Source organism: Calonectris borealis, chromosome 32 (genome assembly GCF_964195595.1).
Source record: "Calonectris borealis chromosome 32, bCalBor7.hap1.2, whole genome shotgun sequence".
In the NCBI taxonomy this organism is placed as follows: Eukaryota; Metazoa; Chordata; class Aves; order Procellariiformes; family Procellariidae; genus Calonectris; species Calonectris borealis.
In genome coordinates, this window is record NC_134343.1 from 442,457 (window position 1) to 575,343 (window position 132,887).

Consider the following 132,887-nt stretch of genomic DNA (forward strand, 5'->3'; position numbering starts at 1 on the left):
TGGGGTGCAGAGGGGTGCACAGGGGTGCACAGGGATCTATGGCCGTATGGGGCTGCAGAGGGGTGCATGGGGGTCTATGGGGGTGCACAGGGGTGCATGGGGCTGCAGAGGGGTGCATGGGGGTCTATGGGGGTGCACAGGGCTGCATGGGGGTGCATAGGGGTCTATGGGGGTGCATAGGGCTGCATGGGCCTGCAGAGGGGTGCACGGCAGTCTATAGGGGTGCAGAGGGGTCTCTGGGGCTGCAGAGGGGTGCACAGGGGTCTCTGGGGGTTGCACGGGGGTCTCTGGGGCTGTATAGGGCTGCATGGGGGTGCGCAGGGGTCTCTGGGGGTGGCACGGGGGTCTCTGGGGGTGCAGGGACCCCCGCAGCGGCCAGCGGCCACCCCGCGGGCAGCTGTCACCCGCCATCGCCCGACCAATTTGTCACCCGGTGCCTAATCCCTCTAATTCGCCCCCAGCCGGAGCCGCCCCATTTCCCAAATTAGAGCAGTAAAAATAACCTGGGGGGGGGGGGGGCCGGGACCCCCCCCCACAGGGCCGGGACCCCCCCCCACGGGGCTGGGACCCCCCCCACGGGGCCGGGACCCCCCACAGGGCCGGACGCCTGGGTCCCCCCTGCCACCGGGGTCCCCCCGTGTCCCCTCCCCGGCCCAGCTCCCTACCTGCTCCCCGCAGCCCTTCGTTAGCAGCCCCTCATTAGCTGCTGCCGTTAATGAGAGAGGCAGAGGGCTCGCCCCCCTCCTTCTTTTCCACTTTTTTATTATTATTTCATTTTTTGAAGCTTTTTTTTCCTTCCTCCGTGCGCTCGCCAGCCCCGCACCGAGCTGCACGGGGCGGGGGGGGGGCAGACGCAGCTACGGGGGGGGGGGACGGGGACGGTGGGGGTCTGGCCTGGGGGAGGAGGTCGGGGTGCAGCGGGGGACGGGGACGCTCCCAACGCCGGCTGGAACGGGGTCCCACCCCGCTGCGTGGCCCGCGGGGATGCGCTGTGCCGCAGGGATGCTCCGAGCCGCGGGGATGCTCCGAGCCGCGGGGATGCATCGCGTTGCAAGGATGCGCCGTGCCGCAGGGATGCGCCGTGCCGCGGGGATGCTCCGAGCCGCGGGGATGCATCGCGTTGCAAGGATGCGCCGTGCCGCGGGGATGTGCCGAGCCACGGGGATGCGCCGAGCCGCGGGGATGCATCGCGTTGCAAGGATGCGCCGTGCCGCGGGGATGTGCCGAGCCACGGGGATGCTCCGAGCTGCGGGGATGCATCGCGTTGCAAGGATGCGGCGTGCCGCGGGGATGCGCCGTGCCGTGGGGATGCATCGCGTTGCAAGGATGCACCGTGCCGCGGGGATGCGCCGTGCCGCGGGGATGCTCCGTGCCGCGGGGATGCGCCGTGCTGCCGGGATAGTCTGTGCCACGGGGATGCTCCGTGTCGTGGGAATAGTCCATGCTGCAGGGATCCTCCACGGTGCAGGGATGCTCCGTGCCGGGATGCTCTGTGCCCCAGGAATAGTCCACGGTGCAGGGATGCTCCGTCCGGGGATGTCCCGTGCCGTGGGGATGCTCCGTGTCACCGGAATGCTCCGTCCCATGGGGATGCCCTCTGCCGTGGGGCTGCTCCATGTTGCAAGGATGCTCCGTGCCGGGATGCTCCGTGCCAGGAGGATGCTCCGAGCTGTGGGGGTGTCCTGTGCTGCAGGGATGCTCCGTGCCGGGATGCTCCGTGCAGGGATGCTCCGTGCCAGGAGGATGCTCCGTGCCGCGGGGATGTCCTATGCCGCAGGGATGCTCCGTGCAGGGATGCTCCGTGCAGGGATGCTCCGTGCCAGGAGGATGCTCCGTGCCGCAGGGATGTCCTGTGCCGCAGGGATGCTCCGTGCAGGGAAGATGCTTTGTGCCAGGAGGATGCTCCGTGCCGCGGGGATGTCCTGTGCCGCAGGGATGCTCCGTGCAGGGATGCTCCATGCCAGGAGGATGCTCCGTGCTGTGGGGATGCTCCATGCAGGGATGCTCCGTGCCGCAGGGATGCTCCGTGCCGGGATGCTCTGTCCCACACAGATGCCCCGCGGCGCAGGGGTGCGCGGCGCGGGCTGCCGCCGAGCCTGCACCAGCCGGGGGGGTCTCGGGTGCCGTCGGCGGGGGCCGGGGCCGCTCCCCCCTCACAAGACCTGGAATTTCCAGGAGCTCTGGTCCTTGTAGTCCAGGCAGTCGGCGGCGTTGAAGTTGAGCTTCCAGGAGGTCGCCTGGTCCTTGTAGTCCAGGCAGTCGACGGGGCCGAAACCCAACCCGGCCGTGCCGTAACCCTGCCCCGCCAAACCGGCGGGCGAGGGGGCCAGGTGGGCACCCATGGCGGGGGCGGCCAGGGGGCTGAGCGCCGCCCCGGGGGCCCCCAGCTGCGGGTGCATGGGTGAGAGGTAGGAGCTGCAGTCCAGGCCGCCGAAATATGCGGCCGAGCCGGCGTAACCTTGACCGTAGCCGGTTGCTTGGCTGTAGGTGCCGGCGAAAGGCGCCGAACGCGGTAATCCCGGGGTGGCCGAGGAAGCCAACGGATCCGGGACGGGCGAAATGGAAGCCGGGCTCCAAATGGAGACGGTGGCACCGGCGGCGGAACTGGGGGTGCCGGCGGGAGCGGTGGGGGGGGGGCTGTAGGGCCCGGCCGCCCCCGCCTCGGCGCCGGCCTCGCGGGCCGGGGAGCTTTTCTTTTTGGCGGGGCGAGCCTTGGCCTGGCCGCTGCTCTGCTGCTGCTGCTGCCGGCACTTGGCCCGGCGGTTCTTGAACCAAACCTGCGGAAACGGGCGCTGAGCGGGGAAACCGAGGCACGCGCCGTGCACGGGGCGCGCGTGCCATGAGCTGCGGCCGCCGGACGTGGATACACGCATCGGGTCGCGCGCGCGCAGCGAGCTGCGTCCCCTCGACGCGCAGGCGCGCGTGCGTGCGTTGAATGAGACGCCGGGGTCTGCAGGCACGCGTGTGAGCGGGGGAGCTGCGTGTTTTGGGCGTGCAGGCGTGTGCAAGGCACCTTGCACACTCCCGAGTGCCCGGACCCACGTGCACGCCCTCACACGCGTGTGCTGGCGCATCCGGCCCTGCCGTGCCCGCCCCTGTGCACGCGGGGCCGTGCACGACCCCTGCTCGTGCACGTGGGGCCTTGCACGACCCTCCCTGTGCACGTGGGGCCTTGCACGACCCCTGCTCTTGCACATGGGGCCGTGCACGTCCCCTGCTCTTGCACGTGGGGCCTTGCACGACCCTCTCTGTGCACGTGGGGCCTTGCACGAACCCTGCTCGTGCACGTGGGGCCTTGCACGACCCCTGCTCTTGCACGTGGGGCGTTGCACGACCCTCCCTGTGCACGTGGGGCCTTGCACGACCCCTGCTCTTGCACGTGGGGCCTTGCACGTCCCCTGCTCGTGCACGTGGGGCCTTGCACGACCCTCCCTGTGCACGTGGGGCCTTGCACGACCCTCCCCGTGCACGTGGAGCCGTGCACGAGCCCTCCCCATGCATGCGGGGCCGTGCAGGACCCCTGCTCGTGCACGCGGGGCCACGCAGGACCCTCCCCATGCACGCGGGGCCACGCATGTCCCGTGCACGCGTGGGGCCGCGCACAACCCTCCCCGCGCACGCAGGACCACGCACGTCCCCTCCCCGCGCACGCGGGTCCTCGCACGCCCCCTCCCCGCGCACGCGGGGCCTCGCACGTCCCCTCCCCGCGCACGCGGGGCCTCGCACGCCCCCCGCGCGCGCCCGGGGCTCACCTGGACGCGGGACTCGGGCAGGTTGATCTTCAGGGCCACCTCCTCGCGCATGAAGATGTCGGGGTAGCGGGTCTTGGCGAAGAGAGCCTCCAGGATGTCCAGCTGCGCCCGCGTGAAGGTGGTGCGCTCCCGGCGCTGCTTCCGCGGCGTGGCTGCGGCGGGGTTGGGGGGGGGGGGTCAGGGCGGCCCCCGTGCACCTCTGCTCCAGGGGAGCCCCCCCAGATGGGGATGGAACCCGTGGGGTGGGGGGGAGCGGGGGTGCAAGGGGGATCCTGCACCGGGGGAGCCGGGGCAGGAGGGGAACGTGTGCAACCCCCCCCTGCATCCCACCTCCCTGCAACCTCCCCGTGCATCCCACCTCCCTGCAAAACCTCTGCATCCCATGCAACCCTCTATGCATCCCACCCCCGCGCATCCCATGCAACCCCCCTGTGCATCTCACGCAACCCCCCCATGCATCTCACGCAACCCCCCCGTGCATCTCACGCAACTCCCCCTGTGCACCCCACCCCCGCGCATCCCATGCAACCCCCCCCATGCATCCCATGCACCCCCTGTGCATCCCAGGCAACCCCTCCCGTGCATCCCACCCCCGCGCATCCCATGCAATCCCCCTATGCATCCCACCCCCATGCAACTCCCCCCGTACATCCCATGCACCCCCCCATGCATCCCACCCCCATTCAACTCCCCCGTGCATCTCACGCAACCCCCCCCGCTCACCCCATCCCCGCGCATCCCATGCAGCCCCCTGTGCATCCCATGCAACCCCTCCCGCGCATCCCACCCCCGCGCATCCCATGCAACCCCCTGTGCATCCCATGCAACCCCCCCCGCGCATCCCACCCCCGCGCATCCCACGCCATCCCGCCATGCATCCCACCCCCACGCACCCCCCCCACGCATCCCAGCCCCACGCAACCCCTCCCCGTGCATCCCACCCCCCCCCGCGCATCCCATGCAGCGCCCCCGCTCCCGGTGCTGACCGGGGTAGCCCACGGCGGAGTGCAGCAGGTCCATGCCGGGCCCGGCCAGGCTCAGCCCGTTGACGGCGTAGTGGGGCTGCTTGATGTAGGACATCATGCTCCAGGCGGGACCCCCGCGCCAGGCCCCGGCGCTGCCGCGGTGGGCTGGGCGCCGGCTGCGGGGGCAGACGGGGGGGTCACGGCGCGGCACGGCACGGTGCAGGGTGGCTCAGTGCAGCGTGGCACACCGTGACATGGCACGGCACGGCATGGCGCAGCACTGTATGGTGCAGCGTGGCTCGGTGCAGCACAGCGTGGCACGGCACGGCGCAGCACTGCTTGGTGCGGCATGGCTCGGTGCAGCATGGCACACCATGACATGGCACCGCACGGCGTGGCGCAGCACCGCATGGCGCAGCACGGCTCGGGGCAGCGCGGCACGGCGCAGTACCACACGGTGCAGTGTGGCACAGCATTGGCACAGCGCAGCACCGCATGGTGCAGCATGGCACACCATGACATGGCACTGCACGGCGTGGTGCAGCACTGCATGGCGCAGCATGGCACGGCACAGCACAGCACACCACGACATGGCACCACACAGCACGGCACGGCACAGCACGGTGCAGGACAGCGTGCCGCGGTGCAGGATGGCACGGCACGGTGCAGGACAGCGTGCCACGGTGCAGGATGGCACAGCACAGCACAGCACGGTGCAGGACAGCGTGCCACGGTGCAGGATGGCACAGCACAGCACAGCACGGTGCAGGACAGCGTGCCGCGGTGCGGGATGGCACGGCACAGCACAGCACGGTGCAGGACAGCGTGCCGCGGTGCGGGATGGCACGGCACGGCTAGCATGGCACGGCACGGTGCAGGACAGCGTGCCGCGGTGCGGGATGGCACGGCACAGTGCAGGACAGCGTGCCGCGGTGCGGGATGGCACAGCACGGTGCAGGACAGCGTGCCGTGGTGCAGGATGGCACAGCACAGCACAGCACGGTGCAGGACAGCGTGCCGCGGTGCGGGATGGCACGGCACAGCACAGCACGGTGCAGGACAGCGTGCCGTGGTGCGGGATGGCACGGCACGGTGCAGGACAGCGTGCCACGGTGCAGGATGGCACGGCACAGCACAGCACGGTGCAGGACAGCGTGCTGCGGTGCAGCTCGCTGCAAGGACACCGTGGCACGGCCCGGTACGGCACAGCCTGGCGCGGCACGGCGCGGCACGGCGCGGCGGGTGCCCGGCGGGATCCCTCCCGCCCCACCCCGGTCCTACCTGTGCGCCCGCGGTCCCCCGGGCTCCGGGCGGGATGTGCAGGGGCTGCGCTGCGGGGACGGAGGGACATGGTTGGCACCGGGGGGGGGGGGGGGGACAGAGCGGGGGCCCCCTCGGGGACCCCCCTGGGGACAGGGACCCTCGCCCGGTCCCCAGTCGAGAGCACCAGCCAGGACGCCACCCCGCAGGTCCCCAAAGCAGGGGAGGCCACCCCCAAGCCGGCTGGCCTGTCCCCAAGGCGGTGGCTTGTCCCCAGGCCGGGGTAGGACACCCTGGAGGAGGTCACCCTGTCCCCAAGCCTGTCCCCACCATGGGGACCCGATCCCAAGAGCCAGCGGCTTGTCCCCAAGGCGGGGGTGGCCACCCCGGGGCCAGTCACCCCATCCCCCAGCTGGGGACAGAGCTGGTGGCTCGTCCCCGTGCCAAGGAAGGTCACCCCCGCGCCCAGATCCCATCTCCGAGGCAGGGGACAGAGCCAGCGGCTTGTCCCCGAGCCAGGGGACGTCACCCCGGGGCTGGTGACCACGTCCCCAAGCTGGGGACAGACCTGGTGGCTTCTCCCCGAGCCAGGGGACGTCACCCCGGGGCTGGTGACCACGTCCCCAAGCTGGGGACAGACCTGGTGGCTTCTCCCCGAGCCAGGGGACGTCACCCCGGGGCTGGTGACCACGTCCCCAAGCTGGGGACAGAGCTGGTGGCTTCTCCCCAAGCCAGGGGACGTCACCCTGGGGCTGGTGACCATGTCCCCAAGCTGGGGACAGAGCTGGTGGCTTCTCCCCGAGCCAGGGGACGTCACCCTGGGGCTGGTGACCACGTCCCCAAGCTGGGGACAGAGCTGGTGGCTTCTCCCCGAGCCAGGGGACGTCACCCCGGGGCTGGTGACCACGTCCCCAAGCTGGGGACAGAGCTGGTGGCTTCTCCCCGAGCCAGGGGACGTCACCCCGGGGCTGGTGACCACGTCCCCAAGCTGGGGACAGAGCTGGTGGCTTCTCCCCGAGCCAGGGGACGTCACCCCGGGGCTGGTGACCATGTCCCCAAGCTGGGGACAGAGCTGGTGGCTTCTCCCCGAGCCATGGGACGTCACCCCGGGGCTGGTGACCATGTCCCCAAGCTGGGGACAGACCTGGTGGCTTCTCCGCGAGCCAGGGGACGTCACCCCGGGGCTGGTGACCATGTCCCCAAGCTGGGGACAGAGCTGGTGGCTTCTCCCCAAGCCAGGGGACGTCACCCCGGGGCTGGTGACCACATCCCCAAGCTGGGGACAGAGCTGGTGGCTTCTCCCCAAGCCAGGGGATGTCACCCCGGGGCTGGTGACCATGTCCCCAAGCTGGGGACAGACCTGGTGGCTTCTCCCCAAGCCAGGGGACGTCACCCTGGGGCTGGTGACCATGTCCCCAAGCTGGGGACAGAGCTGGTGGCTTCTGCCCGAGCCAGGGGACGTCACCGCGGGGCTGGTGACCACCTCCCTCAGTTGGGGACGGCGGCGGTGGCCTGTCCCCAAGCCAGGGGACGTCTCCCCAGGGTCGGCCACCCCATCCCCACGCCAAGGGACAGAGCTGGTGGCCTGTCCCCGAGCCAGGGGACATCACCCCAGGCTGCCCAAGCTGGGGACGGAGCCGGTGGCCTGTCCCCCCACCCCCAAAACGTCCCCGGGGACACCCCAAGACGTCCCCCCACCCCAGGGGCCGGCGCCTACCTGCAGCGGTGATGGCGGCGGCGGCGGCGGCGGGGAAGGCGTCCCCGCGGCGGGGGGAGCTTTAAGTAGGGCCCGGCGTGATGTCACCCGCCACCGCGCTGCCACTAATCCCCGGGGGGTGACATTGGCCCCGGCCCGGGGCTAATCCACCGCCGCCGGCAATTAACGCTCATCCCCCGCGGACGGGGGGGGTCCCCGCTGCCACCACCCCCCCCCCCCAACACCGGGGGGGTTTTGGGGTGCGCTGAGCCGGGGGGACCCCCGCCCCGTTAACGGGGGGACAACGAGCCGCTTTTAATTAACGCCCCAATGGGGATGGGAGAGGTGGGATGGGGTGTCCCCCCCCCCCGCCACGGGGCCCCCGTTAATAACGAACGCCGTCACCCCTAATTACGGCCTGGGCAGTGATTGAGGCTGGGTAATTTGGTGGTGCCGGCTCGTTAGGGCAAACGAAGGCACCCACTGGAAAGCCCGGAGTCGGGGCCCCTCCCTGGGGTCACGCTGGGGGCCTGGGTCCCTCGGGGGGCGGCGGGCCAGGCCTGGGTGCCCTCCTGGGGTGGGGGGGTGACGAAATGTCCGTCCCCCCCCCAGCTCCGTGGGGCCCGGAGCTAATCCCAGGGACAGCTGCCACGTCTGAGCCCCGGGGACGGGGACACGTGGGGACGGCCAGCGGGGTGCCGGGGACGCGGGGACCCCCCACCGGGGTGCAGCGGTTGGGGGGGCTGGCGTGGGAGTGGGGGGCCGGGAAGAGGAGGAGGGGGGGGCCAGGAACAACCCCCCCGACTCCGGCATGGCCCCCCAAGCCAGCACAGCCCCGAGCTCCGTGGGATCCCCCCCAAATCCCGCAGGATCCCCCCCAAATCCTGCAGGGCCCCCCTCAAATCCCGCAGGACCCCCCCCAAATCCCAGCAGGACCCCCCCCCAAAGCCACCGAGCAGCTGGGAGGAGAGTGTTGAAATCGGGATGATTAGTTTGTTTTTCAGACGCGGGGATTTGGGGCTGATTAACCCTAATCCCCGCGCCGGGGGGGGGGATCTGGGGGGGGTCAGCGCAGATGCGGCCGGCGGCTCGTGTGGGGGAGCACCGGGGGCCGCCCCAGCCCCCCAAAAACATCCCGCGGCAAAGGGGGGCACGGCCTCGCCCCGGGAGGGGGTCCCAGCCCCGGGGCTATTCCCGAATCGTTAAGACTTTAATCTCCGGGTGAACCCCGAACCCCTAATTAAACCCTAATGAATTTGGGGGGGGGGGGGGGGGGGGGGGAGCAGGGAAAGTGGCCCCAAAATGCAGCTGCTCGTTACCGGTAATTGGCTTTTTCGGGGTCCCCGCCGCCCCTCCCAGCCCAGCGGGGCCGCAGGGGTGCGGGTCGGTGCTGGGGGGGGGGGCACGGCGCTCTGATTTCCGCGTTTCTGGAGAAAAATGCAATGGGTGAACACTTTATACGCTCATTTTTATATCTATATTCATATAAAATATATAGCTGCGTGTATATAAAAATCGTATCTATATTCATTTAAATTATATCTATGTTTATTAAAATTTACTTCCGTATTTATATAAAATTCATGTATTTATATGAAATTGTTTCTATATATAAAATGTAGCTGTATTTAAGTTACATCTGTCTTTATTAAAATTATACCTGTATTTATTAAAATTATACCTTTATTTATTAAAATTATATCTATATTTATGAAAATATCTATATTTATATAAATTATATTAAAATTTTATATGTTTATATAAAATTATACCTATTTATTAAAATTTTATGTATTTTATATCTCTCTATAAAAGCACCCTACGTTTCTATTAAATATATATATTTATCAATATATCAATAAATAATAGATATATTTATTACCAATATAACTATATTTATATCAAAAAAATCTACGTATTTTCTCTCTCTCTACAAAAGCGCCCTGCCCAGCGCCGGTTTTTGAGGAGCAACGCCCCAATATCTCCATTTTTAAGGAGAAGCTCCCCCTCGCCGGGGTTTTCGGGGAGGGCTGGGCCCCCCCCGCCCCGTTTTGGGGGGAGGGCACCCCGTCCTCAGGTGCCCGCCCCGCCCCGTGGCCCCCTAATCCCGATTAGGGTGGCTCAGGGTGGGGGGGGAGCGGCCGCTGCCCCGGCTCTAAATTTAACGCCGGGGTGTCAGGAGCAATCACGTCAGCACCCCGGGGTAATCCGGCCCCGCGCCCCCCCTGAATCCCCCCAAAAAGGGAAAAGGAGAGGGGAACCCCCCCCTCCGGACCCCAAATTAAAGACCTCCCCCCCCAAGCCCCAGAGCCGCCCTCCGAATCGCAAGTTTTGGGGATTTATTTATAATAAAGGAGAAGGTGGAGATGGGCGGGGCCGGGATTAATTAGGAAGCAAACGAGGGAGGATACGGCGAACATTGATGGGTTTTTCTTTATTCCGTTGCCACCGCGGGGTGGAGAAACGCGGACGGTACAAAGCTGGAACGCACGAAGGGGAAACGAGGGCGGGGAGACCGCAGCCCCCCACCCCGGGACGCAAGGGAAAGGTGCAGGAATCGGAGCCATCCCCGCCCGGGGGGCTTCGAGAAGCCGAAGCCCCAAATCTCCTCTTTCCACACCCAAAAATACACGAGGTTTGTGTAGAAAACCAGGGATTTCAAAAACTGTCCCCACCACGCCCCCCCGACACTTCTATAGATTTTTTTGCAACTCGGAGAGGGGGGGAAAGAAAAGAAAAGTGTACAAAAAAGGGAGGGGAGGAAAAAAAAAAAAAAATCCAAAAAAGTCTCATAAACCCCTCGGAAGTCGTGTGTTGTTTTTGCCTGTACGTCGTGAACAGAGTCAGCTCTCGCGACGTGTCCCAGCCGCTACGCACGGAAGCAGGAGAAACCCCCTCCCCAAACGCGCCCCCCTCAACCCCGACCCCCCCCCCGACCCCCTCCCCTGCCCTCCGAGTCTCTCCTACCGCCCGGCGCCGGCCGGCCGCCCTAAGCCCGCTCGCCGCGGATGCGCCGCGCCAGCTGGATGTCCTTGGGCATGATGGTGACCCTCTTGGCGTGGATGGCGCAGAGGTTGGTGTCCTCGAAGAGGCCCACGAGGTACGCTTCGCTGGCTTCCTGCCGGGAGAGAGCCGCAGCCTCAGCGCGGGGGGGGATGGAACATTTTGGGGAGACTTACGTGGCCCTGATATCCCCCCCCTAGGTACTGCGGCGCTGTGCGGGATGGGGTCTCACCTGCAGCGCCCCGATAGCGGCGCTCTGGAAACGCAGGTCGGTCTTGAAGTCCTGCGCGATCTCCCTCACCAGGCGTTGGAAGGGCAGCTTGCGGATCAGCAGTTCTGTGGATTTCTGGTATCGTCGGATCTCCCGTAGGGCCACCGTGCCGGGCCTGCAAGGGATTTCAGCAGTTAAAAATCACTCTTGGGTGTAAAACCGCGCTCTTTCTGCGTCGAGTCACCTGCGCTGCCGGGCAGGGTGGCCAGGGGACCCCAAGCCCCCCGTGGGTGACATCGGCCCGGGTACCTGTAGCGATGGGGCTTCTTCACGCCCCCCGTGGAAGGCGCGCTCTTCCTGGCGGCCTTGGTGGCCAGTTGCTTCCGCGGCGCCTTCCCGCCGGTGGATTTCCGAGCCGTCTGCTTGGTGCGGGCCATGCCGGACGGTCAGAGCCTGCCGAAGGGGAGAAGGCCGAGGTCGGCTCCGGGGCCGGGGATGCGAAGGGCGAGACCGGCCGTTAACGGCTGAGGGGTGGGGAGGGGCGGCCGGCTGCCCGCACCGGGCCCCCAGCCCCAGCTCGCTTCTGCGGGGGACGAAGGGGCTGCCCCCCCGGCCTCAGGGGGGCACCGGGCTGAGGGAGAGCCGCCAGGCCAGCGGATCCGCCGCCGGGCTGGGCCCGGGCGAGCGCCCATGGCCTACACCGCGCCGCGCTGGGGGAGAAGCCCCCGCCATCCCCTCAGCGCCCTCGGACTACAGCTCCCAGAAGCCTTCGCGCCGCGTCACGTGCCACACCACATCGCCCGGCTGATTGGCTGGCGGCGTCCAGCCAATGGGCTCGCACGCTGCCAGCAGCGAGGAGGTGCCGCCGAGTCTCCCCCCTAGATGGACGCGCCTCTCGGCCTATCCCTTCCCGGCCTCTCAACCAATCAGCGCCGCCACCCGCCACAGCCAACCAGCGGCCGGCGCCAGACGGAAGGCGGGACTGGGGAGAAGCGTCTCCTCAGACGACCTCGGCGCCGAGCCGCCCCCCCCAACACCGCTCCCTCCCCCGGGCCGCTGTTACCGGGCACCGGCCCCGACCCCGGCCCCGCCGTTACCTGCGTGCCCGGCTGGCGGCGGCGCTGGAGCCGTTGGGGGTCCCGCGGTGACGCTGTCGCTGCTCTCGCTTCCTTCCCGCCTTTCCCGACAGAAAATGGCGGGCTCCCGGCGGAGGCTGTTTACCCGTCATGCACCGCGGCGGGGGGGCGGGGGAGGGAGGTCGGCTGAGGTGAGGCGGGCCGGCGCCATCTTGTGACCCGGCCCGGCGGGCGGGTTGGGGCGGCCTCAGGGCCCCGGGGCCCTCCCGGGCTCGGTTTCCACCTCGGTGCGAGCCCTCGGTTGAACCCAGACCGATTTTCTGTACCCCACAGCCTTCCCCCTCCTCCGCGCGGAGCGGCCTGGGGAGGACGAGCGAGGGAGAGACCGTCACCCCCTCAGCCGAAGGGAGCATCCAGGCTTTGGTTCCCCTAAATACACCTTCAGGTAGCGCTTTCCCGTTTCACACAAGTCACTTCAGCACCAGCAACACTCACCGGCGCAAATGGCGGGAAGGAAAAGCTTTAATCTTATTTTTAATCCACCTGCCAGCGCTGCTCATTACTCCCTTCTCCAGAGAGAAGCCTGGCGTGAGGGCTGTGTCTCATGCTCGTCCACAGACACCTGGTACAGCGGAGTCTGTGAACTTCAAGCACCAGCGTGGGGGGGAAAAAAACAGGTTGGGGGGGGAAAAAAACAGGTCGAGGGGAAAAAAAGCAGGTGAGGGGATAAATCTCTGCCACCCGACTCCTCGCTGTAGTCACCAGAGGGCACGCGTCCGCCGCCGAGAGCAGCCTGAATACGACAGTCACAGGGAGAGATCCGCTGCTTGATTGGGTTTTTTTTAGGTCGGAACAAGGGGACAGAGTTCGTTAGGCCCCGGGGAGCCCAAAGCAGGTCGAGGTGGGAGCCATCAGCCTCATCTGAGGGTGCTGCCCTGCTCCCTGCTTGGAAAAACACCCACGCCAAACCGAAAAAAAAAAAAACCAAACCCAGCCCGGCTCAAATTTTCCACGACTTTATTCCAGAAAAGCAACCAAGCCGCGAGTTACAGAAGGCAACCGGAACAGGGCGGGAGTTTGGGCTCCAGCCGCCGCCAGGCAGAGAGGGGAAAAGAATTAAATCGTTGTATAATTTTTCTGGTTTTGAACCTTTTTTTTTCCCCTATTTTTCAACCCGGCAGGCTCGGCGAAAGCTTTCTGTGCGAATTAGCGAAGAGAAAAAAAAAAACCAAACCCAAAAAAGCTCAACCCGGCTGAAAATAAGAGCGTCGGTGAAGGCGGTTAGTGCGGAGGGAGAGGAGTCGGGGCGGGGGACGAAGCTCGACGGCCGCCCGCCGCCCTCGCGCCGGCATCCCGCGCGGCGTCTGGAAACGGCCCGGTGCCGGCGGACGTTTCGGCCGTTCCCGTCATGGAGCGCTCGGCCGGCGCGAGGGAGGCGGACGCCGGTGGAGCTGCGGGAGGAGAGCGTGGGGTCAGAGGCGTCCCGACGCCGGCATCGCGCCGTCGGCATCGCCGACGATGCCGTACCTTCGTTAGGGGTGCCGGGGCGCACCCCGGTGCCTACGGCAGGCGGGCTTTGATGGCGGCCACGATCTTCTGGAGCTTGGCATCGCTGTCCACAAACCCGTCACCGTTCTGGCGGAGGGAGAACGACCGCGTCCGAGGGTGCTCGCGCGCCCCGGCGCCACGCCGGGGAGGGGGGGGACACGCCGGGGAGGGGGGGGACACGCCGGGGAGTGGGGGGGACACGCCGTGGAGGGGGTCACCCACCTTCTTGGAGTGGACCAAGCGTCCGCCCACCGTCACTTCAAACCATCCCGTCACCTCCTGCGTCCCCTGGCCGCTCTGTGGGGACACGGGGTGTGTGGGGGGGTCACCTCGGTCACCGGCTGCCCCCCGCCCTGTGCCCCCTCCCCACCACTCACCACCTCCAGCGCGCCCGGGAAGCGCCTCTCCAGCTCCCGCTTGAGCTGTTGGTACTGAAAGCAAGGAGGGGGGGTCACCCCTGTGCCCGTTTGGGGGGCGCAGCCCCTCGCAGGGGGGTGGGGGGAAAGGGGGGGCACGGCTCACCTTGGGGCTGTAGCCTCAGGCTCCGCTGCAGGGGGGCCGGCGGTCAGTGGGATGGGGACCCTGCAACGGACCCCCACCCGGCACAGGGACCCCCACCCGGCACAGGGACACCCCCCCCAGGGCACAGGGACCCCCACCCGGCACAGGGACCCCTCCCGGGCACAAGGGTCCCCCCCGCGAGCACAGGGACACCCCCCCCGGGCACAGGGACCCCTCCCGGGCACAGGGACCCTCTCCCGGGCACAGGGCCCCCCCCTCGGACACAGGGACCCCCACCCAGCGCAGTGACTCCCCCCCCGGGGTACAGGGCCCCCGCCATGAGCACAGGGACCCTCTCCCGGGTACAGGGACCCCCCCCACCACACCAAGCGCACACCGTGCACAAGGGACCCCCCCAAATCGAGCACAAGGACCCCCTCCGTGCACAAGGACCCCCACCATACACAAGGAACCCCCGTGCACAGGGGACCCCCCCAAATGGAGCACAAGGACCCCCCCCCGCACAAGGACCCCCACCATACACAAGGACACCCCCCCGTGCGCAAGGGACCCCCCCAAATCGAGCACAAGGACCGCCCCGCGTGCACAAGGACCCCCCCCCCGCGCACAAGGGCCCCCCCAAACCGAGCGAGCCCCCCGCCCGCACCAGTAGAGCACGGAGACGCGGAGCGGCTCGGCCATGGCGACGGCGGGGAAGGCGGCGGCTGCGCGGCGGCGTCGGTCCCGCCCCGGGCCGGGCCTGGGGGGGTCCCGGGGGGGCCCCGCGCCCCCGAACACCCCCCCCCCCGGTCTCGGCGGGGCTGCCCCGGGAGGCGGAGTGCGGCGGGAGCGGGGCCGGGGCCGGCCCTTGCCCCCCCCGAGCAGCGGGAGCGGCCCCTCCCCTCCCCACCCCGGCTGCTCCCGCCCCGCTGACCCCCCCGGCACCTCTGGGGGCCCCGTGGGATTCCGGTCGCACCAGTACAGCCAGTGCGGCCCCAGTACAGCCTGTGCGGCCCCAGTACAGCCAGGGCATCACACCAGTACAGCCAGTGCGGCCCCAGTACAGCCTGTGCGGCCCCAGTACAGCCAGGGCATCACACCAGTACAGCCTGTGCGGCCCCAGTACAGCCTGTGCGGCCCCAGTACAGCCAGGGCATCACACCAGTACAGCCAGTGCGGCCCCAGTACAGCCAGTGCGGCCCCCAGTACAGCCAGGGCATCACACCAGTACAGCCTGTGCGGCCCCAGTACAGCCAGTGCGGCCCCCAGTACAGCCAAGGCATCACACCAGTACAGCCTGTGCGGCCCCAGTACAGCCTGTGCAGCCCCAGTACAGCCAGGGCATCACACCAGTACAGCCTGTGCGGCCCCAGTACAGCCAGGGCATCACACCTGTATAACCAGTCCATCCTCCCCAGTATAACCCGTGCATCCCCCAGTATAACCAGTGTATCCCCCCAGTATAACCAGTGCATCCCTCCAGTATAACCTGTGTAGCCCTCCAGTGTAATCAGTCCATCCCCCCAGTATAACCAGTGCATCCCCTCAGTATAACCAGTACATCCCCCAGTACAACCAGTGTATCCCCCCAGTATAACCCGTGCATCCCCCAGTATAACCCATGAATCCTCTCAGTATAACCTGTTCATCCCCCAGTATAACCAGTGCATCGCCCCAGTATAACCTGTTCATTCCCCAGTATAACCCATGCATCCGCTAGTATAACCAGTCCATTCCCCCAGTATAACCCGTGCATCCCCCAGTACAACCAGTCCATCCCCCCAGTATAACCCGTGCAGCCCCCCAGTGTAACCAGTCCATCCCCCCAGTATAACCAGTGCATCCCCTCAGTATAACCAGTACATCCCCCAGTACAACCCGTCCGTCCCCCCAGTATAACCCGTGCACCGCCCCCCCGCCGCTCCCGGGGCCGCCCCACGCGCTCCCGCCGCTCCCCGGGGCCGCGCACAGCCGGGGCCGCGCACAGCCGGGGCCGCGCTCGGTGCTCCCGGGCGGCGGCTGCGGGCTGCGGCGGGGATGGGGCCGCGGCGCTGAGCGGGGGGGGCCCGGCGGGGCGGGGGGGGGCCCGGGCCGGCGCCCCCCGCTCCCGGCGCGATGGGCGAATGGACCATCCTGGAGCGGCTGCTGGAGGCGGCGGTGCAGCAGCACTCCACCATGATCGGCAGGTGAGCCCACCGGGGACCCCCCCACGGACCCCCACGCCGCCCCGCGGCCCCAGCCCCACGCTGCCCACGGGTCAGCATCCGTGCCCACCGCCCCCCCCGGCCCCACTCCGCACCCCCACGGACCCCCCCCCCCCCCCCAGGGTCAGGAACTGCCCGTGGGGGAGGGCAGGGGGGCCGTCACCCACGGGGTGACAGCGGGTCCCCGTGGGGTGACAGCGGGGTCCCCACAGGGCATCCCCCACCCGCCAAGAGGCAGGGAGGTGGCCCGGGTGGGGGGCGGCGGAGGGACCCGCTGTCACCTCCCCGCTGTCACCTCCCCGCTGGCAGGAGGTGACAGCTGTGGTAACGGGGACACTCGGGACAAGGGACACCGTGGGGGTGGGCACAGCCCGGGGGTTCCTTCCCGCGTGGGGGTCGGTCCCAGGGGGGGTCCTCGCCGGGGGAAGACGGGGCCATCGGCTGCGTTTTGGGGACCAGCGGTCCCCGCTGAGATGCAGGTGGGGGGGAGAGGAGGGGAGATGGTCCCTGCATGTCCCCCGCCAGCAGCAGGTCCCCAAAACTGTACCCTGAGTACCCCCAAACCTGCACCCCGCATCCCCCAGACCCGCACCCTCTGTCCCCCCAAACCTGCACCCTCTGTCCCCCCAAACCCGCACCCTCTGTCCCCCCAAACCTGCACCCTCTGTCCCCCCAAACCCGCACCCCGCATCCCCCAAACCCGCACCCCGCATCCCCCAAACTTGCACCGTGTCCCCCCAAACCTGCAGCCCACATCTCCCCAAACCTGCACCCTGCATCCCCCCCAAACCTGCACCCTGTATCCCCTCAAACCTGCACCCCGTGTCCCCCAAACCTACAGCCCACGTTCCCCCAAACCTGCACCATGTCCCCCAAACCTGCACCCCGTGTCCCCCAAACCTGCAGCCCACATCCCCCCAAACCTGCACCCCGCATCTCCCCAAACCTGCACCCTGCGTCCCTCCAAACCTGCACCGTATCCCCCCCAAACCTGCAGCCTGTGTCCCCCCAAACCTGCACCCTGCATCCCCCCAAACTCGCAGCCTGCGTCCCCCCAAACCTGCACCCCACATCTCCCCAAATCTGCAGTGTCCCCCAAACCTGCACTCCGTGTCCCCCAAACTTGCACCCCGCATTCCCCCAAACCTGCACCCCACATCTCCCCAAATCTGCACACTGTGTCCCCCAAACCTGCATTCCATGTCCCCCCAAACCTGCACCCCGCATCCCCCCAGACTTGCAGCCTGCATCCCCCCAAACCTGCACCCATCTCCCCAAACCTGCACCCCACATCTCCCCAAACCTGCACGCTGCCCCCCCCAAACCTGCACCCCAGCTCCTGCAGGGCGCCTGGGGGCAGGCCCCGACCTGCCGTGGGGCGCTGGGGGTCCCGCTGCCCCCGGGGGCGACCCCCCCCGGCAGAGCCGCAGCCGCGAGGGACGCGTATCGACGGGCGCCCGCGGCCCCGGGACGGGTCAAGGTCGGGGCGGTGGCAGGGGGGAGGTTGGGCCTGGGAAGCACCCGGGGGTCCAGGTGGGACCCGGGGGTCCCGGTGGGACCTGGGGGTCCGGGTCCAGGTCAGACCCACGTGTCTGGGTGCTGGTAGGACCCAGGTGTCCTGGTTTGACCCACGTGTCCCAGTTCAACCCATGTATCCCAGTGTCCACGTGGGACCCACGTGTCCAGGTCCAGGTAGGACCCAGGTCTCCAGGTCCAACCCATGTATCCAGGGAGGACCCACATGTCTGGGTCCAGATAGGACCCAGGTCTCCAGGTCCAAGCCATGTGTCCAGGTCCAACCCACACATCCAGGTCCAGGTAGGATCCAGGTCTCCAGGTCCAACCCACGTGTTGGGGTCCAGGTAGGACCCACGTGTCCAGGTCTAACCCATGTGTCTAGGCCCAGGTAGAACCTACGTGTCCAGATCCAGGTAGGACCCAGGTCTCCAGGTCCAACCTGCGTGTCCAGGTCCAGGTAGGACCCAGGTCTCCAGGTCCAACCTGCGTGTCCAGGTCCAGGTAGGACCCACGTGTCCAGGTCTAACCCACGTGTCTGGGTCCAGGTAGGACCCACGTGTCCAGGTCCAACCCACATGTCTAGGTCCAGGTAGGACCCACGTGTCCAGGTCTAACCCACATGTCTAGGTCCAGGTAGGACCCACGTGTCCAGGTCCAACCCACATGTCTAGGTCCAGGTAGGACCCACGTGTCCAGGTCCAGCCCAGGTGTCCAGGTCCAGGTAGGACCCACATGTCCAGGTCCAGCCCAGGTGTCCAGGTCCAGGTAGGACCCACATGTCCAGGTCTAACCCACGTGTCCAGGTCCAGGTAGGACCCACGTGTCCAGGTCCAGCCCAGGTGTCCAGGTCCAGGTAGGACCCACGTGTCCAGGTCTAACCCACGTGTCCAGGTCCAGGTAGGACCCACGTGTCCAGGTCTAACCCACGTGTCTGGGTCCAGGTAGGACCCACATGTCCAGGTCCAGCCCAGGTGTCCAGGTCCAGGAAGGACCCACATGTCCAGGTCTAACCCACGTGTCTAGGTCCAGATAGGACCCACGTGTCTGGATCCAGGTAGGATCCAGGTCTCCAGGTCCAACCCACGTGTTGGGGTCCAGGTAGGACCCACGTGTCCAGGTCCGACCCGGGTGTCCGGGTCCAGGTGATCGCACCTCCTCCCTCCTTCTTCCCGGGCAGGATCCTGCTGACGGTGGTGGTGATCTTCCGCATCCTGATCGTGGCCATCGTGGGCGAGACGGTGTACGAGGACGAGCAGACCATGTTCATGTGCAACACGCTGCAGCCGGGCTGCAACCAGGCGTGCTACGACAAGGCCTTCCCCATCTCCCACATCCGCTACTGGGTCTTCCAGATCATCCTGGTCTGCACCCCCAGCCTCTGCTTCATCACCTACTCCGTCCATCAGTCGGCCAAGCAACGGGAACGGCGCTACTCCTTCCTCTACCCGCTCTTGGAACGCGACGGCCGCGAAACTAAGAAGACCAAGACGGTCAACGGGGTGCTGGCACCCAGCCCCGAGGGGGGCTGCAAGGAGGAACCCGACTGCCTGGAGGCGAAGGAGCTGCCCGGCCCGCCGCCGCGGACCCCCCGCAGCTCCAAAGCCAAGCGGCAAGAAGGCATCTCCCGTTTCTACGTCATCCAGGTGGTTTTCCGCAACGCTCTGGAGATCGGCTTCCTGGCCGGGCAGTATTTCCTTTACGGATTCAACGTGCCGGCCATCTTCGAGTGCGATCGTTATCCTTGCGTCAAGGAGGTGGAGTGTTACGTCTCGCGGCCCACCGAGAAGACCGTCTTTTTGGTCTTCATGTTCGCCGTCAGCGGCGTCTGCGTCCTCCTCAACCTGGCCGAGCTCAACCACTTGGGTTGGCGCAAGGTCAAGGCCGCCGTCCGCGGGGTGCAAGCGCGTCGCAAGTCGCTGGTGGAGGTGCGCAAGAAGGACCTTTCCCCCCCGGCCCCCGCGCTCGGCCGGACGCAGTCCAGCGAGTCCGCCTACGTCTGAGCCACCCCCCCTGCCTGGGGGCTGGGGGGGGGGGGAAGGCGGTGCTGCCCCCCACCCTCCCCAAATCGCCGGGGTCCCCCCCCTCTCCGGTTTGCCGCAAGGGCTGACGCCGGGTCTCGGCGTCGATCGACCTCCTCACGTCATGGTGCAAGCGGGGAGTGGGGGGGGGGCCCCCCACGACCCACACCCCGACGGCCTCTGGGCCGGGGGGAAATCGGGGGGGTGGGTGGGGTTATTTATTTGTCAGAGGGGGGTGGGGGGGCAGAGCCCCCCTCCGTGTCCCCCCCCCTCCCCGAAATGTAAATAAACGGGCTGGAGCGTTGAGCGCCAAGCTCTACCTGGCGGGTTGGGGGGTGTCGCTGGACGATCCCCCCCTCCCCGAGCGCGGCAGGGAGCCCGGCGACCCCCCCTTTCCCCCCCCCACCCCGGATTTGCAGCCTCTAATCCGCTCTCTAATAGCTCTAAAGAAGGGAAAGGGGCTGAGCCAGGCACCATCTGCCGGGGCCCCCCCCGGGGGGGGGCCCAGCCCAGCGTTGAGGGGCGGGGGGGCCCAGCCGCCCCCCAGCCCCACCGCGGCGAAGCCCAAGGAGGCGGCGCTGGCGCAAAGGGTTTTTATTGGGACGCGTCGCCCGGCGGGATCCGCGGCTACAACCTGCAACAGAGAGCGGCCGGTCGGGGAGGGGCTGGGGGGGCCCGGCCCCACGGCGGCCCCACGGCGGCCCCACTCACGTCACTTCCCGGAAGGCTCTCTTCTCCACGTATTTCAGGCGATATCTCCTCTTGAACCTAGCGAAAAACGGGGGAAAAGGGGTCAAAAATCTACCCCTCAACCTACCCCGAATCTGTGGGGCAGTCAGAGCCCCCCCGGCCCCCCCCAGCAGCCCCCCCCCACTCACTTGGCCCTCTCCCGCGGCTCGATCAGGTTCCTCTTCTGCAGGCTCTTGAAGCGGTCGCGCAGGACGCTGCCCTCGGGCTGAAACGAGCGCGGGTCAGGGACGGGACGTTGCGGGGGGCGCAGGGTGACGGGGGACCCGCTCCCCCACCTCCCAGCCAGGTTTGGGGGGGCTCCGGCAAACGCCCTCCCCAGCGGGAGGGGAGCGGAGGAGTCATTTCATGCCCCACCGGCACTGTGCCGTGGGGCACGAGCGGCTGGGGAGGTGCCACAGGGAACGAGCGGCTGGGGAGGCGCCACGGGGAATGAGCGGCTGGGGAGGCGCCGGCACCCTCAGCACCCAGGCCCTCGTCTACGCGACGAGGTCCCGGGACCCCGAAAACCTTCACATTCCCAGCCCGAAATGGTGGTGGGGGGCTGCGAATCCTCATAGCGCAAGGATGGGGCTCATCACGGGGCGCCGGCACCCCCCCTCCCCAGGACGGGGACCCCCGCGGCGGCCCCCCCCGAGGGGGTGACGCACCTTCAGCGTGCGCAGGGACTCGGCCAGCTCCTCGCTCAGCTGCACCTCCATGCTGGGGTCCTCGTACCTGCGGAGACGGGGGGGTCAGAGAGGGGGCCGGGGTGGGGGGGGGGTCCCGCAGCCCCCCCACGCCCCCCTCCCCGCTCACTTGAGGCGCCCCAGCCGCCGGGGCAGCGCGTCCTTCGCCCGGCGTTTCGCCAAACGCGCCTGCCGTCGCCGCAGCAGTTCCGCTTCCCACCGCTTCACCTGCAGCCGCAACGAGCGCAACCGGAAAAGCTCCTGCCGTCGACACCGCGCCGCTTTCTCCCGCCGTCGCCGGGTCGCCTGCGGGCACAACCGCGTCAGCACTCCGGCGAGCGGGTGGGACCCCCCACCCAACGCGCCGGCCCCGCACCAGGGCGCGGGCTTCCTTCTCCCGCCGGCGCTGCTGCTCCGTCTTCTTCTCCCGCCGCGGGGCCGTTTTCGGGGTGTCCTCAGGCGGCGCTGGCTGCTCCCCGTCCTCCTCGTCCCCCGATTCCTCCAGCAGCCCCTCGCACTGCTCCTGGAAAACTGTCTCCTGGGGGCGAGGAGGTGTGGGGGGGGGGGGTGTCAGCACCCCGGTTTGGGATGGGAGCCTCTCCCGCGCCCCCCCAAAACCCGCGCCTCACCGCAGTGGGGAGCTCGGCGCCCGCGGGGATCTTCAGCTGCTTCTCCACCTTGTCCTCCGCCCTCTTCTTCCTCACCTCCACCTCGTGAGCCTGCAGCAGCAGCGCCTGCGGGAGAGGGGGGGGACCACCGTCACCCCCAAAGCAGGGGGGGGGTGTGGGTCACCCCGCGCCCACGGCCGCCCCCCCCCAGACCTGGTGGTCCTCGAAGGTGGGGTTGTAGGAGCCGCCGGCGGCGATGACCTCCACGGCGGGGACCTGCGAGGGCTTCGTCCGCAGCCTGGCGGGGCGCTGGGGGGGAGCAGCCGGGGTGAGGGGCACTGCTGGGTGCCCCCCCCCAGCCCAGGGTGCCCCCCGACGCCAGCCCCCGACTCACCTTCACCCTCTGCTTCTTGGTCTGCTGCAGGAACCAGCCGTCCTGCCCCGCCAGCGCCCGCTCCAGGGGGTCTGCGGGGACACCAGCACCCGCCCTCACCCCGCGGCTCCCAGGACGGTCTCTGGGGGGGTGGGCGATGCTGACCCCCCCCCCCAAAAGCCCCCCACGACCACCCGAGACGAGGGTCGGGCCACGTTTTGCGAATAAACTGGGGGTCGGTTTTTGTGCCTCCCCGCCGGGTTAATCGGCGCCGGGGGCGGGAAGACGCCGCCCTCCCCCTCCTCTTGATTTTCACATAAAAAACCCAAATTTTGGCTGCCCCCACCCCGCCCCAGGAGCAAACTTGTTGCTAAAGCGGCGGAAACGTCCCCAAAACCAGGCTGGCGCCGATTCCTGCCGGTGTCCCCCCACCCCCCTCCTTACTATCGGCCGCCCAGATGTCGTAGAAGCCCCTCTCGGGGTCCGAGCGCCCCTTTTCCGGCGCTTTCTCCGGCGGGACCCCCCCTCGCCGCAGCCGGGCCCGCAGGCGTCGCTCGGCGCGGGGCAGCACCCCTTTTTCCGCCTGTTTCTCCCAAAACTGCCGTCGCCGTTTCTCTTTCCGCCCGTTGGGGATCTGGTGGGCCAAAATGCTGCGGGGAGGGTTTGGGGGTCGGTGTTAGCTGAGGGGGGGGACCCCAATGCTGCCCCTCCCCCCCCTTCGCCCCCCCGCCCTCACTTTTTGGGTGCCGGCACCTTGGAGTCGGGCTGCAGGACGAGGTCGACGTGCAGCGGCTTCTCCTTGCCCTTGTTCAGCTGCCGATCTGGGGTGCAGGGGGGGACACACACACGCGTCACCCCCCAAACGGCAAGGAAAGGAAGCGGGGGACCCCCCCCCCCCCCCAAAAAAAAAAGCCCCACTCACCCTTTTCTGCGTTGCCCGTGTCCACGAAGAAGAGCCCCTCGTCCGGCTGCTCCGCGATCAGCCCCCTGAGGAGGAGCCCCCCGGTCACCTCCCGGGGGGGGGCCGCCCCCCACAGCTCCCCCTTCCCCCAACAGCCCCCCCAAGGCTTCTAAAACGCTCCAGTGCCCCCACCCCCCAAAACCTCAGGGTCCCCCCCCTTCGCCCCTCCCAGCCTTCTTGCACCCCCAGGGCCCCCCAGTGTCACCTCAAGACCCCCCTGACGTCCCCTCACACGCAACCAAGTCCCCCTCGCACCCCCCGGGGCATCTCCCCAGCTCCAGCCCCCCCCCCAGACCCCCCAAGTTCCCCTCGCACCCCCCGGGGCATCTCCCCAGCTCCAGCCCCCCCCCCAGAACGCCCCCAAGGCCCCCTCGCACCCCCCGGGACATCTCCCCAGCTCCAGAGCCCGCCCAGGAGCCCCCCCAGACGCCCCAAGTCCCCTCTCAGCCCCCAGCCCTCGCTCACGGACCCGCTGCCAGCCCCGGGACCCCCCTAAACTTCTCCTCCCAGGCGCCTCGACCCCCCCCCCCGGCCCCGGGCACCCCACCAGGCCCCTCCCGAGACACCCCAAGTCCCTTCTGAGCCCCCCGAAGCCCCTCACACACCTCCCAAGAGCCCGCGTGGCCTCTGGGGGCCTCTCGCTCCCCCAGGACCCCCCCGGGTGCCCTCAAGCCCCTCGCGACCCCCCCAAGAGACCCCCCCCCGGGTTCCCCCGAGGCCTTCAGGCCCTGCCGGGCCCCCCCCTCACCCCGTGGCCCGTTGCTGCAGCACCACATCCTCGAGGAAGTCGCCGATTTCGCGGCCCAGCCGCGCCTCGGGGCCGGCCCAGCGCTTCCAGCCCTTCTTACGGTTGCGGGGGCCACGGGAGCGGCGGCGGACGGTGGCGGGATCCCGCGACCCGGGGCCCAGCCCCAGGAACGACGAGGACTCCGCGGGCGCCGCCATCTTGAAAAGAAAGGCCAGGCCGCCCGGCCTGCCGGAAGCACCGCGCCGCCACTTCCGGTCGCCATCTTGGGGAGGGCGGGGAAGGGCGGGGCCGCCATCTTGGGGAGGGCGGGGAAGGGCGGGGCCGCCATCTTGGGGAGGGCGGGGAAGGGCGGGGCCGCCATCTTGGGGAGGGCGGCGTCCCGCTGCCGGCGGGGGGCTCCAGATGTGCCCCCCCCCGCCGCCCAGATGTGCCCCAAACACTCCGGGCGTGGGCCCCGGGGGGCCTCGGACCCCGAACCGGCTCCAGGTGTGAGCCCAGGTGCACACGTGTGTGCCAGTCCCCACTCCCACGCCTCCCCACGCACCCTCCATGACACCCATGGGCACCCCCACCCCTGCACACCCCCTTGCACCCCCTTTGCCCCCCCTTGCACCCTTCCTGCACCCCCACCCCTTTCGCAACCCCTTGCCCCCCCCTTGCACCCCCACCCCTGCACCCCCACCCCTTTCGCAACCCCTTGCCCCCCCCTTGCACCCCCACCCCTGCACCCCCACCCCTTTTGCCCCCCCCTTGCCCCCCCACCCCTTGCACCCCCCACCCCTTTTGAATCCCCCCTTGCCCCCCCTTGCCCCTCCACTCCTTGCACCCCCCACCTCTTTTGCACCCCCCCTTGCCCCCCCTTGCCCCCCCATCGCTGCACCCCACCCCTTTTGCACCCCCCATTGCACCCCCCCTTGCATCTCCACCCCTTTTGCACCCCGCCTTGCCCCCCACCCCGTTTGCACCCCCCCTTGCCCCCCCTTGCCCCCCCATCCCTGCACCCCCACCCCTTTTGCACCCCCCCTTGCACCCCCCCTTGCATCCCCACCCCTTTTGCATCTCCCCTTGCCCCCCCCTTGCCCCCCCACCCCTTTTGCCCCCCCTTCCCCCCCGACCCACCACCAACTCCATCAGCCGCATCCTCCCTTTATTGCTCGGGGGGGGGGAAGAAACAACTTGGGGGGTGACTTTTTTTTGTGGGGGGGTGACTTTTGGGGGGGTTGACTTTTTTTGGGGGGGGTGTGACTTTTTTTTGGGGGTGACTTTTTTTTTGGAGGGGTGACTTTTTCGGGGGAGGGGACTCTTTTTTGGGGTGGTGGTGACTTTTTTGGGGGGTGACTTTTTTTTTGGAGGGGTGTGACTTTTTTTTTGGGGGGTGACTTTTTTTTTGGGGTGGTGACTTATTTTGGGGGGGGTGACTTTTTTTTGGGGGTGACTTTTTTGGGGGGGTGTGACTTTTTTTTTGGAGGGGTGACTTTTTCGGGGGAGGGGACTCTTTTTTGGGGTGGTGGTGACTTTTTTTGGGGGGGTGACTGTTTTTGGGGGGGTGTGTGACTTTTTTTTTGGGGGGTGACTTTTTTTGGGGGGGTGACTTATTTTGGGGGGGTTGACTTTTTTTTGGGGGGGGGTGACTTTTTTTTGGGGGGGTGACTTATTTTGGGGGGGTTGACTTTTTTTTGGGGGGGGGTGTGACTTTTTTTGGGGGGGGGTGACTTTTTTTGGGGGGGTGTGACTTTTTTTTTGGAGGGGGTGACTTTTTTTTGGGGGGGTTGACTTTTTTTTTGGGGGGGTGACTTTTTTTGGGGGGGGTGTGACTTTTTTTGGGGGGGTGACTTTTTTTTTGGAGAGGTGACTTTTTCGGGGGGGGACTTTTTTTTGGGGTGGTGGTGACTTTTTTGGGGGGTGACTTTTTTTTTGGAGAGGTGACTTTTTCGGGGGGGACGACTCTTTTTTGGGGTGGTGGTGACTTTTTTGGGGGGGTGACTTTTTTTTGGGGGGGTGTGACTTTTTTTGGGGGGGGTGACTTTTTTTTTGGGGGGGTGACTTATTTTGGGGGGTTGACTTTTTTTTGGGGGGGGTGACTTTTTTTTGGGGGGGTGACTTATTTTGGGGGGGTTGACTTTTTTTTGGGGGGGGTTGTGACTTTTTTTTTTGGGGGGGGTGACTTTTTTTGGGGGGTGTGACTTTTTTTTTGGAGGGGGTGACTTTTTTTTGGGGGGTTGACTTTTTTTTTTTGGGGGGGTGACTTTTTTTGGGGGGGGTGTGACTTTTTTTTTTTGGAGGGGGGGTCGGCATGCATTACTCCGCAGATCCCTTGGGCCGACGCTTCGAGGGGGGCACCAGGCGGGGGGGCAGATCAGCCGGCAGCCCCCTCCCCTCCAGCTTGGCCCCGATGAGGTGCCCGGCCAGGGCGAACTCCTCGGCGTCCAACATCCCGTCCCGGTCCACGTCGCTCAGTTGCCAAATGCGGCCCAGGACGGAACTGGGCAAGTTGCTGCTCACCATCCACCCCCGCGCCCGCCGCCCGCTCAGCTTCCCCCCCAGCGGCGCCAGGCCGTAGAAAATCTCGTCGTATTTGGCCTTGTCCTTCGTCACCACCCATTCCTCCTCTTCCTCCCCTTCTTCTTCCTCCTCCTCCGTCCCGCTGAAGGGACCCTGGCGGGTGCCGTCGAAGGCTCCCCCCTGCACCCGGCGTTCTCGGGGGCTTCCAGCTCCTCCTGCCGCAGCAGCGGCATCAGGGCGGCGATGTCGGCCGTCAGCAGCTCGTCCAGCGCCTCCAGCATCCGCGGCTTCAGCCCCGGGAAGCGGGCGAAGTCGTGGACCAGCAGCAGCTCCTGGGGGGGGGGGGGGTCAGCATCCCCACGGAGCCCAGGGGGCTGGGGATCCCGCCGGATCCCCCGGCACGGGGCTGGGGATCCCGCCGGATCCCCCGGCACGGGGCTCGGCATCCCGCCGGATCCCCCGGCACGGGGCTCGGGATCCCGCCGGATCCCCCGGCACGGGGCTCGGCATCCCGCCGGATCCCCCGGCACGGGGCTCGGCATCCCGCCGGATCCCCTGGCATGTGGCTCGGGATCCCGCCGGATCTCCCCCGGCACGGGGCTCGGCATCCCACCGGATCCCCCGGCACAGGGCTCAGCATCCCGCCGGATCCCCCGGCACGGGGCTTGGGATCCCGCCGGATCCCCCGGCACAGGGGTCAGCATCCCGCCCGGATCTCCCCCGGCACGGGGCTCGGGATCCCGCCGGATCCCCTGGCACGGGGCTCAGCACCCCGCCGGATCCCCCCCACAGGGCTCAGCATCCCGCTGGATCTCCCCCGGCACGGGGCTCGGGATCCCGCCGGATCCCCCGGCACGGGGCTCGGGATCCCGCCGGATCCCCCGGCACAGGGCTCAGCATCCCGCCGGATCCCCCCCACAGGGCTCAGCACCCCGCCAGATCCCCCCCCACAGGGCTCAGCATCCCGACGGATGCCCCGGCACGGGGCTCGGGATCCCACCGGATCCCCCGGCACGGGGCTCGGGATCCCGCCGAATGCCCCGGCACGGGGCTCGGGATCCCGCCAGATCCCCCGGCATGGGCATCCCGCCGGATCCCCCGGCACAGGGCTCAGCACCCCGCCGGATCCCCCCCACAGGGCTCAGCATCCCGCCGGATCCCCCCCCACAGGGCTCAGCACCCCGCCGGATCCCCCTCACAGGGCTCCAGCATCCCGCCGGATCCCCCGGCGCCGTGCGGTCCCCCGGACCCACCTGCATGCGGGCGCAGTCGGGGAAGTCTCCGGGCGGGATGTGGTGCTCCAGCTGGATGCGGGCGAAGAGCAGCGGCAGCTTGGCGATCAGCTGCTTCTTCTTGTTGTCCTTCCCGAAGACCGAGGGCATCTCCTTCTTCAGGCGGCTGATGATGTGCGCGTGCACCTGGGGGGCAGGGGCGTCAGGGCCCCCGGGGCCCCTCCTGGGGGGGGGGGGGGGCGCGGTGCCCGTGGCGGATGGGACGGGATGGGATGGGATGGGACGGGATGGGATGGGACGGGATGGGATGGGATGGGATGGGATGGGATGGGGTGGGATGGGACGGGTGGGATGGGGTGGGACGGGGTGGGATGGGGTGGGATGGGGTGGGATGGGACGGGGTGGGATGGGGTGGGACGGGGTGGGACGGGGTGGGATGGGGTGGGATGGGGCGGGTGGGAGAGGTGGGAACCCGACGCCTGGGTCCCCTCCACGGCTGAGAGCCGCTGGCAGGGGAGCCAGAACCGGGGGGGCCCACGGGGGGTCTGGGTGCCACCACATGGCCCCATCCCATCCCATCCCATCCCATCCCATCCCATCCCAATCCCATCCCATCCCCATCCCAATCCCCATCCCATCCCCATCCCAATCGCCATCCCCATCCCATCCCCATCCCATCCCATCCCATCCTCCCCATCCCCATCCCCATCACCATCCCCATCGCCATCCCATCCCAATCCCAATCCCCAATCCTATCCAATCCCCATTCCCATCCAATCCCCATCCCAATCCCATCCCATCCCCATCCCCATCCCAATCCCATCCCCATCCCATCCCCAATCCCATCCAATCCCCATCCCATCCCCATCCCATCCCCATCCCAATCCCAGTCCCAATCCCAATCCCATCCCATCCCATCCCATCCCATCCCATCCCATCCCGTGCCGGTGCCGGCCCCGGCCCCGGCCCCGGCCCGGCCGTCGCGAGCGGCGGATGCGCGGCACAAAGGGCCGCGGCCGCAGGTGGCCGGATGCGATAAGGCCGGCAGGGGGGGGGAGGGGGGAAGAGGGAGACGGGGAATAACGCCACCCCCCCCCCCCGCCCCCCTCCCCACCCCCGTGGCCAGACGCCAGGGTGATGGGCTCGCCCATGGGGCCGCTTCAGCTCCCCCCCCCCAAGGCCTAAACCAGCCCCCCCCACAATCCTGGGGGGGTCTCAGCGCGGTGGCGGGGGAGGGGGACCCGACCTGGGAGCTGGGGGGGGAGGGGGGCGTTAATTATTCCTGTAATTACAGGGGCGGAAGGCGTTACCTCACGGGAAACCCTTAACGAGGAAGCCAGGCACAGGATGGGGCGGGGGGGGCACGATGACGTCCCCCCCCTTGGCAACGGGGCCATTGTTGGAGGTGGCCGGGAGCCACCGGGGCTACGGCACCCCCTGAGCCACCCCCTGGGGCCAGGGAGGGGACCCCAAACCATCAACCCCCCTTCTCCTCCCGGGGACAGGGGAGATCCCAAGGAGCCTGGTGTCCCCTGGGACCCATGGGAGCCTGGAGAACCCAAGGAGCCCTGGTGTCCCCTGGAACCCATGGGAGCCGTGGAGAACCCCAAGGAGCCCTGGTGTCCCCTGGAACCCATGGGAGCCGTGGAGAACCCCAAGGAGCCCTGGTGTCCCCTGGGACCCATGGGAGCCGTGGAGAACCCCAAGGAGCCCTGGTGTCCCCTGGGACCCATGGGAGCCTGGAGAACCCCAAGGAGCCCTGGTGTCCCCTGGGACCCATGGGAGCCTGGAGAACCCCAAGGAGCCCTGGTGTCCCCTGGGACCCATGGGAGCCTGGAGAACCCCAAGGAGCCCTGGTGTCCCCTGGAACCCATGGGAACCGTGGAGAACCCCAAGGAGCCCTGGTGTCCCTGGAACCCATGGGAGCCTGGAGAACCCCAAGGAGCCCTGGTGTCCCCTGGGACCCATGGGAGCCTGGAGAACCCCCAAGGAGCCCTGGTGTCCCCTGGGACCCATGGGAGCCTGGAGAACCCCAAGGAGCCCTGGTGTCCCCTGGAACCCATGGGAGCCTGGAGAACCCCAAGGAGCCCTGGTGTCCCCTGGGCCCCATGGGAGCCGTGGAGAGGACCCATGCTCCCCGTCGGCCGCACTCACCCTGACGAGCCGCGCCCGCTTGACGAGGTCATTGAGCTTCCTCAGGGCGGCGTTTCGGGGCAGGTTCTGGATGTCCTGGAACAAATCCTGCTCCTCCAGCTCAAAGAGCTGCCGGTTGTCGGCGATGAGGAGAGGTTCGGCCCAGAAGGACCCGATGAAGACGCGCAGCACCTCGGGGGTGTTGAAGACCTTCCCCAAGGACCACATCAGCGCCCCGTAGACGCGCATCAACTGCTGCGTCTCCACCATGTCGGCTTTGTTCAGGACCACCCGGATCTTGTCCTCGTTGCCCTTGAGGGCTCGGATGGCCTCGGAAAACTCATCCGAGATCTCCAGCTTGTGGGCGTCGAAGAGGAGGATGATGAGGTCTACGCGCTCGGCGAACCACTGCAGCACGGCTGGGAAGTCATAGCCTGGGAGGGGAGGGGGGAAAAGGGGGGTTTGGGGGATCCCCCGAGGCTGGGCTGGGGTGCCCGTGGGGGCGGGGGACCCCGGGGAGGGGGTGCTGCCGCGCTCAGGGTGGGAATGATCCCCTGGAGGGGGCTGCGTGGAGGGGAACCCAGCCCTAACCGCAAAACCCAGCCCTAATCCCAACCCCAACCTCAAAACCTAACCCTAATCCCAACCCTAACCCCAAACCTAATCCCAAAACCCAACCCCAACCTCAAGCCTAACCCTAATCTCAACCCTAACCCCAAACCTAATCCCAAAACCCAACCCCAACCTCAAGCCTAACCCTAATCTCAACCCTAACCCCAAACCTAATCCCAAAACCCAACCCCAACCTCAAGCCTAACCCTAATCCCAACCCTAACCCCAAACCTAATCCCAAAACCCAACCCTAACCCTAATCTCAACCCTAACTGCAACCCGAACTCTAACCCCAAGTCCAACCTGAACCCTAAAACCAATCCCGAACCCAACTTCAAACCTAACCCTAATCCCAACCCTAATCCCAACCCCAACCTCAACCCTAACTCTAATCCCAACCCCAATTTCCACCCTAATCTCAACCCTAACTCCAACCCAACCTCTAACCCCAATCCCAACCTCAACCCTAAGACCGACCCCAAACCCAACGTCAGACCTAACGCTAATCCCAACCCTAACCCCAAACCTAATCCCAACCCTAATCCCAACCCTAACCCCAAACCTAATCCTAAATCCGACCCATCTCAGACCCAACCCTAATCCCAACCCTAATCCCAACCCTAATCCCAACCCGTGCCACCCCTGCCTTGGCTGGGGTCCTGCTAAAGGGGTCTCGCTCGGCCACCCCCTTCCCTGCACCCCCCCCGGGACCCCCCCACCCCTCCCCCGCCACAGGACCCCGACCGCGCCCACGCCACGGCCCCGCCCCCCCCGGCCCCAAGAGCCCCCCCAAAAAAGCACCAAAAAAGGAAACGCGGCGAGTCCTGGGAAAGGTCCCCCCGGCCCAGCCTTGGCCCCGGCCCCAGCCCAGCCCCCGCCCCCGACCTTGACCCCGACCTTGACCCCGACCTTGACCCCCCCCTCTCCCTCCTTGACGCCCTCCCCACCCCCTCCCGTCCCGTGGCAGGGAGCGTCCGGATGGGAATTTGGCCTCGACCCAGCCCCAGCCCAACCCTGACCCCCCCTTTTCCCAGCCCCCCCTTTTCCCTGTCCCCCCATTTCCAGCCCCCCCTTTTCCCAGTCCCCCCTTTTCCCCAGCCCCCCCAATTCCAGCCCCCCCCCCGCCACCATGGGGCCATTTTGGGAGCCGGTGCCAAGGCTCTTGGCAAGGGCCGAGGGTTTCGGGGTGGGGAAGGAAAAGGGGGGGCCCTGGGGGGGCCACAGCCTCCGCAGCGGGCCAGCCCGCTCGGAAAGTTGGCGGCGGCCCCGGTGATGCGGGGGGAGCCCCCCCCAAGGCTCCAAAAAGGGGGGTCCCGGCTGCCCCCCACCCCACGGGACCCCCCCCATTGCTTGTCCTGGCCCAGCGGAGTGGGTGGGGGGAGCGCTGGCACCCCCCACCCCCTCGGCAGCACCCGTTGCGTCGCCTTTGGCACCCGTCGCTGGTGCCGCACCCCACCCCTTGGCACCCCCCCCTTGGCACCCCCCCGAGGCCTCGCCCCACCCGCTGGCACCCCCCTCCGCTCCGCACCACCCCTTGGCACCCGTTACCTCGCACCACCCAGCAGCGCCCCGCCGCGTTTCGCAACCCCCCCTTGGCACCCCCCTGCGCCTCGCACCCCCACCTGCACCCCATTAAACCTCGCACCCCCACCTGCACCCCATTAAACCTCGCACCCCCCATCTGCCCCCCATTAAACCTCGCACCCCCCATCTGCCCCCCATTAAACCTCGCACCCCCCATCTGCACCCCATTAAACCTCGCACCCCCCCCAGCAGCGCCCCATTAAACCTCGCACCCCCCTTTTGCACCCCATTAAGCCTCGCACCCCCCACCTGCACCCCATTAAACCTCGCACCCCCATCTGCACCCCATTAAACCTCGCACCCCCCATCTGCACCCCATTAAACCTCGCACCCCCTTTGCACCCCATTAAGCCTCGCACCCCCCCAGCAGCCCCCCATTTCCCTTTGCCCCCCCATTTGCCCCCCCGCTGCGCCCTGCACCCCCCTTTGCACCCCATTACCCTCTGCCCCCCCCCCCCCAGCACCCCACTGTGCCACCCCCACCGCATCTTGCACCCCCCACTCGGGGGCAGGAAGGGGGGGGGCGCCCCCTGGCCCCCCCGTACCGCGGCAGACGCGCTGCTTGGCCCCGGAGAGGATGCCGGGGGTGTCGATCAGGCTGATGCTCTCCAGCACCTGGTTGGGGAGGTGGGCGCACATGAACCTGCGTGGGAGGAGCCCGTTAGTGCCCCCCCGGACCCCCCCGGGACCCCTCGACCCCCCCCCAACCCTTCCCGGATCCCCCCGGGCCTCCCCGGACCACCCCGACCCCCCCCGGGACACCCCCTGAACCCCCCGAACCTCCTCTGACCGCCCCAGACCCCTCCCGGACCCCCCCAGACGCCCCCTGACGCCCCCAGACCCCTCCCGGACCCCCCCGGACGCCCCCAGACCCCTCCGGGCCGCCTCTGATCCCCCCGAACTCCCCTAAATCCCCCGGACCCCCCCCGGACACCTCCAGAGCCCCCCTGACCCCCCCAGACCCCTCCCGGACCCCTCCTGACCCCCCCCGAGCCCCTCTGGATCCCCCCCTGACTCCCCCAGACCCCTCCCGGACCCCCCCGGACACCCCCGGGTCCCCTTTGACCCCCCCGGACCCCCCTGACCCCCCCAGACCCCTCCCGGACCCCCATGAACCTCCCCCCTTGGGGCTGGGGCTGCAGGAGCGAGGAGGGGGGAGCGGGGCAGCATCCACTCATGTCCGTGGGGGGGGGGTATCTGTGGGGGGGCTTTATCCGAGGGGGGGAGTTAATCCGTGGGGGGCTTTATTCGGGGGGGGGGGTTTATCCGTGTGGGGGGTGTTTATTCGTGGGGGGACTTTATCCGTGGGGGGGTGTTTATCCGTGGGGGGGGGTTATCCGTGGAGGGGGTTTATCCGTGGGGGGGTGTTTATCCGTGGGGGGGGTTATCCGTGGGGGGGGTTTATCCGTGGGGGGGTGTTTATCCGTGGGGGGTGTTTATCCGTGGGGGGGGTGTTTATCCGTGGGGGGTGTTTATCCGTGGGGGGGGTTATCCGTGGGGGGGTGTTTATCCGTGGGGGGGGTTATCCGTGGGGGGGGTTATCCGTGGGGGGGGTCCCTCCCGGTGCCAACCCCTGACGGCGTCTTTCCGAGGCGGCCCCCGGGGCGGGGGGGGTCCGGGGGGGGGGCGGGACAGCGGGACCTTGGCAGGCTCCGGGGCCGCATTCCTGAGGCCTGGCTCATCCCCCCCCCGTGCCCCCCCCCGCCGTGGGGTGGGGAAAGGACACACACCCCCCCCCCCCCTTTCCCAAGGGGTGACCCCAAATGGGACCCCTCCCCAAGCTCCCAAACCCCCGGGGGTTCAGCATGGGGGGGGGGGTCGTTGCCCCCAGGGTTGAGCATGGGGGGGGGCGCAGCCCCCAGGGTTGAGCGTGGGGGGGGGGTCTCAGCCCCCCCAGGGTCGAGCGTGGGGGGGGTCGCAGCCCCCCCACGTTTTGAGGGATTCACGTAAAAATATCAAAAAATGGGGAAACCCCAAAGAATCGGAGAGCGAAATCCGGGATCCCCCGGCGCTGGGATGGGGGGGGGGGGGGTGGCGGTTTTGGGGGGTTTGGCTCGATTGTGGGGGGGTGCCGGCGTTGAGGGGGGGGCACTCACCGGTTAAGGAAGGTATTCCCGAAAGGATTGAGTTTGCGGAATGGTTTTTTGGGATCGACGATGAGGGCGTTGCCCGGCGTGATCCCCTCGGTCTCCCCGTGCATGATGGCCACGAAGGAATCGGTGGTGGGTTCGGGCCCGATCCGGCTGCCCGGGATCTCCTGTTCCAACAAATACCGGATAAAAGTCGTTTTCCCGGTGGAATATTGCCCCACCACCAGCACCATGGGTTTGTTGTCAAAGTCGGCGTCTTCCAAAGCCGGCGAGTGAAAATCGTGGAAACGGTAAAATTCTTCCACCGGGAGCAGTTTGTTCTTGTAGAGGGTCTTCAGCCCCTGGGTGACGGTGCGGACCACCTCGGGGGTCTTCTTCTCGTGCTTCCGCATCCAGCTGAACATCCCGGCGGTGGGGGGGGGTCCCCGGGGGGGGGGTGGGGGGGAAAAGTGGGGGGGGGGGGAGGAGAAGTGAGGGGGGAAGTGGTGGGTGGGGGGGAAAAGTGGGGGGGGGAGGAGAAGTGAGGGGGGAAGTGGTGGGTGGGGGGGAAAAGTGGGGGGGGGGAGGAGAAGGGGTGGTGGTGGGGGGAAAAGTGGGGGGGGAGAAGTGGTGGTGGGGGGAGAAGGGGTGGTGGGGGGGGAGAAGCAGTGGGGGGGGGGGGAAAAGAGGTGCGGGGGGGGGTGGGAGCAAGCAGCACCCCGAAATGGGTGTCCTGGGGGTGGGCGCTGGGGGGGGGGCTCAGCTGGAGGGCTGAGCCATGGGGTGCTGGGGTGGGGTGAGGGGGGGGGGGCTCGGTGAGACCCCCCGGGGAGAAACGCCGGAAAATCGAGGGGAAAAAAGAAGGTTTTGGGGTTTTTTCTTTTCTCTTCCGGGGGGTTTCTTCTCTTCCCGGGGGGGAAAAGGCTTTTTTTCTCCCCCCCAAAAAAAAGCGGCGAAAGGCTGCGGAGGGGGGGCCCTGGGGGGGCCGGCGCCGCTTTCCAGAGCAAAACTCTTCTTTTCTTCTTCTTCTTTTTTTTTTTTTCCTTTTTCTCTCCTTTTTTTGTTTTGTTTTTTTTTTTTTTTAATGGGAGGAAAAATCCGGTCCCGGCGATGCCGAAGATCCCGCAGGTCTGAGCGGGGGCCGGAGGCGGCCGGGAGAAAAGGGTTGAGGCTGTGGGGCCGGGGGGGGGGGGGGGGAGGAATATATTAACATAAATTATCGGGGGGGGGAGTGGAAGTTTGAGATCGAGCCATAAAAAATAATAATAAAAAAAAAATTAATAAATTAACATCGGGGCTGGGAAGGGGCCGGGCACGGGAGGGCTCGCGAGAACCGGACGCCGCGGTTCCCGGGCCGGCCCGGCCCGTGGCGGAGGCGCCGGGATGCGGTGAAGCCCCCCCCGGGACCCCCGGCCCCACCGAAGGCTCCGGGGGGTTTCGTTCCGTCCGGGATTCGGGATCCTCCCGGCCCCGCTGCTGCCGGGGGCTCCCCGCCGCCTTCCGCCCCCCCCGGTATCCTGGCACGGTGCTGGTGGTCCCCCCCAGACCCCACTCGTGGGTGGGGTCCGGGTCCCTGGTTGTCTCCCCCAGACCCACTCACGGGTGGGATCCGGGTCCTGGGTCTCTTCCCCGAGCCCCCAGCCCCACTCACGGGTGGGATCTGGGTCCCGGGTCTCCCCCCGAGCCCCCAGCCCCACTCACGGGTGGGACCCGGGTCCTGGGTCCCCCCCGAGCCCCCAGCCCCGCTCACGGGTGGGATCTGGGTCCCGGGTCTCCCCCCGAGCCCCCAGCCCCACTCATGGGTGGGACCCGGGTCCCGGGTCTCCCCTCGAGCCCCCAGCCCCACTCACGGGTGGGACCCGGGTCCTCAGTCCCCCCCGAGCCCCCAGCCCCACTCACGGGTGGGATCTGGGTCCCGGGTCTCCCCCCGAGCCCCCAGCCCCACTCACGGGTGGGATCTGGGTCCCGGGTCTCCCCCCGAGCCCCCAGCCCCACTCGTGGGAAGCACCCCCAGGGACCTGCGACTCCCAAACCCCTCAGAATTCACCCCGAAAGGCCGGGGGGCGCTGCGGGTTCCCCCAAATCCTCCGCCCTGGGGCTCAGCAGCCGTTTTTTCGGTTTTCCCCGGTTTTCGATCATTTTCCCGGGGCGGGAGGGTCGCGGGGGGGATTTTGGGCGCCGGGGCTGCCGAAAGCAAGAGGGAGGAGCGAGGCGGGGGCAGTTTTTAAAAAGAAGAGCGATTTAATTTACACAGAAGTACTAAATGTACATAATTCTTTAAAAAAATCGTTATACACAATAAATACAGTACAAAATTATTTTATAGTACTATATTTTGTTTCGAACTGTGATAGCGTTCACTGGTACCGGCGGGGCGGGAGGGGACGGGGGGGGGGGGGGGGCGTCGGACTCGTTTGGGGGTCGTTACTCCCCGTCACCGCCCCGGGGGCGAGGACGGAGCAGGATTTGGGGGGGCCCATCTGTTTTTTGCCTTCCCCCCCCCCAAAAAATGGGGATTAAACCCCCCAGAAACGTGGACGAAATCGGGTGGGAAAGGGTCGATCCCCCCCCGGGGGCAAGATCCCAATGGCCAAACCTGGATTTTTCTCCCCAAACCTGGGGGACGCTGGAGAGCCGCGTCCCCCCCTCCCCGGCGGCGCCGAACGGCCCTTTTTGGGTGAAAAAGGGAAATCTCGGGTTTTCCAAGGGATCCGTCTCGCAGAGAAAGGAAAAATAAGGAGGTAACGATCCCAAATCCACGCTTCCTTCTCGATTTCAAAAAAAAAAAAAAAAAAAAAAAAAAATTAAGACACTAAACAAAAAACCCCAAACAATTTAATATACATTTTTATATATATATACGTATATATAAAAAAGAAAACGCCAAATATTTTCGCCTGGGAACCGTCGTCCCTTATTGCTGCCCCCAGCCAGTCGCCGTGCCGGGGGCTCGGGGGTCCGGCGTCGCCCGCGCGCGCCCAACGGTGCGGGGAGAACGGGAAATCGCCTCAAAATAGGAATAATTAAGAAAAAAAAAAAAACCCAAATTACCTCGGGTTTGCTCTCCCCAGCCCCGGGATGAGCCAAGGGGGCTCCCACCCCCCCCGTTCCCAGGGAACGCCGGGTCCCACCCGCCCAAGCCCCTTCCCCCCGGGATGAACCCCGCTCCCCGCCGGCGGACCCTCTAAGGCTTTTTTTTTTTTGGGTGAAAAAAGAGGAAAAGAAGGAGCGGGGGAGCGCCCGGCTGGGTCTCCCGGTATTCCCAAAACCCGGTCGCTCCGTCGGGGTGGGATGCGGTGGGGGGGTTTTGGGCTTTTTCCGGGAGAAATAAAAACCAGCGGGAATTTCTGGATTAAGGAGGGGGATTCAGGCCGGCGGCGGCGCGGGGGGGGCTTCGACGGCCGAGGCCGCGGGCGTGGGCGAGCCAGCGCGCCGTGAGCAAGCGCGGAGGAATGCCGAGCGCGCTCGCCGCCCGTTCCCAGGCTCGGGAAAAGGAGATTTATGGTTCCTTGGGGGGGAGGAAAATATAGAAGCAAAAGGGGGAAAAAAAAAAAAAAAACCCAAAAAAATTAAAATAAAAAAAGAAAGGGCCCCCGGAGGTGGGCAGGGAGCGGCCGCGGGCTCCTCTCCAGCCTCATCCCGCCGGAGCAGCCGGCCCGGCGCTGGACGATGCCACGCCACGGCGTTCCGGCACGCCGCGGTGGCGAGAGGGGGCTGGAGAAGGAGGGAACGCGACGCCCGCTTCGCTCTTTTCCTGGGTTTTGGGTTTGGTTTCCCCCCCCCCCCCCTAAAAAAAAAAAATAAATTAAAAATCCCGCGGGGCAGCGGCTTTGCCCCAAATTTTTAAATTTTGCGGGTGGTTTTTTTTGTTGTTGTTCGTTGGGTTTCGGAGGAGGGGGAGCTGCCGCCGGCCGAGGAAGGGTGTTTTCTGTTTCCAAGGGCGATCCCTCCCTGTTTACACCGCCCAGCACAGAGGCTCCCTCTCACCGGAATCGCTTCGAGAGAGAGGAAAAAAAGAATAATAATAATAAAAATAATAATAATAATAATAATAATAATTAATAATAAAAAACCAACCCGGAAAAAGCCGACGTTCAGATGCCGTTTGTGGTTTTTTTTCCCCCCCACCCCCGTCACGGGTGGGCGTCTGCCCCAGATCTGCAGGGTTTTGCCCCAAAACCCCCCCCCCGTTTTCTCCTTCCTGCCCCTACACCCGCCCCCGCCCCGCTGCTGTATGGATCACACGTATACATCCCACGTATACATCCCACGTACATACACAGGCACCCCCGGCGCCGGCCGACCGTGTCCGTACACGCGGCCGCAGGTACGTGGATGCGCAGGGGCGGCGGCGCGCGGGGCGACGGCGCGTGGAGTCCGCGTTAACTTATTGCCTCCGAAAGGAAAAAAAAGGGGAAGGGAAAAAAAAAAAACCCAAAAAAACCCCACGGGGATGGGGGGAGCCGGGTGGTTTTAGAGGGAAAAGGGGAAAAGAGCCGGCGCCCCGGGGGGGGACGCCCTAAGGCAGAGCGGGACGGGACGGATCCTCCCGGGAGCTTCTGGCGTCGGACAAAATACTGATTTTTTTTTTTTTTTTGGGGGGGGGAGGGTGCGCTGGCAGCATAAAATCGCTCTTTTTTTTTTTTTTTTTTTTTTTTTTCCTTTCGAAAACTCATCCTTCCTGGCATTTTCTGCGGAAGAGGTGAGGCAGAGCTGGGGGGGGGGGCAACGGGGGAAAGCGGAAGCGGGATCCCCCCCCCCTCCCCGGCTGGAATTCCTCCCCTCCGCCAGCCCCAGATTTCGCTTCTCCGCCGGGCACAAAACCCACTGTAAACTTGGCTTTTCCGTTAGTGTTTGCGTTGCCTTGCTTGCCTTCCCCCCCCTTGCTGACCAGCCGGAGGGTCCCCAAGCCCGCGCCGTATCTGAAATAACTTAAAAGGAAGGATAAACTTTTTTTTGGGGGGGGGGGGCAACGACTGCAGAGTCCTCTTGGGCCTCCCCAAGATTCGTGACCTGCTCCGGGCTGACGGGACGGGAGCAGGATGGGGGAGGGGGGGGGGAAAGAGAGAATAGACCGATGGGATATTCGTTATTAGCGATTTGTTACAGAATCTAAATTACACGGCCGACAACAGCTACGGGCCCCACCAGTCCGCCCCCGGGCGCTCGCTCGCCTGGCGCGGGATGGTAAACGCAGCCTCCGCTCGCGCTTTACAACATCCAAAAAAACCAAACCCCCCCCCCCGTTTGGGGTGGGGGGAATCATCCCCCTCCCCGGGACGCCCCTCCGTTCCCCGGCTTCTCCCGGCCCGTTTGGGAGGTGGCACCAGCATGGGGGGGGGGGGTGCTCAACCGCATCCAACCAGCAAGAGCTTCTTCTTCGTCTTCTTCCTCTTCCTCTCTCCGGTCCTCGCTCAGCGTCCCGCTGCCGCTCCGCTGTTATCTGTTCAACGTCCTTGCTCCAAGGCCACCGTTGTGATTAGGGGCAAGGTAGGCGTCCGTACGGTGGACGGGGGAGGAGAAGGGGGAGGAAGAGGAGTTGTAGGAGGAGGAAGGCGTCCGGACGTTCTGAGCCCCCGCCTGAGGTTGCTGCAGGTTGAGGATGCTGTCGATGGCGCTCTGTAGGTGCTCGTTGAGGGAATCGTCCTGGGGGCTGTCGCTGGAGAAGCTGGCGTTGTCCACCTCGAAGGACTCCGACTTCCGACGCTTGGCCGGGGGCAGCGGCACCTCCCAGGTGAGTTCTGAACCCGAACCTTGGTCGGGGGGCTCGGGTTTTATCATCCCGCGGTAAAATTCGTCCTCGACTTCCGCAAGCTCCTTCATAAGGCCACTGGTGGAGTCGTCGGTCTTCTGTGGGGCCGGGCTGTCCTGCAGGACGAGGGAACGGGCGTCGCTCCTGTTGAAGAAGAGGAGCTTGGAGCTCTCCTCCGGCCGGCTCTTCTCCGCGGCGGCCGCCGCCGAGGGGCTGTCCTGGCTCTTGCGGGAGGTGATGACGCTCCGGGAACCCTCCTCCTGCTTGACGAGGAGGGCGCCGGGGAGTTTGTCGGCTTTCGGGGCGCTCCCCTTGGGGCAGGCGTCGGCGGGCTTCTCGGCCACGAAAGCGTCGACGTTTTCGCGGTAGGTCTTGCGAAGAGGGAGCCGGCAGTAAGTCACGACGGGTTTCTTCTCGGCGGGAGCCGAGGCGACGTGGTCGACGGTCCCGTTCATCTGCCCGGCGGCGGCGGCGGAGGCGGCGGCGGCGGCGGCGTGCGGCTCGGGTCCTTTGACGAGGCGGGAGGCGGGGGGCGGCTGGTGGACGGGGTCCAAGGCGGTGTTGTGGACCACTTTGCTGAGCCCGGCCTCCTGCTTGATCTTCAACTTGAGGCCGATGCGACTGCGCGCCTCGTAGGTTTTGATGGGGGGTTTGCTCCGGGAGGGCAGGGCGTCCTCGTCCCCGTCCAGGGAGGGGGAAGCCTTGGCCCAGGTGACCGACGGGGAGCCCCCGCTGTGCTTGATCACCAGTTTGGTGGGGTGGAGGGGGGGGGCGGCCGGCGCGGGGGGCACCTTCAGGCTCTCGGGGGCCGGCGCCGCGCTGGAGACGGAGGGCAGGGCCGCCGAGGAGGAGAGGCTCTGCGAGCGGGAGGAGGAGGAGGAGACGTACTCGTCTGGAAGGGAAACAGCGCGGCAGGCGTTAGCGCGAGGCGCTCTCCCTTTATTAATTTTTTTCCTTTTAAATAAAAATATTACTATTATAACAACGTCACTGCTAAATAGTTTCGCCCGCTTGCGCTGGGATGTATTTTTTTTCCCCCTCTCGCCTCTCAGCCCCTCTTCCCTCCGAGAACTTCCGCTTCTCACGGAGCTCATCCCTTCGGATCTCGCCCGGGGAAAGACGCGGTAACTTAGCACAAACCTTTAACAAAAACCTCCAGGGCAGCCGGGAACAAAGAGCAATTTGCCGGGAGCCCGAACGCTGCACGCGCTCCGCGTTAAATAAGACTTTGGCCACCGAGATCTTTAACACAGAGGGGCGGGCGGGGAAGAGCACGGGCGGCAGCAGGTAACGCGCAATCTGATTTTCAAGAGCTTTTCCCCCAAATCCCCGCTGACCCCGGCGGAACAGGCTGACGCCGTCCTGCCCCGGGCATGGCAGGGTACGCAGCCTCTGAAGAGGAGGAAAACGTCAAAAAACAGGCATATGGTTATAAAAGGCGGACAAAGAAAAGCAATAATTCGTCTCCCACCTGGTTTCTCCTTTGCCAGCTGCTTGTCGAGCGCTAACATGGTCTTTTCTTCCTGTATAAACATGCGGTCGATCATCACCATCTCCGCCGAAGGACTGACTCTCTGCAGACGAGGAACAGCAAGGAGGAGGAGGAGGAGAGGGACGGGGAGGAAGAGCGGCTGGGGTTACACATCACCACCTCTTATTCTTCCAGGTTTTTCCCATCCCCCTTCACAAAGAGCAACGAAGGCTCAGCGCGGAGCTGCCGAATTCACGGCAAGATAAATACGCGGCAAGATAAATAGGCGGCAAGATAAATACGCGGCAAGATAAATAGGTGGCAAGATAAATACGTGGCAAAGATGGGACCGAGCCGATGGCAGGGAGGGGAAAGCTTTCCTCTCCCCGCCGAAATCCAGGGGCTGAGCCCCCGCCGCCTCCACCGCGGCGGGACAGAGCCCGCGCAGACGACACGGCGCTAAACTCGAACCGGGAAAGCCGGGGATCGATCCGAGCAGCCCGCGTTGGAGAAATAATGGTGTTCGTTAGCCCCAGGGGTCGGATCGGAGAAGGCGGGACGCCGGACTCACCCGAGACTCCTCTAAGAGCAGCAGGCGGTACTTGTTCAACATCGCTTGCGTCCGCTTCAGCAGCTGGGTAGACACCACTTCAAACTCCTCGTCCACTGCGAGGAAGAGGAGGATGGGGAGAAAAAGAAAGCTCGTGTCACAAGGCAAGCGCAGAGAGGGGGTCGGCGGCTCTTTATTATTAGTTTTTTCAGTGGACTTAGCTAGGGGAGACCCTGAAAAAAGGGGTTCAGTGTGATTTTTAGTTGCTGTGACTGTTAAGAATCTGTTTTAAGGATTTCTCAAAACATACAGAGACTGTGACAAAACTTGAACGTAGCTGTGAACTACTCCAGGTCAGAACCCCTGGAAAACTTCAAACATATTGTCTTGGGAATTTATGTTTTTCTAGAGGGAAGGCATAGGTAGTTTCTCCATTTTTTTTTTTAGCACTAAAAGTACTTTTGGTGCTAAAAGTACTTTTTTTTAAAGCTCAACCCGCACGTTTTAGCAGCCCCGGGGAGGACTCACCCTTCCGGTAGTCCTGGGCGGAGGGCAGCATCCCCTGGTAGACGTGGTAGGGCAGGAGCCGCTGCAAGGCATCGTCGAAGGAGCGGAACGACGTCTTGTAGTCGGGATGCAGCACCGCGCCCTGGTGTTTGTGCAGCTGCTCCAGGAAACTGCAAGGAAGGAGAGGGAAAACTGCCGGGGGGGGGTGGTTTTGACACGGAAAATTCCCCGTTTCCAGTGTTAACAGCATCACGTGGAAGAATCATAGGATCATTAAGGTTGGAAAAGACCTCTGAGATCATCGAGTCCAACCGTCAACCCAACCCCCATGCCCACTACACCATGTCCCCAAGCGCCTCATCCACACGGCTTTTAAATCCCCCCAGGGATGGGGACTCCACCATGTCCCTGGGCAGCCTGGTCCAAGGCCTGACCACTCTTTTTTTGGAAATTTCTCCTCGTGTCCAATCTAAACCTCCCCTGGCGCAACTTGAGGCCATTTCCTCTCGTCCCATCGCTGTTCCTTGGGAAGAGACCAACCCCCACCTGGCTACAACCTCCTTTCAGGGAGTTGTAGAGCGATGAGGTCTCCCCTCAGCCTCCTCTTCTCCAGGCTGAACACCCCCAGTTCCCTCAGCCGCTCCCCATCAGACTTGTGCTCCAGGCCCTTCACCAGCTTCGTTGCCCTCCTCTGGACACGCTCCAGCCCCTCCATGTCCTTCTTGTGGTGAGGGGCCCAAAACTGAACACAGGATTCGAGGTGCGGCCTCACCAGTGCCCAGTACAGGGGCACGATCACCTCCCTGCTCCTGCTGGCCACACCAGTGCTGATACAGGCCAGGATGTTGTTGGCCTTCTTGGCCACCTGGGCACGCGGCCGGCTCACGTCCAGCTGCCGACCAGCGCCCCAGGTCCTTTTCCTCTGCTCCCTCCCAGCCGCTCTGCCCCAAGCCTGCAGCGTTGTGGGGTTGTGGTGGCCCCAGTTGGCCTCGTTGGACCTCACACGTTGGCCTGGGCCCATGGCCCCAGCCTGCCCAGGTCCCTCTGTGGACCCTTCCCACCCCCAGCAGATCAACGCTCCCGCCCAGCTGGGGGTCGTCTCCCAACTGAGGGAGCACCCGATCCCCTCCTCCAGATCCCTGATAAAGAGACGGAAGAAGACCAAGGAGGCCAGGGAAACGCTCTACGGTAACGAACGGAGGCGCAGCGGCAAGACGTTCTCCGATTCATCGCCCCCCCGGCGCGCTCACCAAGCTTCCTTGCTGGGCTGTAGCGTCGGGGCTTTCTTCAGACCGAGCTTGCTGTCGTACTGGTGGGAGAAGAAAGGAGAGGGGTGAGAGGGGACGCCACCGAGGCGCCGGGTTTAAGCCGCGCCGGCGGCCGGACTGAGCCCGCCCCAGGGGGAATTCATCCTCTTTCGAGGGGATTGAGACAGAGGAAATTGTGGAGACTGGCAACTGCTCTAGGAAGGAAGAAAACGGATCGAATTGGTTTAGAATTAGGGGAAGGAGCAAAAGGAGAAAGCGCGGATTGTAAGTACGGAGCAAGGCTTCTGCTGGCTTTGACGAACCAGCTCGTGGTGTATTGAGAGTATACTTGTATTCATAAATAATGCATAAATCCGTACATACGTACCAAATACCCCAATATATAAAGAGACCAAATACATATAGATTTGGCGTACTTATATTTTGGTACATTTAGAGTTCCCACACGACTGGGATGCGACTTAAACCTCCTTCCTTTCGAGGACAAAGCCCGACGGCGGCCAGTCCTCGCGAGGCGCGCCACATCGTCCCGGCGAGGTCGCTCCTCGGAAGAGCTCTCCGCAGGCTCTGCTTTTTAAAAAAACCCCCCCCCCGCGCGCCCGTCGGGGCGAGCTCACCAGCTGCTGGCTCTGCACGGGGACCGAGGGCACGAGCTGCGATAATCCCTTCCCAACGACCTGGATCTGCAAGGGACCCTTCCCGAGGTTCAGGCCTGAGACAGAACTGATCACGCCAGGCTTAGTCTGCGGAAGAAAGGAGAAGAAATCGCTTTATTTAGAAGCCCGGGGCGATTTCACGGAGTAACAATTGCCAAAACTCGCAGTGAGAAACTGGCTGGCGAGACGACGTTGGTCGTTGGCGAAAGAGCTCGCAGGAGGCCTCCTCGCTGCTCGCGTGTAAATGCCCAAGTCTAGGATGTATTTTTGCGTAAAAATAGAATTATTCTAATTTGTACTTCCAGAAATCTACGTCAACAGCCCTGACGTGCCATTAAATCATGGGTAAGTAATCAATTCTCTTGAAGAGGAGGCGCAAAGCAGCCCCCCTCCCCAAAAGTTTCATTAATATTGCTGGGAATGGTTAATTCTGTATCATCTTTAGAGGTTCACAGCACTTGAAAAGTGGGGGGGAAAAAGGTTTCTGGCAATTAATTCTTCCTTTTTGATAAAACGGAGGGGAACACTGACAGATTTGTTTACTCTCAAGGTGGAAAACTTTGGCATAAAATGGAAAACCCTGAAAAATGCTTCCTCACCTGAACCGGCTGCTGTATGGCAAGAGGCTTCCCCTGGGCTGCAGCCCCCTTCCCAGCAGGAATCGGCGTGGAAACGCTGGAGAAGGTTTTACTCTCTGCAGGAACCGGGGCGGTAATACCTAGCAAACGTAAAACAGACGGGGGTTTCGTGTTTAAGTTCAAGCCTAGGTAATAAATAACGTCCGTCCTGGATTCCCCCAGCACGTTGCATCCCGAAGGACCGAGCTTCATCAAAAAAAACGGGAGCGTGAACGAGCAGCAGAGTTTGATCGCCCCGACCCCGGCTCCCCGCGCCATCACCCCACCGCCCTTTTCTTGCATCGCTTCAGCAGCTCGGCTCTCCCAAAAAAAGGGCGATGCGACGCTCGCGCACGGCGACGCCGGCGTCCCGGGATGCCCGGTGGGTTTGGGATACCCTCCCGTGTTTTGTTTGTTGTTTTTTTTTTTTTTTTATTTTCCCCGAGAGCTGGAGCCGGCGGCACGAACCTGCGGTGGAAGGCGGGAGGGCGGCGGGCGCGTGGGGGGCTGGCGCGGTCGTCACCGTCACCGGCTGCCCCTGGCCGCTCACCAGGACGGAGGAGGACGGGCTGCTGAACTGGCCGAGCGCGGGGGAAGCCTGGCTGGTGGGAGGCTGCTGCTTGGTCTGCAGGATGATCCCCTGGGGCACCTGCGCCGGAGAAAAGAGAAGGGGAGGGGGGAAAAAAAAAAGAAAAAACAAACCCCAGAAGTTGAAAACGTGCCCTGAACCCTTCGCTTTCGAATCTGCGAGTACCGTCGCTCGGGCACGAAGGCACGAGGAGGGAAGGGACCGTCTGCTGTCCCCCCCCCGCCCCAGCCTCAGCGCTGGGAGACGGGCGCGAGAGAAGCAAAAAAGGGACCTGCCGAGCTCCCCCCTGTCCAGCTCCGCGGGTGCCCGGGGTCGAAACCACGGGGAACGGGGCCCGTGCGCTCGAAAAGAGCAAATCGGGTCCTTATAAGGGGAGTTTGCTTTAAGTGAACGTGCAGTTAAATAAAACCGAGCTCAAGCATTGCCCTTTTCATTCCCCGCTCCTCGCCCACCCCCCGCAGTTTATAAAATAAGTAACTGCAGTTTAATTTTAGAAGCCTGGGGTTTTTTTGGGTACTTCACTGGGAAGTCCCTGACCCCCCCCTCTCCATCAGCGAGGCACCGTTAACGAGGGCTGGGCTGCTCCACGAGGCCCTCGCACCCCACAGACCCAGCCTGAACACCTGCACCCCCCCCAAAATCACAAACTCGGGCAGGATTTGACCCCTGCCCGGACAGGAGAGGTCTCGGGGGGGGATGCTCGTCACGGGAGAACGGGGCACGCTTTTATGTCTGTCGCCGCCAACGCCGCCTCCTCGTCTTATTTACAAACCAACGCATAAATCGCAGGCGCGGAAGACGCCTCTCCGTTAAGGTACGCACGTGCATTCCTGCGACGACAGGCGGCAGAGCCAGACGTAACCCACGGCACAAACCCGCTCGGCACCCCAAAAACCGCCCCCCCCCCCCCCCCAAAGAATAACGGGGCTGCGCCGAGGAAGCAGCAGCCGCTTCAGAAGCCCCCGGGGACCTGCCTGGGAGGAACCGGACGGGTTTTGCTTCCGGATTTTGCCTCTAATCCCTCGGTTCTCCCGACGGCGGGAGGCTCGCGGCCGCGTTTTGCCACGCTACCTACGCCCGGCGTGAGACCCTCGACGGTACTTATTTACCTGCTGGAACCTGTCCAGTATTTGCTTCTGCTGAGGAGCGGGATTGGGAATGGCCGGGAGGGTTTGGAATTGGCTCGGGACCATCGGAAAGCTCCTCTGCTGCTCCGCGGTTAGGTGGAGAGCGTGGGTGGGAGTGGGAGGTTTGATTTGGCTCTGGGATGGAAACTGCAACTGGAAATGGGGGGAGTGGGCGTGCTGGACCTCTGCCGGCGCCGGGAGCTGGACCTGGAGCTGCGCCGGCGGCGGGGCGGCTTCTGCCTGCGCCGGCGGCGGCTGGAAGGGGGGCTGGGGCTGGGAGGGTGGGCGCAGGGGGTGCTGCCCCCCGCCGAGGGGGGACGAGGCCAGCTGGTTCTGGATGACGTAGAGGCCGGGCACGGGCGCCTGGGGGGTGCAGGAGCGGGAGAGCGGCTCGGAGGGGGGCCGGGAGAGGGTCTGCGGCTGGGAGGGAGGGCGAGAGTGGGGTCGCGAGGGGGGCCGGGAGAGGGGCTGGGGCTGGGAGGGGGGCCGGGAGGGGTGGGGGGACTGCATTTGGGGGAGGTGGGCGGCCGGGAGCTGCGGGCTGTCCCCCAGGGGAGGATGAGGTAGCGAAGGGGACGGGGAGGCTCCAGGGAGCTTCTGCTGCCCTGCAGGTAACTGAAACAGAGAAGGAAAGAGGAAGAAGTTAGTCGAAGCTCAGGAAGGAGTTTTGCCCTCGAAGACGTCAAACGCGACGGCGAACCGTGCCGGCAGCGCAAACCGCTCTGAAAGCGGCTTCGCAAATCGCTCGTCGAGCCTCTCTGCCTCCTGCGGTAACGAAACCCCAGGGAAAACGAGCTCCTGCTCTTGGGCGATCGCCCTAGCACCCTCCCTAAGCCCCCCGGTAACGCTGCTGGGGCAGCCCCCGTCCCGCCCGGGGGTGCTGGGGGGCACGGCACCGCCGCCGGACTCGCCCAGCCCCCAGCGTGCCCCAACATCGCTTTTAAAAGCGTTTTTTAGGGTGGGGATAAGGTAAAACTGCAGGAGGGCATCTACCCTGGCTTCGCTTGGGCTTCCAAAAGCAGCTCCACGCTGCGGCCACGTCAGCCGAGGCGGGGACCCCCGGGCCAGGACGCCCGGACGCCCCGTGAGACCAGGGAATAAGCGTTTTCTAGTTTTCTTCCCCAAAAACGCCCTTACCACCGCCCCCAGGACTGGCTGGAGCGATGCTTGGACGTACCCTGCCCTCCTTTCCCAGCGCAGCCGGTGCAGAGCTGAGGCTGCCGCTCCCCCGGGGAAGGGGGTCCGTGGCCATCGGCTCCCCGGAGCAGCTCACGCCGGCCGGGGGTTAACGAGGACGGCCCTAACGGCCCTCGCTGCTGCGAGCGCCCGCTCAGCATCCCGCTATTTCAATTTCTGGGGCGAGATTCACCTCGGGAGCCGCGCTCTCCCTGCGCCTCAAAACATCCCTCTGATTAATAGCAGTTATGGTGCTTTATAACGACCAAGCGCTGCGGGAATATAAAGAATTGAGGGGGGGGGAAAAAAAAAGGAAGGAAGCCTCTGGCGGGGACAAAACCGCAGCAGACAGCGGCTCGCGAGCGGGAAGGGAGAGGAGAAGAAAAGGCAACGCAGGGCGGCAGCAGCTTTCAGGGTTAGTGAGGACCTGCAGCAAGCGAGCGGGAGCAGCCGGAGCTCGGAGGGGAGACGGACGGACAGAGGGACGGACGGCGGGGTGGCTGGCAGGGGGAGGAGGGCTGCAGCCGAGAGGAGACTCCCGCAGCCCCCCCCCGGGGCTGTGAGCTGTGGTTTTGGGGGGGTAAAACCTCCGAACGGCTGGTCCAGCAGCAGCTCGCCTTCGTCAAGCGATAAATTACCGGATTCCACTGAATTCTGGGTGCCGAGCCGCGGGGCGCAGGAGGGAGAACTTCTCCCCTCTCCTTCCCGCCACGGCGAGCGGAGCAAACGCGGCCGCCTTCCCTTCGAAAGCAAAACGGCGGCCGTTTCGCTGGCTAAGCGCGGATCCAGCGGAGAAAACCGGACCGGAGGAAGAACTTGGAAACTTTAAAGGTGGGCAGGGCAAAAATAAACGCCGGGAGACGTCGGACGTTACCCGAACCCTCTGCTGTAGCACGCGCGATGCGCTCCAGCGCACGGTTTTCCACTGCCGGATCAAGTTTTCCGTACGGCAGCGTGCTCCGCACACGGAGCATCACCTTTGCAAGCATCCGCCGCCCCGGGGCGGTTCGGCTGTGCCGGCGGTTTGGGGGAACGCCTCCGCGGCAGGACTCGGGGTCACCGCGAGCTGCCACGTGCAGCTCAACAGTTCTCACGCCGGGCGACGGCGCTCGGGGGTCCCCGCTCCTGCCGAGAGAAGGGGGGGGAAGCGGGGAGATGCTGGGGGGAGAAGTGGGACGGGGAGGGGGCCGAAGCAGGAGGGGCGAGGGCTACCTGGCAAGGGGGAGGGCCGGCCGGGAGCTGGGCACCAGGGCTCGGTCCCTCCGGCTCCGCCGCTGCCGGGCTCCGGTGCCGAGCCGCGCCGGCGCTGCCGCTGACTCTACGACGGGCAGAGGCATCGGCGGGCGCCGCCGAGGGATTCGGTGCCCTCTCCTGCCGTGCCGGATAAAACTCCGGCTGCCGCCGGCTCCCGTCCGACGCGTTTAGCAGGGACCGCGTTTACGGGTCCCTCCTCCTTCGCCGGCCTCTCGCCGTGTCCATCCCGGCGGCGCTACGCCTACTTCATCGGCAACGCCGCAAGGCGGCTGCCGAAGGGAAAACGACGGCTGCTCTCGCCCCGGACGCGGGCACCGCGTTTTCCAGGGTTGGCAGGAGGGGAAGGACGGCGCCGGAGCGGCCGGCGAGGGCAAGAGCTCTCTCTGGAGGTGGGAGAGGGACTTTGCAGGGGAAGGCACCGGGACCCACCGCGTCCGACCGCCGTCCAGTAACGCAGCCGCAGGAATATTTAGCGCCATCGCAGATTTAGGTAGATCCCGGCAAAAAGCCTACCGTGAAACGCAGGAGAAGCCCCGCGCCGCCAGGACTAAGCGTTAACACCTCAACCTGAATTAAACGGCAAATAAAGAGGAAAGCTGGCGGAGCCGGGGCGCACGGCGCCTGCCAAGCCCTGCGCGCCGGCTTCTCCCGAGGGCGGGAAGGGTTTTCTCTACTCCCGAGTCTCGGGGGCGGCCGTGAGTTTCTTAAACCCCCCGGCGACGGCGCGAGCTGTAACCCTTTAGCAGATGCCTGGTTTTAATTACGCTGCAATGCCGGGAGGTGACTGTCAACATCAAGCCCAAATACCTAGGAAGACGTATCCGTGCTACTAGTCACGCCAAAAAAAGTTCAAATGAGAATTTTAAAGCTTCCCGCTACCGAAATAATAATAATAATAATGATAAAACAATAGAGAGCGCTCGCTCTCTTCCCATCTCCTTCTCCGATAATTCAGGGACTTTGGTAGGTTATGGACCAGCACCCACCTTTATGAATGCGAGTTTAAGAATAAAGAAAACCCGCAACGCTTCAAATCTGGTGTCTAAAACGTCGCTGAACCCTTTACCAACGTAGGTAAGACCAGACGAGACGTCCGCAGCCCTCGCCCTCCTCGTGCTGGTACTCGGGTGGGTCGCACCCACCGCAGCGGGGACTCTCGCTGCCCACCCGGCTGCTGTCGTTGCTTCTAGAGCCGCCGCAATTATTTTTAAAGGTCTGACTCGAGCTAACGAAGGTAGAAAACCCTGAGTGGGAATGCAGGACCGACGCCGCGGGCTGAGCTCAACCCTGAGCCGCAGACGGAGCGCGGGGACGAGGCGGACGCCGGGTCCGCGCCGACCCCCCCTGTGCCGCGGCCGTGGCTTTGGTGACCCGGACGGAGCCGTCACCGGCTCCTCCTTCCAAAGCCAAGGCGATGGCACCCGACCACGTGCAGAACGGCCCCGAGCCCCGCTCGCTGCTGCCGGCAACTTTAAATTTAAACACCCGCCGAGGAAGGGCATTGCCCTACGGCGGGAAGACACCACCGTAAAGAATTAAAGGAGCACGTACGGCGCGTAAAGCAAGCCCGAAAGCGGGGCTGGCCGGAGCCCGCCGCGCCCGGTGCCGCTCTGCAAACGCCCAAGGGGCCGCAAAGACCGCGGCCACCGCCCGGAGGGGCTCTACTTGCCTGCTGTAGGAACATCTGCATGGAGTCCTGGTTGATGACGGCTCCGGCGGCTGCCTGCCCCAGGATGATCTTCTCCGGGCTGGAGGCCAAACTGGGGCTGGGCTGGGAAGCGACGGGCTGCTGGGCGGGCGGCGGAGGCGGCGGCGGCGGCGGCGGGACGTTGAGCTGGAGCGGGGCGGGAGGCTGGGAGGCGGTTTGGACGGTGAGGATGGAGGACTGGTCGGCGCCGGGCAGCAGGCTGGCGGCCGAAGCCGGCTGCGGTTGGACCAGGCCGGGGCTTTGGCTGCTGGCGGCGGCGGAGGCTTGGATGCTCACCGCCTGGCCCAGGTTTTCGGTGGCGTTGAGCATGGCCACCTGGTTGGGCAGCGTCACCCCCTGGATCACCGTCTGCCCCGCCTGACCCAGCGAGGCGGCTACGGAGGGTTGGCTCTGCGTGGTCAAGCTGCCCGCCAGCGAAACGGGCATCTGGAAAAGAGCCGGCTGACCCACCTGGCCGGGCTGGAGCTGGATGGGTGCCGAGAGTATGTGAGCGGTGCCGTGGGCGTTCTGGGAGGTGAGCACCTGGCCCAGGTTCAGCTGGCTGGCGATGTTCTGGTTGGTGAGGATCTGAGCCGGCAAGGCTTGGTTGGTTATCAGTTGTCCGCCCGGCCCTTGGCTAGTTATGATATGGGCTTGTCCGCCGGGGTGGGAGGTGGTCAAGATCTGCCCTCCCATGTTGGCCTGCAGCGCCGAGAGCTGCTGGGGGATCTGGACGGCGGAGGCGCCCGCCAGTTGCCCGGGGAGGAGGAACTGGTTCTGGCCCTGCAGCATGGCCTGCGGGACGTGCTGGGCGGGGATGACGATGCTGCTGCCCTGGTTCAGCAAGTGGACGCTCATGGGCTTGCTGAGGGCTTGCTGCTGCGGCGGCGGCTGCTTGAAGACGTTGGCTGGAAGCCCTTGGGGGAAGCCCGAGAGCACCACGTTCTGCCCGGGTTTGCTGGCCATGAAGGTCAGGTTCTGCTGGGCCTTCTGCTGCTGCAGGGTGGCTTCGTTCTGGATGGTCAGGGTGGTGTTGTTGGAACCGAAGGGTTTGGGGGTGATCTGGTAGAGTTTCTGCTGGAGGACCCCCGCGGGTTTGGGTTGAATCGGGGTGGGCGTCCTGTGAATGATGACGTTTTGGGCCTGCACCAAGGGGCTGCTCAAGTTGGAGGTGACGGTGAGCGGCTGGGAGCCTTGAGTCCCGGACACGTTCCCGAACATGGAGTTCCCGTTCAGCGTCGTGGTAGCCACCGTCGGCAAGTTCTTCTGGATGACGAGACCGGCGCTTTGCGGAGAGACCCCCGTGGAGGCGAGGGTGACCTGCTGCTGCTCGGGTGCCGTCTGGGTGATGTAGCTGCCGACGGGCATGGTGGCCACTTGGGAGGGCTGAACCTGCTTGGCGATGATCTGCTGCGCCGACTGGTTGATGGCCATGACTTGCTGCCCCACCACCTGGATCGGCCCGATGCCCAGCGTCCCGCTGGGACTCCCGTTGGGCAAACCCTGGAGGTTGGAGATGGGTTGGATGGTGACGTTCCCCAAGCCGACTTGCTGGAGGAAAGGCTGAACGCTGATGGCCTTGTTGACGACATCCGCTCCCACCGACTGCTGCACCAAGGCTTGGTGCGTCAGGACGGCAGGTTGCTGCAGCCCGATGAGGTCGGCCCCGCCGGAGAAGATCTGCGGGGTGCCGTCGGAAGCCGTCTGCACCACCGGCTGCAGGGTGGGAAGCTGGAAGGAGCCCAGGTCCAGCTCGGCCTCCGCCTCCAGCGTCTGCTCGGTGATGTTCGCCTCTTGCAGGCTCTGCTGGAGGATGTCGCAGGGCTGGTCCGAGTTCTGCAGGTTCGCCCCGCCGCCGGACGGCGACCCCAGGATGTCATCTTCTAGAAAGTCAAGGTCCACGCTGGTGGCGGGCTGACTCTGCTCGGTGCTCAGGTGGTTGCCGGAGGGCTCCTGAACGTGCAGCTGGGAGAGGGCAGGTCGGAGGGGAGGAGAGAGAAGAAGGCATTGAGCTCGGGCACGGGGGGAGAGGGCTTCAACTCAACACCTCGGAGAGGAGCGGGCGAACGCCGCCCCCGCCTCCGCTCGCTACGCGCGGAAAGGGCTTCGGCATCCCCGGGAGAGCCTAAATGAACGCGCGGCATCGTTTGAGAGCGGGCGAGACGGACATCAAACGGCTCGCTTTAGCGGAGGGAGGGGCAGAGCTGGTTAACGGCGTCCCGAGGAGGGTTTAAAAGCTTGACGTTTTCACGCGTTAGCGCCACCGGAATACGTTCCTTGCCTTTCTTACTCTTAAAAATCAAGCTGTCGTTGGAATCGGAAGCGGCAATTTCGTGTTCTAGCAACAAGCCTAAAAACTCAACGACAAGCCAGCCCTTTCCTTGCAAGAGACGTTCGAGCAGCAGCCGAGTTCGCTCAGACGCGCGCCGCTATAGGCGGCCTTCCTATAGGGAGGGCGTAGGAAGGGTGTTCCCAGCAAAGGCTGCGCTGGGAAGAACCACGAAAATAACGGAAAAGCCACATGCAGCCTAACCTCGGACCCCACCAGCTCTGTGCCGTCGAGTTTTGTAAAACTCAGGTCTGCTAAGACGTTAAAAAATAAAATGTAAAAAAAAAAAAAAAAAAAAAAAATTAAAGTAAACCTCAACTGCTAGATAAATTTATCGGTTATAAAGCGTCGGCATCTTTACCCAAAGTCTTTGTAAAAAAATAAAGCGCAATGGAGGAAGAAAAAAAAAAAAAGATAATAAAAAAAAATAATCAAGATTTATTACAATGTAACTGGAAATAGAGGAAAAAAAAAATAAGCATGCTTGAATGTTATCCATGCAGAGTAACCCATGCTCTTGGGGGAAAAGGGAAAAAAAAAAGAGGATTTTTAGAATCTGCTTCCAGATATTTCACCTTCGCTGTGGCAGCGGTCTGCGAGGAAAGGGGGGAACTGAGAGGGATTTTTCTTCTCACCAAGTTTATTAAGCATTCTTCCAAATTATCTCTATCGCCTTCGAGGTGGGAGAGCATGGTTAAACCTTGCTCTTTTTGCACCTGATTTCCTAGCCTCAAAGCTTTTCCCAGGCCGAAAGCGGACTTTACAGCTGCACCTGAAATCAACTTTTCTCCCCCGATACATGGGGAACCTGCTGGAGCTCCTTCTCTATAAATCTTGGGGAATAATCCCTGCGTCCTGCCTCTTTTGCTAGACCTGGGAAACAGATGAAAAACAAGCCTATGAAACAAAAAAAAAAAAAAGGAAAAAAAAAGAAAAAAAAAGAAAAAAAAAAAGGAAAGGTTTCTAAGCTGACGTTCCCCAAGTATAAATTAAAAAAATACATACCCCAGCACCTTCAAAAAAGGCACTGGCTGCATCTCCTGTGTTGTCCAGGAGATCATCACTGTCAATCTGTAATTAAAAAGATTTGATTTACTTTCTTTAGATATAGTATGAAAAAAAAATGAAGGAAAAAAAGGAAAAAAGAAAAAAAAAAAAGGGGGTGCAGTTGCTGACGGGCAGCCCCTGGAAAGCGCCGAGCTCTCACCCGGGGGCAGCGGTGGGGCAGCGTCCCTCCCCGTCCCCTGCCAGCAGGCACCCCATTTCGGCTCAAAGCGCCCCAAAACCCCGGCTGGCTGCTCCGCAGGGGCAGCGGCGGGAGCTGCCGGGCCGAGAGCTGCCCGCTGCGCTTGGCTGGGGTCCTAAAAAGTCCTAAAAACTAAAACGATCCTGAACTTGGGGGTTGTTTTCTTTAGGAAAACTCGTTGTTTATTAAGAAAGAAAAAAAAAAAAACCCAAAAAAAAGGAAGTTTGCGTTACGGTTTTTGGTGAAGAGAAGCAAGTCGTCGCTCACCTTTTCGGATCCATGTAAAAAATCGTTCAAGGCCTGAGGATCGCTGCAAAACAACACACGAAACCATTTAGGGATGCAACACGTGACCCGCGTTGAGTCGGGAGCGAAACGCGTGTTTCTAATTAACGCGTTAACGTCTCTTTGAACGCTCTGAAGTGCACTAACTAATGACGTACACCGATTTATACTTCAACGGCTATGCTTTATTACAGATATAAGTTAACGTATAGGGGCTCGGAGAAGGTCAGTTTTCTTCTAACGCTGCCGTACTCCCCTTCCCCTGATAATTCTGCCAAGCCCCAATTACCAACAGTTTCATAATCACAATAAACCCCGTTGGAAAAATTAGCCCGCCTTGGCTGTCGACAGGCAGTTTGTCAAAAAACATCATTTGGGCGACCTGCTAACGAGCATCCCCAGCCCGGAGCAGCGCACGGACCCCTAAAAGTCATAGTTGTTGGCAAAACACGAGAGAGACGGGAGTTATGGACATTAAAGGCGGGATGCGGAGAGTCCGTCCTTTCCTCGTGTGAAGCCGTGGAAAACCCCCTCCGGCTCCGCCCCGGAGCCCCCCGAGCTTCACAGGAGGAAAGAAAAAGATAAATCAGGAGGGGTTTGCGAGCCGGGGAAGTCTGCAGACCCTCTGGAGCACACCTCGGATGATTTTTGGCTCTGGGAGACCCAGCCCGGCACTGGAGAAGCCCCGGTGACCGATGGGGACAGACCGAGGGTGGCAGAAACCCCTTCCCACCCCTAACGCCGCCGAACCGCCGCGGCGCCCACCTCGCGGCGCGGTGCTACTTACCAAATTACATCTAGCAGGCACCGGCCGTCTTCATCATCCATGTCAACTGCAAAGAGCGGAGAGAGACCACGTTACCGTCAGGAGAGCGGAGGGATCGGGAGCTGCTCCTCGCTCCCCTCCTAACACCGCGCCTCGCTTTTCCTCCCCTGTCCCCGGCGGCGGTGATGATGATGATGATGATGATGCCCTGCTGCTCTCCGATGGTGGGGGACAGGGGACCGGACCAGAGGACACCCCAAAAGGAGGGTCCACCAGTCAGAAACGGGACAACCATTGCCCCCTCCGGTACGGAGGCAAAGCCACCCCTCTCCACCGTCGGTCCTCGAGCAGCGGGAGACAACCGCAAAGCCGAAAGCGCCGTCAGCCGAGCCCCGTAACCCGCTCGTCCCTCCGCCACGCTCCGAAAAGTCCCGGTTTCGGCTGGGATCGAGTTAGTTTTCTTCCTAGCGGCTGGTACGGCGCCGCGTTTTGGATTTAGCGTGAGAAAAGCGTCGACAACGCACCGATGGTTTTAGTTGTTGCGAAGCAGCGCTTGCGCTGGCCAAGGACTTTTCAGCTCCCCGTGCTCTGCCGGGTGCAGAGGCAGCTGGGGGGGCGCAGCCAGGACAGCCAGCCCAACTGGCCGCGGGGGTATTCCATACCATACGACGTATATAAGCTGGGGAGCAGCGAGCGCGGCTCGGGGACTGGCTGGGCATCGGTCGGCGGGTGGCAATTGCATCGTGCCTCGCTCATTTTGTATCTTCTATCACCATTATTCTTATTTTTCCCTTCCTTTTCTGTTCTATTAAACTGTCTTTATCTCAATCCAACTCATTTTACTCTTTTTTTTTTTTCTTTTCCCCCCCGATTCTCTCCCCCACCCCACTGAGGCGAGCGGCCGTGGCTGAACCACGACACCTCCACCGCTCCCGTCCCTCCACCGCGCTCGCTCATCCCTCCACCGGATAGATTTACCGGCAGTTCTCCCAGCCGGGGCTTAGGTTTCACTCTGAAACCCAAACCGGCACGTTTTCGCCTTGTTTTCACCCCACCGAGGGGGACCGCTGACCCCGGCCGGCTGCGCCTGCCGTAGGACGGTCCCGGACCCTCAACGCCGGGAGCACCGGGACGCGGCGCGAGCCAGATCCCGGCACCCGCAGGCACGGCTTGGCATTTAAAAAAAAATCACCCATTTGTGCATTTTTATCCCTAAACTTTCCCTGTGGTAAAACGTACCGGGAGGCGTTTCGCTTCCGAAGGTGGAATTGAGGATTTTCCGCCGATAACCTGAGATCTGGCACCGGTCCGCTTCCTCGCAAAACCCTTTTTATGATCAGGTTTGGAAAACGGTGGGGGTTTGGGGTGTTTTTTTGGTGTTTTCCCTCTTTTCCTCAGATCTGCCCCACAGCTGTGGTCTGGAGGCGCAGGGGTACGAAACTCCCTAATGAGACTCAATTAATAAAAATCAAGGAGAAGGGGGGAAAAAAAAAAAGTCAGCTGCTTCAGTAAACTCTAAAGAAAAAAAAATAGGGAAGCTCGCTGCAGGACAAAAACACCTTTAACGGGCTGGAGTTCAGCGTTTCGAACAATCCGACTTCAACAGTTGTCCGCCGGCTGTCATTATTTTCAGGACTGGGAAATGAATAATCTAAATACGTCAGCGAAAGCTCCCAGACCGCTCGACTTAATTACTCCGGGGAAGACCGTAACCTGGAGAGCACGCACCGCTCCACGCGTAGAACGAGACCGCGTCTTTTAATTCTTCCGCTGTTTCAGGCGTCCTGCGGAGCGTTTAGGAATAACGGAGCGACTACAGGGAGGCGGAATGGAGATTTTCTCCCAGTTCCAGCTGAAATCCCTCCCTGCCCGGCGGGCGCACGCGGCACCGCGTCTCCCCAAGGCAGCAGAGCATCTCCCGCCGGCGTTCCTAACCGCGCACCCGTAATTCCTAAGGCTGAGAAAGCCCAGCTCAGCGGAAATCACCCCCCAAAACGACGATATTTCAGTTTTCCCCCCATTTTTGGCTTTCCGTCGCGTGACGGAGCCTCGGGAGGATTTATGAATTAAGAGATGCTTTGCCTGGATTTCTGGCTATTTCTGGATATTGATCGCGGACGGCTCGCCGGGTTGGGAGGAGGAAATTAAAACCGCTTTTAAAAGCGACGACGTACGGCAGCCGCGCCGGGCGCGCCCGCGCGAAGAGCGGATCCCGACCCTGAACGCACTCAGGCGGAGCGAGGGCCAAGATATTATTAAATTAGACCAGGAATATCGTGTATTATTTTTCACAGTTACGAAGCAGCGCGGTGCCGAGGTGGGTCAGGTCCGTTATCGCTAATTAACGGACAGGAGGGAGAGCCGGGGCCTGAACCTTAAAAATAATAATTAAAAAGCTGTATCCGAAAGCAGACGAAAGCCCCAGCGGTCTGAGTTCTCACCGCAAATACAAACATAAGATATTCCTTAAATATACGCAATAAAACCGCTTACTTTTATCCGCAGGCACGGAGGAGCCGACGGCGAGCACCAGCCCGGCCGCGTTCGAGGGCGACGCTCTGTTGCTATAGGAAAGGAACAAGCGTGACGTCACGAACCGCGAGCCGCATCATCGCCGCAGGGCTGGGGAAGTTACGACGTCGAAGCCGCTACAACGCGTTTGAAGTAAACCAAAAAACGGAGAAATAACCGATTTGCGGAAGGATTTGCTTCGCTGCTGGGCTGGACGCACCTTCCCTGTTGTCGGGGTAGAACAAAACCAAAATAAGCCAATAACGCCGAACGGGTGATGAACCGGTGACCCGAGGTGGCCCGTTTTTACCCCTTTTTAAACCACAAAATAAGATTTCACTCGAAATACCGACTCCCTCAACCTCCGGCGGCTTTATCGCTCCCTAGCCGGGCGCGAGCAGGGAGGACGTCGTCCTCCGTCCGCCTCCTGCAAGGGCTCAGGCGCTTGGTACGCGTTATTTTTCATTTATTTCTGCCTCCAAAACCACACTTACCTATACCGCAAGAGTTTTAAGTATTTAAAACTCTTCGGAGACGGGAAGCAGAGGGAAAGCGTTGTTAACGTCGCGGGCGCGATACGAGATGACGGGGTTTCCCCCTTTTAAAACGGCAAGCAGGGATAGGAGATCACCGGGGAACGGGAGCGTTTCACGCGCGTTAACGTAACTCTATACCCGGGCAATCGTATTTGAGGCTCTTCAACGACAAAAAAGGGGGGTCCTCGGCATCCTGACGGTTGGTTTGAATTATTCGGTAAGCGGGAAGTTACGTACGACACCGACAGCGCGGCCGGCGGAAGGACGGGGTCTCGCCCCGCTCCGCGGTCGTGCGGTACTCGAGCTGCGAAGCGAAGCTTGGGAACCATCCCCTACGAGAGCTCTGCAGCCTCCGAAGCGCAAAATGCGGGAGGCCGGCGAGCGTTCCAGTCAATTCAGTTTGCTGCGTAGGCACAGCAAGCTTTGCGTAATTTTATTTGTAAAGAGCCGGGTTTATACCTTGAAAATGTACAAAAAACCCCACCCTGTCGTTACCTCACTTCTGAAGATATTGCTTTTATTAAAAAAAGGCACATTTTCTTGTTTTTTCCCCCCAAACTTCTCGGATTTATTTTTCTCCCTGTCGTTTTTGCCATATTCCACTTAAGAACCGAACGATTTCGCCAACGCACCCGACGCCCCTTTCCCCGGCAGCGGCCAGCCCAGGCGCTCCGCAGCCGCAGAGGACTTTTTAAGTTCTTCGAAACACTTTCAAACGTCAATCCTCGCGTCGTCCTGCGAGGAGGCTGAAAACCTGCAAGCTGAGAGAAGTTCAGGAATCCAAAATACTTTTTTTTAAAAAAAAAAAAAAACACCCCAAAAAAACAAAAAACCGACAGCGTGAGCACTTACTAACGTTATTTCATGCCCCAGTCACGCTGGTAAGGCTACGGAAAGTCGATTTCTACAACCGCCCTGCCCACCGCGGATATATTTAGAGTACTTGGTGGCAGGACGACGAGACAATGTGATTCAGCGAACGGGTCACGAGGTAAGAACGCCGAAGCCCTGGATCCGTTCCCACTACTGACCTTGCCTCGCGTTCCCGTGCTTTCGGTCCTTTCCTCCTCTGCAAAATCACAACCACGATTGCAGCACTTGGGAAAGGCGTCGGGATCCGCGGGCCAACGTCCTTAAACCGTCTTAAACAAGCTCGTTTCTTTAGCGCCGTTAAACGCGTGTCCGTACGTATAAAACACTACGGCGCTGTTTAATTAATCTGAAAATTGCAGCAGACGTTCCGAGCGTTGTCAGAGACGCCCTCCTCTTTCAAACGCAGGGAGCCGCCAACCCGAGAGGGTGTTTCAAGCAAACCCCGCCGCGATTCTCTTCCCCCAACGTTATTTTTAAGCGTTTGATCCCCTCCTGACACCACCATCGAACGTTTCTGGTGTCACCCCTGGAAGATTTAGGATGTTACGCGCACGTACGTGGTCACAGCCGCGCTTGCTCACACTTTGTAAATAACTTAAGAAAAGGGAGCTGTAAAACACGTGGCGTTTTCACCAAAGCCGACCTTCGGTGAAGCGTTTTGCTTTTCGTTTCCAAGAGCCCAGCAAAGCACAGAAAAACGAGAGGGGGAAGCCTGCCGTCAGCGTTACCATCCCGCGCTCGTTTTGATCTGCGACGTTAAAAGTTACGTCGTCCCAGAAATTAACCAAATGCATAAGGGGGGAAAGAAGGCAGCCAGAAATCGCTGCTCGTGGCGGTACGACGCCGGCCACGAAGCGAAATAACCCTTCGAAAACCGCGGCGAAACTCCCTGAGATGTTTTACAGCCCCATTTTGCTTTCGCGCTGGATGGCGTTTTTCCCCATTTTGTTTATGAGAAGGCAGAAGAACATATTTTTGGCAAAAGCTGTGTTTAAGTGTTTCAGTAACAGCTGCGCTCTGCGTGCCGAACCGACGGCAACAACATCAGACGCCGCAGCGTCTTCTGCGGCTCCTCGCTCCGCTCCGCGCAGGGGATGCTTCGTGCCAACGGTAGCTCCGACTTGATTTTATTATACGGTAACACTCGATGGCAGCCTATTTTTAGATCTCGCACGCACGCCACACGCTCGCGAAAGCTGGGAACGGCAGCGCGATGTAAGGAAAAGCCTTTCGCCGGCAGAAATGTAACGGGAAGGAAAACACCGAACATCCCGGTAAGCTCTCGAAAAGGAGGCAGAAAAAACACTTTGAAGAGATTACAAGCAGTTTTCCTTCTCCCGCGGGAGAGGCATCCCCAATTCCCAGATTATCCCAGTAAAAGTAACCCCCCCCCGGCAAATCCAGGAACGACGACGGCACAGACGGAGCAGGACCCGCGGAGCAAGGTCACCAGAAAAGGCAACGGGGTTTAGCATTTCCAGCCCGCTGTTTGCAAACAGGAAAGAAAAGAACTTCTGCTGTCTCTAAAGCGCGATTTCCTCCTCGTACGTGCCCAAACTTTTGGCGTTTGGTGGTAAGAACCGCCCCGGGGTCACTTCCCTCTCCGCGGAGGAGACCGCAGAGCCGGGTTTCGCTTTCGGTCCCATCAGCCTTGTCCTGACGGTAGCCACGAGCCTCCCGTCCCGAGCCGGAACAGCTCGTTCCTGGATGGCGAGAGGGATTCTGCGGAGGCGCGGAGCGGAAGGATCGCCGGCACGGTTTCACCGACGCTGCCCCGCGCCCAAGGGAGGCAACAGCCGGCGGCGACAGGGCAAAAATTGAACGCGGTAATGGAAACGCGGGGCCTTTGGAGTCCTATCTGCAGCCTGCGCCTTAATTGTTAATTATTCTTTGTTTTATCATATTTAAGACACTACAATCATTATTCCTCTGTGATTTAGCTTCCCTTTGTAATTAGAGATAATGATTAGAATGTATTTTGTATTACACCAGGAACGTTTGAGATAACTCTGGAAAGCTGAGGACACCCCGGACCGCCCAAAGAGAAGGAGCTGAACGAGGCTGCCGGCTGCCAGCCTCAGACCTTCCCCGGCACCGGTAAATCACCGGGGCTGGCACCAAAACGGAGCCGCCACCGGCTTCAAGCCACAAACGACCCGTTTTCCTCCTTGCTTTCCGAGCCAAAAGCGAACAGATCATCCAGCAAAAAGACTTTTCCCCCCTTCTTCCTTTACAGCCTCACCAGCAGCTGAAAGCAGCTTCAAAAAACGCTCGATACGAAGCAATCCTAGCTGGCCTGGGCCGACCGAGACGGCAGAACATCCTCCGGAGGGGCTGGATCCGGCGTCTCCAGCCCAGCCACGGCCACAATTCCGTCCCTTCGCTTCAAAAACATGAGGTGTTTAAAAGGACACAGCGCCCGATGCGCCGTTCTCCACGCGAAAGCAAAAACGCGTTCACGTCTGCAGAATTTAGCTTCGCCGTGTTCCACCTCCGCTTCGAGACAATAAATACTCCACGTTCACCGGCGCCAGCAACGTCACGGCGGCAGATACCGAAAATCTCGAGCGCAAAGCAGCTCCGTCCGACTTCCCCTCTGACACCAACTACGACCTTTAAAGCATCAACATCGCGGAAAGTATTTTTTGCGGTTTTAACAAAGATACAGCAAACCTCTGTACAGAAGGCATCAAGTTTTGTCGCGGTCAGGATGCCCGAGCAAAACCGGCCACTTTCGGTTAAATTAGTATTTATTGCGATGAGCCCAGCTGTTGCAGGAGGCGGCTGGGAAGGAAGATTTCCCCGGGCGAGGGCAATGCCGCCCGCGTCCTGCCGGCACCCAGAGCGACGCTGAGGCACCGGGAGGTACGGACACGCACGGGAACCTCCACTCCCCAAAAGCTGTTGTACGTCGTCGTCCCTTTTGGTCTGGAGAAAAAAAGGTCTTGAGAAGGTTCACAAGGTAACAGAAATAATCGCAGTTTAAAGACAGGCGAGGTAAAACACGGAAACGTTTTTGTGAAATTCGGTTTCCGCAAGCTCCGCTGAAGCCCCACGTCTGACAACCCAGAGCGTTTCTCCTCCAGCTTTCTGGAACGAGTCAACGATTAAGTTCTCTTGCCAAGTTCGTTCCCTCTCCCACAAGGCCAATGTCACTCGGCTTTGTCGTGGTTTAACCTGGCAGCAGCCAAATACCACGGGAATCCAGGGAAAGAGGACCAGGGAGCACAGGGGATACGTGGAAAACGAGCAAGGAACGGCACAAAAAACACCGCACAAAAAATCCTCCGCCGTCCCAACCTCTGCGCAGTCCTTTACGCCACGGCGAGGTTATTAAACCAAACGTAGTGTTTCTCTCTCATTTACACAGCCGTTAACGACCTCGCAAACGAACCGCAGCCTGACGCGGTGAAGCGCCCCGGGATGATGGGAAACAGAGGCATCGCGGCATCGTTAGCCGGGGGGCATCACGGCTAACGGGGCAGGCAGCGCTCGCAGCTCGCGACAAGGCGGAGGGAGAGGCGAGACGTCAAAGCGCTACCTCCCAAGTCGTCACCTTCTGCCAAGGGATCCCCACGCCGCTGCGGAAAGAGTCCAGCTGGAAAGGCGGCCCCAGACGCCCCTCGACTGCGGGCGAGAAGCCCCCCTCCATCCCTTCGACAGGCAGCGCCCCAGCTTTTACTGCTCACAGCCGCGGCCCCGTCTCCTAACGCGCCGCTAAGGCGCAGTCACCTTGCTGGGTGTTCTTCCTCCACCCATGCTCTTTAAGACAAAGCAAAGGCGATTTTAAAATGCGCGTACGTGACTTAGAAGTCTTAAAATAACGACTTTGAAGGGGATCTGGCTGTTCCGCGGAATACGATTTTCAGAAGCCACCGAAGTCGCACCATCACTTCAGAAAGTTCTACTCGTATTGAGCAAACGCTTTTCCCTTCCAGACAGAATCCCTTTTATTCTCTCCGCGTTTCGTGCTCTTACCACAGAGCGAGATCAAATTACCCCTAGCGCACGAAGTTTATATCCTCGACACCCATTAAATGTTTTCTTTTCGGTTTTTAGGTTTTATTAACGTTTACTTTTATTCCTCCAATTTTCTCAGGCTTCCTCTTACCGAGCTCATTGATAAAAACAGGCGAGAAGCCGCTGAAGACCAGGGTCTGCTAAGAACATCAGCAACGCTTTAAGACACGAGGGGTTTTTCTGAGCGAGGAAAACCAAATCGAAAAAGGATCGGGGACGAGCGAGCAGAGGAGATCCAAACCCGCTTGCGAGTGAATTTACATCAAACAAAGGCAGCGAGGGAAGTACCAAACATTTCCTCGGCGCTCTCTTTCACGGCATCCATGGTTAATTTATCACCCACCTCCCGAGAGAACAGCGAAAGAAAGCGACGGGGAAAATAACTCGCTAAAACTAAAGAGAGCCCGCTGAAGTTTCTCGCTCCCGGAACGGGTCGTTTTGTAAGGTTTTGTTTGTCTCCGGCTTCAACGGCCAAATTATCCCTGTGACCCTTGGAAAAACTCTACAATAATCCCCATCGATTTTACCAGTTCTTCTCGCTGAGGGATGATATCGTCAGGACTTTACCGGTATTTTAATGTATCTCAGGATAAACCCCAGAGTTGGAGGCAAACCCTGAAACCAAAATTAAACGGGTAAGGCCCAGCTTTCAGACGCCATAAGGGGTTCTAAGATGGACCCGGTCACTGTCATCGGGGCTTCTCCTGATGGAAGCCCCTATTTATCTTTACATCACCATTCACTGAACTTTGGGACCTTTTCCAGGTCTGAGGACACGCAGCTCATACTCCAGAAAGGGGGAAATAATTAACACACCCATTTTTTGACGGCTGAAGGTGCGTTCATAAATCGTAGTAGCAACAACAGGAGTTACAAGCGCGCGTAGGAAAAAGGAAACGGCCCCTCTTTCTCCGGCATCATCTTCTTTTTCCAGCGTTCCGGCAGATTTATCTATTATGCAAAAAAGAAGGTGCGCTGGGCAAACCTCGCAACAACAAAAGCATCTTCCGGGGAAGAAAGCTGGAAATTATAATTTCCCCTTAGGGCCGGCATTGAGGGATTTGCAGAGTCTGCAAGAATCCTGCCGGGAATCGAGGAAATCTCCATTTCAATGCAGGCTCTGCCACAGGACCTGCAGGAATGCCGTGTCCTCTCCCGGCTGCTTTCCCCACGCTTTCTGCGGCGGAAAGGATTCCTCCAGAAATCCATCCGGTGCTCATGTTTCTAAGCCAACAAACCCCCAAAACAGAAACTAAACCACGTAGGTTTTATTTTCGCGGTACTAATAAATATTTGAAATATAAACAGTTAGGCATATTTTTATTTTCCTAGCAGAAACTTAAAAAAGGAAACAGCCCAGATTCCGAACATACCAACGACAAACGTCTATTTTTAACAGATAAAGTTCGAATTAGCGTTCCCACATTTCGCCGCTCTCCCAAGGATTTCTTAACCCGCTGCATTTTCTTTTCACCATTTGGTACACGTCTTCCGCTGACTCGATCCACTCAATTCCAGAAATCCTTCTCCGACCATAATTATAAGGCAGCCGTCACCAGTATTAGAGGATAAGGTTTTACACGGAAGTCCCCTCAAGTAGTGAAAAACCCTGTTTGGAATAGTTTTGGAGACGATGCATAATGGGCAGCTTGAAGTAATAAGGGAAATAGTGAACGAGGTCCAATTTACACCCCAGCACAATCATGGTAATTAGGGCTCCGTACAGCATCCACAGCCGCTCAAGAGGTAATTAAAACACCATTTTGACCCACAACGTAAACAAAATCCGCTGCTCGGAGCGCATCTCTCCAGGGTGAGGTTTTTATTACCGCTATTCCTTAGCAAAAATATTAAAAGGCGTCAGACCTACCCGGGAGCAGCCCTGCTCTTCCCGCGGTTTTCCCATCCCACCCCGCTACTACTCTTAGGGATAACCCCCGTTTGCCTTACCCGACCTCGGGGGGACCCCGCTACGGCAAGGGACAGGAGGGGAGCGCTTGGGTTTTACTGACCTCTTGTTTTTAGCAACTCTGTGCCCATTACGGGTAGGAGGTGAGATACAGAACATATTTGCTTTAGGCAGTCATACTGTAAAGGAAAAAACAGAGAAGGACTATTACACCAACAAAAAACCCCCCAAAAAAGCGTAAACGCGGGGCTTGGAACGGCAACGGGTCAATTTGAAGCGTTAAGGAGCGCGTTCGAAAAGCCAAGATGGAATTCGACCAGGAACCAGAAACCCAGGCACTCCGGCGCCGCTGTCGATCACCCCTGCTCAAAACCAACACCCGAAATCGAGCTATTCCTGGATTCTGGAATTCCTTAGAACCCTCAAAGCCCAGACTGCGCGATAGGACGTTATTTCCCCTTGACGTTCATCTGTGTTCGTCAGAGGCGCGAGTAAATGATTTAGGCTGGGAGCGCCGGTGCCGAGGATGCAGCGTGCTGTCATGGATACACGGCTGGCGGGATGCGGAACTGACCCCCTTAAAGAAGCCAAATCTCCCCGCTCCGCACACCCACGCTGCAGCTCTCCGCAGCACCCCCGCGCCACCAAACCAGGCGAGACGCGTTTCAGTATTTTCTTTCAACGAATAATGGAAAATAAGCAGGTAAAAACGGAGCAGCGTGAGCCTCGTTTGGCTCCGAAGCGTTGAAACGCGCAGCAAGAAGCGACCAGGAATAGATCGGTTGCCGTTCTTCAGCACCGAAAGGATCCTACGCCTCGCACCCGCCGCCAACTCGGTTTATCGAGAGTTTAAAGCAATAAACGAGCTTTGCGTGTATCCGAGTATGAACGTCCCTGACCGCTTTCTGAAAGGTTTCGGGATGCAGCTATCAGACCCGCTGCCGATTACGACGCGTCTGTGAACGAGAGAAGAATCGGTGAGCGAAAGCAATCCACCTTCCCCGTGTATCAGCGTTAATATACGCAGTATTAGCGATACAGCACCGTTTTCGTATGGGAAAGCAACCCTCGCAGCGCACGCTGAGGGGTTTTACCTCTTCTAATCATTTACCAGATTGCCGTCCTTGCTGATTTTCTACCGCAACATTCCTTTTCGAACGGTGCCCGGCACCCCCCGTTGTACGCGTCACTGTTTCGGATGACGCCAAAAGCAACCTGCGCTGGTTTAACGCATTCGCTTTTGAGGAGAACTTGAATTTTCTTCCCTTGTCAGGGAAAACTGGAAACGCGAGGATTGAAAATACGCTTCCTTTCGATGAGAGGGTTCAGATAGGAATCCCCTGCCATAAAACTTGCTACGCGTAAGGAGAAGCAGCAGCTCTCGCAGCGCAGCGAGAGTTTAAACGCATCGAGCACCTAATTGTACAGGACCTAGAGGACAGAGAAGGATATTTAACATTTCCCAGAAAGGGACCAAGTCTGTCTATACCTTCTAAAATTAATCGGCCTGATCTGCCCTCGGTAATGTATGCTGCCCTAAATATCAACAAGTAGTTCTCAAAAGAGGGGTGCATAAATTAGCTCCCCATATAGCTCAATGCACACATGCGCTCTGGCCGTAGGTCCCGGTAACGTTTTCTGCTGTTCCTACAAGAAAAAAACCCCAGTTTGCATATTCTGGAAATTGGTGCTTAGTCTGAATAAGAGTAACTGGGCCGATGATTTTAGCAGTTCTGTTGTTAGCTACGGCAGCCGATAGTTAAACTGTAAGTTTTCTGATGCGCTGATTTATAAACATTATATTCCAGCTGACTATCTAGAAATATAAACCCGGGAGTATAATAAACGAGTTATAATTGTCTTTGCCTGTCATCGTTCCCCGAGAATCTAGAAGTTAGCAGAAAATTTAAAAAGCGATTGCTCTCTGTGACAAATACCACGGAAACATAAAGCATTAAAGAGCCTGCGGCATTTTGCAGTGAATTAAACTCCAATTCCTCCCGCGCTGTGAAGTACACCCGTAATATTATACCCATTTTAGAGATTACAGCACTTTTAAAATTCCAGCCACAAGGAATTTAGGTTTCCAACTTCCCCTGACATCGCAGTGCCCAGTTTCCTCAGGCTTCACTGAAAACAGACAGGGAAAAAAAAACCCCATCTTTTATTACATAAGGGGTGACTATCACATTTTTGAACAGACTCCAGGAGTTCCAATCCCACGAATCTCGAATAAACAAGTCAAATCTGAGGTGACTAAGGTTACGTTTTTTACATTAAGTATTCACGGAAGAAACTCCGGAGACACTTGTTTCTCACTGCGCCGTAGAATTCCTTCTCGTACGCTTCTCAGGATGCCTCCGTTACAATTAGCTTCCAAACACCCAGGTAATTACCCACGCTCTGCCTTTAGTTCAGCATTTGGCACCGTACGGACGCACGCGCTAAGAAACGCGGGTCGGCCCGATCTTTAAACGCTCCGAGCCGTTTCGGCGCGCTCTAGTTTTCTTATAAGACGAGCAAATCACCGCGGCGAGCTGCTAGGGTTCGAGAAGCTTCTGTTTCGTTCCCAGCCCTTCGGGTGGGAATAGCAGGAGCGTCGTGCCTGCTTCCCCACCCCGCAGGGACGAGGCACGAAGAGCCGGCGGCCCCTGCCCCGACTGCTGGAGGAACCAAAGTCCACGCACCTTCCTTCAGGGATTTCTTCTTTGTTTTTTTTTTTTTCTGAAGCTACAAAGATTACATGGGGAAGGAAAACGATTTTCTAACTCTTTTAGTGGACGCTCTGGAGCGGCGAAAGCAAGAGACTCGTGAAGGCGCGGTTTTGCACTTACATCCTCCTTCCCTGGGAAATTATTCTCCGCGACAGAAAGCCGATTCCTAATCGCGCGCCCAAAGCTTCAAGCGTTTTATCGCTGTTTCCATTTTTTCAGGAGGGGAATCGGAGAGCGCGAGACTCCCCACTTCCCCGCCGAGACTGCCTGGGGAGCGATAGAAAGAGGAGGGAAACCCAGATTTTGGCTGTCGGCCTCCCTCGAGTCACAAACCGACGGCAGCTGCAGGCGAGGGCTGCTCGAGAACAGCGTTGGACGTTTCTTCCTACGGGAGCACCGTTAAAAACAAAGTAAAAACATTTGCATACAGTTTCTAGGTTAACTATGACTCAAAAAATGATTAAATCCACCAAAGTAGGTTCCCCTCCTGTCTCGCGTCGCCGTCACTCGTGCAGCATCGATCCGTTTTCACGCCCTTCCCTTCGCACGGGCAGGAGGGACGAGACAACGCCGTGCCGAGGACGCTCCCAGCGCTGCCCCGTCCCGTTTCTGGGGCAGGGAAGCGTTTTCCTCGCGGCGGCGGGGACTCGCACCGTCCCGGGCCGCCCGCCCTCCCCTCCCCCTGCGCGACGCAGGATTTTCTTGGAGCTTTTTGCTTGAAATCATTTCCAGACTCGCATTCCCTCGACCGCAGCGGGAGGAGGAATACAATGGGAGGCAAAGTGCTCGCTTTTCGGGGAAGGAGGGGGAAAACTTTCCGGGGCTGGAGAGGGGAGAAGAGGATGCGGGGAAGGAGCTCGGCAGACACTTGCCGGGCGGAGGAGAAACGCTGTTCTCCGTCTGGAAACACCGCTCCCGATTTACCTAGACAAGGAGCAGCCGTCGCAGGTTGTTTTGGCCTGGTTCAAACCCACAGATATCGCTCATCGTCTTGCTGTCCGGCGTACCGTAAAGGTTATTTTTTTTCTGCTGGGGAAAGGTGCGACAGCCCTCGCGGAGAGGTAAATCAGACACGAAGGCTACACGCACCCCGGGCCCAGGGGGAAGGCCCGAGATTTACGATGACAGCAGATGCACAAAACCAGGTCGATTAATACGATAGAGGGGTGCTGGTTTTTTTTTTTTTGGGGGGGAGCAGATTTCAGAAAGAAATAAGAGAAAAAGGAGAAATACACTCAACTACACACGGTCCTCTCAGGAAGCAGGTCTGAACCCGTAGTATCTCCCCAGAGGCTGGCTGAAAAGCCTTCACTTTTAACGACAACTGATAAAAAAAAAAAAATAAACGTTGACAGTTTTCTTAAGTTCTCCAACAATTTCATAGCGTTCTCTTCAGAAAACACCCGAGAAATCGTTGTCCGAAACAAGAAGAAAAAAAAAACAGCTTTTTGCAGGTGAATGCATCATCGTGCGCAGATCTATGACCTTTTCGTCAAAGCCACAACGAATGTTTCAACTACTTATGGTAGCAGAAACAACTTTCAAACATGCCCTGAATGTAAACTAAAGTATTTTTGCTCTCCGCCTGCAGCCAGCCCGTCCTACGGCCTCCGCGGCTGCTCCCATTAGCCGCAGCAGAGTCTTGTTTTCACAGCTGATTTTCAGTTCTCTCCGGACAGCAGTAAAAACGACAAAAATCGGGTCAATTTGCTGCCACAGAAGGCGAGGAGCAGAGGCTGGGGGCGGGGGGCACAGCAACCGGGGCTCAAAGGAAAAACATTGGGAAGTTCAGAGGGGGACAGAGCAGCCCTCGCGTGTTCATCCCGAGCCGGTAACCGTGCCGTTATCAAGCTCCGGTTTTTATACCCCACGGGGAACGTGGCCGTAGGGAGCACGAGCAACGGCAAAGGTATCTTTCGCTCTAATAAGCTCGGGCCGGCGGGAAACAGGTAACCGAATTTTTCAAGCTTTATCATGTCCTTGCCCAGCCACCGCTGGTCAGAGGGTAGAAGGGCCCCGACGGAGGAAGACGAGGCTCCTGCTCGCACCACCACCGGCTCCAGGAACGCGCGATTACGCTGGCACGACCGTGGCTTTAATTCCCCTTTTGAGGGTTTTGAAACGTTTCGGCTATCAAATAGCAATATTCGAGACAAACCCGTACCGTAACGGAGACCCAAACTGCCTCCCGACAACTCCACGCTACGTATAAAACCCAAGCACGATTAAGAAATTTCGGGTGGCGGTTTCCGCTTGTTGGCTAACAGGATTTTTTGCTAGCGGGGGGATATTTTGGGGTTTGCTGGGGTGCCGGTACCATCTAAAGAGCGACGGTTTCTGCGCGCCGGCCGGGCATCTGGGCCAGAAGGCAGGGCAGGCTGCCGAAGGTCCCCGTAGGGGACGCACAGCGCAGGATGCTACGCACGCCGACTCACGTAACCTTTTCTTCTACCACACAGAAAGCAGCAGCTCCGGAGAAAGGCTGCGCGGGCGAGAGCTCTGCCTCCGCAGGGAACACCGAACGGGAGCAAGCTCCACGAGTTGGAGACAACATGGTTCCGAGGCTGAACGGGCATCGCAGGCGACCCGCGGCCGACAGACGACATGGAATACGACTCGAGAAAAGGCAAAGGAGTAACACTTCTGCGCAGACGGGCCGCGGACGCTAGCGGGGAGCCTCGATACCACGGCAGCGCCTCCGAAGAGGGGCTTTGCGCGGCCCAAACGAACACGGGCTGCGCAAGTCACGGACAAACAGGCGAAAGGGAGATTTGCTCTTTTATTATGGAGCAGGGAAAGGCGCAGTCCCACCCGTAGCCGATTTACGAACGCGCTCCTCAGGCTCTGTATCAGAACAGAAACGTTAATTCCCCCGATTACTCGAAGAAACGAACTCTCTGCAAAAGGAAGACGACGCTGGGGGAAAGGGGGAACGTGAAGGAGTCGTGTTTGGGGTCTGCTTACGCCGGGACGGGCGAGAGGGGCTCGTCTGACAGCTCCGGATGCCGCAGCCCTCCGTTTATTTACAGAGCAGGTACGAAAGGGGCAAGAAGAACAAAAGCTTTCCCCGCTCGGCTTCGCCAACAGGCCTGGGCTGGAAGGACCACCTCAAGAGATGAAACGATAGCTCAGTCTCCATAGCAATCACTTGCTCTGCCGATACCGCCAATAAGATTGCCGACGCGCGGCCGCCGTCCTCGCGCCGGGGACGGCTCAAGCCCCGCTGGCGCCGGAGATTTTTGGCACGTGTCGCTAATTCCGGCAGAAAACGTCACGAACCTCCCCTCTCCTCCGCGCCTCGAACTCCGTTAGCGGGTTTGAAACCATTTCTAACCCCGCTGAGGATTGCCAGGGCGTTTATTCTTAGCCTACGCTAACTTTCAGCATTAAGGGGCTGTTAATCAAGAAGTCCGGGTAAACGCCGCTAAGGCAAGGCAATTAGCGGGCCGTGGTCTCACAGCTCGTCTCCCTGAAGCCCCCGGGACTCGGGAATTAAGGGACAAGCTTCCAGCCGCCTCTTTTAGTACCCAAATTATGGGGCGAGGGAAGCGCAATAGGACCGAGCTCGAATCCGAAGCCGCTCACCGGCTAACAGCTGTATTTTAAAGCCGAGTGTTTTGACATTAATATATCCATCCTGACGAGATAGCAGGAAAAGGCTGCGAAAATGTAAAAATAAGACGACAGCGGAAGAATACACGCTCAAAGCTCACCGGTTCATAGGGAAATATCAAGCTCCACACCAAAATACCTGTAAAAAGTCAGAGTGCGATAACAGAGCGGCTCACGCCTGCGATGGCAATCTGCCCATTTCTTAAATCAAAAATTCCGCTCTACTACAGGGTGAAATTCAGCCACTACTGAGAAAAATCCTACTCTGCTAACGCGACGATTTTGAGGCTGTATTTTGAATGTTTCTCTTTCCTATAAAGACTTAAATCTAGCGTTAAGTCTCTCACATCGTGAAAACCCAAGTGGAACGAAACGCCGAGTCACAAACCATTCCCGTAAGTTGTTTTCCTCAGGGAAAAAAGAGAGGAGAGTGCTCTGAAAGTCCGGCCTCATCCACGCAACGGGAGACACGTTCCACAGGATAACCGGCGTAAAACATTGCCGCTCTCTAGATGCCCCCCCAGACTTACAGAAATGGTCTCTTTCTACTCAAAAAAAGACATCATGGGATATTTGAGGACTAAATCCCCGCAGGATGCGGTATTATTTAGGGTTTCCCTGCAACGCGAGACGCAGAAGCGAATCCTTTTCATCCGCAGAGATTCCCAGCAAAGCCGAGGAATCTCGGGGAGAACGTGACATCGCAGGAGCGAGGCGTCAGCTCGCGGGCGCGGGGGATGTTTACTTTATTTGTCGCCAAAACGTTTTCTGGTGCAAAGTATTTCTTTCGCACACGATGGACCCTAGAGATGATTTCCCCTCTGGTTTTTATTAAAGTGACGGGAAGAAAGGACTCGGTCAAATGTCTTGTCGGAGAGAAAGAGGAGAAGAGTTATCGTGCGCTTTCAGGTCACTGGATTTCTCCCCCGATATCTAAACCGCTGAATATTTTGGGAGAGAGAAGTGTGAATCTGTACAAATAGCGTTTTCTAGGGAAAAACGTGTAAAAAACCGTATACACTACAGCAGACTTTACTTTCAGCCTCCACAGCCGTACTCAGGGGACCCTGGCCAGGCTGCGTACGTGCGTGCAGGGGACAGGGAGGGACCAGCCAAGCGCATCGCTTAAAATTTCACCTATTAATGCTCTGAAATAACGCACACGTTTGGCTTTAAGACAGGGGATGCCACGAGAATTCCGATCCAAATAAAATAACGAGGCTACCATGTTTTAGCCTCCATTCGTCCAAGCGTTCCTAGCTGCCTGCTAAGAGAAATCCGTTCACCACAACAACGGAAAGAAAGAAGCGGTGAACTTCCAGCTCCCAGCTGGCACAAGGCGGTGGGTGGGCACCAAAGCGGCAAAATAGTATTTGGCAAAAGCTCGGGTGCTGCCGGGGAGCGTTCAGGGGAACGAAGGTGCAGCCAAGAGGGATCGAGTCCTCTCCTCTTTCTGGATCCAGAACGCTGCTTCCCCTCCTCACCCCCCGCTACCCCTTCTAAAAAAAAAAGAGGGAAGAAACCGTGGATCGAGAGACAGCGACTCAACGCTGACCGGCTCCAGAGGTCGCGTCGGTCCGGGTTATAAGCGGACGACCTGCGGCAGCAGGAGCTGAGGCAGAGCTGGGGGGTTCGAGAGTAAAAGATGCGATTTTTTAAAATCTCGATTTTAAAAATCGAGAGATTACTGCGAAATACCGGCTGCCCGCACTTTTTTGAGAGGGGCCGTTCACCTGTCTGAAGTTAAACAGCAAATGCCGTTGGATAACAATCAGGGAAAAAGTGCCCCATTACCTTGTCCTCTCATTCTAGAAATAATAATAATCATCGTAATTCAAAGATCAGCACAATTAGTTTATGCATCAAAGAACTGCCAGCAAAAAAGTTAAATATTTTAGTGTTCAAATGTAAACAGAAAGCTCAACACAGCCACGGGGATGAGGAAACGGCAGGAAAATGCCATCGTGATGCCCCCCACTCGTCCCGAGCCCAGCACAGGCGAAGGGGTGCCCCTCGGCACGGCACCCCGACAGCCCAGCCACCCCACGCGGCGCGGGCAGCCCCCACGGCTACCACCACCGTTTGAGAGCACGACTTCGGCCACGGCCACTCGAGTCCCTCACGCAGGACGAGTCCGCCCTCGATATCCAGTCCTGCTGCACCTGAACTTGGGGGAAAGGCCAACCCAAAAGCCCCCCCGCCCCAGCTTCCTTTTGGGTCAAATTGCTACTATTCAGCGACACAAGAAAAGCTACGACGGTGAACAGCTACGGCCGGGTATCCCGATACTGAAACGGCACCAGAAATCCACCAGAAACGGGATAGACGGAATTGCGGAAAGCAAACGGAGGGAAAAACCACCCCCAAAGGAAAGCCGGCACGCCGGGTGTGAATATCAAGAAAACTACAGAGCCCACAGAAACCAAAACCACGACCGCACGCCCGGAATCACTCACGCAAAAAAGGCAAAGCCAAAATACTACATAAACGGTAAATACGTTTCGAAATTAAGCTGCGAGCAGCAGACAAATGAAAACTAGGAAGAGAATTTGAAGAGCAACGAACTGTAGTTTATTCAGCTAATGTATTTTTAATGCACCGAGGAAAAACTTGGGAGCTATAACACGTCGTAAGGCACCCATTTGATACCAAAAGCCACGCAGTTCCTTTCACCAGCAGAACATCCCCCCGCCCGGCGTTTTCCCCTCGATAAACCGGTGCCGAGGGGACGAGCCCTGGTCGGCAGCAGCAGGCCGGAGCACAAGTTTGCCATTTCCCAGGGAAGGACGCGCCGGTCTGGGCTGACGGAGCTGCGGGCTCGCTCCCGCACCGTTCGCGACGCCTCGCCGGGCGGCGATGGAGGTTTTTAATCCTGACATTGCAAACCCTCCGGCTTCCCCTCCGTGCCTGCGCTTCCAGATCCATCCGAGGGCATCCCTGCCTCTTCCCCGGGAGGAGGAGGAGGAGGAGGAGGCGGAGTGGACCGGGGCGGTGGGGGACACCCAGGCCGGCGGCAGCTCCGCAACCGAGACAGCAACACCGAGTCACGGCAGCGCGAACCGGCGGCCTCTCCCCGAGCCCCCCCCTCCTCCTCGCCCGGGAGGAGGTGGGGACGAGCTGGGCGCTTCCCGGAGGCGGCGGGGACCGGCGGAGGAGGAGGAGGGCGGTGGGGGTGGGGGAGGAGGTACCGGCGCCCCCTCTTTTCGGCCGGGGGGTGTGGAGGTGTAGGGGGGTGTGCGGTGCGGGGGGGGAACGGAGGGCGACGTCTCCTTTTGGGGAGGTACATTGTATTCCGGAGACGTGACCCGCAGCCGCCGCACCGGGAGGGCTGTCCGGGGGCGGCGGGGCCGGGACGCAGAGAGCGGGGGGGGAAGAGGCGGCCGGGCCGGTGCCCGGGGAGGGGGCAGCCCCCCCCGCCCGCCGCCGCAGGTAGCGGAGTTAAGCGATTTAAAGCGAAATTGCTGCATTGTAAGAAACTCACCGTGATGTTTGAGCAGCAGTCGGCGCGGGGTCTCCCAGACATCCCCGCACGGGCTCCGGAGGCAGGACCCCGCCAGGCACCGACACATAGGGGTTCAGCGCGCTGCCTGATCGCCGTCCCCGTCCCCACCGACCCGCCGGCGGCCAGCGCGGGGGGCGGCGGCGGCGGGGGCACCCCGGGCGGTGCGGGCGAAAATTAACGCACAGCCTCCCCCCCCCCCCACCGCCGCCAGCCCCCACCCCCCCGTCTGCTGCATTTGCATACGCCACGCCCCCCTCCCGCCACGCCCCCCCCCGGGGAGCGCCCAGCTTCGCCCCGGGCCCGGCCTTGCCAGGAGCGGCCCAGCACAGCCCGGGCCGGGGCGGGGGGAGGCAGGGCCGCCGGTTCCTCCCCGCTGGGGGATGCTCGGGCCCGGGAACGCTCCGGGTTTGGCGGGGGACGGACACACACTCACCTGCCGAGTCACGGCAGCGGCCGGGGGGGGGTCTGCGGAGGGGAGAGCACCCCGAGTCACCGGCGCTCAAATCCTCTCGGGTGCTGGGTGCCCCGTTTCTGTATCAAATGAAGAAAAATCTGAAGGTTAACGGGGTCTCGGGGGGCTGGCGGGCTGCGGGGGTAACCCCCGAGCGGGGGTTGCCTGCAAAGCATCGTCTGGTGGGGGGAAAGAGCTCACCCCCTCGCCAGAGCAGCCCCTCGCCGTGGTGCGTCAGCAGCAGAACCGGACCCTGCTGGGAGAAAAAGGCGTTTAAACGCAATTAGTTATTTTCTTGATTGAATCCAGCAGAAGATGACCACCCGGCGGTGCTCACCATTGGATCAAGGCGCCAGAAACCCCCGGGCCAGCACGCACCCCGCTTTTTTAGTGTTTTTTAGAGGGATGCTCCACCGAAAGCTCGGTACGGGCATCGATACGGCAAAGCGCGGAGAGAAAACCCCCAAACCGGGCCGGCAGAGACCACGGGCAGTTCCCAGGACCCCGATTTTTAATTACGGTTGCCTACTTTTTTTTTTTAATAGATAAACAAACCAATAAAACGCTCTCAATTACTTTTAATACACTTGGGACTGCGTCACCTGGGCAAAGAGCAGACGCACAGGACAGAAGTGTTATCGGGCTGATTTACATCGTCAAACAGTTAACGACTTTCTCCCCTAGAATTTGCCGTCTAGATTCTGCCGGCGTAAGTCACGCCTTCGTAAAAGAAATTTCTCCAGCTAATTCCTGAATCCTGGATGAAAAACCAGGCGGCCTGGAATAAAACCAGAAAGGGAGGAGCGGGTCTGCCCGCGGTACACGTACTCCTCGGTACTTGTTTGTCACAGGCGCCGCGGGTCCGGTCCTGCGTTTTAAGTTTTGCGACTTAAAACAGGCAGAGGGGCGTTGGGAAGCAGCGCTTCAGGGATTTAACACTTATTAAAAAAAAAAACTACACAGGATATCTTTGTATCTATCCGCTTACAAAGAAGAGAATTGTATTTAACAAGTGTCAGCACACTTGAAAACTGCTTCCCGCTCAAGGCAAGCTGGGAGAAAAAAAAAAAAACCCTCACATTTGCCGGGTTTAGGCTGGATTTTTGTTGGGATAAAGCCCCAAACGGCGCTGGCCCGGCCTCCCCGCCGGCACGCCCGGGCAGCCCAGCGCCCGGCCCAGCCCAGGGTCCTCGACATCCCAGTTACAAACTGGTCGAGCCGGCGAGGAGGCTCCGCTCGCGATTGGCGAGGTGCAGGCAGGGGTAGGCAGGGCCAGGCGCCTTGCCCGCGCCCTGATTAGGCGGGTTAAATGTGATTGACCAGTGCGAGTAATTAATCTGCGAGAGGCCGGGCTTGGGGCTTTGTTTATACCCCTGGATTGGCTGGATTTGAATTGGATATACGTTCTGTTTGTACCTGGGTGGGACCTCGCGGGGGTTTATTTTGGTGCATTACGCTATAAAAGCGCGGCGCCAGCCCAGCCGAACGCCGTCGCCGTCCACCGCCGCTCTCCTTCGCCGCCGTGGCTCTGCCGGAACGCTGGGCCTTGCCGGGAGCCGTTGACCGGGTACGATGCCGGAAGAGGATCAGGACTCCGGGCTGTTTTATCGGGGAGGGGGGGAAAAGGGAGATGAATCCATCAGTAGCACTTACAGAAAAAAAAAAAAACCGAAAACATTTAATCCACGCACCCTCGCGCTCGATTATTTCCTCTCTTTCGGTCCCACAGCACCGAAACAAATGGAGCGGAGTCTGCCATACCTTAAAGGAAAAAAAAAAAAGGCAACCCACTTGGCAGAAAGCCACCGTAAGCGATAATGCGACTAACCCACGGGACAAGACGCGCGTCTTTCCTTGAAGGATGTTGCTATCAACGGTGCCCTCAAAACACGGGCTTGATTTCCAAGTGGGAAGCGTTAATGATGTCGTCGCGAGGATGATTTTTGTCTCTCACGACGGCAACTTTACAGTCAAATGTGGTCCTCAGACAGGAAAAAAAAACCCCTTTGAGCGTGGCCGGTACGCGGAACTTCGCTGCAGCGACGCGCTGGGGTGTCAGACAGGTTTCTGTCCCAGCTCGGCGCTCCCTCGGGCCAGAAAACTTCCCCAGTTTGGCCTCTTCCAGCCCCAACAGCGGCCAAACCCTTCGGCAAAGCGAAACGACCCTCCCGTACTGCACTCACACCAAAGTTAGGTAAAAACCCTCTTCTTAAGAAATAAAGCGTCACGCAGCGCACTAATTAATTAGTATGATACCCACGTGGGCCTGAAAACTCACTCTGGAGAGGAACTTGGCATAGAGTAGTAACAAATAAAACCCCCAAACGCTGCTATTTCTAGGTTTGCTTAAAATATACAGCTGATGACTAACAGAATTACATACCATTTTTATGTAATAATACCCAAACGCTCAAAGGTTTGTTCATCTCCTTGCAGGTGATTCTTGCTTTTACCACTAGACTGCAGTAGCAGGAGCTGCTGCGACACCTTTCCAATTTAAAACAACATCATTTATTTACTTTCGGGTGATTTTTTTTCTTTTTTCCCCTCCCACTTCTGCCAAATTGCTTTGCTACCATCCAGGTGGCTGCTTCATCAGCCAAACCGAGACCGTAATACTGATAATAAGGCTTCTTCACTGGTACAGTTAAAGCATTATTACAATTAAGGATGCAGCAATGGCCTAGCACTCGTCCTGGGACAGCAGGACAACCTGCTAAAAGTAATTTCCTTAAAATTATAATATGAAAGAGATAAACAGCAGGGGAAAAAACCCAAAAAGGCACTGAAAATAGCTTGGAGTCGGTGCTTAAAGAGATCCTGATGAGCTGCAACACCCTACCTTTTTTTACTTTGAACACAGGGTTTCTTGGTGTTTTACAGCCACCAGTCACTGAGAGGTAACAGTTATCCTGTGAAGCAGATTCCATACAGGAACAATCAAGTTGGATAAATAACTTATCCAAAGCCAGCCTGCAAAATGCCCAGGCAAGAGGCACATTTGGTTGTTCTTTGCTTGAAACTTAGCTAACACTGTACACTCAGATTAGTCCTTTCCTACACTCTTCCTCACAGAGTTTTGCCCCACAACTCATGTTTCCAGCCCCTTCCCCAAGCCCTCCCACCCAACTCCCTCATGTCCTCTACCACACCTCCCCTCCATGCTCACCACAACCCTGCTCCCCCATTTCCTCCCCAAACCTCCCTCTTTTACCATCCCCTAGTTTCCTTAAGCCTTTATTTCACACACAACCCCTTCCACTCACCTCTCCAGGGCCACCTCTCCCACAGACACCTCACATCCCTTCAAGCCTCCTCTCCTTCCCCTCTACCCCCTCACTAACACCCGCTCCCCTTACTCCCCCCTCACTAACACCCGCTCCCCTTACTCCCCCCTCACTAACACCCGCTCCCCTTACTCCCCCCTCACTAACACCCGCTCCCCTTACTCCCCCCTCACTAACACCCGCTCCCCTTACTCCCTCCCTCCCTCCCTAACACCCGCTCCCCTTACTCCCCCCCTCCCTAACACCCGCTCCCCTTACTCCCCCCCTCCCTAACACCCGCTCCCCTTACTCCCCCCTCACAAACTCGCTCCCATACCCCCGCCGTTCCCCCCTCCACACACCCTTCCTCCACCCAGCCCAGCCCACACACCTCTCACTCCCTTCCCTCTCCTCCCCTTCCAACAAAATGGCGCCGCCCTTCCTCCCCTCCCGCCCGCCTTTTCCCGCCACAGCCCCCCTCCCTCCCGTCACGTGGCGCCACGCGCAGCCTCCCGGGGATGAGGGCGGGGCGGTGCCACGAGGCGCGGCGGGCGCGCGCGCATGCGCCGGCGGCGGGCGGGAAGGGCAGGGGCGCGAGACGACGGGTGAGGCGGCGGCGCTGGTGAGGGACTCCCCCCCCTTCCCCCTCCGCTCCTCTCCTCAGGCTCCCGGGCAGCCCCACACGGGCGGCTGGAGCCCCCCCTTCCCCGCGAGGAGAGGCCCCGGCCCTGGGGCAGCCCCCGCCTCCCTCCTCCCCATGCACTCTCTTCAGGGAGAGCCCCCCCTCACCCCATACTCTGGCCCTTGCAGCCTCCTGCAAGGCCGGGAGCAGCCTTTCCCTCAGGGAGAGCTCCCCCACTCCCTCAGCTGCAGCCCTAGGGTGGTCCCACAGCCTCCTGCAAGGCGGGGAGCAGCCTTTCCCTCAGGGAGAGCTCCCTCGCTCCCTCAGCCCCAGCCCTAGGGTAGCTCTACAGCCTCCTGCAAGGCCAGGAGCAGTGCTTCCCTCGGGGAGAGCCCCCTCACTCCCCCAGCCCCAGCCCTAGGGTGGTTCCACAGCCTCCTGCAAGGCCAGGAGCAGCGTTTCCCTCAGGGAAAGCCCCCTCACTCCCCCAGCCCAGCCCTAGGGTGGTCCCACAGCCTCCTGCAAAGCTGGGAGCAGCGTTTGCCTCGGGGAGAGCCCCCTCACTCCCCCAAACCTGAGCCCTAGGGTGGTCCCACAGCCTCCTGCAAGGCCAGGAGCAGCGTTTGCCTCGGGGAGAGCCCCCTCACTCCCCCAAACCTGAGCCCTAGGGTGGTTCCACAGCCTCCTGCAAGGCCAGGAGCAGCGTTTCCCTCAGGGAGAGCCCCCTCACTCCCCCAGCCCAGCCCTAGGGTGGTCCCACAGCCTCCTGCAAGGCCGGGAGCAGCGTTTCCCTCAGGGAAAGCCCCCTCACTCCCCCAGCCCTAGGGTGGTCCCACAGCCTCCTGCAAGGCCAGGAGCAGCGTTTCCCTCAGGGAAAGCCCCCTCACTCCCCCAGCCCAGCCCTAGGGTGGTTCCACAGCCTCCTGCAAGGCCGGGAGCAGCGTTTCCCTCAGGGAGAGCCCCCTCTCCCCCAGCCCAGCCCTAGGGTGGTCCCACAGCCTCCTGCAAGGCCGGGAGCAGCGTTTCCCTCAGGGAGAGCCCCCTCTCCCCCAGCCCAGCCCTAGGGTGGTTCCACAGCCTCCTGCAAGGCCAGGAGCAGCGTTTCCCTCAGGGAAAGCCCCCTCTCCCCCAGCCCCACTCTACTCCCCAGCCCTCCCAGCCTGCGGGCAGGGTCTCAGCAGCCCTCCTCTGCTTCAGAAGGCAAGGGCACGCCTTGCGTTTGCAAGGGGAATCGTGATACTTCTGTTTTCTTCTTTGATAAGGTACGGCTGATACAGGGCCGGTACCCCAGTTGCGGTACTGGTTAGGGTTTGGTGAGTAACATCAAATCGTATTTAATTTTTCCTTTTTACATTTTGTTCAGGAGGCTCGTTGTCGTCACGCCCTCGAGTTTTGCTCTATTTGGAAACGAGACCGCCTTTAACTGGCCGTAAGGTCAGCGGCGGGCATGGACCAGTACCCTTTCGGCGACGAGAACGCGGTTCATTTGGAGATGCATCTCCTCGGATTTTCCGAAAGCCAGGGGTTGGTCTGTAGCGAGGCTCTCGCCCACGATTTGTACCTCAACACGAAAGACGTGATGTACGCGGGGCTGAGCGGCTTGGACGTGGTGCCTGGCCTTCCAGCCGCGGATGCGGGCAGCGATGCGCTGGAGGCCGATTTAAACGCGCTCGCTCTGTACCCGGCGAAGGACTGCGACTCTCTTCAGCTCCTTGATGAGTCTGACTCGCGGCCCTCGCAGCACGGTGAGTGCGCCGGACTCTGCGTTCTCCGTTATTTTGAAGGGTGTCTTGCAGATCAAGGCAGCCGGAGTTATTTAGTAGTTTTATATTGGTGGTGGAGTCCGTTACGTGGGAATATTTTGGGGGTAAAGAGGTGGATATGTGGTTTTTTTTTTAATCAGTAAGCACTTCGAAAATTTCTTGTTGCCTTTTACCTGTAAAACGACATTCAAATTGATAAGGTTGTAGAAGATGACAATAGTTGTAACACCTCTCTGACAGGAATTTCACTTTTGTCCTATTTTCTTAAAATTATACCCTAGACAGGAATATGCTTTTTGTTTCCGAGAATCCTTGCAACCTCCTCTCCAGCTGGAAACGGAAAACGCGAAAGCATTAAAATGATGGATTTGCTAAATAAGTTGCAAACATCTATATTACTGGCTTTCCCTGAAGCGGAGAAGAGACATTCTGTGTAATTCTTTCTGCGTTTCAAATTCTCTGTGAAATGGATTAAGCAGAATGGGCTTTTTCTAGCTCCGCTGCTGGAAGGAGAGCGCCTTTAGTAAAACGCTCTTCTGGAAGGAATGGATAACTTAATTGCTAATGCGTATAAAAGCGCGCCCTGTTTGGGTGGCTTGAAAACAAAACAAATGAAAATCCGTAACGAGCAGCGCTCGAGTAAGAAAACGAGACTTTCTGCTAACAGTTGGGGACTGCCTTTCTACTGATTCGCCAATTAATAACTGCTCGGAACGGCTCATTCCTAACTCATGGGCGGGGAACCTTGAATTGTCTCCCAAAGCCCAATCCAGCGGGAAGTGCCTGGGTCATCACCTCGTCACATTGCTGTAGGTAAAATACCGTGAACGCAGCGCTTTGGAGTTGCCTCATTCTCTCCCCCTTTTCCTCAGGAAAGAGGGGAAAATGGTAAAATCCGTTACAACGAGGTCCAAAATGGCGAAGGCTGTAACTCGTGTGAGGGTGGGACGTGGGTTTAGGGGTTTGGGGAGACCCCAGAAAGAAAGCAGCTCCAGAGCTGCAAATCGTAAGAGGTTTGTGGGACTTTTGTACTCGTTTTTGTGCAGATACTCAGTCGTCACAGCCCACGGGCCAGAGCCCTCCAACAGCAACGTTATAAAAAGAGGCGTTTTTATTAGTGCTAAAGCGAGAAGCGTGTCATCGCAAGAGTAACCTGAGGATATCGCTTTCTCCCTCCCTTCAGAGCCGGCGCTTCCCACGCCGACGGGACCGGAGGAGGCTGGAGGAGGAGGAGGCGGATCTGCGGGGAGAGGAAGGCTTCCCCTCGGCTCTCCTCGGACCTCGCTGCCGGGCTGCAGCCGCTGCGGGAAGGTGTTCGGCAGCGCCAGCGCGCTCAGCAAACACTGCCTGACTCACAGCCAGAAGCGGGAGCACGTCTGTGCCATCTGCAGCAAGGCCTTTAAACGGTCGGACCACCTGTACGTACGCCGCCAAAAACGCGTGGAGTTGCTGCGGCCCCGTTTACCCTTAAGATTGGCTTCTGCAGTACTTTATTTCCCAGTTTCAGAAGTGGGAGCCTTTGTCGTGTTTTCAGGCTAGCAAATGCCGTGAAGTTAGGTTACAAAACTTCCCTAGCCGATGGAAAATAGCTTTGAGTTTTCCAGAGCGGGCTGGTGCAGGAAAAGCCTCAAAAGTATGTATTTCTGTCCAGCTGCAGAAAAATCTGTAATACTGAGCCCCACAACAGCAGCGAGTCTTTCTTTTTTCCCCTCTCGATGACTGGTGTGGGGGAGATGGTGTGGAAGGTGTTGGTCTGGTTTTTGGCAGCCGCTGGTTTAGGAACCGTGGCAAAATTTTGCTTATCGATGCAACCGTGGGCTTGAATCCTACGCTTCCCGGGGCTGTAAAGCTTTTATTACTAATTCTGAAAAGCTCTGGAAACACCAGCAGATTATTGGAGGTCTGGTTTTTGGTGGTGGTGGTCCGGGGCTAAGTAAAACACTGTTTTTGTGTCAGACCGGAGCGGTTGCCAACAAACCTTTTCCGTCCTAAAATGTGCCTTTGTGAAGTGACAGTCTGCAGTTTTACGCTCAGTTTCCCATTGGTTTAGGTAACGTGCCTGCCTAATTTTTTCTCTCCCTCTACCAATTTCCGCTCTACCTTTTTTTACCCTAAACCAAAAGAGAACCGTAAGCAGCCTTTAGCTTGTGCTGACCGGCATCGCTGCGCGCGCTCGCCGATAGAACTTGGGTTGAGATCCCTTTTGAGCTGTGTTCCCACTTCCTTCATCCTTGCCGAGCGCAGGGGCTGAGAGGCTGGAGAGATCCTCCTGGATTTGGGGCGAGTTTCCGATCCCTTGAGTGGTGTTTCTGGAGAGACGCCAGCGATGGTGATAGAGCAAGCGGGATTTTTCTGCGTCCCAGCGGGAAGAGCAGTTGGAGGGGACTTTAGTGAACCCCTTCCGAATAGAGGCCAAATTCTGCTTTTTTGCACCATCTGTGCCTTGAGTAGAACCGTACTAAATAAAAGGAGCGCAAGAGCTGCAGTAGCTTAGGTGCAAAATGACTTCCTTTTTCAGCTGGAAAGGCTAATACGCAATGTTTTCTTCTCTTGATCACCGCAGGAGCGGGCACATGTTGACGCATCAGAAAATAAAACCTTTCGTGTGCCCGGAACGAGACTGCGACAAGAGTTACTGCGATCACCGTTCGCTGCGCCGGCATTACGAACTGCAGCACAGCTTGTGCGGCTTGAAGGAGGCTCCGAAGGAAGGTGCCAGGGAGGAATCCCCGCTTCTTCCCGCTCCGTATATCCAAGGCAGCGGGAAATCGGTGGACAGACTGGCTGCGTGCTCCGAGTCGGGCTCTTTCCCGCCCAAAAGAGACCTGCTGAGGTGCGTTGTGAACAGCTTTGCGCATCAGAAGCTTCCCTTGGCTGCCTTGCCCTCCGCAGAGCACGCCGGTGCTGCCTTGACAGATTCCTCCCCAGCAAGCCGGGCCTCTTGCCTCGCATCTAACCGCAGCGGACTTTCGGAGGCTGCAGGGGACAATATATCAAAGGATCGCCTCTCTTGCCGAACGCAGCGGCACGCCGTGATAAATCCCGGCAACGTGTCTGCGATTGCGCCGGGTGAGAGCGTAGTTACCAATCTGACCGGTAGGTCTTTTATTTCCGAAGCCCAGCTCCCCTCGGAGCCCGCGGGGCTGCAGTGTTGTCCCAACAGCGCCCTGCCGCCTTTTCCCGTGTTCAGAGGGCAGAAGCTGTCTGCAAACCAGTCGAGCGGTGACTTTCAGTGGATGAGAAACGTGCCGGTTTGTGCTAAACCCCAAAGGAACAGCGTCTGCCTTGCTCGCAAGCCGCCTGTCGCAGCGCAGGGTGTTTCGGAGGGGTTAGCCGGCCCTTCCTCCCTGTTCTCAGCCGCGTACGAGCGTCCGGACGCTTTGTCTTTCCCCGTTGCGCCTTTTAAAGCCGAAGAGGACGCGCCGAGCGAGCCGCCCCTCGGTTGTTTTGAGGAAGCCTTTCCATCGGCGAGCACCCACGACTCCCACCCGTGGGAGAACGGCGGGGAGCTGAGTTTTCCGGAGGTTCAGCAGCGCGGTGCGCTGCGGGGCGAGACCGGGCAGCTCTTCCCGAAACCCCAGGAGCCTGCTGCGTGCCCGGAGCCGCTGCAGGTGCAGCAGCATCTCTTCCAGGTGATCGCCAAGTCGCAGCCGGTCCTGGCTCCGTCCCCGCTGCTGGCTCCCGAGGCCAAGCACCTGCCAGCAAGCCCCCTCGCAGCGGGGTTTCAGCAGCCGCCCCCCTCGGCTCCCCAGTTTCTGCCGCCGGCGGAGCACGAAGGACCTTCCGTGTACCTCCAAACGACCGTACCCCAGCTCCAGGGCGTTTCGTCAGACGGGGAGCAACAAGGACCGCAGGCAGCCCCTGCTTTTCAGCCCCCCGTGAAAGAATACGCGGGATTAAGAGACTCCTCTCTTCCTAGCCAGCTCCAGTATGGAATGCACGGAAGTGCCGTGGGAAGCCACTCTTCTGGGAGGTCGAATCAGCCAGAAAACGAGGCTTCTGCCTTTAAAAAGAAGAGTAAAGACCATAGCACAGAGGCAGGCGGGAAAGCGCCGGCGGGTGCTGGCCGGTCTTGGCGTCTGCCTGCCGTCCGCAGGGAGAGGCTGACATTCGGCCTGAGCTGCGCGGCTCCCCCGAGCCAGGTGGCCATGGCCTCCTTCTCCTCGGCTCCGGCGGCCGGGGGGACGCGCAGGCTGACCATTTTCAACAGGATTCAAGTACGTCAGCGTGCTCTGTCTTCGCTTCTAGCGGTCTGTTATCCGAGTTTGGGTCTCGGAGCCGTTTACTGTCTTCCTGCGCGCTTTCAAGTGCTTTTTATTAGCTCTAGATTCGCCGGTGACAGTACTTGGCGCTTACATGGCACTTTACACATCCAGAGCGCTCTGAAAACCATTAACTAATTAATCCAGTGCCAAAGGTTTAGAAATAATTTGACGAGATCAAATCTTGGGATATTTAGTAATGTGATACATAACCTTTCACCTGGCTTCTCGTTGGGCTTGCGCGCAGGTCAGCGATAACGAAAAGCTGCAAACGCCTGAGCGCTCAGCGAGCTCGGTGCCCGTGGAACGGGAACCGCTTTCTCGTGTGGAAATAATTGGTGTCTCCTTGTCCGTGGGAGGGCAGGGAGATCAAGAGTCAACCTAAACGAACTTCTCACCTTTAGAGATTAGCCTCTGGAGGTCAAAGTCGAAATGTGTTAATTGAGGGTAGTCGTGGAAGCTTGCGTTACGGATAAATGCGCTGCCGCTGTTTTGGGGACGAAATAGCTCGGAGGTTTGGGGTTGGTTTAAGTGCTTTTTTGGTTGTTAGTTGGAAGTCAGGCTCGCACGCAGACGTGAAGACATCTTGCCCTGTCCCGAGGGGCTTGCTGCTGCCTCAGGCATCGGGCCACGGGGCCTGGCAGCCCTCGGGACAGGGAATTTCCCACGCGCGGAGGTTAAACCCGGGCTGCGTTGCTCCTGTTTCCTTTCTGGCTCCTCGAAAAGGCACGGGAACCGCGCCTGGCCGAGGGATCGGAGCGTGGCCGCCCCTGCGTACGGCTTGCGATGGGAATAACGCGGTCTGATATCCGCGTTGTGTGAACGGGGGTTCCTGTTTGCACGTGCGCTTACAGCGTGCGCCCATGTGTCAAAGTGTTACGAGGAGTATTTATTAATGACTGTGAAGATGTATGAGATCGGTTAATGAGCGTCGCTTTGCTGCGCGAGTGCAAAGTGTTACTTTCACGGAGAAAACAGCTCAGACGTTCCGTTTCTTTTTTTAAAGACAGAATGACTATATTTTAAAGCTTTACTTGCAGGCAGAATAACATCTGCTTTCGATTATTGTTTCTTTAACTGCAGGGTGGAAATATCTACAGCCTCACTAACGCAGCGAAGGAAGAAAACTTGTCGGCGGGGTGGTAAGCAGGTGGCACCGAAGTTTTGCGGGTGGTGTTTGTTTTCTAGAGCGCGTTTTAGCACCTAGTCAGGCGCATTTCTTTTCCCTCGGGGCTGAGGTTTAACGTAGCCTTTCTGTTTGGCTAGCTTTAGTTTGTGCTAATTAATAGGTGTTTAAATTAGAACCACGAGACTTTCAACCTAATTTCTAACTCGCAATCGTAAAAATCCGTGCAGCGACTGAAGCGTGACAGGGAGGTAACTTGAGTGAAACGTTAAGACTATTAAGGAATGTCATAAGGAATGACCAGGCTTGTTCTTTTCACACGTTACCGCAATAAAAGACCAAAAGTTCCCCGTGGAAGTAAAGAAATGGAAATCTAGAATAACGTTAAGGGATTCACCTCGTCGAAGGCTTCCCAGTGACTGGGGAGGGGTGTGGGCTTCACTCTCCATCTCATTCCTGGTGAGCAGTCTGCCTGTGAAGAGTATTATTGCATTATAATCGTGGAGGCAGGCCCTGAATTTAGGGTTTAAAAGCGATGAGCTAATTTTATGGTTAATTATGTTTTTTAGAGTGAGTTTGTGACTCAGTTCTCTCTGCTGCAGAAAAATAAACATGCTTCCCTCTTCTTTGGTAATTGCCACTTTCCTTTGCTGCAGGGGCTGCACGCCTCTGGTGTTTTCCCTGTAAGTAAATCGTGGCTCTGCCACCTCACTGCCCGGGCTAGGCAGCTTGCCGTTTACCGAGCGAGAAAGCAAGCTGCTCCCTGGAAAAAAGAGATTTTTATAATCTACGTCCTTCCGAGCAGCAGTGCAGTGCCTTTCCTGCAGTGTTGCGAGCCGTCGCAGGTAAGGGAGCTGCTGTCTCATTAAGAAAAAAGAATTTAATCACTCTTTGGCAACAAACGAAAGTCGTGGTTTCCTGGTGAGCTCCGTGAAAATAGTGACCTGGTCCAGCCGGCCTTGGTCCTCTGTTTCCATGTGGGAAGAGGTTCCGAGGATTCGCCGGGCTATAGGAGCGGCGAGGCAGTCGGTATGGGGAAGCTTTCACTCCGTTTGCTTTCTTCGTCAGGCGGGTAGAGAAATCGATCCGCAGGACTTCCGACATCACCTTTCCCAAACGCTGAATTCACAGGGGGGAGTTATCCAAAAACGATACGTTTTTCCGCTCCCGAAATGGGATCTTTCAGAAATCCCACGGGGTACGAAATGCGTGGTATTGAAAGAAAACGCTTCTGGAGTTTTTTAACGCAAGCCATTCTTTTTTGGTGGCACAGTTAAAAAGCCATGTATCTAACTTTGAAAACAATACTCGTGCGTATCTGTTAATAGGTACAATTCCTGTAACCGCCCAAAAGAGCAGCTGTCTTAACCGCATCTCTTATTTAAAGCTGTGTCTTTATCATGCTGTGGTTGATGTCCCACCAGGGATTTTTCTCTAGTTAACATCTTTTGCTGCTAAATGAACTGCAGAGATTTCCCAAGTAGACGTGAAATGAGCTCTACGGCAGGAAATGCAAGCGTGGATCTAATGTTGATAGTGATTAAATTATTTTTTTTTAAAAGTGGTTCAACTTTATAATGTTAATTTTCCATTCCTTTATCTCCATTTTTTTCACTTAGCAATAAGACCGGTGCTGCTCCTGCTGATGGCAGTAACTGTGAAAGCGGCTTTTTCCGCAAGAGCTGCGGTCAGCTGTTTTATACCGAGAACGGTCTGGAGAGCCACGGGTGTTTTCGTGGTGAACAATGGCATTCACCGCAAAGGAAGGAGGAACAGCAGGTAAAGGGAAACTGGATCCTTCGGGGCTTATGATTTAACAGGAATTTGAATTAAGGTCATGAGGATTCTTTAAAACCTGCCTGTAGTGTCTGGAGATAAAAGCTGTGGAGTAACTTACCCTTTCTCCTGAAAATTCAGGTGAGTACAAGAGCGGGATCCAGAATCACGGTGCTGTGGAAGCCCTTCGGGTGCTTGTTCCGTAGCGGATGTTCTTGACTAATTGTACTATTTTGAAAGCTGCCGCTGTTTCCAGCAGTGTTCCTTACCCTACAGCTGCGAAGCGCGGGTGAAAAGCGTAAGCCTGATAGGGTGAACCTGGGAGCTCAGTTTTGTAAAAAGAATAAGGAATTGGTGCGATAAGGACTCCTGTTCTGGGCTCTCGCTAAATTACGTTGTGCTTAGAGAAACTGTCTGGGCGTAGCAGCTTGTTTTATGTAATGGAGAAACAATTCAGAAGTGAGAGAACAGTTCGCAAAGCGCTTTGACGTCCTGAGAGGATGCCAGAAGATACACCTCGTACCCTTGTTTGTGTTTGCGGTAAGGTGCGCGATGCGGGAGACGTAAACGCTCAGAAACTGTCGCTCGAGGCAGCCGGAGGCGGAAACTGTCCCTCAAAACCCGAGATGCCTTTGGAGGACGTAACAGTGGCTCCTCTGGTGATTCCTGTCTCGGTACCTGTGACGGCTACGAACTCGCGAGCCGGGAACGAGGTGGGTGGCGATGGCGTTCCGCGCGTATTTTAATGATTTAGCGATAACGCCTTAGTTAGCCGACTTGGCTGGAGTCGCTTCTTTGAGCCAACTGGTCACCAGTGTGCGAGTTTCACTGGCTTAGCCAGCAGCTTAGCGTTATGGCTCCCTTAAATCCCCCAAATTATATTCAGATAACACTGCAGTAACGGACTTGGTGGTAATTACTACAGTGATGGACTTGGTAAAGGTTCCAGGCTCCCTCTGAGTAATTTATTGGAAATATGTAACCCATTAATCCCCTTGGGTTGCGTGACAATAGAAGAGTGTGTATGCAGGACAGCTACTTGGCATTAAAGCCTAGGAAAATAGTTGGAATTTCATTAGGCAATTTAAAGAATTGCAAGACGATTTCAGAATTTACTTTTTTTCCTTTCAGCGCTCTCTCTGACTACAAAAAAGCTCGCCGGGGGTTCTTTTCAACAGCTCTCGTTCTCACGAGTGTGTCTGTTGGCTTCCCCAGAGTGAGGGCTAGAGCAGAGGGTCCTCTGACTGCGCTCCTCACACCAGTTTGGGGATTTGGTGTTCAGTATTGAGCTCAGAATAATAAATCATGACTCCGAGAGTCTAGAGGAAACCCAGATAAAAATCAAGCTTTCTCCTGTATGTTTTCAAGTGCCTTGAACTTGTTCCGCTGCTTTTCTCTGATAAACAGGGATTTGACGGTTGATTTAGAATTTTTTTGTCCAGGTTACTGAAAAGGAAAGCCCGGATGGGAAGGACCTCAAAGAAAGCTTGCACCAGAAAAAGCGAAAGAGGCAAAAGCGGCCAAAATCCCTTTTTATCCCACCTCCGCCGGCCCCTGAAGCCCAACCGGGGATGGGAGGATGTTACCAGAGTAACCTTCGTTCGCCCGTCTTGCTGGTGGATCATCTGCTGAGAGACTTGTTCCAGTGCTCTCCGTACACGCCGCCTCCCATGCTCAGCCCCGTACGGGAAGGATCGGGCCTCTATTTCAGCACTCTCTGCTCTTCCCCTGCTAACGCTGATCCCAGCCAGCTGTTCAGTGCTGTATTAGGTAATAAAATCCTAATGCCCGCACTTGACAGATAATAGAACCGGAAGGGAATCCAGCTGGCTATCGTACAGGCTTACAGAAACAGAAAACTGACCCGCGGTCATTTTCTCTGTTGTAAATTCAAACGGTATCCACCTTCCTATAGGATAAATTACTGCATCGTATGCAGGCCGGTGGGAATATGGACGTTTACGTTTAGCAGCTTAAGTCACTCGTGAACTGATTTTATTGTACCAGTTTGCGGTAAAAATTTATCTTAATGTGAGTATTAAAAAGATGTGGTGGTTCCACCCAAACAATCCTGCCGTAAAACTGCCGCACCTGCGTGTCGGAGGCAGCAGCCCAGCGAAAGGGTTTTTTCCTCTGGGCTGGGCTTTTGCTCACTGGTTTGTCATCTGTAGTTATTCAGAGACCGCAGCCGAGTTAAAGCGTTGTGCCTACAAATATGGGCAGGCCCCGGCTCCGCTCGTGCCTTCCAAAGAAGGCTTTAAAAAATAGAAATACGTGATTTCTACTTCGAGGTTTCTGGTGAGGAACAGGGGATGTAAACAGCCTGGCAGGGTTTTTGCTCCGATAGTGGCTTTCACCACCCAAAAGCACAGAACTGCTCGATCCCTGCGCGGCTGACTTCTGACCCGTGGTCAGATGCAGCTGTGGAATTGTATCCGCATGGTCCATCTCGAGAGCTTCCGAGTGAAAAAGTGAGCAATTTCACTGAAACGAGGGAAATTCCGAGAGGATAGTTAGTGGTTTGCGACGATGAGGATGTGAAGTAAGGCGAAAGGACGGGCTCGGCAGAATGATTTTTATCTTGAGCATTTTTATATCTTTCAGGCAGAATGGACAGGGACTTTGGATTTTGTCTGATGAAGGATAACACCAAAATCAGCATTCAGCCGTGAGTTATGGCATAGCGATCAGAATAGTAGCAAACACTCGGAAAACGGGCGATGAGGAGTTTAGGGAGTCAGCCCGTGGCTGGTGCAAGCGCGCGGGCTGCGCAGGCCTTGGAAGTTGACATTGACCTTCTCCCTCCCGCGATCGCGTGGCCGGTTCGCTGTCCTGCACCGCTGGTGAGATTAATAGCGGTTTTTTTTGGCCAGGTGATACCACGTGCTGGCCAGAATGAAGTTGCAACAAAATGCCCGCTGCTACCCCAGTGAAGTACTGGTTTTGTTTACTGGTTACGCTGATGTCATAAAGGTGCCCGCTTCCCTCGTTCTGCACGACGCTCAGACGTCCCTTGTCGTCCGTGGTCGCAGCCTTCTCTCTTTGCTGCTCCCTGCGAGTCTCAGAGTGAACCTCACAAATTCTGTGAGGTTTTGAGGAAGGGAGAGCAAAACCTCACAAATTCTGTGAGGTTTTGAGGAAGGGAGAGCAAACTTTCTTGATTGAGGACAAAAGGATTCCAGGGATAGGACGATGAGGCCGTTAGTATTAAAAAGTGGCTGTGAGCGTTGTTGGAGAGAGGAGGAGAGCTAGTCATGCTTTGCTGGGAAATACGAGTCGTATACGTACCGTATTTGTGACAGCCGAGCCTTGCTCGTCACACATCCCCTCTTTCTAAGCGCGTGTCTACGTATCTGCGTGCTGTCGCGACGTATCTCTTCGCGACTTGCCTCCCTCACCTCCTCGTTCTTCTTACTTTAGACGCATCAACGTTGGGAGTCGATTTCAGGCAGAGATACCAAACCTCCGGGATAGATCCCATGCGGAACAGGATGAAGAGGGAGCATCGTTGGTGTGGAAGCCCTGGGGAGATATTGCAACTAACCAGGAAACGCAAGACAAAGGTTTCTTTAACGCTTTTCTTCCAAGGCCACCCCCGAGATAGTAGGGTTCAAAAACTCCGCGTTTTCACAGCAGCTTTTTGTACGTTCGGATTTTCTCCCTTCTTTTCTCGACCACCTTCCCCCGTGGTAGCATTAGCGGGAAGGAGATGGCTCAGTTCTGGTGGAACAGTGAAGAAATAATAACTTACGCTCTCGGTAGCGTCTTCCATGAGAAATGGTCGGGGGCGTTTGTGTCTGTCCCACCTCGTCCGCAGCGACCTTGGAAGAGGGGAGATTTGTCTCTGGAGTTATCGGTACCAAAGCTGCTCTTCAGGTAGAGACAGCGATACCCGGGTCGTTGGGACACCTGAGGTTTTTTCTGTGCCTTTTCTTGGTCCCCAGTCTGCCTCTGCCACTTGTTCTCTTCTCCCTCTGTCTCCTATCGCACCTTTTCCCCTTTTTTGACAGAAACTGACTTTCTGTTGGTTTCCGTTGCATTTGCAGTAACGGAACTGCTCAACATGGCCTGCTCCAGCGCCATGCCGGGGGGAGGGACGAACCTCGAGCTGGCCTTGCACTGTCTGCACGAAGCACAAGGCAACGTTCTGGTAAGAAGCAGCTATTTGGTCGTAATTAGTAAGGGGCTAGGACAGCCTTCGTCACTGGTGCGAGGTGGGAGCTGCTCCGAGTTTTCTATTCCGCGGGCTGGAATCTGGTCTCTTCGCTAAACTCGCGGAGTTCTTGCGTCCTGCCTGCTGCCGCAGTCTGCATTAACGTTTCTTGGGATTGCAGACCCTGTCCTGGCGTATAAATAAGAGCTCGTTTTGTCTCCTGTAAATTATGTGACAATTTGGAGAATACAAGTACTGCTCCCCCCAATGCTAGGAATGAAGGAATTGCCATATTAGATAAAACCCGGGGTCTGCTCTGGATAAATATCCTGTTCTTGACAATTGCAACGCCCCTGGCTGAGCAAACACCTCACCTGGTCCCGGTTAAGCCCTGAGCGGCTCTGCCTTGCTCCGTGTGCTTTGAAGACGGGATTTAACAACACCCAAATACAGCAGAGGTACGCCGCGTCTCCACGAGGAGGCTCTACGAGCACGTCTGCGGCGGCAGGGACGAGCCGAAAATGACTCCAGCGGAGAGAAATCTTCTCCTGGAGGTGGTGGCAGGTGGGGTCCCGCAGCTTGGTCCCCAGAGGTCCCCTGAGGTTCTCTTTTCTTAAAACGCTTCGGTGTGGATTGAGGAAGCCTTTCCATAAGCTCCGGTGGGCTGAGGTGATCCCAAAGCGCTGAACTAAGCAAAATCTTCCTGCGGTGGACTGAATCACCGCAGTAGGAGAATAGCTGAAAGCAAGAATTTACCTTTTTGCTCCTCCTGAGGGGGAATCTGAAGTCTTTTTATATTAAATCTTGCAGGAGGCTCTGGAGATGCTGCTTCTTGGGGCACCTCACAGGTCTGAATCCCATCCCCTGGCTAATTACCACTACGCAGGTAAACTGGAAGCAGAGCTTGTTCCTTCACTTGGGCTGCTAACAGATACTGCAGTTCCCTTTCTGTATTCGGATTTAAAGAGTTTATTTTTACGAAAAAGTGTGAAAAACAATTCGTGTTCTTTGGGGCGGGGGAAAGTAGTAGCAAAGCACTTCAGTTTTAGTCTGTTTACGGTGCTTTTTTACGCGGGGAATGCCTCGTTCTCGTGCTTCAGCCCGCCGCTTTAACGTGCGCTGCCCTGCAGTGACACCCAACGGGAGGAGCACGCTGAAACGTGGCAGTGCCAAGCGCTCGCTGCCGTACGCTCTTCCTTTCAGCCGTGCCCGCGCTTTACAGCGCGCAGGGCTTATCTGCTGGCAGTAATAGCTGCTATCGCTAATGAATTCATTGCTGTGTTTGGTAATTGCTTTCTGGAGGAGGAGAGATGTCGATGCGTGAATAATAAATTGCGCTGATTTCTCTTAGGCTGTGGGTGATCTAATAATTTGCGTGTTGCTGTTTATTACTAGGTTCGGATACTTGGACGCCTCTCGAGAAGCAGTTGTTTGAAAAGGCTTTTCACGTACACAAGAAGGATTTTTACCTGATACAGAAGCAGGTAAAGCCGTTAGACCGAGGCGGATCTGTAGGGCTGTTAGCGTTGGCACTTTTAACCCAGAAAGTTGTGTTTTGAATTGTGCGCTGGAGTCCTCTGTTTGCTTCTTAATGCTAAAAAGGCACCGGTACGAGACATTATTTGCCCTAATGTATAAAACCACGGAATATTTAATATCTCTGGTACAAAATACCAGAGATACTAAAATACCGATGAAATGCCATGCTGCCTGCCTGCCTGCAACGTACAATCCTGCCCTTCCAACGCTTCTTGACAGCCTTTTCAGAAGAGGAAGGTTTGCCTTCTGTCTGATCTCACCCGTGCGTTGCACTGCGATAACGGGAGAGAATGGGGGAAAGGAAAACTCTGCTAGATGGATTTGTTGCGTATCTGTGTCTTCAATGGTTTACGACAGTATTTCCATTATAGATTGCTTCTGGTTTTCTCACAATAGGTTCAGACTAAGACTGTATCCCAGTGCGTTGAATATTACTATATCTGGAAAAAAAAAAATAGGATTGCATACAGTCAAGCTACAGAAAAAAAGGTCAAGAGAAACAAGAATGAGGTGGAGGAGACTGGAGAAAAGGTAGAAAAACTGCTGGGGATTTGTGCGAGATGCCGCTCCTCGTGAAAATGTCTTCCGATGCTCTCTGAAAGGTGCAGCAGATGCTGCCCGGGGAGGGGTTCTGGTTTTATGCTGCTGCTGCTTTGATAAACTTATTCTGTAGAACAACTTTGAAACAACAAAGCAGTATTTCGTAGTTAGCACCATTGCTAAAACGTTACTCTTTACAGACGGTATTTGTTCTTAACGTGCTGGCACCCTTGCCGATTTCAGTAAGATAATGCCCAACTGCTTACTAACGTTAATAATTCGCCTTAAACTCGGTGATGATTTTCAGGGATATTCTGTAACATCCCATAAAAGGAACCGCTGGTGACGTGGCTCTGCGTGGGGATTGCTAAAAGGTTCCTTGCCAGTAAACAGGAGTGTGGTTCACAGAAATACTTCTTTTTTTTAATTATTTTTGTGATAGAAACTGGGTAACCGTGTAACTTTGGTGCTCAGTAATTCCACACTTTAAACCTGTTGTCTAGGAAAGTGCTATTCCGCTTAGAGCAGTATAAATAATATGTTTTTTCTTCCAAGGTCTGTGTTTGCTCCCCATCCTCTCAGTCGAATTAGAGCAGTTTTTCGGCTGTTCAGAGGAGTTCACCTGGGCAGACTTGGGCCGAGCTATTTCACTGCTGGATGTAGCGCGTCCTAATTGCCTGGGCAATTCGGAGATTTTTTTCAAGCTAGTTTTTTTACTTTAGCTACCCACCTTCCTGAAGAGAAGGAAAAATTGATCGAGGCTCTCTGGTTTACAGGCTGTTTGCAGCCCCAGGAAGAGACGCCGTTTTCTGCCGAAGGAAAGCGTGAAGATAAAGCAGAGGGGATCTAAAAAGACGGCCCGCAGCGCAGGCGGTCCGTCCTGCAGCCTGCGTGCGCCCTCGTGCCAGGCTGGAAGCGCGGGTGATCAGGCCGTATTTCCGTGCACGGAGTGTGAAAGGTAGCTGTTCATCTTCCTTCTAGAAACCTCCCGCTTTTGGCTAAAACGGATTGAAACTTTGGAAGCCGCGTGGCGGGGGGCAGAGGGGAAGCGGAGCTAAGGGCAGCTTGAGGATTACCCCAGCCCCTTCGCCTTCTTGCCGTTCTGTTTGGCTTCACCACCAACTTTCAACCCCAACCTCGAATTAAAAAAAGGAATTTATAAAAAAAAAAAAAAACCACAACCCTGTTTGTTTTCTGCCTTCCAGGGTGTTTGACAAGATAAAAGGTAGGAACGCTCACATGAAAAGCCATCGCCTGCAGGAGCAGGGAGAGCCTCTCATGAAGGTTAAGTGGCCCTTGAAGCGTCCCAAAGATGAGGCAAAGACGGAAGAAGTCCAGATGCTGGCCTCCTCCAAGGGTAACTGGGAAACTGTGCTTTCAGAGTTGCAATGAAGTTAGTTTTCTTTATTTAGAAGAACCCACGAACCTTCTCTAGCGCCGGGGCAGTGGCTGAGCGCCGAGGAGGATTAGACGACGCGAGGTTGCCCCCCACCCTTCAATCTAAGCCATCGGGAGCACAGCAGCATTGCACCAACGCTGAAAAACCACCTTGGCTTTTCCTGCCCTGGAAAAGTGCCCCGTGAAGCTGCAGAGAACGTTTGCTAAAGGATTTCTGGAAGAAAAGCCGCGACTTTGTGTGTATAGTGTGTTTTTAAAAACTTATTTGGGTTTTCTCAGTAGTTAGTGCCAATAGTTTGTGTTGAGTTTGACAGAAATAAATGTGAGGGCATCAACTGTTCCTTTCTTGTATCAACGCTGCAGCGACGTGTGTTAAATGTATGCGTGCCTGGCATTGAATTACAATTACGCGTGGTTGGGAAAATACGCGGTTACTAATGACTGTAAAACAGCTGTTGTGCAAATACTAGGTCTGCTTTCGTTTAAAGAAGACTCTTGCCTCCATTTAAAACGAAAGTTGGATGCCCTTGGCGCCTCACTATCGCTTTTGGTGGTGTTGGAAAGAAGCAGAATAGGGAAATCACTGAGAAATTGTCATCGTGTTTAATACCGGGTTTTGCCATAAGGTGATAGTCACGCACAGCATTTCAGATCTCGAATAGCCCTCTCCTGATCCAAGTAAGGGTTTTTTTTTTTAATATGCTTTCTACTTAGCTTATCACATTGGGTTCTTGAACAGCAGATGTAAAAGTTCTTGGGCTGCTCTTGCTGCTTATGCTGTAAATAATTAAAGCAAAACTCGTTACGCTTGGTTGGTGCGAACACGGCATGCTACGTGTACGTCAGCCTCGAAAGAAGAACCTGGGCGCGTGCTTCCGCAGGCCCCGTCCCTCGGTCGGTGGGCGGGGGGGGGAATTAAAGACGGATCCTTATTATTCCTAAAACTCTCTTAAAAGTTAAAGCTTGAGACCGCCAACCCGCGGAGTCTGGGGACTGCTGCAGGCTGTAACGCGCCGCCGCCTCGAAGCTCCTTCGCTTTCCAGTCCAAACCTTTCCTTCCTTCGCCGGAAAAGACGAGGTACTGGCTTTTCTCGCAGGGTCCCCGTCGGGCGAGGGACGGAGCGGGAGCTGCGCGCGACGCGGAGGGGTTTGTTTTGCCTGCGGAGAGCGCGCAGGCGCTGCAGCGGTAGAATCGGGGTGTTCGATCTGCTGTGAGTCGTCGTGGTCGTCTGGCGGAGTCAGTATTTAAAGCACCGTATCCAGTGGTGTGTTATTGCACCGATTTGTGTTTATTTGCGTAAATAATACTGCCTCGCTCGACTGCATTTGGTAGTGAAAATGGAGGGTTTGATGAGTTCGATGAATGAAATATAAATAAGGGGTCTTGTCTCCGCTGTCGTTATCCTAGGAGGGGTAAAAGGCTTTTTGTTGTTGTTGTTGTCGCCAGGCCAGAAGATTTTCATGGCTTTGTTTAATTTTTTGCTTGGCTGAATATTCACGTCCCGTACAAGCAAATCCGTATTTCAGTTCCGTTTTCTCTTTAAAGGACCAACCTTCAGGACTGCGCCTCCATAAGCTCTACCCAAAGCCGCAGGAGGCTTTGCAGAGTGGGTGCGAACGTTATCCTTTCGCTTCTCAGAACTTGTATTTTAAAAAAAAAAAAAAAAAGTTAAAGAAACTTTATCTAGCCCTTACGATTCCAAAGGGAAACCAGCTGCCTTCCGAAAACGAAGACAGGCCTTTCGGCAGCGTTCGTTTAAGTCAGCGGGCAGGATGGTGGCTGGGAGGATCGAAAGTCTTTGCAACAGGAAAAAAGCTGCAAAGCTGGAAACGGGGCTGTTCCCTTAAAAAAAACAACAACGGTGGGATGTCGCAGCACCGAGCGGTCTTAATCCTATACGTATATTAAGATACTGACCTCTGCTTTGTAAAGAGTTGCTACAATCGTCGCTCGTACCCCAGAGGAAAACCCAGAGGTGATTTCAAGTTGCCGGATCTCGTGGGTGTTTTCCGGTTCCTCGCTGGCCGTGGGGACGGGACGTCCCCGCTATCCCCGCCCCTCCGCTTCGGCCGGCGCTTTGCTGCGGGACAGCCCGGAACGCGCCCTCCCAGGCGACGTTGGCTCCGCCGCGCCCCAGCGTCCTCTCGCGCCGCGCGCCGTGGTCGAGTAACGTATTTCTAGGTGAATTAACGGCGTTGGCGCGCCCGTGTCTTGCATCCACGTGCGACATCGGCGTCGCCAGGCCTGTATTTGTGCTGGCAGCTCGGCCCCCGTCCAAGCCTGTTCTTAACTCCCGGGCTGGGCTTGAGTTTGAGAGCTTGAGAACGCGCTCGGGGCTTTAGGCCTGGCCTAGGCTCTCGGGCGCGCGCCCCGGCTGGGTCTGGCGTGAGTTAGGGGTGAGCGGAGGTCTGGAGCAGGGGGCAAACGCCTCGAGCCCGAGGAATAAAGCTGGGACTTTGCCGCCGGCGCTGCCCAAGCGGTTACAAAAACGCGTAGGCAGGAGTTTTGGAAAAAAAACTCGTCTGCCGTAGACGGGTGACTGCGGCGGGGTCTGCAAACCCCGCAGGTCGGTTCGACCTCCGCGCCTGTTAGCGCAGGTTTCTGTTCCGAGTCTCGTTACCGTTTCTCATCGATTCCAAAAAGTCAAAATTTTGATGCAAGAACAGAATTTGGTCCAGGTTCTCCGGCGCCAGGACGGCTCGCCGATGCTCCAGGGCGCTTTCGCCGGCGGCGAAGGCTTGGTCGGGCAGCACGGCGGTGGCTGGGACGGCGAGGTACTGCCGGCTCAGCCGCGCCACGGCCGGGAAGCGATGCTCGTTGTTCTTCCACCAGTCCAGCGGGTTGGTGCTGCGCTTGCAGAGGGGCTCCACGATGTAATTTTCCAGTTGCTGGTGGATCTCGGGCATGCTCTCCGTCGGGTCCTTCCCCAGAAGGATGTCGTACATGCTCTGGGAGGGGGTGCTGGAGCATCTGTCCTTGTGCTGGCTGCCGGCATCCCCGCCCTCGGCTTTGTCATCCGCGTTTGGCATCCCGAACGGGGTGGCAGATGGGGACTGGGGGTTGAAAACCTGCGACAGCATGTTCTTGACTCTCCTGTGCAGCTCGCTTCTCAGGCCGGGGCTGAGAAACCTCATCTCCTTGAAGCGCGGGTCCAAAAAAGAGGCGATAACCGCTGGGCTCTCCAGCACCTTCTCGTCCTCCGCTAACCCCCAGCGCCGCGTCAGCTCCGACCTGATGTTGCCCACTACCGTCTTGATGACGGCGCCGGCCTCTTCCGACTGCTGTCCGATGGCGGCCACGATCCCGTGGATGCAAGGCATCAGGGAAGACACGGACGCGTTCTGCTCCTCGCGCAGGAAAGAAGTCGCGATCTTGATCGTCCTCATGACCGGTACCAGGTCCTGCAGGAGCTTCCACTGGTGGTCGGCCAAATTCCGGACAGCCGCCGTGCCCTTGGGGTGTTCCTCCAGCACGGACATGATGGCCCACTTCAGCTCCAGGAGACTCTCGCACATTTCGATGGTGGTTATCCAGCGCGACCCCACGTCCATCACCAGTTTCAGCTTGGTTTTATTGATGGCTTCTAACTTGCTGTTTAAGGAGAAGGTGGCTTTTGCGTCCTGCTGAAAATACCTGACGATGCCCCGGGCGGTGCTCAGGGCTTCTTGGACCTGCTGGACGTCCAGCCCGGCTCTGATGCAGAGGTGGAGGGTGCGAGCGGCGCAGCACAGGCTGCTCCAGCCGTAGGCGTTCTTCAGCTGCTGCCGGTTCGCCGCCGCGCTCTGCGGGCTGTCGTGCATAACGCAGAAGACGGATTTGCTGGACAAACCGAATTCGGAGAGGACGGCGTACAGTTTCTCCCCTAAATCGCCCTCCGCTTTGTCTTCGTGGACTCGCTGCGTCTCCATGACGCACCGTGCCCGCCGCCACTCCCCGTCGATGAAGTTGGCCGTGACGGTCAGGTAGGTCTGGCTGAGCTGGGAGGCCCAGAACTCCACGCAGACCACGATGGCCTGGGCCGTCTGCAAGTAGCGTTCCAGGTGTTGCTTGACCACGTTGTACCTGTGCCACAGCATGCTGGAGAGCTGCACGGGCGACGGGAGCGTAAAACTCGGCTCCAGGTATCCGACGAGGAGCCCGAACCCCTTGTCCTTCACCACGGAGAGAGGGTGGAGGTCGCGGAAGATCATCTCCAGCACCAGCTCCAGGATGACGTCGGTCCTGGGCTCCGAGCAGGACGCGGCGTGGTAGAGGCCGCTTTCCGGCGTCATCTGCCGGGATCGTTTGACGGCGACGTTTTCCTGAGCCGAGTAATCGGATTCGGAAGTCTGGTCGTCCTTGAGCTGGGAAAGCAAAGTGTCGCGGATGCTGTGCTTCCTCACCAGGTGCTCCCGCATGGTGGTGGTGCTGTTGTGGAAGGAGAGCTGCTTCTTGCAGACGTTGCACTCCACGTAGGCGTCTCCCAGTTTGGTGTAATAGTTCCACACCTTGGATTTGCGACGGTCGACGTAGAGCGCCGTGCTGCTGCCCTCCGGACCCCCGCCTTTCTCCCTCTTCCTCCTGGACGACGGCCCCAGGTTGGCGGCCGCCATGGTGTAGGTGTTGAAGACCATCGGTAATTCCTCTGAGGAGACAAGCGCGACACGGCCTAGCCTAAAATTTCCATTTAAACCTCCCCGCGGGTCTTCCCAGTCCCCCGCCTTGGCCGAAAGCAGCAGCACCCTGCGGTCGGAAGCCTCGCGGTGGCTGCCGAGCACCGTCTTCAGCCACTGCTCTTTCCACTTTGGGGGGGGAAAAACAGACAAGAAGCCCAAGGGGCGCGCGTCCAAAAAAAGCCCAAAAAGCCCCAAGGGGCGCGCGTCCAAAAAAAGCCCAAAAAGCCCAAGGGGCGCGCGTCCAAAAAAAGCCCAAAAAGCCCGAGGGGCGCGCGTCCAAAAAAAGCCCAAAAAGCCCGAGGGGCGCGCGTCCAAAAAAAGCCCAAAAAGCCCGAGGGGCGCGCGTCCAAAAAAAGCCCAAAAAGCCCGAGGGGCGCGCGTCCAAAAAAAGCCCAAAAAGCCCCAAGGGGCGCGCGTCCAAAAAAAGCCCAAAAAGCCCGAGGGGCGCGCGTCCAAAAAAAGCCCAAAAAGCCCGAGGGGCGCGCGTCCAAAAAAAGCCCAAAAAGCCCGAGGGGCGCGCGTCCAAAAAAAGCCCCAAAAGCCCAAGGGGTGCGCGTCCAAAAAAAGTCCAAGGGGCGCGCGTCCAAAAAAGAGCCCAAAAAGCCCAAGGGGCGCGCGTCCAAAAAAGAGCCCAAAAAGCCCAAGGGGCGCGCGTCCAAAAAAGAGCCCAAAAAGCCCAAGGGGCGCGCGTCCAAAAAAAGCCCAAAAAGCCCAAGGGGCGCGCGTCCAAAAAAAGCCCAAAAAAGCCCAAGGGGCGCGCGCACAAAAAAAATCCAAAAAAGCCCAAGGGGCGCGCGTCCAAGCCCCCCCAAAGCCCAAACCCCCAAAGCCCAAACCCCCCCGAGGCCCCCCGCCGCGCGTACCTTGCACCGCCCGGGGGGCGAGCGGCAGCGGCGGCTCCTCCGCCAGCTCCTCCTTCGGCTGCGCCCCGCCGCCCTCCTCCTCCTCCTCGGGCTTAACGCCCCTCTGCGGCAGCGGGGGGGGTCTCCGGGGGGGTCCCTCTGCCATCGCGTTCCCGGCTCGCGTTCGGAGAAAGGGGGGAGAAAAACGGTTAAAATACGGCGGGGGGCTCTCGGAGCCCGTCGTCCGGAGGGGGTGGGGGAGCTGCGACCCGCGCAATTAAAATTTTGGGGTGAAACGCCAGATCAGGCTGTTTTTGGTGACGCCAAACTGGCGCTGGTGACGTCATCCGAGCCCCCCTTCTGCTTTAGAGGGGCCCGACGCCCCGCGGGGGGGGGGGGGGTTGGTAGCATTTTTGGTCTTAACGCAAGACGGGGAAAACCCGTTAATCCTCGTTTAGCCGGCGCTAACGCCTATTTTTTATTATTTTTTTTTTTTAGGGGTTCGCCTCGGCGTTGCGGTGAGACGTCGCCGGAGCGGACGGGGGCGTTACAAAACCACGTGTAAAGCCGCGGCGCAAACAGCTCAGCGACGAGGAAACCCCGAGCGCCTCGCACCGAGAAAATACCTTCCCTTACCTCCTCTCCGCCGGCGCGGCGAACGCCGGCTCCGACGGCCGGCGGCGGCGAACCAAGGGGTGCCGGGGCGGCTTTTGGGGGGAGACCCTCTCCCCCAGCCGCCCCCTCATCTCCGTCCCCCCGCCACCGCCGCCGCCTGAATTCGGCGCCGCGTTTGGCAGAGGCGTCGCCGGGCTCGACGTCGCCGGTGATGGAGATCGCCGCGCCGGTGATGGAGATCGCCGCGCCGGTGACGTCGCCTCGCAGGTGCCGTATTCAGGGGATTCCACCCCAAAATAAAATAAAAAAACAAACAAGAACCGACCACGTTTTCTCGCTGCCGATCGAGAACGCCGGCGTTGCGTCCGGCACGCACCGATCTAGCTCGGCTGGGGGAAAAACGAGGAGATCGTTAATGACCAGCAGGTCGTTAAATACTCACGCCTTCGTCAGCGGGGATGCGGGAGCCGGAGCGCTACCCTTTCACCGGGAAGTAATTAATCTAGGGCTCCTCTCAAAAGTTCCTGCTGGGGATGGAGGTGGTCGTTAGCGGTGGGGAGCTGGATCTTCAATCCTTATGCTCGGCCCTTGCTAATTAGCCGGGGGTTCGTTAAGTGCCTCCCTCGTTAGCGTTGTTCTGACCCCTCCGGGCCAGCGCTCGTCCCTTCTTGTTTCAGCTGCTAGAAGCGGCGCTAGCCCTGCTACGCTGTCAAGTAGTTCGGTGATGTCAGCGTGATAGCCGTGACGTCAGCGTGATAGCCGTGATGTCAGCGCGATGGCTGTGATGTCAGAGGGCGGATGCGGTGCCAGCAGGGCTGCGGGGCGCTCGGCTGACCCCGGGCTGCTTCAGGACCCTTTCCCCCCATCCCTACCGCAGGCTGAGCTGCGGGTTCCAGCCCAGCGCGTCAGCCCCACGTCACTGGAACGCGTCAAAGTGTCTGAAAAGGACGAAAATGGCCCATTTTGGGGGCTGCAGGGTCGCCCCCCCCACTCCCCCCCCCCCCCGCACCCTGCGTGCGCCTACTCCCCCCGGCCGCCAGGGGGCGCCGCCCCCCAGCCGCGGCGGGTGGGGGAGACGAGGAGGGCGCTCCGCCCGACTCACGTGGACGCCGCCCGCCAATGCGGCGCGCCGCCGGCCTCACGTGAGGAGGGCGCACGGCGGCGTCAGGCGAGGCGGAGGGCCGCGGCTGCAGGCGGCCGCCATGGACCAGGCCGGGAAGGAGAAGGAAGCGCTGCAGCTCCTGGCCGAGGCCGACAAGAAGGTCCGCGGCTCCCAGTCCTTCTTCGCCGGCCTCTTCGGGTGAGTGCGCGCCGCCGGGGTTGAGCCCCCCCCCCCCGGGGCCTGACAGCGGCGGGAGCGGCTGGGGGGGGGGGCGTTGGGAGCTTCTTAGGGGGGCTGGGGGGGGGCGCTGAGGGGGTGTCATGGGGGGGGGGCACTGAGGGGGTGCTGGGGGGCAGGGGAGGGGTGTAAGGAGCTTCTGGAGGTCTTTGGGGTGAAGATGGTAGGTCCTGGGGGGTTTTGGGGTGAGGGATGGGCTCTGAGGGGGTGCTGGGGGGCAGGGGAGGGGCCTAAGAAGCTTTTGGGGGGTCTTTAGGATGAAGGTGTTGGCCTCTGGGGGGTTTTGGGGTGAGGGGTGGGCACTGGGGGGGTGCTGGGGGGCAGGGAGGGGGTGTTAGGAGCTTCTGGTGGGCTTTGGGATAAAGGTACTGGGTCCTGGGGGGTTTTGGGGTGAGGGGTGGGAACTGTGGGGTGCTGGGGGGCAGGGGAGGGGTGTAAGGAGCTTCTGGAGGTCTTTGGGGTGAAGGTATTGGCCCCTGGGGGGTTTGGGGGTGATGGGTGGGCGCTGAGGAGGTGCTGGGGGACAGGAAAGGGGCATTAGGAGCTTCTGGAGGTCTTTGGGGTGAAGGTGTTGGCCCCTGCGGGGTTTTGGGGTGAGAGAGGGGTGGTGGGGGGCAGGGGAGGGGTGTAAGGAGCTTCTGGGGGGCTTTGGGGTGAAGATGCTAGGTTCTGGGGGGGGTTGGGGTGAGGGGTGGGCATCGTGGGGGTGCTGGGCATGGGAAAGAGGCACTGGGATCTTTTGGGGGGCTGCGGGGTGGGCACTGGGCGAGGGGAAGGGGTGTTAAGAGCTTTGGGGGGGGGTTGGGGTGAGGGGTGGGCACTGAGGGGGGGTGGCAGAGGGTGTTTGGGGTGCGGGGGCTACGGACGAAGGTGTTAAAAACCAGGCAGCGCGCTTGTCGCCTCTCCAGTCATCGTAAACTCGTCCCTCGCTTTCGGCGTGGGTTTTACAACCAGTTCAAACGGGTTTTGTTTTGTTTTTTTCAAAAAAACCCTTTAAATTCCGCCGTGCGCAGTCCTGGCTGGCGGGAGGTCGCTGGGGGGGCTCCTCGGGGCTGAAGGACCCCCCCCCTTCCTCCGGGGGTTCCGTTTGCCCCCTTGGTGCCGCTCAGAGCCGTCTCTCTGCCGGTTCTGCGCCCTGACCAGGCCTGGCTTTAACTCCGGCTTTAGGCAGCTGCAGCGCTGGGGGAGAAACGAGAGGTGCCCCGCGCTTAACGTTGCAAAATTCGCCTTTAACCGGGCGATTTCATAAACAAGAGCGAGGCCGTCGCTTGCCCGACGAGGGGGAGGTTTGTTTTCCTCGAGAAGGAGACGCCGGGGCAGGTTTTGTGCGTGGCGGGGACCGGAGCCGTGGTTTCTTCTGCCCTTCGCTTCGCCGTGCTGTCGCGTTTCCTTCAGCTCGCCCTCCTTAACGTTATTTAACAGCTCCAAATTAACGTCAGACGGAAAATTCGGGTGTTAAGCGGTGATTTCCAATGGCGGTTGGGATTCTCTGAGTTAAAAGGCCGTTTCGGAAAGCGCCGAGATCTCCCCGGTTGTCTCGAACGGCCTGGAGTCGTCGTCAGCCCTGCGCGCCTGAAGTCCGGCTGCCGAAATCCGCCGGATGCTTTTATTGTCCTTTTAGCCCGGTTATCGGCCGGCGTTCGGCGGGGACGTCGTTGCCGGGAGCGCGGTTGGTTCGCCGGCCTTGATGCTTTCCCTCTTTTTTTTTTTTTGGGGAAAACTTTGCTGCTCGAACCGATCCGAACTGGTGGAGCTGCCGACTCCGGCGAGTCGCTCCTGCCACGTCCCTCGCTGCGGCGGGAGGGAGGAAACGTGAGCAAAGCTGCTCAAACTCGTCCTTAAAAAAAAAAAAAAAAAGCTCAAAAACCACAAATATGACCTCTCCCTTCTCTGGGTTCTGGCTGCGGCGACGATCGGCGGCCGGGGGGGTCTGTTTTGGGGGCCGGGGGGGTCTGTTTTGGGGGTCGAGGGGTGTTCCAGCCGCTGCTGCTGTGTCCCCGGCAGCAGAGGGAGGCCGTGAGCCGGGGCTTTGCCGACGGGAGCAGCGTGGGCTCGTTTGGGTGCTGCGGGATGATTCCCCCGCTCGTTAATTATTCATAAAAAAAGCGCTTCGGTGAAGGACTGGCCCAGCTCCCGCCGTCTAGAGCTGGGGGGGAAAGGTTGGGGTACGTCCCCACGGCTGCGAGCGTGATTCCTCCGGCTTCGGCTCGGAGCGAGCAGGCAGCAAACCTGCTTTTCCCTCCCCCTCGGCCTCCGTTTTAATTGCAGCTTCCTGAGAAAGTCCTGCAGGGGCCGGCTGCCCCTGCCCCTCGAGCCGGGGCAGGCTCGGCTGTCTCGGCGGCTCGCCCCAGCGAGCCTCTCTTGCGCTTTTTGGCAGCTGCAGTGGAGTAATGTGATTTTTTTTTTTTTTTTTATTCCGCTCGGGTGCGGAGTTTGATCTTCCCAGCAGTCATTTACGCAACGCCCGGCTTCTGTTTGCTTCCAGGGGCTCCTCCAGGATAGAGGAAGCATGCGACATCTACGCCCGAGCGGCAAACATGTTCAAAATGGCCAAAAACTGGAGCGGTACGTACGCGCGCGGCCGCCGGCTCTTTCCCTGGGCTGGGGGTGCAGCCTCCTCGCCTCCTGCGGGGAGGAGCGAACCCCTCTGGCTCTGAAAGCTGGCGCGGGCTCGATGCCCCTGGCTTATTTCAGCTCGATTTTGAGCTGCCCGCGCCCAGCTTTTCCACCCCGTTTCTCTGAAACGGTTAAGACGACGCTCCTGAGCTTCCCCTCTCCCCCTCCAGCCGCAGGGAATGCCTTCTGCCAGGCGGCGCAGCTCCACCTGCAGCTGCAGAGCAAGCACGACGCAGCCACCAACTTCGTGGACGCGGGCAATGCCTTCAAAAAAGCTGACCCGCAAGGTAAGCGCTCGATTTCCCTCCAGCATTCCAGAGCCGGGGATCGTTCAGCCTCCCGAGCTGCGGTGGGAGACACGAGCACCCGTAAAACGCCCCAATTTCGGTTCCCAGAGGCCGCCTGTCGCGCGTCCCCGCTGGGTTTTTGCCCGTTACGCGAGGCTTTCTCCCGGTTGCGTGTTATCCCATCCTCTCCACACCTTGGGGAGCGAGCCGAGATGCCGTGGGCTGGATTTTGACGTGTTTCCCGGAGCCGCGAGCCGCTCCGGCAGCCGACGGCAGGCAAGGCTCACCTCCGCAGCCAGCGTGCCTGCCGGGTGACGTCGGGAATCCCCGTGCCTGACGCTGAGCATATGGCTTCGGCTGAAGCCGCAGAAGGGATTCGGTCGCGATTCGCGTGGATGGCGCTTCGTTTGGCTCCCTTCGCTTCGTTAGAGCAGCTCGTTAGGGAGCCGAGACAGGGAGGGACGTTCTGGGGTTGATGGATCAGCCGAGAGGAAACGCTTCTCCTTCCCGACGGCCGGCGTTTCGGCTGGCTTCGGTGGGGCGAGTCGGGGTGCCCTGCGGGTTCCCCCGTGGGTGGTTTGGATCCTGGCTCTCTCCCGCGCGATCTGGAGCGCAAGAGGGGGGTGCGGCGGTGGAAGCGGGACCCTTGCGTTTGGGATACGAAGAGGGGAAGGGGCGCGAGGGCCGGTCTCGCTTTCCTCGCGTGCCGCGGCGGAACGCTTTGCCGTTACCGCTGGTTATCTGCGCCGGGGCCGGATCGGTTTGGGTGATTTTCAAGGGAAGATAACGAAGTAATCTGAGGAGAAAGCAAATTTAATCGCGTGGAGGATTTGCTTAATCTCCCGGAGATCTGTGTTCCCGTTATCCGCTCGCGACCTGCGTTTTCCTCTCTCGGGTGGCCGTGCGAGCCCGTGTGCCGAAACGCGCCCGCTCCCCCGCCCCAGCGCCTTGTGGCTTTTGGTAAACCGGAGGGGGAAGGCGGAGGCTGAGGCTCTTCCTAACGGAGCAAAAACCTTCCGGAACAGACGGGAATTCACCGTGGTGGGGATGGGTCTGTGCTAGACGGAGCCTTCTGGCAGGTGAGGTGTTCGGGGGGGGGGCGGGACGGGCCGGGACGAAGACACAACCCTGTGGGTGAACTTGTGGAGAGAAAAACGTGGTTAAATACCGCCTGCGCGTCCTCGATGAACCGACGTCGGCCTCGGGCTAAGGGTCCTGCCTTTCCCCGGGAGCCGCAGGCAGCGGCGCCGGAGGGACCTCGGGTGGGCTGCGACGCGAGCGTGGGATCCAGCCCCGCTCCCTTCTCTTCCCTCCGCTGCCCCCGTCCCTCCTCCACCGCCAGCCGTCGTCCCACGTACCCGGGGCTGGGTGCGGCGAAGCCGCGACTGTGACAGCCGTCAGTCAGCCCCTCGGCTCCCTGGTGGGGAGCTCGGCGAGCCTGGCAGCTGGGAGCAGTCGGAAAAAGAATCCGTCTCCCGGAGCCTGGCATTTAACTGCGGCAGAATTCCTCCCACGCCCCTTCGGAGACGGCGAGGGGAAGGTGCCTCCTCCTGAAATACAGCAAAACGCTGGGTTTCGACCGGCCGTGGTGGATCTGGGCGCTTGGCGCAACCAGCGCCTCTCCCTTCGGATGAGCTTCTGGATTGAAACACCACAGCGGGGGCCAGTCGAGTTAAATCCCACCCCACGGGCGGGGGGGGGCTCCCGGCTTCATCCTGTGGGGCAGGAGTGGGGATTGACCGCATCCCAAACGTACAGCGCTCTGCATTTCAAACACCCTGCGCCCCAAACAAAGGCCTTTTGTGTCTGGGAAACAAATAACTCGTGGTGGATGGAACGGCTCCGGGTTCTGCTTTTCTGCGCTGGGCACCTCGGGAGAGGCGTCCTGTCCCCCCCCCTGCTCCCCTCCGCCCCGGCGAGCCGGGCTCTGGTGGAAGCAGCCGCAGCTCCTCGGCACCCGGCTGCCCGTAAAGCCTAAACCCCTCCGCCTGCCCCTGGGCTGGGGAGAGCTCCCGTCTGCAGCAGCGTCGGGGCTTCAAATACGTAAAAAACCAGAGCTGCTGGTCTTGTTTTGGGTGGTCCGAGACCTCCGCAGCCTGCCTGGCGCTGGCTCTTGGCCATCAGCTGCCGAACGCCGGGGCACGGGGACGCGAGGGACCCTGCCATCCTCTGACGGTGGCGGCCGCCGCTCGCGTCCTCTAAACTTCCCTCGAAGTCTGTAGTCTCGGCGGTTTTTCTTGAGTAGCTCTTGATTTTTGGTTTTTTTTTTTGGAGCGTGTTATAAACACACGGGAGGCTGCGAGCGGGAGGGAGGGGTGGCAAACAGCCCCGCTCTTCCACAACGCCCGGGCTCACAAATCTCTTCCTTCTCTCCTCAGAGGCCATTAACTGTTTGATCAGAGCCATCGAGATCTACACCGACATGGTAAGCCCGGCCGAGCTCGCCTCGCGTTCCCCCGGCAGGGAGGGTGACGAGGCCGAAGGCTCCGACCCACCTCTCAGTGGGGGGGCTCGGGTGTTTTATTCCACCTTGCTGGCATTAAGACGGGGCTGATGGAGGAGGATGGGGCCGAAACCAGCACCCAGCGGGCCAAAGCCTTCCCTGAGCGCTGGGAAGGGCGAGCTCTGCCTGCCCTGGGAGCAGGGATTGCTCTCCCGTTGGGCTCGGAGCGCTATTCCAAGCCCCCGGCCCAGGCGTTCAAACCCCTTTCTGCTTCCAGGGTCGCTTCACCATCGCCGCCAAGCACCACATATCGATAGCAGAGATCTACGAGACGGAGCTGGTGGACATCGAAAAGGTAAACGCGAGGGGGAGAGGGGAACGCCGGAGGGCTGTCGGGGCGTGGGGGAGGCACGGCTGCGCGTCCTCCCCGTTCCCTAAACGCCACCTTCCGTTCAAGCGGGGATTTTGGTCAAATCCCGAAGGTTTTGTGGCTCGGGAGGGCTTTGCTGATTCACCGCAACCCCGGCAGATGAGCTCAGGGCTGTCCCGCCTGCTCAGGGTGACGTAGCCCCAGCAGGTCACCCTTTCCCCTCCGGCTGTTCTTCTGCCCCGAAACGCTGCTCCGCTGGGGGTGGCTTTGAACCCCAAATACCAGCGACGCTTCCCGGCGCGTGTCAGCCCTGCGCAAACCCGGGAAGACGCTTGGAACGGCCTTAACGCCGCAGCTAACGAGATGGGGGGGGGGGGGGGGGAAAAAGCTTTGGGCTCGCGTGGGTGTTTGGGAAGTGCGAGAACGGTTTGTTTGGAGCCATCGGAGAGAAAATCGCCGCTAGCGATGGAGGTGGCGAAGCCCTGCGGCTTCCCGGAGGGAAGGATGCCGTTCCTACCCCCGTGGCTCCGCATTCTGACTCAGTGGGGTGGGGTTTTTTTTGTTATTCCTGGGGAATAAACCAGGTTCGTTTTAAAGGGAAACAAGTTTCCACACCCTGCGTGGATCTGATCTGGGCTTCCGCTCGCTTGCCGAGTTAATTTAGGGTTGTTCTCGACACTCCTCCCCGCCAGCCTGTTTGACAGCTCCTGGGAATAACCCTGCCGGTCGCTGCTCCCCGGGAATAGCGTAGGGATTAGCCCTCGGGCCGGGCTCCGACGCTGCGGGGAAGGGCCGAGCTCGCTCAGCCGGCTTCGCCAGTTCCCTCCTCTTCCTCGGCACCGATCCGACGCTCTCCGTAGCAGCGATACGATTCGTCTTCAAATTTAGCTGCCCAGTGGGTCCCCGGCGCTGTTGGCAGGAGACGGGTGCGAAACGCGCCCACGGGCAGCCGGGAGATGAGCCGCCCCCTTAAAAAATGGCCTGAAAAGAGGAAAAATAACTTTCCCCTGGGGCGGGAGCGAATCTTCGCTCGTCTCGATAAAGCCGCTGGCGTTTCGCCCCGAAGGTCCTCCTGCCGCGCTGACCTTGCCTCGGCGGGGAGTTACCGGCCGGTTGCCGCCTTGGGATGGGAGCCGGCCGCGGCGTGCCAGCACAGATGGCGGCGCGGGCAGCGGTAGCTGCGTGGGCGGCTCAGAGCAGGCGCGCGCCCTGCGAGGCCGGGCTGGGGAGGATTCTGCAGGCTCTGCAGCTCCCGTATCTTTGTGGGTTTTTTTTTTTATATATATATATGTATTTATTTATTTTTTTTAACGGTGTCGCCTTCCCCCTAGGCGATAGCCCACTACGAGCAGGCTGCGGATTACTACAAAGGGGAAGAATCCAACAGGTAAAGGCTCCGCTGCGGGCGGGGCAGCCCTGCCCGCTCCCGGCGCTGCCGCCGCAGCTCCCCGTGCGGGATCGCCGCTCCGGCGCGGCCCGGGATAGGTCAGGAAAAACAGATGGTGGCCGAGTTGCTTTTGGTTTTTTTTAATTTTAATCTCCAAAACGATTTCCCCTCGGCGTTGGCGTCTCTTCGCTTGCCGCCCGCTTCCTTCCTGATCCTCACCGCCGGCTTCTGAGCCGCGCCAGGGCTGGCAGCGTTTTCTCCGTGCCGTGCCAGGCCGGGAGAAGAGGGCTCCCGGCGCTGCTCCGCTCGGCAGCTTCCCCCCCTCCCCCACGCCTCGGGGAACCCCAATTCCCAGCGTTGGGGTGTCAGGGGGGCCTCGCGGGTGGGGTTGTGGCCCCTGGCTGCCCCGAGCTCTCCGTTATCCCCGCAGCTCCGCCAACAAGTGCTTGCTGAAAGTGGCCACGTACGCGGCCCAGCTGGAGCAGTACCAGAAAGCCCTGGAGATCTACGAGCAGGTCTGCGCCTCCTCGTTGCGACGGCGGCGGTGGTGGGGGGAGACGCGTCCTCCCTCCGGGCTCGCGGGGAGAGGGTTCCTCTCCTCCGGTGGGAGCTCCCTCGCTCGGGAGAGCTCCGACCCCTCCTCCCTCGCCCTCCCCAGGTGGGCACCAGCGCCATGGACAGCCCCCTGCTGAAGTACAGCGCCAAGGAGTATTTCTTCAAGGCGGCCCTCTGCCACTTCTGCATCGACATGCTCAACGCGAAGGTGCGGGCAGGGCGGGCGCGGGGCGGGGCGCGGGGCGGGGGACGGGGCGCGCGGCCCCTCGGCGCCCGCCGGCGGAGGGTGGGGAAGGGGCTGGGGGGGTCTCTCCTACCCTCCGGGCTAGCGGCGGTGCTGGGACGCTTGCCGCTGCTCTAAATAAGCTCCTGAAACCAGCCCGCCCGCATGAGCTTCTCCCCTCGGGGGTGCTCCCTCTCCCCGTCCGTCGCCTTCTCCCTCTCCCCGTCCGTCGCCTTCTCCCTCTCCCCGTCCGTCGCCTTCTCCCTCTCCCCGTCCGTCTCTTCTCCTTCTCCCCGACCTTTTCCCTCTCCCTCTCCTTTTCCCTCTCCCTCTCCCTCTCCTTTTCCCTCTCCCTCTCCCTCTCCTTTTCCCTCTCCCTCTCCCCGTCCTTTCCCCTCTCCCTCTCCCTCTCCCTCTCCTTTTCCCTCTCCCTCTCCCTCTCCTTTTCCCTCTCCCTCTCCTTTTCCCTCTCCCTCTCCTTTTCCCTCTCCCTCTCCTTTTCCCTCTCCCTCTCCTTTTCCCTCTCCCTCTCCCTCTCCTTTTCCCTCTCCCTCTCCCTCTCCTTTTCCCTCTCCCTCTCCCCGTCCTTTTCCCTCTCCCTCTCCCCGTCCTTTTCCCTCTCCCTCTCCCTCTCCTTTTCCCTCTCCCTCTCCCTCTCCTTTTCCCTCTCCCTCACCCTCTCCCTCTCCCCATCCTTTTCCCTCTCCCTCTCCCCGTCCTTTTCCCTCTCCCCATCCATCTCCCTCTCCCCCTCCCTCTCCCTGTCCTTCTCCCTCTCCTCCTGCCCATCATCCTCTCCTCATCCTCCCCTCCAGCTGGCCGTGCAGAAGTACGAAGAGATGTTCCCGGCGTTCACGGAATCCAGGGAGTGCAAGCTGGTCAAGGTGAGGAGCAGAATTCCCTCTTTCCTCTCAGCTGCGTCACCGGGGAGGAAACGCCGTCGGGGCCGGGATCGCGGCCCGGGGCCGGGGCCGGGATCGGCGGCAGCCTGGCCTCTCCCCGGGAGGCTCCTGGCCGCGGTGGGCTCGGCTCCGACCCCCTGCCGCGCGCCAAATCTGTTCTTGGGGAACGCGGGAGCGGGGGAGGCGCTGGCCTGGGGTCTCCCCCCTTGGCCGCCCTCTCGGGGGGCGCGGGGGGGGTCTCCCCTTGCTCATCCCCCCCCCCCCATCCCTGCTCTTCCAGAAATTGCTGGACGCTCACGAGGAGCAGAACATCGACGGCTACACCGACGCGGTGAGTTTAAACGCGGGAATTCACCCCAAAGGCCAAGGTTGGAAGGAGCCCCCTCCTCCCCCAGGCTGTGCTGCTCCGGACGCCCCCCCTTCTTCCCAAATAACGCCTCCCTCCTCTTCCTCCCCCCCCGCAGGTGAAGGAATACGACTCCATCTCCCGCCTGGACCAGTGGCTCACCACCATGCTGCTCCGCATCAAGAAAACCATCCAGGGCGAGGAGGAGGACTTGCGCTAGGCAGGCGGCCGCCCCCTCCCCGACTTTGCCATCACCCCCCCTCTTCCCCTTCTCCGGAGCCCTTCCCCTTTTCCGGAGCCGTTCCCCCCTCGGCTCTGCCCCCCCCCTTCCCTTGTACATGGCCCCCTCTTCAGATATTTAATGGTGTAATATATTTTGAGCTCTCCCCCTCCGCCCTTCATGCCAGGGGTCCCCCCATTCTCCCCGGGGGGAGTTTGTGTATCCCTCCCCCCATCCCTCAGGGGGGTGAGGAGGAGGAGGAGGAGGAAGGCAGGCGCTGCTGCATGCGTTGGCGTCGACCGCGGGGTTCCGCTGGCTGTAGTGCATCCTCGCAAAGGCAAATAAAACGTTGCATGAGCGGAGACCTGCGGGCCCTGCGTCCCGGGGGGGCTGCGGACCCCCCTGGCCCCCCAAACCCCAGTTCTGGGGCTGCCTTTGCCCCCCCGGAAGGGTAACGCTGCCCCCGGCCTCGTTAAGGCTCCCTGGGGTTCATTAACGAGCCTGTGCTGTCCCCTGCCCCACAGCCCCCCCCCGTGGGGGGCCCTGTCGTGCCCCCTCCCCACGCCCCCCCCCCCGGCCTTGGGGTCCCCCTGTGCCCCATGGCCTCCCCTCAGCCCCGCCCCCTCGCTAAGGCGCCGCCCCGGAGGCGGAGTCACAGCGCACGCCCCGCCCCGGAGGCGGAGTCACAGCATACGCCCCGCCCCGGAGGCGGAGTCAGCATACGCCCCGCCCCGGAGGCGGATCCACAACACACGTCCCGCCCCGGGGGCGGAGCCACAGCGCACGTTCCGTCCGGGGGGGTGGAGCCGCTGCGCACGCCCCGCCCCAGGGAGCGGAGCCACTCCCCCCCACAGGCCTCCACCAAGCCGGAGCGGGCGCGGCACCGACGTCAGGCGTCGCAGCGGTGACGTCGCGGCGGCGGCGCCGGGGCGCGGAAGGCCCCCCCCCCGGTGCGGCGGCGGCGGCGGGGCGGTCCCGGCGGTGCCGGTGCCCGGTGCGGCGATGGCGGGGCGGTGCCCGCTGGTGGAGGACAGCTTCAGCCGGCTGGCCTCGCAGAGCAACGTGTACGGGCTGGCGGCGCTGGCGGGCGGGGAGGGCCCCCGGCGGGCTGCTGGCGGCCGCGCTGAAGGGGAAGGTGATTTACTTCCGGTACCACGACCTGCGGCAGCGGCTGCGGCCCGTCGCCAGGGAGCTGCAGTTCACCTACATCCCGGGTGGGGCCTGCGGGGGGTCAGGGGTCGGGGGGGAGGGGTTACGGGGGGGTCAGGGGTCATGGGGAGGGGCTGTGAGGGCACATGGAGGGGGTTATGGGGGTCAGGGGTCATGGGGAGGGGTTACGGGGGCCGAGGGAGGGGTTATGGGGTCAGGGGGAGTGGCTGTGGGGGTCAGGGGTCATGGGGGGGGTCAGGGGGAGGGGTTACGGGGGTCAGGGAAAGGGGTTATGGGGGTCAGGGGTCATGGGGAGGGGTTATGGGGGTCAGGGGGAGGGGTTATGGGGTCAGGGGGAGGGGCTATGAGGGCACATGGAGGGGTTTATGGGGGTCAGGGGTCATGGGGGAGGGGCTGTGGGGGTCAGGGGGAGGGGTTATGGGGCCAGGGGAGGGGCTATGAGGGCACATGGAGGGGGTTATGGGGGTCATGGGGAGGGGTTATGGGGGTCAGGGGTCATGGGGAGGGGTTATGGGTCAGGGGTCATGGGGGAGGGTTTGTGGGGGGTCGGGGAGGGGCTGTGGGGTCAGGGGTTATGGGGCGGGGGTTACAAGGGGTTATGGGGTCAGGGGTGAGGGGTTACTGGGGCTCAGGGGCCATGAGGAGGGATTATGGGGTCACGGGGGGTTATGGAGGTCAGGGGTCACGAGGCGGGGCTACGAGGGTTGTGGGTGAAGGGGCGTGAGGGGCTGTCTGCCCATTTTGGGGGTCAGGGGTCACAGCGGGTCAGGGGTCAGAGGGCAGGGGCTTGGGGTCTCCTGGGGGGGGACAGGCCCTTACGGGGGCTGGGGGCTCCTGGGGGGTCCCAAGGGACTGGGGGGGCTCCTGGGGGGGTCCTGGGGGGTCCCAAAGGACTGGGGGGCTCCTGGGGGGGTCCTGGGGGGTCCCAAGGGACCGGGGAGGCTCCTGGAGGGGTCCTGGGGGGTCCCAAGGGACCAGGGGGGGTCCTGGGAGGTCCCAAGGGACTGGGGGGCTCCTGGGGGGTCCTGGGGGTCCCAAGGGACTGGGGGGGCTCCTGAGGGGGTCCCGGGGGCTCCTGGGGGTCCCGGGGGGCCGCGGGGGTGGGACCCCCTCTCTGAGGGTCCGCGGCCGCAGTCGACGCCGAGATCGTCTCCATCGACTCCTTCCCGAAGCCGCCCCCCCAGCGCGGCCTCGTGGTCGGCATCACCTTCATCAAGGTAGGGCCCCGCCCGGGGGGGGGCCGGGGGGGCCGGGGAGGGGGGGGCACCCCGCTGCCACCCCCCTGCCCCCCCAGGACTCCGGGGACAAAGCCAGCCCCTTCCTCAACATTTACTGCGACTACGAGCCCGGCTCCGAGTACGACCTCGACTCCGTGGCGCGTAAGTGTGACCCCCCCGGCTCTGTGACCCCCCCCGGCTCTGTGTGACCCCCCCGGCTCTGTGACCCCCCCCCCGGCTCTGTGTGACCCCCCCGGCTCTGTGTGACCCCCCCGGCTCTGTGTGACCCCCCCAGGCTCTGTGTGACCCCCCCGGCTCTGTGACCCCCCCCCCGGCTCTGGTGACCCCCCCGGCTCTGTGTGACCCCCCCGGCTCTGTGTGACCCCCCAGGCTCTGTGTGACCCCCCGGCTCTGTGACCCCCCCCCCGGCTCTGTGTGACCCCCCCGGCTCTGTGACCCCCCCCGGCTCTGTGACCCCCCCAGGCTCTGTGTGACCCCCCCCGGCTCTGTGACCCCCCCGGCTCTGTGACCCCCCAGGCTCTGTGTGACCCCCCCCGGCTCTGTGTGACCCCCCCGGCTCTGTGACCCCCCCGGCTCTGTGACCCCCCCGGCTCTGTGTGACCCCCCCGGCTCTGTGTGACCCCCCAGGCTCTGTGTGACCCCCCCCAGGCTCTGTGTGACCCCCCCCGGCTCTGTGTGACCCCCCCGGCTCTGTGACCCCCCCGGCTCTGTGACCCCCCCCCGGCTCTGTGTGACCCCCCCGGCTCTGTGACCCCCCCGGCTCTGTGTGACCCCCCCGGCTCTGTGGTGACCCCCCCCGGCTCTGTGACCCCCCCCAGGCTCTGTGTGACCCCCCAGCTCTGTGACCCCCCCCCGGCTCTGTGTGACCCCCCCAGACTCTGTGACCCCCCCAGGCTCTGTGACCCCCCCGGCTCTGTGTGGCCCCCCCCGGCTCTGTGACCCCCCCTGGCTCTGTGTGACCTCCCCTGGCTCTGTGTGACCCCCCCAGACTCTGTGACCCCCCCGGCTCTGTGACCCCCCTTCCCAACTCCGTGTCCCCCCCTGTGCTCCGTGTCCCCCCCCAGGGCTCCGTGTCCCCCCGCCCAGGGCTCCGTGTGCCCCCCCGTGCTCTGTGTCCCCCCAGGTTCCATGTCCCCCCCCGCCATGCTCCGTGTCCCCCCCCCCCCCGTGCTCCGTGCCCCCCCGGGCTCCACCCGTGTGTCCCCGGGGGCCGCAGCAGACGCCCCGGGGTGCGGGGGGGTCTCGGGGGGGGTCTCGGGGCGCAGCCCCTCCCCTGAGCTCCCCCCCCCTCCCCGCAGAGAGCTGCCTCAACCTGGAGCTGCAGTTCACCCCCTTCCAGCTCTGCCACGCCGAGTGCGTACCCCCCCGCGCCCCCAACCCCCCCGCGCCCCCAAACCCCCCCCCGCCCCCCCAAACCCCCCCAACCCCCCCGACCCCCCTCCTCGCAGGGTCTGCGTCGCCGACAGACCCGAGACCGTTTTTTCTGCTGAGCGGGAACGACCCCTCCATCCACCTCTACAGGGAGGTGAGCGCGCCCCCCCTGCCCCCCCTTCCCCCCCCCTTTTCCTGCTTTCTTTACCTCCGTTTTCCCACTTTTTTCCCCGTTTTCCCACTTTTCCCCCCGCCGCTCTCCCGCAGAACGAAGGCTCCCACCAGTTCGAGGAGCAGCCGGTGCAGCACCTCTTCCCCGAGCTGCAGGAGCTGCCCAGCAAGTACGGCTTTGGGGGGCCGCACGGCTTTGGGGGGGCCGCACGGTTTGGGGGGGCTGCACGGCTTTGGGGGGGCTGCATGGGTTTGGGGGGCTGTATGCTTTGGGGGGGCTGCACGGCTTTGGGGGGGCTGTATGGGTTTGGGGGGCTGCACGGCTTTGGGGGGCCGCACGGGTTTGGGGGGGCCGCACGGGTTTGGGGGGGCTGCATGGGTTTGGGGGGGCTGCATGGCTTTGGGGGGGCCGCACGGGTTTGGGGGGGCCGCACGGCTTTGGGGGGCCGCACGGCTTTGGGGGGGCTGTATGGGTTTGGGGGGCTGCACGGCTTTGGGGGGGCCGCACGGGTTTGGGGGGCCGGCACGGGTTTGGGGGGGCTGCATGGGTTTTGGGGGGGCTGCATGGCTTTGGGGGGCCGCACGGGTTTGGGGGGGGCCGCACGGGTTTGGGGGGGCCGCACGACTTTGGGGGGGCTGTATGGGTTTGGGGGGGCTGCATGGCTTTGAGGGGGGGTTGTACGGGTTTTTGGGGGGGGCTGCACGAGTTTTTTGGGGGAGTTGTATGAGTTTTTGGGGGGTTTGTATGAGTTTTTTGGGGGGGTTGTATGAGTTTTTTGGGGGGGTTGTACGAGTTTTGGGGGCTTGTCTGAGTTTTGGGGGGGGTTTTACAAGTTTTGGGGGGATTTGTAGAAGTTTTGAGGGGTTTGTACGAGTTTTTTGGGGGTTTGTAGGAGTTTTGGGGGTTTTTTTACGAGTTTTAGGAGGGTCTGTACAAGTTTTGGGGGGGTTGTAGGAGTTTTTTGGGGGGTTTGAACGAGTTTTAAGGGGTTAATACGAGTTTGGGGGGGTTGTATGAGTGTTTTGGGGGGGTTATAGGAGTTTTGGGGGGGTTGTACGAGTTTTGGGGGTTTGTATGAGTTTGGGGGGATTGTAGGAGTTTTGGGGGGGTTATAGGAGTTTTTTTGGAGGGTTTGTACGAGTTTTGGGGGTTTGTAGAGTTTTGGGGGGGTTGTTCAAGTTCTGGGGGGTTGCAGGAGTTTTGGGGGGTTTGTGGCCCCCCCGCTCCGGCCGGGTCTCACCCCCTCCCCACCCCGCCAGCGTCCTCTGGCTCGACGTCTGCAACGTCCCGGCCGCCGGCCAGCGCCTCACCGCCTTCGGTTGCCAGAGCGGCTACGTCCGCGTGGCCCGGGTGGACCAGGCCAGCCGCGGTGAGAGCCCTCCCGCCGTTCACCCCCCCCCCCAAAACCCGTTAACGTGGACTAACGAGCCCTCGTTAACGACCGCAGCGGTGCTCCAGAGCTGGAGCATCCAGCAGGACGGTCCCATCTCCACGGTCCTGGTGTTCCCGCTGCCGGAGCCGCCGCCACGCGCGCCGGTGAGTCACCGGCGGCACCGATCCCTCCGGAGCTCCGGATTTTTCGGAACCGGTAACGCTCGTTATCTTCTCCCAGTTGACGCCGTCACCGCGCAGGGCTACAGCGTCCTCGTCACCAGCACCATCGAGCTCGCCGTGGTGTACCGGTGAGCGTCGGGGATGGCGCCGCCGCCGCCGCCATCGGCGTTTTCCGCTTCCCTTCACCGTTCCCGGTTTTTTTTTTTTCCAGGGACGTCTTAACCAACGGATTGAGCGACCAGTTGGTTTTACCGGCCAGCGACCAGTACGACAGCGTCCTCTGCGCCTTGGTGACCGACGTCGACTTCGACGGCGCTCGCGAAATTCTTCTCGGCACTTACGGGCAGGTGGGCGACGGCGGTCGCCGGCGGGCGGTCGCGCGGCCCGGCACGGCTCTCCGAGCCGTGCCGGGCCGCGCGACCGCCCCGCCGGCGTAACCCGCGTCGCCGCCATTTCTCCTCATCCTCTTTCCGCCGCAGGAATTGCTTTGTTATAAATACACCGGCGCCGCGGCGGAATGCGCCCGGTGAATTCCGGCTCCTCTGGACGCGGCGTTTTCCCAGCCCGCTCCTCTCCATGCTCTACGCCGACCTGACGGCCGACGGGCTCTGCGAACTCGCCGTCGTCTGCCTGAAGGGGCTCCACGTCCTGCAGGTCGGCGTCATCCCCCCTCCTCCCCGTGAAATGGCGGCGCAAACCGCCTGGAAAATCCCAAAAGGCGGAAAACGGCGGCCGCCTTCACCGCGCCTCTCCCCGCGGCAGCACAGCCTGGAGCGACGGCGCGGCGCCTCCCTGGAGCGGCTGCGGGGGGAAGCGGAGCGCAGGGCGGTGGCGGAGGAGTGACCGGAGGCGGCGCCGGAAAGACCCCCCCCGGCTGTACCCCCACCAATAAACAGGCGGCCCGGCGATTTCCCTCAAATCTCCACGAGTTCCCTCAAATCTCCACGAGTTTCCCTCAAATCTCCACAGTTTTCCCTAACATCTCCCCAAACCTCAAATCTCCCCAAATTTCCCAAATCTCCCCAAATTTCCCAAATCTCCCCAAATTCCCCAAATCTCCCCAATTTCCCACCAATCTTCCCCAAATTCACAAATCACCCAAATTTCCCTCAAATCTCCCCAAATTTCCCAAATCTCCTCAAATTTTCCTCAAATCTCCCCGTTTCCCTCAAATCTCCCCAAATTTCCCTCAAATCTCCCGTTTCCCCCAAATCTCCCCAAATCTCCTCCAAATCTCCCCAAATTTCCCTCAAATCTCCCGTTTCCCCAAACTCCCAAATCACCTCAAATCACACAAATTCCCACAATCTCCCCAATTCCCCAGATCTCCACAAATTTCCCTCAAATCTCCCCAAATTTCCCTCAAATCTCCCCAAATCTCTCTCAAATCTCCTCAAATTTACCCCCAAATCTCCCCATTTCCCTCAAATCTTCCCAAATTTCCCTCAAATCTCCCCAAATCTCCCTCAAATCTCCTCAAATTTCCCCCAAATCTCCCAAATCTCCCTCAAATCTCCTCAAATTTCCTCAAATCTCCCCGTTTCCCCAAATCTCCCAAATCTCCTCAAATCTCCCAAATTTCCCTCAAATCTCCCCGTTTCCCCCAAATCTCCCCAAATCTCTCTCAAATCTCCTCAAATTTCCCTCAAATCTCCCCGTTTCCCCAAATCTCCCCAAATTTCCCTCAAATCTCCCCAAATTTCCCTCAAATCTCCCCAAATTTCCCTCAAATCTCCCCAAATCTCCTCAAATCTCCTCAAATTTCCCCCAAATCTCCCAAATCTCCCTCAAATCTCCTCAAATTTCCCTCAAATCTCCCCGTTTCCCCCAAATCTCCCAAATTTCACCCAAATCTCCTCGAATTTCCCCCAAATCTCCCCAAATTCCCAAGTGTCCCTGAATTTCCCCAAATTTCACTCAAATCTCCCCAAATTTCCCCAAATCTCCCTCAATTTCCCCAAATCTCCCCGAATTTCCCTCAAATCTCCCAAATTTCCCTCAAATCTCCCCAAATTTCCCCAAATCTCCTCAAATTTTCCTCAAATCTCCCCGTTTCCCTCAAATCTCACCAAATTTCCCTCAAATCTCCCCCGTTTCCCCCAAATCTCCCCAAATCTCCCTCAAAATCTCCCCAAATTTCCCTCAAATCTCCCCGTTTCCCCAAATCTCCCCAAATCTCCCTCAAATCTCCTCAATTTCCCTCAAATCTCCCCAATTTCCCCAGATCTCCTCAAATTTCCCTCAAATCTCCCAAATTTCCCTCAAATCTCGATCTCCTCAAATTTCCCTCAAATCTCCCCAAATTTCCCTCAAATCTCCCCGTTTCCCCCAAATCTCCCCAAATTTCCCTCAAATCTCCCCGTTTCCCCCAAATCTCCCCAAATCTCTCTCAAATCTCCTCAAATTTCCCTCAAATCTCCCCGTTTCCCCCAAATCTCCCCAAATTTCCCTCAAATCTCCCCGTTTCCAAATCTCCCCAAATCTCCCTCAAATCTCCTCAAATTCCCCCAAATCTCCCCATTTCCCTCAAATCTTCCCAAATTTCCCTCAAATCTCCCCAAATCTCCCTCAAATCTCCTCAAATTACCCCCAAATCTCCCCAAATCTCCCTCAAATCTCCTCAAATTTCCCTCAAATCTCCCCGTTTCCCCCAAATCTCCCCAAATCTCCCTCAAATCTCCCCAAATTTCCCTCAAATCTCCCCGTTTCCCCCAAATCTCCCAAATCTCTCTCAAATCTCCTCAAATTTCCCTCAAATCTCCCCGTTTCCCCAAATCTCCCCAAATTTCCCTCAAATCTCCCCAAATTTCCCTCAAATCTCCCAAATTTCCCTCAAATCTCCTCAAATTTCCCCCAAATCTCCCCCAAATCTCCCTCAAATCTCCTCAAATTTCCCTCAAATCTCCCCGTTTCCCCCAAATCTCACCAAATTTCCCCCAAATCTCCTCGAATTTCCCCCAAATCTCCCCAAATTCCCAAGTGTCCCTGAATTTCCCCAAATTTCACTCAAATCTCCCCAAATTTCCCCCAAATCTCCCTCAATTTCCCCCAAATCTCCCCGAATTTCCCTCAAATCTCCCCAAATTACCTCAAATCTCCCCAAATTTACCCCAAATCTCCTCAAATTTTCCTCAAATCTCCCCCGTTTCCAATCAAATCTCACCCAAATTTCCCTCAAATCTCCCGTTTCCCACAAATCTCCCCAAATCTCCCTCAAATCTCCCAAATTTCCCTCAAATCTCCCCGTTTCCCCCAAATCTCCCCAAATCTCCCTCAAATCTCCTCAAATTTCCCTCAAATCTCCCCAATTTCCCCCAGATCTCCTCAAATTTCCCTCAAATCTCCCCAAATTTCCCTCAAATCTCCCCGTTTCCCCCAAATCTCCCCAAATTTCCCTCAAATCCCCGTTTCCCCAAATCTCCCCAAATCTCTCTCAAATCTCCTCAAATTTCCATCAAATCTCCCCGTTTCCCCCAAATCTCCCCAAATTTCCCTCAAATCTCCCCGTTTCCCCAAATCTCCCCAAATCTCCCTCAAATCTCCTCAAATTTCCCCCAAATCTCCCCATTTCCCTCAAATCTTCCCAATTTCCCTCAAATCTCCCCAAATCTCCCTCAAATCTCCTCAAATTTCCCCCAAATCTCCCAAATCTCCCTCAAATCTCCTCAAATTTCCTCAAATCTCCCCGTTTCCCCCAAATCTCCCCAAATCTCCTCAAATCTCCCCAAATTTCCCTCAAATCTCCCCGTTTCCCCCCAAATCTCCCCAAATCTCTCTCAAATCTCCTCAAATTTCCCTCAAATCTCCCCGTTTCCCCAAATCTCCCCAAATTTCCCTCAAATCTCCCCAAATTTCCCTCAAATCTCCCCAAATTCCTCAAATCTCCCCAAATCTCCCTCAAATCTCCTCAAATTTCCCCCAAATCTCCCCAAATCTCCCTCAAATCTCCTCAAATTTCCCTCAAATCTCCCCGTTTCCCCCAAATCTCCCCAAATTTCCCCCAAATCTCCTCGAATTTCCCCCAAATCTCCCCAAATTCCCAAGTGTCCCTGAATTTCCCCCAAATTTCACTCAAATCTCCCCAAATTTCCCCCAAATCTCCCTCAATTTCCCCAAATCTCCCCGAATTTCCCTCAAATCTCCCCAAATTTCCAAGATTTTCCCCAAATCTCCCCGAATTTCCCCCAAATCTCCCCAAATTCCCAAGTCTCCCTGAATTTCCCCCAAATTTTGCTCGAATCTCCCTGAATTCCCCCCAAATCTCCCCGAATTTCCCTCAAATCTCCCTGAATCTCCAAGATTTTCCCTCAAATCTCCCCTAATTCCCCCCAAATCTCCCTGAATTCCCCCAAATCTCCCCAAATTTCCCTCAAATCTCCTCAAATTTCCCACAGATCTCCCCAAATTTCCCTCAAATCTCCCTTAATTCCCCCCAAATCTCCCCTAATTCCTCCCAAAATCTCCCTCAAATCTCCCTCAAATCTCCCCAAATTCCCCCCAAGTGTCCCTGAATTTCCCCCAAATTTCACTCGAATCTCCCCTAATTTCCCCCAAATCTCGAATTTCCCTCAAATCTTCCAGAATTCCCCCCAAATCTCCCCAAATTCCCTCCAAATCTCCCCAAATTTTCCTTAAATCTCCCTGAATCTCCAAGATTTTCCCTCAAATCTCCCGAATTCCCCCAAATCTCCCCGAATTCCCAAGTCTCCCTGAATTTCCCTCAAATCTCTTCAAATTTCCCCCAAATATCCTCAAATTCCTCCCAAATCTCCCCATATTTCCCTCAAATCTCCCTCGAATCTCCTCAAATTTCTCTCAAATCTCCCCAAATTTCCCTCGAATCTCCTCAAATTTCCCTCAAATCTCCCCTAATTCCCCCCAAATCTCCCCGAATTCTCCCCACATCTCCCCCCCGGGGACGGGACGTGGCCAGCCCAGGGGGTGGGGACGGCGGAGGGAGACCCCGGACCCCCGTTTTTTGGGGTGGTACCCTCGTTTTTTGGGGTGCCGCCATACGGGGCGCGTCCCCTCCTCGCTGCGCCGCGATGGCGTCAGGTTCCCGGTGCCGAAGCCGGGGAGGTGCCGGCGCGGAGCTGCTGCCGGAATTCGGCTCCGGGTGATGCCGGAGCCCCCCGGGAGGTGACGGGGGACCCCCAGCCCCGTGGGGTGCTTGGGGAGGGGGGGGAGTGAGGCTGGGGACCCCCCGGCTTTTCGGGGACCCCCCCTGTTCCTTAGGCAGGCCAGGGGGGACCCCCAGCTTCATGGGGGGGCGTGACCAGAGGACCCCCCCTTGCTCCATGGGGGTCCCCCCTCTAGGTTCACATGGCTGGGGGACCCCCAGCTCCTTGGGGACCCCCCCAATGTCGTGTGAGGTCAGGGGGACCCCCCGGAATAGCTGTGGGTGACTGGGGGGACCCCCCAGCTCCTTGGGGACCCCCCCAATGGGTGTGGGTGACTGAGGGGACCCCCCAGCTCCTTGGGGACCCCCCCAATGGGTGTGGGTGACTGAGGGGACCCCCAGTTCCTTGGGGACACCCCAAATGTTGAGTGAGATCAGGGGGACCCCCCAAGCGTCTGTGGGTGACCAGGGGGGACCCCCCAGCTCCTTGGGGACCCCCCCAATGGGTGTGGGTGACTGAGGGGACCTCCAGTTCCTTGGGGATCCCCCCCAATGCGTGTGCGTGACCCAGGGGACCCCCCAGCTCCTCGGGGACCCCCCCAAAAGTCTGTGGGTGACCGGGGGGACCCCCCCAAACGTCTGTGGGTGACCGGGGGACCCCCCAGCTCCTCGGGGACCCCCCCAAACGTCTGTGGGTGACCAGGGGGGACCCCCCAGCTCCTCGGGGACCCCCCCAAACGTCTGTGGGTGACCGAGGGGACCCCCCAGCTCCTCGGGGACCCCCCCAAACGTCTGTGGGTGACCGGGGGGACCCCCCCAAACGTCTGTGGGTGACCGGGGGACCCCCCAGCTCCTCGGGGCCGCAGGGAGCGGCGCGCCAACCCCGGGGGCCCGGCTGGGAAGGGGAAACTGAGGCAGGGTCGGTCCCGGGGGGGGGTCCGGGCACCCGGGGGGGTCCGGGGGGGCCCGGGCGGTCCCGAGCCCGGCGGAGCTGTCCGCGTCCCGGTGCTGAACGGCGGCGGCGGCCCGGGGGGGGTCGGGGGGGCCCCGGGGGGGACCGAGGGGGGTACCAAGGGTTCTGGGGGGGTTCGGGGGTCGGGGGGGTCCCGGGGGTCCTGGGGGGATCCCGGTGGTCCGGGGGGGGGGGGTCAGGGGTCCCGGGCTGGGGGTCCCGGGGGGGGGCGGTACCAAAGGTTCCGGGGGGGCTTCGGGGGTCGGCGGGGGGGGTCCCGGGGGTCCCTCTCCCTGCACCCCGAGATGCTGCTGCCCGGTACCGGGGCTCCCCCCCCGCCTCCCTCCTGCGGGGTCCCGGCGCTGCGGGGCGGGGAGGGGGCGGGCGGCAGCGGGGCCGGGTTCCCGCCTCCCCCCCCCCCCCCCCCGCCCCCCCCTCCCCGCGCTCCGCCCCCCCCCGGCCCCGCCGCCCCCCCCCGCCCGGCATCGCCATGGAGAAGTAACTCGCGGCGGAGCGGAGCTGGCGGCGGCTGCGGGGGGGGGCTCGGAGCGGAGCCGCAGCCCAGGTAAGAACGGGGGGTCCCCCCCCCTCCCCGTGACCCCCCCCATTATCCCCCCCCCCCCCCGTTATCCCCCTCCCACCCCCCCCACCTGAGGATTCAGCCCGTTGTGGGGTCCCCCCCCCCCCCACCGCACCCCCCCATCGGCGGGGATCCCCCCCCCCCAAACTTCCCCCACCCGGGGGGTCCCCCCCCGCTTCCCGGGCTCGTCCTCCCCCCCCCCTCCGAGGACCCCCCCCGAGCTGCCGGAGCGCGGAGACCCCCCCCCCCCCCCCGAGATAATTCACCACCATTTTTGGGGGGAAAAATGAAGGTTTTGGTGGCTGTAATGGTGGGAGGGCATCTTGGGGGGGGGGGGGGGCTCGCTTCGCGTCCCCAAATCCCGGCTGACGAGCGCTAAAAAACCCCCCGAGTCCCCATCCCTAGGAACAGGTGTTTTTGGGGGGGGACCCCGAATTCCCCCCAAATCTCCCCAAATTTCCCTCAAATCTCCCCGAATTTCCCTCAAATCTCCCCGAATTCCCCCCAAATCTCCCCAAATTTCCCTCAAATCCCCCCAAATCTCCCCAAATCGCCCCAAATCTCCCTCAAATCTCCCCAAAATTTCCTCAAATCTCCCCAAATTCCCTCCAAATCTCCCTAAATCCCCCCCAAATCTCCCCCAATTTCCCCCAAATCTCCTCAAATTTCCCCCAAATCTCCTCGAATTTTCCTCAAATCTCCCCAAATTCCCCCCACATTTCCCTCAAATCTCCCCGAATTCCCCCCAAGTCTCCCCAAATTTTCCCCAAATTTCGCTCGAATCTCCCCTAATTTCCCCCAAATCTCCCCCAAATCTCCCCGAATTTCCCCCAAATCTCCCCCAAATCTCCCCGAATTCCCCACAAATCTCCTCAAATTTCCCTCAAATCTCCCCGAGTTTCACTTAAATCTCCCCTAATTCCCCGCAAATCTCCCCATATTTCCCTCAAATCTCCCCAAATTTCCCTCAAATCTCCTTAAATTTCCCTCAAATTTCCCCCAAATCTCCCCAAATTTCCCTCAAATCTCCCCAAATCTCCCCAAATTTCCCTCAAATCTCCCCAAATTTCCCCCAAATCTCCCCAAATCTCCCCAAATTTCCCTCAAATCTCCCCAAATTTCCCTCAAATCTCCCCAAATCTCCCCAAATTTCCCCCAAATCTCCCCAAATCTCCCCAAATTTCCCTCAAATCTCCCCAAATCTCCCCAAATTTCCCCCAAATCTCCTCAAATCTCCCCAAATTTCCCTCAAATCTCCCCAAATTTCCCCCAAATCTCCCCAAATTTCCCTCAAATCTCCCCAAATCTCCCCAAATTTCCTTCAAAACTCCCCAAATCTCCCCAAATTCCCCCCAAATCCCCCCTTTTTTCCGACCGCCGCTTCCATCACCCGCCTCCGCTCCCCCGCGGTCCATTTATCCGCCGGAGAATCCGACTGGGATTTAACGTAAAGGCTTTTTTTTTCCCTCCTCCCCCATCACCCCCCCCCCCCCAATCCTTCAAATCCTGATGTTCGAAAAAATGATTAAAACCGGGGAAAAAAAACCAAAAAAACCCGGGATGCGTTGGGAAAATCCTGGCGGGATACGGATGCATCCCACCCCCGTCGCGCTCCCGCCCGAGCCCCCCGGCCCCGCTTCCGCGGGGCCGGGGGGCTCGGGCGGGAGCGCAACGGGAGGGAAAATGGGAATTTTCTGACCTCATCCCATTGCATCCCGGATTTTTCCCAAAAATCGGGAATCGGGGTCCTGTCGGAAAAACCCCGGGGTGGGTGGGGGGGGGGATGCGCTTGGATGATTCTGGAAGGGAATCTGTCGGAAAAAGCGGTGGTGGCGGTGGGGATTCCCTAGGGATTTGGGGGGAATTCCCTAGGGATTTTGGGGGGAGACCCCCCCCAAATCCGGTCCTGTAAGGATGCTTGGAAAACGGGCGCTTCCGTAGCGCTCTTCATCCTCCTCTTCCTCGACGCCTTCATCTTTACATCCCTTCTCCCGTGACCGCAAGAGCATCTTCCCAATTCCGGGAATTTTCCTCCCGGTTTTTAATTCCCGGTTCCGGGATCTCCGGCACGGGGGGGGGGTGTGTGTCGCGGAGTCGGGGATGGGCTGTAAATACTCGGGGAAGTTTTCCGTCGTACTCCCCAAAACCACGTTTTTTCAACCCAAATTCAACCCGGCAAAGGCTTCGCCGGGAGCGGGACGCCCCATGAAACGAGGGGTTGCTGGAGGAGCCTCATTCCCAGTGCGAATCCCTTGGGAATGGTGAGGGGTTGCTGGAGGAGCCTCATTCCCAGTGCAAACCCCTTGGGAATGGCGAGGGGTTGCTGGAGGAGCCTCACGCCCATTGCGAATCCCTTGGGAATGGCGAGGGGTTGCTGGAGGAGCCTCATTCCCAGTGTGAATCCCTTGGGAATGGCGAGGGGTTGCTGGAGGAGCCTCATTCCCAGTGTGAATCCCTTGGGAATGGCGAGGGGTTGCTGGAGGAGCCTCATTCCCAGTGTGAATCCCTTGGGAATGGCGAGGGGTTGCTGGAGGAGCCTCATTCCCGGTGCGAATCCCTTGGGAATGGCGAGGGGTTGCTGGAGGAGCCTCATTCCCAGTGTGAATCCCTTGGGAATGGCGAGGGGTTGCTGGAGGAGCCTCATTCCCGGTGCGAATCCCTTGGGAATGGCGAGGGGTTGCTGGAAGAGCCTCATTCCCAGTGCAAATCCCTTGGGAATGGCGAGGGGTTGCTGGAGGAGCCTCACTCCCATTGCGAATCCCTTGGGAATGGCGAGGGGTTGCTGGAGGAGCCTCACTCCCATTGCGAATCCCTTGGGAATGGCGAGGGGTTGCTGGAAGAGCCTCATTCCCAGTGCGAATCCCTTGGGAATGGCGAGGGGTTGCTGGAGGAGCCTCATTCCCAGTGTGAATCCCTTGGGAATGGCGAGGGGTTGCTGGAGGAGCCTCATTCCCGGTGCGAATCCCTTGGGAATGGCGAGGGGTTGCTGGAAGAGCCTCATTCCCAGTGCAAATCCCTTGGGAATGGCGAGGGGTTGCTGGAGGAGCCTCACTCCCATTGCGAATCCCTTGGGAATGGCGAGGGGTTGCTGGAGGAGCCTCACTCCCATTGCGAATCCCTTGGGAATGGCGAGGGGTTGCTGGAAGAGCCTCATTCCCAGTGCGAATCCCTTGGGAATGGCGAGGGGTTGCTGGAGGAGCCTCATTCCCAGTGCAAATCCCTTGGGAATGGAAAGGGTTTGCTGGAAGAGCCTCATTCCCAGTGCAAATCCCTTGGGAATGGCGAGGGGTTGCTGGAGGAGCCTCATTCCCGGTGCAAATCCCTTGGGAATGGAAAGGGTTTGCTGGAAGAGCCTCATTCCCAGTGCGAATCCCTTGGGAATGGCGAGGGGTTGCTGGAGGAGCCTCATTCCCAGTGCGAATCCCTTGGGAATGGCGAGGGGTTGCTGGAGGAGCCTCATTCCCGGTGCGAATCCCTTGGGAATGGCGAGGGGTTGCTGGAGGAGCCTCATTCCCGGTGCGAATCCCTTGGGAATGGCGAGGGGGCTTGGCCGGAGCCCCGGGGCCCGGACCCCCGCCGGGTGCCGGTGACCCCGCGGCACGCAGCCCCCGCCGGGACCCTTCTCCTCCGCCCGGATCCCGTCGCTCCAGACTTGGGGAAGGGGGGGACGGCTCCGAGTCGCGTTGTCGCTTTGCCCACGGGATGAACCTCCCGGACGCTTTAATTGCCGTTTCACCCAGGCGCCGGTAATGAGGCCATTAAATTAATTACAGCCGCGTTCGCGCTGGGAGGGGAGGCGCCGGCTCCCCCCGGCGGGGCGCGGGTTGGGGGGCCCCATCGCTCCCCGCGACCCCCCGGACCCCGCCCCGGGCTCGACGCCTCACTGCGACGTCCCGGTGCCGCGGTGGGACGGGGCGGGGGAAGGCGCAGTGGGGCCCTGCAATGGGGTGCAGTGGGGCCGGTGCAGTGGGGCCCTGCAATGGGGCCCTGCAATGGGGCCATGCAGTGGGGCCGGTGCAATGGGGCCGGTGCAATGGGGCCGGTGCAGTGGGGCCGGTGCGATGGGGCTGGTGCAGTGGGGCCATGCAATGGGGCCCTGCAATGGGGCTGGTGCAGCAGGGCAATGCAGTGGGGCCGGTGCAACGGGGCCCTGCAATGGGGCTGGTGCAGTGGGGCAATGCAGTGGGGCCGGTGCAATGGGGCTGGTGCAATGGGGCCATGCAATGGGGCCCTGAAAGGCAGCTGGTGCAGTGGGGCCAGTGCAGCGGGGCGATGCAGTGGGGCTGGTGCAGTGGGGCCGTGCAGTGGGGCCGGTGCAGTGGGGCCGTGCAGTGGGATGATGCAACAGGGTGGTGCAGTGGGGCTGGTGCAGTGGGGCCGGTGCAGTGGGGCTGGTGCAGTGGGGCTGGTGCAGTGGGGCCGGTGCAGTGGGGCCGGTGCAGAGGGGCTGGTGCAGTGGGGCCGGTGCAGTGGGGCTGGTGCAGTGGGGCTGGTGCAGTGGGGCCGGTGCAATGGGGCTGGTGCCGTGGGACGGGTGCAATGGGGCCATGCGATGGAGCAGCGCAATGGGGCCATGCAATAGGGCCATGCAGCGGGGCCGTGCAGTGGAACTGGTGCAACGGGGCAGCGCAATGGAGCCATGCAATGGGGCCATGCAGCGGGGCCGTGCAGTGGGGCCGGTGCCGTGGGGCAGCGCCGTGGGGCAGCGCCGTGGGGCAGCGCACCGGGCCTGGTCCAGCCCTGCAGCTGCGCGTCTGCACCCACCCAGCACCGGCGGCAGCACCGGCCCGGGCCGAGCCGCTGCCCCACGGCCCCACGCGGGGGGACGGTGGCCGCTGGGGACTCGCGCTGGCCCCCCGCCGCCCCCGCTCCCCGCCGAGCCGTGGGGCCCGGCCGCCTCCGCCGCCCCGGCCGGGCTCACGTCCCCGTCCCCATCGCCGCGGTTGCCCCGTGGGGCGGAGGGCAGCGGCGCCGTGGGGCCGGCGGGAGGCAGCGAGGGGGCGGCCGGGCCAGCCCCGAGCCCCTCCCGGGCGGTTTCGGGGTCCCCGGTCCCTCTCCATCACCCTTTTTATAGCCGTTCCCATCCTCTGTTGCCATGGGAACAACGCGGTTGCCAGGGTGGAGCCTGGGAGCGCCCACGCACCCCACAAACCCCCGGTGCCGCGGGTGGCCGCCGGCCCTCGCCCGCTCTGCCGGGGCGCGGCCGTGCCCAGCCCCACGGCTCAGCATCGCCCCACGGCCGTGGTCCCCAGCCCCACGGCTCAGCATCGCCCCACGGCTCAGCATCGCCCCACGGCCGTGGTCCCCAGCCCCACGGCTCAGCATCGCCCCACAGCCGTGCCCAGCCCCACGGCTCAGCATCGCCCCACGGCCGTGGTCCCCAGCCCCACGGCTCAGCATCGCCCCACGGCTCAGCATCGCCCCACGGCCGTGGTCCCCAGCCCCACGGCTCAGCATCGCCCCACAGCCGTGCCCAGCCCCACGGCTCAGCATCGCCCCACGGCCGTGGTCCCCAGCCCCACGGCTCAGCATCGCCCCACGGCCGTGTCCCAGCCCCACGGCTCAGCATCGCCCCACGGCCGTGGTCCCCAGCCCCACGGCTCAGCATCGCCCCGCGGCCGTGTCCCAGCCCCAGGGCTCAGCATCGCCCCACGGCCGTGGTCCCCAGCCCCATGGCTCAGCATCGCCCCACGGCCGTGCCCAGCCCCACGGCTCAGCATCGCCCCACAGCCGTGTCCCAGCCCCACGGCTCAGCATCGCCCCACGGCCGTGGTCCCCAGAGATGCTTTGGTGCGGCGCCGGCGCCGAGGTGGCCGAGGGGGATCGCTGGCGCTCCCATCCCGCCGGCGCTAACGAGCTCCCCCCCCCCCACCTCCGCGATTTAACGAGGATTCCCCGGCCCGGCGCTGAGCCCGCTCTCGCCCGCAGGTGGGAGCCGGCGGGATGGCGGCGCGGCGGGCGGCGCTGGTGGCCGCGTTGCTGTTGGCCGAGCCCTGCGCCCCCGAGCCGGCGGCCGAGGCCAACGGGACGTGCCAGGGCTCCAACCGCTGCCAGCCCGGCGTCCTGCTGCCCGTCTGGCAGCCCGACAACCCCTCCTTCGGCGACAAGGCCGCCCGCGCCATCGTCTACTTCGTGGCCATGATGTACATGTTCCTGGGCGTCTCCATCATCGCCGACCGCTTCATGGCTTCCATCGAGGTCATCACCTCCAAGGAGAAGGAGATCACCATCACCAAGGCCAACGGGGAGACCAGCATCGGCACCGTCCGCATCTGGAACGAGACGGTCTCCAACCTCACCCTGATGGCGTTGGGCTCCTCCGCCCCCGAGATCCTCCTCTCCGTCATCGAGGTCTGCGGTCACAACTTCCAAGCGGGTGAGTTGGGACCCGGCACCATCGTGGGTAGCGCGGCCTTCAACATGTTCGTGGTCATCGCCGTCTGCGTCTACGTCATCCCCAGCGGCGAGAGCCGCAAGATCAAGCACTTGAGGGTCTTCTTCGTCACGGCCTCTTGGAGCATCTTCGCCTACATTTGGCTCTACCTGATCTTGGCCGTCATCTCCCCGGGGTGGTGCAGGTCTGGGAAGCCCTCCTCACCCTCGTCTTCTTCCCCGTCTGCGTGGTCTTCGCCTGGGCCGCCGACAAGCGGCTCCTCTTCTACAAGTACGTCTACAAGCGCTACCGCGCCGACCCCCGCAGCGGCATCATCATCGGCACGGAGGGCGAGCTCCCCAAGGGCATCGAGATGGACGGCGGCTTCCCGGTCCCCGAACGCCGCGAGGCCGAAGGCGCCGGCGTCAACGCGTCGCCCGCCCTGCCCGCTCCCACGCCGGAGGAGAAGGAGCTGGACGAGAGCCGCCGGGAAGTCATCCAGATCTTGAAGGACCTCAAGCAGAAGCACCCGGAGAAGGAGCTGGAGCAGCTGGTGGAGATGGCCAACTACTACGCCCTGCTCCACCAGCAGAAGAGCCGAGCTTTCTACCGCATCCAGGCCACCCGCATGATGACCGGTGCCGGCAACATCCTCAAGAAACACGTGGCCGAGTTCTCCAAGAGGTCCTCCACCCTCCTGGAGGTCCCCTCGGACGCCGAGGAGGAGACCTGCAGCCGGATCTTCTTCGAACCTTGCCTGTACCACTGCCTGGAGAACTGCGGCTCGGTGACGCTCTCGGTGGCTTGCCAACACGGCGCCGAAGCCAACCACACCTTCTACGTGGACTACAAGACGGAGGACGGCTCGGCCAAGGCGGGCTCCGACTACGAGTACAGCGAGGGGACGCTGATCTTCAAGCCGGGGGAGACCCAGAAGGAGCTGAAGATCGGCATCATCGACGACGACATCTTCGAGGAAGACGAGCACTTCTTCGTCCGCCTCCTCAACCTCCGGGTGGGCGACGCCGAAGGGATGTTCGAAGCCGATTCGGCCGAACACCCCAAGGGACGTTTGGTGGCACCTTTGGTGGCCACCGTCACCATCTTGGACGACGACCACGCCGGCATCTTCACCTTCCAGGACCGGTTGCTGCACGTCAGCGAGTGCCAGGGGACGGTGGAGGTGAAGGTGATCCGCAGCTCCGGCGCCCGCGGCACCGTCCTCCTGCCCTACCGCACGGTGGAGGGGACGGCCCGCGGCGGCGGCGTCCACTACGAGGACGCCTGCGGGGAGCTGGAGTTCAGGAACGACGAGACGGCGTGAGACGGGGACGGGGGGGGACACGGGGGGAGGGACGCGGGGGGGGGACGCGGGGGGACGTGGCGTCACCCTGGGGACGCCGGGAGGGGCGCCCACCCCTTGTACGTGCACCCCTGCCATGCCCGCCCCTTGCACGCCCACCCCTTGCACGTGCACCCATTGTGCCCCTTGCACGCCCAACCCCTGGATGGACGGAGAGATGGATGGATGGAGATACGGATGGAGAGACGGACGGATGGACGGGCAGATGGACGGATGGATGGACGGACGGACGGACGGACGGATGGATGGAGATATGGATGGATGGACGGATGGACAGACGGCTGGACGGCTGGACGGATGGATGGATGGACAGATGGATGGACGGATGGACGGATGGATGGATGGATGGACA

General features: G+C 60.4%; 13 protein-coding genes across 18 annotated transcripts in view; 6 read left to right on the forward strand and 7 right to left on the reverse strand.

Moving 5' to 3' along the window:
- Positions 1-383: 383 nt before the first annotated feature.
- Positions 384-4,915, reverse strand: CRX (cone-rod homeobox). The gene is made up of 3 exons (XM_075134531.1): positions 4,739-4,915; positions 3,753-3,904; positions 384-2,777 (listed from the first exon to the last, which is right to left on the reverse strand). Exons 1-3 carry the CDS (start codon positions 4,833-4,835, stop codon positions 2,154-2,156), a joined length of 873 nt encoding a protein of 290 aa, XP_074990632.1. The 5' UTR covers positions 4,836-4,915; the 3' UTR covers positions 384-2,153.
- A 5,172-nt stretch (positions 4,916-10,087) lies between these two features.
- LOC142074092 (histone H3.3A) lies at positions 10,088-12,087 on the reverse strand. The gene is made up of 4 exons (XM_075134540.1): positions 11,985-12,087; positions 11,197-11,340; positions 10,909-11,062; positions 10,088-10,791 (listed from the first exon to the last, which is right to left on the reverse strand). The coding sequence occupies exons 2-4, from the start codon at positions 11,322-11,324 to the stop codon at positions 10,663-10,665; spliced, it is 411 nt and encodes a 136-aa protein (XP_074990641.1). The 5' UTR covers positions 11,325-11,340; positions 11,985-12,087; the 3' UTR covers positions 10,088-10,662.
- A 59-nt stretch (positions 12,088-12,146) lies between these two features.
- Positions 12,147-20,055, forward strand: LOC142074082 (gap junction delta-2 protein-like). Of its 4 annotated transcripts, XM_075134529.1 has the most exons (4): positions 12,148-12,198; positions 12,297-12,408; positions 13,145-13,243; positions 18,912-20,046. In XM_075134529.1, the coding sequence occupies exon 4, from the start codon at positions 18,994-18,996 to the stop codon at positions 19,732-19,734; it is 741 nt and encodes a 246-aa protein (XP_074990630.1). In that variant the 5' UTR covers positions 12,148-12,198; positions 12,297-12,408; positions 13,145-13,243; positions 18,912-18,993; the 3' UTR covers positions 19,735-20,046. The 4 variants fall into 4 exon arrangements, 3 of the variants coding, with proteins under 3 accessions (XP_074990629.1, XP_074990630.1, XP_074990628.1); XM_075134528.1 differs by having other exon boundaries at positions 12,147-12,408; positions 18,912-20,055; XR_012670519.1 differs by lacking the exons at positions 13,145-13,243; positions 18,912-20,046 and adding an exon at positions 12,990-13,098 and having other exon boundaries at positions 12,161-12,408.
- On the reverse strand, positions 12,964-14,852 carry SELENOW (selenoprotein W). The gene is made up of 6 exons (XM_075134547.1): positions 14,680-14,852; positions 14,034-14,058; positions 13,889-13,942; positions 13,734-13,808; positions 13,491-13,598; positions 12,964-13,414 (listed from the first exon to the last, which is right to left on the reverse strand). Exons 1-5 carry the CDS (start codon positions 14,712-14,714, stop codon positions 13,524-13,526), a joined length of 264 nt encoding a protein of 87 aa, XP_074990648.1. The 5' UTR covers positions 14,715-14,852; the 3' UTR covers positions 12,964-13,414; positions 13,491-13,523.
- A 276-nt stretch (positions 20,056-20,331) lies between the features above and the next one.
- NOP53 (NOP53 ribosome biogenesis factor) lies at positions 20,332-24,079 on the reverse strand. The gene is made up of 13 exons (XM_075134493.1): positions 23,858-24,079; positions 23,071-23,135; positions 22,885-22,969; positions 22,593-22,798; positions 22,170-22,240; positions 21,989-22,084; positions 21,797-21,901; positions 21,544-21,705; positions 21,298-21,473; positions 21,150-21,216; positions 20,631-20,707; positions 20,464-20,520; positions 20,332-20,386 (listed from the first exon to the last, which is right to left on the reverse strand). Exons 1-13 carry the CDS (start codon positions 24,052-24,054, stop codon positions 20,380-20,382), a joined length of 1,371 nt encoding a protein of 456 aa, XP_074990594.1. The 5' UTR covers positions 24,055-24,079; the 3' UTR covers positions 20,332-20,379.
- Positions 24,080-25,400: 1,321 nt separating this feature from the next.
- EHD2 (EH domain containing 2) lies at positions 25,401-34,437 on the reverse strand. Its single transcript, XM_075134478.1, is given in 7 exon segments — positions 25,401-25,630; positions 26,001-26,545; positions 26,548-26,691; positions 27,613-27,777; positions 29,746-30,158; positions 32,466-32,563; positions 34,017-34,437. Coding segments are annotated over 6 exon segments (1,608 nt in total). The 5' UTR covers positions 34,415-34,437; the 3' UTR covers positions 25,401-25,630; positions 26,001-26,155.
- A 3,317-nt stretch (positions 34,438-37,754) lies between these two features.
- Positions 37,755-75,158, reverse strand: BICRA (BRD4 interacting chromatin remodeling complex associated protein). Of its 3 annotated transcripts, XM_075134415.1 has the most exons (15): positions 74,926-75,158; positions 65,222-65,297; positions 55,291-55,336; positions 54,486-54,528; positions 53,978-54,043; positions 50,626-52,608; positions 46,509-47,141; positions 45,279-45,459; positions 44,793-44,911; positions 44,155-44,280; positions 43,520-43,578; positions 42,291-42,439; positions 41,784-41,878; positions 41,213-41,315; positions 37,755-40,633 (listed from the first exon to the last, which is right to left on the reverse strand). In XM_075134415.1, the coding sequence occupies exons 1-15, from the start codon at positions 74,965-74,967 to the stop codon at positions 39,429-39,431; spliced, it is 4,926 nt and encodes a 1,641-aa protein (XP_074990516.1). In that variant the 5' UTR covers positions 74,968-75,158; the 3' UTR covers positions 37,755-39,428. The 3 variants fall into 3 exon arrangements, with proteins under 3 accessions (XP_074990516.1, XP_074990517.1, XP_074990518.1); XM_075134416.1 differs by lacking the exon at positions 65,222-65,297; XM_075134417.1 differs by lacking the exons at positions 53,978-54,043; positions 65,222-65,297.
- Positions 75,159-80,686: 5,528 nt separating this feature from the next.
- Positions 80,687-96,664, forward strand: ZNF541 (zinc finger protein 541). The gene is made up of 15 exons (XM_075134430.1): positions 80,687-81,030; positions 82,232-82,466; positions 83,612-85,265; positions 86,394-86,452; positions 88,056-88,215; positions 88,758-88,925; positions 89,655-89,982; positions 90,817-90,880; positions 91,633-91,775; positions 92,259-92,362; positions 93,176-93,251; positions 93,761-93,849; positions 94,301-94,435; positions 95,221-95,402; positions 95,650-96,664. The coding sequence occupies exons 1-15, from the start codon at positions 80,733-80,735 to the stop codon at positions 95,834-95,836; spliced, it is 3,882 nt and encodes a 1,293-aa protein (XP_074990531.1). The 5' UTR covers positions 80,687-80,732; the 3' UTR covers positions 95,837-96,664.
- An 825-nt stretch (positions 96,665-97,489) lies between these two features.
- Positions 97,490-102,151, reverse strand: LOC142074050 (E3 SUMO-protein ligase ZBED1-like). Its single transcript, XM_075134465.1, has 3 exons — positions 101,977-102,151; positions 101,362-101,517; positions 97,490-100,467 (listed from the first exon to the last, which is right to left on the reverse strand). The coding sequence occupies exons 2-3, from the start codon at positions 101,504-101,506 to the stop codon at positions 98,432-98,434; spliced, it is 2,181 nt and encodes a 726-aa protein (XP_074990566.1). The 5' UTR covers positions 101,507-101,517; positions 101,977-102,151; the 3' UTR covers positions 97,490-98,431.
- A 938-nt stretch (positions 102,152-103,089) lies between these two features.
- NAPA (NSF attachment protein alpha) lies at positions 103,090-113,005 on the forward strand. Its single transcript, XM_075134530.1, has 11 exons — positions 103,090-103,255; positions 105,780-105,859; positions 106,081-106,197; positions 108,576-108,622; positions 108,918-108,995; positions 110,342-110,397; positions 110,828-110,912; positions 111,056-111,160; positions 111,991-112,059; positions 112,358-112,408; positions 112,542-113,005. Exons 1-11 carry the CDS (start codon positions 103,158-103,160, stop codon positions 112,641-112,643), a joined length of 888 nt encoding a protein of 295 aa, XP_074990631.1. The 5' UTR covers positions 103,090-103,157; the 3' UTR covers positions 112,644-113,005.
- A 555-nt stretch (positions 113,006-113,560) lies between these two features.
- KPTN (kaptin, actin binding protein) lies at positions 113,561-119,067 on the forward strand. Its single transcript, XM_075134498.1, is given in 14 exon segments — positions 113,561-113,731; positions 113,733-113,857; positions 114,948-115,030; positions 115,108-115,192; positions 116,350-116,404; positions 116,500-116,530; positions 116,532-116,576; positions 116,690-116,763; positions 117,854-117,963; positions 118,042-118,276; positions 118,360-118,495; positions 118,628-118,654; positions 118,656-118,802; positions 118,911-119,067. Coding segments are annotated over 14 exon segments (1,320 nt in total). The 5' UTR covers positions 113,561-113,645; the 3' UTR covers positions 118,992-119,067.
- Positions 119,068-130,742: 11,675 nt separating this feature from the next.
- Positions 130,743-132,496, forward strand: SLC8A2 (solute carrier family 8 member A2). The gene is given in 2 exon segments (XM_075134342.1): positions 130,743-131,358; positions 131,361-132,496. Coding segments are annotated over 2 exon segments (1,752 nt in total).
- Positions 132,497-132,804: 308 nt separating this feature from the next.
- Positions 132,805-132,887, forward strand: part of RYR1 (ryanodine receptor 1) — a 77,557-nt gene continuing 77,474 nt past the window's right edge. Inside the window, 1 exon segment of the mRNA XM_075134343.1 lies at positions 132,805-132,815. Within this exon segment, the coding sequence (XP_074990444.1) occupies positions 132,805-132,815 (11 nt within the window).

Bases quoted from the DNA above. Each gene is read 5' to 3' on its own strand.
- BICRA (XM_075134415.1), bottom strand. From the start codon at position 74,967: ATGTCTGGGAGACCCCGCGCCGACTGCTGCTCAAACATCACG. The intron at 55,337-65,221 runs GTCAGTAAAACC...CGCTCTTTGCAG, and splicing joins AGAGTTGCTAAAAACAAGAG to TTGACATGGATGATGAAGAC. The intron at 54,529-55,290 runs GTAAGTAGCACC...GTTGTTTTGCAG, and splicing joins TGCCTGCTAGATGTAATTTG to CGATCCTCAGGCCTTGAACG.
- LOC142074050 (XM_075134465.1), bottom strand. From the start codon at position 101,506: ATGGCAGAGGGACCCCCCCGGAGACCCCCCCCGCTGCCGCAGAGGGGC. The intron at 100,468-101,361 runs GTACGCGCGGCG...TTGTCTCCTCAG, and splicing joins CGCCCCCCGGGCGGTGCAAG to AGGAATTACCGATGGTCTTC.
- ZNF541 (XM_075134430.1), top strand. From the start codon at position 80,733: ATGGACCAGTACCCTTTCGGCGACGAGAACGCGGTTCATTTGGAGATG. The intron at 88,216-88,757 runs GTAAAGGGAAAC...GTTTGCGGTAAG, and splicing joins AAAGGAAGGAGGAACAGCAG to GTGCGCGATGCGGGAGACGT. The intron at 93,252-93,760 runs GTAAACTGGAAG...GTTTATTACTAG, and splicing joins GGCTAATTACCACTACGCAG to GTTCGGATACTTGGACGCCT.
- CRX (XM_075134531.1), bottom strand. From the start codon at position 4,835: ATGATGTCCTACATCAAGCAGCCCCACTACGCCGTCAACGGGCTGAGC. The intron at 3,905-4,738 runs GTCAGCACCGGG...ACCCCGCCGCAG, and splicing joins CTCCGCCGTGGGCTACCCCG to CCACGCCGCGGAAGCAGCGC. The intron at 2,778-3,752 runs GTGAGCCCCGGG...CCGTTTCCGCAG, and splicing joins TGCCCGAGTCCCGCGTCCAG to GTTTGGTTCAAGAACCGCCG.
- NOP53 (XM_075134493.1), bottom strand. From the start codon at position 24,054: ATGGCGGCGCCCGCGGAGTCCTCGTCGTTCCTGGGGCTGGGCCCCGGG. The intron at 22,085-22,169 runs GTGAGTCGGGGG...GCTCCCCCCCAG, and splicing joins CCAAGAAGCAGAGGGTGAAG to CGCCCCGCCAGGCTGCGGAC. The intron at 21,474-21,543 runs GTGCGGGGCCGG...TTGTGCCCGCAG, and splicing joins AGAAGGAAGCCCGCGCCCTG to GCGACCCGGCGACGGCGGGA.
- LOC142074082 (XM_075134527.1), top strand. From the start codon at position 16,128: ATGGGCGAATGGACCATCCTGGAGCGGCTGCTGGAGGCGGCGGTGCAG. The intron at 16,199-18,911 runs GTGAGCCCACCG...CTTCCCGGGCAG, and splicing joins CACTCCACCATGATCGGCAG to GATCCTGCTGACGGTGGTGG.
- NAPA (XM_075134530.1), top strand. From the start codon at position 103,158: ATGGACCAGGCCGGGAAGGAGAAGGAAGCGCTGCAGCTCCTGGCCGAG. The intron at 103,256-105,779 runs GTGAGTGCGCGC...GTTTGCTTCCAG, and splicing joins TTCTTCGCCGGCCTCTTCGG to GGGCTCCTCCAGGATAGAGG. The intron at 108,996-110,341 runs GTAAACGCGAGG...CCTTCCCCCTAG, and splicing joins AGCTGGTGGACATCGAAAAG to GCGATAGCCCACTACGAGCA.
- LOC142074092 (XM_075134540.1), bottom strand. From the start codon at position 11,324: ATGGCCCGCACCAAGCAGACGGCTCGGAAATCCACCGGCGGGAAGGCG. The intron at 11,063-11,196 runs GTACCCGGGCCG...AATCCCTTGCAG, and splicing joins AAGAAGCCCCATCGCTACAG to GCCCGGCACGGTGGCCCTAC. The intron at 10,792-10,908 runs GTGAGACCCCAT...CTCTCCCGGCAG, and splicing joins CCGCTATCGGGGCGCTGCAG to GAAGCCAGCGAAGCGTACCT.